General features: G+C 40.9%; 2 protein-coding genes across 6 annotated transcripts; one reads left to right on the plus strand and one right to left on the minus strand.

Annotated features, from left to right (window-relative positions):
• The first annotated feature begins 12,188 nt into the window (after positions 1–12,188).
• On the plus strand, positions 12,189–69,132 carry ENPP2 (ectonucleotide pyrophosphatase/phosphodiesterase 2). Of its 3 annotated transcripts, XM_074897588.1 has the most exons (27): positions 12,315–12,445; positions 12,754–12,856; positions 18,724–18,879; positions 20,963–21,088; positions 23,092–23,152; positions 24,326–24,423; positions 25,551–25,630; positions 26,796–26,915; positions 35,803–35,858; positions 38,049–38,114; positions 38,822–38,894; positions 43,513–43,668; positions 47,256–47,367; positions 48,831–48,956; positions 51,324–51,355; positions 52,134–52,261; positions 54,341–54,428; positions 54,594–54,681; positions 55,609–55,781; positions 55,890–55,898; positions 56,065–56,116; positions 58,265–58,401; positions 58,900–59,035; positions 60,286–60,363; positions 62,926–63,058; positions 63,667–63,823; positions 68,541–69,132. In XM_074897588.1, exons 1-27 carry the CDS (start codon positions 12,413–12,415, stop codon positions 68,709–68,711), a joined length of 2,748 nt encoding a protein of 915 aa, XP_074753689.1. In that variant the 5' UTR covers positions 12,315–12,412; the 3' UTR covers positions 68,712–69,132. The 3 variants fall into 3 exon arrangements, with proteins under 3 accessions (XP_074753690.1, XP_074753689.1, XP_074753691.1); XM_074897589.1 differs by lacking the exons at positions 12,315–12,445; positions 43,513–43,668; positions 55,890–55,898 and adding an exon at positions 12,189–12,303 and having other exon boundaries at positions 56,068–56,116; XM_074897590.1 differs by lacking the exons at positions 43,513–43,668; positions 55,890–55,898 and having other exon boundaries at positions 12,317–12,445; positions 56,068–56,116.
• Positions 69,133–91,554: 22,422 nt separating this feature from the next.
• On the minus strand, positions 91,555–115,862 carry CCN3 (cellular communication network factor 3). Of its 3 annotated transcripts, XM_074897593.1 has the most exons (6): positions 115,779–115,862; positions 115,449–115,680; positions 114,905–115,156; positions 112,845–113,053; positions 106,009–106,064; positions 91,555–91,733 (listed from the first exon to the last, which is right to left on the minus strand). In XM_074897593.1, exons 1-6 carry the CDS (start codon positions 115,842–115,844, stop codon positions 91,694–91,696), a joined length of 855 nt encoding a protein of 284 aa, XP_074753694.1. In that variant the 5' UTR covers positions 115,845–115,862; the 3' UTR covers positions 91,555–91,693. The 3 variants fall into 3 exon arrangements, with proteins under 3 accessions (XP_074753694.1, XP_074753692.1, XP_074753693.1); XM_074897591.1 differs by lacking the exons at positions 91,555–91,733; positions 106,009–106,064 and adding an exon at positions 109,747–110,909; XM_074897592.1 differs by lacking the exons at positions 91,555–91,733; positions 106,009–106,064 and adding an exon at positions 109,747–110,909 and having other exon boundaries at positions 115,449–115,682; positions 115,772–115,844.
• Positions 115,863–144,179: the final 28,317 nt, after the last annotated feature.

Here is a 144,179-nt window from a genome sequence, read left to right on the forward strand (position 1 = left end):
ATTTATACAGTGAGAAGCAAAGACAAAAATTAAAACAGCACCTTTCCCCATTCCCCACCTTTTCCCAGGCTCAACTTCACTCGTTCATTCCTGATTCCTCCACCTCCTCCCCACCACCCTGGGTGTCATGGGGTATGTGGTCCGTCCATAACAGCCCTTGTCTGCTGCACCTTCTTCCTCACTCCTCTCCCTGCCCCAGCATCGGCCCTTCCCACGGGCTGCAGTCCTTCAGGATAAACCCACTCCACTGAGGTCTCTTCCACGGGCTCCTGGGGAATCTCTCCTCTGGCACCTGGATCACCTCCTCCCCTCCTTCTTCCTGACCGTGGTGTTTGCAGTGCTGTTTCTCACAACTTTTTCCTCACTACCTGCACAGCGTTTTTTACCCTTTCTTCAGCATGATTGACCAGAGGTGTCACCATCATGGGTGAGCGGCTCAGCTGTGCCCTGTGGTGTGTCCATTGGAGCCGGCTGTGTCCAGCACGGGTCACCCCTGGGCAGTGACACCCAATACAGGCGCCTTAAATCTTCGCCTCATATTTATAAAAATAATGCACAATTTTACATATTTCTGGACCTCTCAGCCTCTGATCTTCTGTTTCCATGTATTTTTTTGGCTATTTAAATATTTTAACCTGAAAGCCTTCTTGCTCTGGAAGTTGTCTCTGCCTTTGTTATCACTTGCCTCTTCAATGATATTTGGTTTCTTTTTTAAGGAGTTCTTGGGAACTCATCCTTGAACATAACCTTATTTTTAATTCGAGTGTCATCTGGTGTAGAAACTTGCACATCATTTGTGGAAGGTGGCCAGAGTTGTTTCTGCCATTCTTTTCCTGAAACCCTCCCTCCCATGGCAGGTACCTCCTATCCCCAATACTGCAATTTCCCATTTTACTCTCTTCACCCCTCTTTATTTCTTGTTGTTTGTTGTTAAATAGCATGCTCAGCTGAGGTCCTTCCTCTCATCATTGTGGTGCTCAAAGAACTTGGGATATATGGACTGTACTGGATAATACTAGTTTGTTCATGCAGACTTTATGGTCTAATGCCAAATTTCAAGCTTCTGGCTTTGTATCGGCACGTGTTGAAATGCAGGTAAGTGTAGGGACAAGGCAGGGCGTGCTCCCTAGGCTGCCGGGCCACACGTGCACTTAACCGGGACTAACCCAAAAGGAGACCTTCCCAGACAGATCCATATGCTTGTGTTTACACACAAACCAATCCACCAGGTCATTCTTTTGCCAGACATGGATAATTTGCAAGGGGGAAACATGTGGACCTGAAGAAAGGATGATTTTAATGCTCTGTCCACGCTGTAGCAGAAGTTGTTAGGCAGTGCGGGCAGGATTTCTCTGAATGGGCTCCACAGGGAATCACTCCAGGTTTTAGGAGAGCCCTGTGCAAACCTGGGACTGGATTTGAACACTTCCCTCAGCACTTTGCAAACAGCATAACAAAGAAGAGGGGAGGAATGTAGCCTAGGGACACCCCATCCCATGTCCCATGCCCTGTGTTTTCAGTGATGACTCCAGCAGCTCAGCTCTGCAGAATTGCTCCAAACTGCCCTATTTAAGTGTGAGTCCTTGAGTCAGGAGGAGATTTTGGTGCAGTTGGTTGTACCATCACTCTTGACAAATAGTAGTAAAAAGGGCAAAGACAATAAAGTGAAATTCAAGATAGAAGTTACTCTCTATAGAGTATTTGCTCACCTATTGCTGTACATTTCCTCTTGCAGAAAAACCTTTTTGGTTATATTAACTATGTCCCTGGTGCTATTGGTGAATGTGACAGCATGAAAATCTTTTCTGGCCATAGGGGAATGGACCAAGGGCTGGTGGGGTTTACTGGAGCTGGAACAGAATGGTGATGAGGAACTCATGTTGTGGCAGCAGCAGAGAGACTGGGGGATCAGTCCTGCACCAAATTTAGTGTCGGGGCTACTAAAGCTGGGAAAAAGAAACTCTGATTTCAACTTCAGGGTAACAAATTGCCATCCCTACGGCTGCACCAGTCTGTGGTTTAGTATGTCAGCATCAGCCTCAGATCAGTCCTCATCTGTATAAGGATAGGTGAAGGATGTTGGGTGCAATACTTAAAAACTTCATAGACTGTATACAGAGAAGATATGGCTTGGTTCAGCCATCTTTGGAGAAAGAAGAGTATGAGTTTGTGTCTGTGGTCTGGTACCTGCAGCAGGTGACATTGGAAGTGTGTTGTTCAGCCCAGGAGAGTTACGGCTTCCTCATCATTTTGGGCATTCTTCAAAGGCTCTCTTTGCACCCACAGAACAAATTTTAGCTGAGACAATCAAAAACATGCTGTGGATTAAAATATGGCCACTATGAGGAGGTGAGGAGAAAATGTCTTGATGAAACAACACTTTGTAAATAATTAAGTTGCCATCACCTGTAAATGCTTGCTCTCCTTTCTTTCCATGCTGGGGCTGCACAGCTAAGGTGGTAGTGAAGACAACAGGTAAACTCCAGACAAGGTCATGCCTTGGGGTGAGACAGAGGGAAGAGATCACTGCTATAAAATCAGGTGAAATTCCCTTGGAGCTGATGGCCCTTCATTCAGGATAAATGTAAGAAGCCCTTAAGTACCTCTTGGATATCCAAAACAATAGGATTCCTTTCCCTGCTCAGGGAAACTATTTTTTTGGACATTCTTTGTAAATGACAGAATGCCGGAATTTAAATCCTCCTTAAAGGGAACAACCCAAAGGGTCCCATTCTCAGCTGGCTGCCAAATCCAAAAGGATTCATTATTTGGTTCATTTGTGCTTGACCACATAAATTCAATGCACCTAAATAGGCTCTAATTTTTTGATGTCCCTTAACATCTATTGGACTTGTGCAGTAGAGTACAACTGGAACGGAGCTTTAACAATAGAGCAGAGATCACAAGGATGGTTTTCCTCCCCTCAAGCACCACAACAGAGGGAACAAGGAAAGATTCCCTTTTGGAATCTCCAAAGCTCTGTTTTCCTAATACATTTTGTCTCTTTTCATCCCCAACACTAAGATATCTTTTTCTCATCTTCCATTCCTCTGCCCAGCCAGCCTAGCATTCCCCAGATTGTCGGGAATGTCTGTGACAGTCATGGGATACTGGGTACCCTTCACCTACTGTGCTGTCCTGGCAGCTGCTGCTGGCAGCGGTCAGGCCTGGTTTATTTGCTGAAGCTGCCACCTCTCCAAAAGCCTCCCGCACCTCTGCCGTGGGCCCTCTGTCCTGCAGTCTGACTGCACTTCACCTGCCCTTACACAGTGAGGCTTTGGGGCTGGCTTATTTGTTTTATTTATAATGTGACAGAGTAGGAAGTAACGAAAGCAGAAGCTTTCCTAGTGTCATTTTTGTGATTCAATAGCTTCCAAAACCATGCTGAATTATCTGTAGAATCAAACAGATGCTTCAGCAGGCTTAGGCTGGCTATGAGCATGAGTATGAACATGAGATTATAGTCCAATACTCATTTTCAGCAAAGCTGTCATGGCTTAAGCTACCACAGAGGAGGCGTGTATGTGCTCCTGCTCTGTCTCAGTGCAAAGCGAACCCAGTTCACCCCAGGGGTAAGGGTGCTCATCCTCTGCTGACTTCAGCTGTCACCTTAAGATATTGCTGATCCTTGCCTGTTTCCATCATCCATCCGGGCTTCTTTACCCAAAGTGGCTTGTTTTGCTTGTTGGGTTTTTTAAAATGTGATTTAGAGTCTTCCTCAGCACCACACTGGAGGAAGACCACCCAAGCAGTGAAACTCCCATGGTCGGTGTCGTGCAGAGGAGGGACAGAATCAGCTGGCCTGCGCAACTCCTCACCCAAAAGGATGAAATATTGAGCTCACACACCTGAGCAGGTGCAGCAGGCACTGGAGGCCTTTCCTTCAGCTGGCAAAGCTACTGCTGGAAAAGGAGGTGTCTCCACTCTCTTTACCAGAGTGGTAGTTTACTCAAGTCCTTTTTACATGGGTTGGACCAGACATTGCCTTCAAAAGTACTTGGTTGTGACTTCTTGGAGAGGGGGTAGCAATGTACAGTGAAAGGTTGCTAAATTAAATAGTCCCAGCTGTTTTGCAGGCTCTCTGTGGATACCCAGGAACATCTGTCTCTGCCCTGAGAAACTTCAGTAAATATAATTTCAAGATGACTTTAGTCTTGTCTGCTGTGTAAAGAGATTTACTGGGGTGGGGAGCTTTCTGTGAAGGCTGAGTGAAGCAGAGCTGCTTTTGTTTTACAGCAGGCAGCAATCACTAAACCAAGGAACTGATTCTTTCTGAAAATCTTGTATTGCTTGATGAAAAAAGGGATTAATTAAAACTTAATTCAGTAAGATTGTTTTAAAATATTGAAGAAATCTATTCATATTTGCGGTCCAGAGTTTCCCTACAGTCTGTTTAATCCATTAAAAAAATAATCTTTAATCCTATCTGAAGTTTTATGCTGTAAAGGTGAAAAAAGTATTTACGGCAAAAAAACCCCGAACAATAATCCTTATGTAAACTCATGCTAGCACAGAGTTGTATATTTTTGATTTCTAGCACTTTCCTTCATTTTTTTTAATATTCCTGCAGAGCTTGACATTTATTCAGTTACACATTATGAGTTTTAAAAAAAAATCCAGCAACGGATCACACTGTTTTGTTGTTGAAATGTTGCTTATACTTTTCTCACCCATAGAAAACAGGGAGTACTGTTCCAACAGGATGTTTTTCCCTTTGTACTTACGTTTGTCATCTTTGCACTCAGCTGTAATCAGAAAAAAAAAAGCTGGCATTCAACTAAAGTGGCGGTGTCATGGTTCAACTTAGGAAAATTTGTGATGCTTGGAACGTGGCCCATCTGTCTGAAATGACCACAAAAGTAATACACAATTGTTTTACACTTTTGTGCTTTGCCATTAAAACAGGCAGCAGCAGATACATGCTAAGAAACGTGGAGAACTGAGTGAATGCTGCGGTGACACTGCTCTCCTGGGAGCAGCAGCAAGTGGGGGCGAAGAGAAGAGCTTGTCTGTGCTCTGCCCTCCGCTCCCCTGAGCCATGGGATGCTGCTTATTTACGGTACCTGGGTTGGGGTTCAGAAGCAGTGGCAGTTTTCAGCTCACTGTATCTCACAGACATGCTGGTTCCAGGGCTGAGGACCAGAGTAGGGAATTCATCCAACTGCAAAACCTGCCAAAGAAAGGGTATTTTTTTAACCTGTTTTGAGTTGCTAAGCAGCCCTAGGAATTGTTGTTTGGGGTGAGAGGGATGGAAATGATGGCAAGGACTAGTCAGTCTGCCAGGGTTCCTGGTAGATGCTTGGTATCTGGACTCTATTTGCTGGTTTTATTTCTGTTCTGAAGGAAAAAGGCAGAAAAACCAGTTATTTCAAAGTTAATCAAATACCTCACTCGACAGCTGAGGATAACTTAAGCTTGTGTAAGTTATAATGATGTGTCTTTCAACTAAGAGATAAATAAATATCCCCCAAAAGGGGTTGCAGATGGGACTAAGTTTGTGACAGTGTTGGCTGTGTTCTCATTTTACACATTTTTCTTTGAGCAAAAGCCTGTACAGTTCTCATTGTATCCTCCTCCACATAGGATTCAGTGGGGCACTCAGTGAATCCGATGAGGCAGTTTAGGCAGCTTTTAATAATTGTTATTTTTCTTTTTCAGAGGACATCTCTTCTTCATCTTCTGTCTGATTTTTTTCAGGATTTTTTTTTTAACAGAGGATTTCCATCACCTTATGCTGGACTGAGTGCATTTAGTGGTGCACTCTTGCAGTCCTTATGAAAATAAAACTTCTCCGCACTAGAATTGGACTTGTGTTCATGTGAAGTAGGTTCAAGCCCCAGAAGGCCCTCAGCTTTTTTTTTTTTTTCTGAACTGCAACACTGCCACAGCCTGTTCTATGTTCATGCATTCATTTACCATGCCAAAAAAAGCTTTCATATGTGCAGCCACTTACAGGTCACCATAACAGCAGCCAGTTCTTCAGGCTTGAGATGCCTCCTTATCCATAGAAGCAGGAGGAAAATGTGCCCATGTGAAAGCATGTCCCATTTGTTGTGGTGGAATCCTCTGTTTCCAGCCTGACCCCACTTTGCTTTTTCTCCAGAAGTGTTGGTGCTGTAGAGCATGAATGTCTAAAACCTCAGGCAAGTTGAGAACAATATTCCTAGTGACATATGTCTTTAAACTGAAATTAAATAGGATTTAGCTATTTAGAAAATATAATTGGTTTTTTTTAGATTAACAAGAAGAAAAATATTAATTAAAATACTTCTTTCTTGATCCAAGTGCCAAAAACATTTTTAAAAAAGAGATTTCAAACAAACAAACAGAAACTTTTGTTTGGCAAAGAAAACAAACTCAAAGTAAACAAAACTATTAATTATATCCACATTTTACTTGTAGGGAAAAGATTAGCACTTGGAAATTTTTTAATCATATCCAAGCCTTGAGTTTGAAAAGTGTGCCAAAATAGAGTTCGGGCTGAGGGTAAATGTGATTAAATAGAAGAGATATGTTATAGGATTATTGTAGAAGTCCCTACAAGAAGTTTTATATACCCAGGGCATTTAAAGCTAATATTCTATTGAGAAATGTTCAAACATGGTAAAGGACATACATACAAGTTACACAAAGAAAGTAGGAATATGATTTGAAGTCTAGAAAACGTGCTTTATTGCATCTTTAAGTATCTTTAACATCTTTAGTTTTATTTCATTGTTTCTAGAGGGCTATGATTTTTGTGGGACAGAATAGCTTGTATGGCTTGTAAAATTCAGATAAATTAGCAGTGTCTCTGTGTGTGTGTCACATGCAAGGTACCATGCAAGGCCCTTGAGACCTCCAGACAACTCTCAGGAGGTAGATGGGTGATTTTCACACCCCTGAAGCCTATAACTCTTTTAAAAAGATGAATGTAAAGCTGTTGATGGGCACCTGTGACACCGATCACCAACTTGGGCAGCGGAAGACAAAGATGAGGACCTGAAGACATACTTAGCTTTGCATGGGCTGCATTAAAAAGACATCATATGGACTCTTTGGCTTCATGTTTCACTCATTCATATCCTCCATGATGTGATTTTTCATCACGGAACAGTTTTTATTCTCCAGCATGCTAGAATTTTTATATATTATTATCTTAAGAAACATAGTTCTGAACTCAGTGCATTTTAGTGAAGCACTCGTGCTTCTTCGTAATATTAATATTGTCCCAAAACTGAATTGGGAAAATGTTATTTTCTTTGAAGATGATGAAGGTATACATGTTGGACTAGTGTTAATGCTGTTGCTGAGTGTGGTTCTTAGAAGAGGTGTAATACCCTGTGTTGGAACGGTTGCTCCACTAGCTGTAGTACTGCTGCGAGGAGAGACAGTCATTCAGGCACGCAAAGCTTTCCTTTGTCACTGAAAACTTCCCTCCTTTCTCCAGCTAATCTCACTTTTCTGACAAAAGACATGGCCTCGCTTATAAACCTCACCCTGCTTGTGTGCAGGCACAAAGGGTGATTGCATGTGTCGGGGGCACCTGAGCTAAGGCTGCTCCACTGGCATCAGAGGTAGCTGCAGTGTTACCACCAAATCCACAGCCCTCATTTAGCCACTGAAGCTGTTGTATCTGATGTGGGGTGGGGGAGAATTTATCTCTCTACTGCATTATGCCCTTCTTTTTTTCACCAAGCTACTTGCCTGTGTTTCAGTCCTCGTCTCAGTAAGTATACCAGTGTTTGACTTGAGTAAAGCAGAGACTGGGACTCAGGTCCTCCCCTGGCCGACGGTTCCTCTTCTCTCTCTGGGTAGGCAGAGCATGTAGGCTCAGTTTCAGACAGACATACACCCCGTACACCTATGTTTTCTGCAGGACATGGTTTGGTAGCCATCCTGGGAGGGCACTTACAGGAGGATGAGGTGACAAGGGATGCGATGGATGTGCTTTGCTGCTCGTTCTCAGTGAGGTCTGGGCTGGATCTGGGTGCTCACCTCCCAGCCCTGTGAACCCTGCAGGCATTATGTAGGGTGCTCAGAAATGTTGATGGGCCTATAGGTGCCTCAGGGGTTGGGATGCAGCACACTGTAATTTTGAAGACTTTAATTTGTCCGTGATTGTCCCTGAGGGTCTGGCACCCCTTTATGGATCTTTCTGGACAGGAAAGTCATCGTCAGCACACTCCTCCAGTGCACCAGGCACCATAGTTTGCATACCTTTCCCCTCAGGGTGGTGATGAGTAGACAGATAATTGGTGACTGTTCCCCAAGCCTCAGGGTGCTGTTGGGTGGAGTTTCGAGGCACCACTGTGAGGAGGGTGTACTTTCGTGAGCACAGCCTGGTTTGTGGGTCTTCCCAGTCTCATGGAGTAGCAGTGGGCATGGTGGTGCAACTCCTCTGCAGTCAGTCCTGTACCCTCTGCCAGGGAGATCTCCTCCTTGACAAAATGCAGCTTTTACCTGTGTAAGAACAAAAGATACTTGCAGAAGCTGCTGCAACTCCCACAACATGTCCAAGGAAGGGATAGTCTGACCCTTGTCTATGCTAATAGCTTGTTTTCCTTGATACCCTACCTACCCCCTCAAAGCATCCATGTGAACATCTGTGTCCCCTCCTACCCTTTATGATCACATTGCCAGCCATTTGAAATCTATCACTTGCTGGAGTGTTTTGCCTCCATCAGGTAAAGAGGACTTCTCAGTGACCCTGTTTGTGGATCTTCAGTGGTGCTATTACAAGCCGAGCAGATACAGCTCCCTTGTCCTTCAGCAACTCTTGTGTATTTTTTCCTGCATATCCAGGCTGTGCAATCATGTTTCTGGCCTCCTGTATGTGGCTGTAGCCTCCATCCTTGGCTGATCTCTACTGAGGGACTGCTCATTGCAGGTCATTGCCCTCCTGCACTACTCTTACTCTTCTCACCTCTCTTTTTTGTCATCAGACTGCTGATCCTGGCTGGCTTTGCTGTCCTTTTGCTGTCCTTGCCCTCACACGCTTGCTTTCCTTTCCTTCTTTTTCTTGTTTATCAGTCAGTGCACTGGCTGAATGACAAAGATACTTGGTTTTGATCTACAAAGTCATATAAAAATATGGTTTAAAGTCCTTTAAACACATGAATCAGCTGCTCTTGTTATGTTGTGCCTCTGGTTTTGCTAAAAGGCCTCAGGGTGTTTTCAACCAGGTACTTGCATCTTCCCATGTTCACTTCTGCTGCTGGAAGCTTATTTGGTTTCACAGTACTTGTATCTGAGGAGGCTTCATGTGGACACTGCTTGAATTTCTATAGTTTATCAAAAGGTTTTGTTCTTCGAAATTGCTATTTCATGTACCCAACTGGTTTTCTTGACTACAACTATATGTGGAAGCTGTGTTTGCAGGGGTGAGAGCTCTGGGGCCCTTTGGAGAAGTCCTTCACCTTTCCGCCTTTCATGCTGCTGTCAAGCATACTGGAGGCCTTCACCCTGCCCCCCTGGTCACCCCTTGTGGCTGCATCCAGCATCCAGAGCAAAGCGGAGATGAGTAGCTAAAATGCTCATTTCTCTAGAGTCCATTCCATCCCCCACCTCTGACTCAGCCAACATATTTGATTTCTCTGCATTTTCTTTTCTCATGAAAAAAACCCACTCAGGCTGTAAATATTGCTTTTCTTATATTAACTCTGTGGAACAGCAGAACAGGAATGCTTGTAACTGTGGGAATGTTACAGTATGAACTCCTCATGTGAAGTGGCACCTAGTGGCTGGTTGGAAGTTTTGCATCCCGAGTTAAATAAGAATCATTATGATTATATAAGCCATAAAAGCCAAAGTACAATTCTTATGCACAATAAGTGATGAAGAGGCATTTCATATTCTGTTGGTTTTGTTAAAATTCCTTTTTAAAGGAATGTGTTTCATTTAAGCACTAAAACTTAGACTGAACCACTGCATTCTTGGGCCAGGAGTACATTAGTTCAGCGTTAGTCTTTCCTTTTTTGATGAGTAAAATGGCTATTAATTGCTGAAGAAGTTAATTGCCAGTGATCCTTGCAGTGAAATTTTGCCTGAGCAAAATCATTAGACCTTGCTTATGCTAATAAGTTCCTTGTGCATCTGTGGGGTGGCTTCAGGCAGAATCCTTGTGACAAAAAGATGATTGTGCATCTGAGTATGTGGTCAGTTCAGAGCTACTGGAAAATGTGTCTTACATAACACATATGAAAAAGATTAGCAGTTTCAGAGTCGTCATCATCTATAATTCTAAAGGATATTACAAAGGAGATTAATTAATATATTTGTAGCAAGGACCAGGAAACATAAAATGAACTCCTCCATTTATGTGAAATTGTGCAGTTTACAAGCTCTGGAGAGGTTACATGAATGGAAAAATGAAATACGTACTTTCAAATCAGTAGAAGTCATCCATGATGCTGTATTTTTTGGCTTTGTTTCTTGCTTTATTTTTCTGGGTGGCCATTTTTAACTTATGTAGGAATTTTTTTTCAAAAGAACTGAGCACCTGTGTGTTAGGAAGATATGCAGGAACAGCAAAGGCTCAGCATCTCTGAAAATGAGGCTGAACGTATTGGCTTGGCCACTCAAAACTGGCCACCAGATCTGAAAATTCAGTTGTGTTTTGCCTGGATCACACAGTGAGCTGAGCATCCCGGGCTGGAGGTAAGCTTGGGGCTGCTGATTCCCATGTTTTACCCATGAAAACATGTACTTCATTGTCTGAGATATGTAGGCAACAGCACTGAGTGATTTTATTTGTGACATCTTTGGTTTCCTTTCTCGTCACACACTGCTGTACTTACCTAGTGCTTGGGGGTGAAGTTGTTTAACCACAGCATATACCAGAGGCTAAGGCTGAAGGATTTTATAGGAACAGCTAGTAAAAATTTTGGTGATTACTTTTCTCTAGACCACTGTGCAGGCTTTTTTTACAAGAAAAATATTGCCTATTGCAACCTATTTAATTTTCAACCCAGGTAGTGGTGAAGTGAACATTGGAAGATGGGTCTTGACTTCACAGTCTTTGTCTGTTGCAAGGGAGAGGAATCTGATGTTCTAGTGTAGTTAAGATGTAGGTCTCAGGCTAAGGCCCTGAGGCTTGCAGTGCAAAGATGCAGCTGCACAATGGAGCCACTTTTTTTTTAAGAAACTGCATAAAAAAAGGATCAGCTCCTAGCAAAGGCTGGCAGGCTGATAAGATGTGGGTAGCAAAGAGGGCTTTTTAGCCACTGCCCTGTAAAGCTACATGGTGGGGAAGGACAGATATTACAGCAGGTAAAAGGTACCTCTAAACAAAGCTCAAAATTGTACGTGCTTAATATCGCAAGGTAGTTTAAAGAAAACTGTACTGTGTTTCTTAACGCCGGTACAGAATATGGGACAGGTCCCAAGGGAAGCTCAGTGCATCCAAGGGCTTTCAAATCTTGACTCTGTCCCTTTAAATGTAATTGTTAGTAAACACTTTAATGAAAGAAGCTTTCATCAGTGAAAAAAAGTGGCAAACTACCCTGGTAAATAATTTGTCTTGGCAAATAATATTTAAGCCACCGATTTGAACCGTAATTCTGCTCAGTATTATCATTTGCTTCGTAAATAGAAGTGCTTATCTAAACAGCCGAGCTTTCTGTTGTTGATGAAAATGAGAAAATGTGGGGCAGAGGGAACGTGTCACTTCCCTTCCTTTCTGGAAGTCCGCGGTTTCCAGCTATTCAGATAAAACTGCTTGCGTTTCCATCGATCTGAGCCTTGCACCGCCACAGCGACACGGGATAACAGCGCGGAAAAATGACCCCCCGCTCTGAAGGTGTCCCCAGTTTTGGGGGCATTCTGCTCTGCAACCCAATTAGAAACTTCAGGAGCACCCTTGGAGAATGAGAGTGGCACCTGAGCTCCCCGAAGCCCACCCGGCGTGGCGAGGTCAGGAGCTGTGGCTGCGTGCCGGCCCCGCCGGCCGAGCCCACCGACCTGCGGCGCCCGCAACGTTGGGCGACGCTGGAGGGTGGCATCGGGATATTTTCATTTCGCAGCCCCGAATGAGCTTCCCCCCCTTCTTCTCTGAGCCAGATGGAGACGCATTTGGTTTCTCTTTTAACCATGTTACTTTTGCAAGGAGAATAAAATGAGCAAGAACAGCTATTGGCCGCCGCAACATAAGAAAGCCCTGCTCTGCCAGAGGAAACCACATAAAAGCGTGCGTGTGTGTGTTTGGGGGGAGGGCGCAGCGAGGGATGATGCCTGGAGCTTCTTGCACTCGGAGCTGCGATTTGTGAGTGAAACATGATGAAATCACCCCCTGGACAAATCACACGAGCCTGTCAACCTCACCAGGTGGGATTACTTGTAGCTAATAGCCCGAACTCCCAGAGCAAACAGAGCTCTGCGCTCACTATAAAGAAAAGGCGAGGGTGCCGCGCAGGCTTTTCAAGAATCCTCTAGTATGGCTAAGAAGGGCTGCGTCCACTCGCACCAGGTAGGGGAGGAGAGGAGCGGAGCGGAGCGTGGTTGCTTTTAGAGGAGGAGTAGCCCGTCTCTCCTGAATAAGCTCCTACAAAAAGGAGCGTTTCAGCTTCAGAAAGAGATGTTTTATTCATAAACCCCTTCTGGTTTGTGTTACTCTCCAACGGTGACGCTGTCAGCTGCTGCTCCAGTGATGGGAACTGCAGTGCTGGGGAGCTCGAATGTACAGAGGACCATCTCTGTCCCTTTAATCGTAATGCTCTGAGCTCGAAAGTCCTGCTTTTTGCACACTTTGCTTACTTTGCTGTTTTACTTTTGCAGGTTATATCTTTATTTGCTTTTGCCTTTGGAGTAAATGTCTGCATGGGATTTACAACACATCGATTTAGGAGATCTGAAGAATGGGATGAGGGCCCAGTCTCAGGTACAGTAACGGACACAAATTGTACCTCGCGATACCCTTATGTTATATACTGTGGTTAGAAACCACTCCTACTCCGAAACAGTAGTTTGCTTGTTCCTTTTCCCTCTAGGATATAGAGAAGAATAAATAACTTGCCGAGCCCGAGTCAGTTGACCTTTGGGACTCACCTATAGGTCTCCTATTTACTTAAACTTGTGCTCTGTGTGCATGTGACTATGGAAAATCTAGCTTATTTTAGGACTGAGCGCTGTCAGTCTCACAGAGACCGGTCTCATCAGCTCCTACATAGTATTTGCCGTGTTTTGGGCTCTGCACAGTTTCCGTCTAGAGCTAAGAGAAACTCCCCGGTGGGTTTAAGGGTACTGGTTTTATTTTGGTAGCTGTTGAAGCGGTTTCGAGAAACTTGATTAATGCTTTCAAGAGGCGCTGGTGAGAAAAGCTTTTGGGATTTCTGTGGCTCCTGAGGTCATGCTGGTTTGTGAACAGTAGACGGCAGACATCTGACGGCGGACAGGGCCGGGGAGAGGAGAGCAGGTGTTCCCGCAGATGTGCTGTCACCGACTCCGCTGTTTTTCTTTCACCTCCTACTTTTTTCTTTGGAGGAAAGCAAGAACATGCCACAGAAGGGACTGTTGTTTGTGTTCTGGGGCAGTATAGGGTTTTGTGAGCTCAGGCATAGTCCAAGTGGAAAAATATATAAAATGGAAAACTAGTCTCTTTTTTTTTCTTTAAAAATAAAAAGGTAGGCTTGACTTGTGTCTCTGTTCCTTCCTTTGGCAGGAGAAAGAAAACCTGTGGTCACTGACTTAGAGTTGGTTAATATAACTGAAGTGAAAGGGTTTCATTTGCAGTACCCGTCTGTAATGATAGCTTGTGAATTTTAATTATAAAATTGTTTGCCGTGGCCAGAGTTTGTTGTGTTCCTGGTAATATATGTGTCCCTCTCTCCTCCCCAGCCCTACCCCCCCTCCCCGGTCTTTCACAGGGATTGCTGTCTAATCACAGCCACTATCAGGGCTGCTGATCACTCAGCAGAGGCATTTTAGGTAATCAAAAAGATAATGACTGTTGCTTTTGAGCTTTATAGAATAGTAAACATTTTGTTTGAAAACCAAATTTATTTCTATTTTTATCCCCGAGTGCATAAACTGGAGAGCCGATGCGTAGTGTGTGTGATAGTGATGTGAAGGATTTGCCTTTCATGTGTTCAGCACCTGACTGCCGGTTGCTTTGCTTTCGCTGGTGACAGCCTCGGCTTTAGGGCAGGGCTGCTCCGCCGAGTTTCACTGAAGTCCCGAAGGTCTGAGACTGGGGACCCACTGCAGCTCACCAGTGCCAGCTCTGCTGAGCCAGCCAGCGCTGGTCAACACCACCAGGGCTGCGGTCAGCAGCTGCGTGCTGTTTCCACTAGCAGGGGGTTTAGCTCAGTGTCAAGGAAAATAGGAAGAAATACAGGATCTCTTGCAAGAGAGCAGGAGTAGGGGTACTTTTGGCAAGTCTGTTGAGAATTTGCTTACAGGTGGGATTGGACCAGCCCCTGGTATTGAAGTAGTCCAGTCCAGGGTGCAACAATGAGAGATGGGAAAGTATTGGAGGGTTTTGTCACTTCTGTGTTTCTGCAGCTTGGTTACTTTTGTTGCAGTAAAAAGTATTATAATCCTATATGTCTAAAGGAGAAAGTAAAATGTTAGATTGGAGAAGTGTTTAATAAACTAAAAGCACTGTGATCAAAGAACCTATTTAGGCTCTCCTAATTGCATGACTTTCAGTTGTACTTAATCAGAAGTCCAGTGCAATGAAATATCCTGAATAAAAAATTAGCATAAATTCTTTTTCAACTTCACTCTGCCTTGTCTTATTTATTTCCAAGTTTCTTGATGTTTAGAGTCAATTGTTTTGGATTGACAAAACACTCTCTTTATCAACCATTACTGTATAGACCAATTTCTTATTCTCCAGAGGTATGCCATGATTGTAAGCAAACTTTGGTTTTCATCTAGCATAGAACTCCTCTGAGTCAAAAACAATGTGGTATTTTTTTTCCTAGTCCCTTATAAATGCAGGTCAAAGAAGTGCCATAATGTCTAAAAATCCCCTCTTGATCTCTTTTTACAGTGTACAGATATATAAGCCTTTATATATTTAAGATATTTAATATTTGTACCAAAAAATTATTCAGTTGAAATAATGTGTTGATTTGAAATTTCTAAAAGAGATTAGAGAACCAAGGCTCCCATTTTTTCATAACTTTGCCTTTGTAATTTTTTTGCTTTATGAACTTTCTAGACATCTTTGTAAGCTCTTTCATGGAAAATGGCCTTGGTAGTCTCTTGAAGCACGTTCCTTGGTCATGATAGGATGATTAAATTTTGGAAGAAGAAACACTGAAGTTTTTCTATCCTTTCTCACTGAATTTTTAAGTGTGTCCTTAAACATGGAAGCATATCTTTCTTGTATTGGAACAGATAACATGTGTTTTTTACTTTAAGTCAATTTTCACTGAAATTTTACTCATTGTAATGGCATTCTGCAAAAATGAAATGCAGGTTCTTGATATGAATATTATCTAGTAAAACTGGTGTTCCAGATATTTTGTACAGGTATTTGGTTGATCCATATAGGTTCTGTATAGAATCCAAAATGGCAGATTCTTACCAGATAGTCTCCTTCCTGTAACAACTATATATGCATGTCTATATTGTGTAGTCCTATCACTGAAATACTACTGGAAATAAATGGGTTTGATTTAAAAAAAAACAAAACAAAACATTGTAATCAGATAGAATCAGAGCAAGTAGTTTGATATGGCACTTTCCAAGGCAGGTATAACACATTTACAATGGAAATGTAATAACCTCCATGGACCGTATCAGGAAGACCCTATGTAACTTCTCTCTCTAACCTATGACATGAGACAATCGTTAGATGGTTGTTTTGATCTTAGTTGGCCATAAAAGAATGCATGGAAAAGGATGTGATAAGATTTATGTATTAAATAAGGAGGGCAGGATCTTCAGGTCCCTCTGCCCGCTGCATGATCTGACTGCAGGAGCTGTGGAGGGATGCAGGAATTCTGAAAAGTTTTTTGAAATTGTGTAAGTTTGTTCTGTACAAGGGTTTCTGTTAATCTGAAAATGCTCATCAGGAATGGAGGTCCTGATGATATATTTTCAAACTATTCTGCATGCACCAGTACCCGTGCCATGGCATTGTGAACGACCTGAAAATCATGGTCTGGCTGCAAAGGCAAGGTCAAGCATGATAAACAAAGGAACAATCTTGATGTATTCAGAGATCAGAGGAATTAAACCAAGTCCTCTTTTGTATTGCTATATGGAAAGTGTCCTACGTTGACTCAGGAGGTGTGTCTTGAATTTGCTAAGTAATACGGGATAATTTGTCACATCAGTAATAAAGTGGTTGTCAAGAGATGTGAAAAAATAACAGGCAAGGTAGCTGGGCTAAACCTTTCTTATGTGAAATGGAAACCCTACTTGCAGTTATAGAAGATGGAGCTAGAAGGGACCTTGAACAGCTGTGTAGACCTTCTCTGTATCCCAAGAGTGGTCAGTTATTCCTGAAGTGCTCCTGACAGGTCATGGTCTAACCTGTTCTTCAAAATCTCCAAGATCAGATTGCACAGCCTCTGTGAGCAATTTGTTCCAGTGGTTTCCTGATAAATGAGCTGCTCTTTACAACAGCTAGACATTCCTTGAGCTACAGTTGACTCTATCCCTTATGTAATCTGCAGTCAGATTTACACCTTCTCTTTCCTAAATGCATGTTGACATGTGGTTTTTGACCTTCTGAAAAGATCTCACTCCCATCCCTTTGAAATGAAGAGGGCAATGTAAGTGTAAGGGATATATAGTGTATGCTAGTATGTAATACCTCTGAGTCCATAATACCTTTGATTTGCAGTTTACTGGATCTGTGACCTAGCTTCCAAAAAGAAAAGTAGAATAAGAGGTTAAATAACGTGGAAATATTATTTAGTAACAGATTTTCAGAAGCATTTGGCAGGAAGCAGCTGTCATTAAGAATAAGGAACAAGACTTCATATCTCTGAAAATCTGAGTTAGCATGCTTTGAAACAATTCTCATGCGATTAATTTCTAACATGGCTTTGTGGCCTATTTATGTGAGCAAAGAAAATACTGATCTGTGTGTTGCCAGCATAGCTACATGACCTTTAGCTCCTTGGAACTCCAGATGGCCAAAATATTGAAGGCTCATTAAGAGCACACTTTCAGGACAATATATAGGGAATATATATATGTATTCCTCTAGAGTGTAACTTTACTGTGTTATGATGTCACTTGATTTGAGCATTACTGACCTGACTGAAAAAAACACAAAAGCAGAGAGACACAGTTGTCTACTACTACCTTTTCCAGCAGCCATATGAATGTGACTTGTCACTGTCATGATCCACGACTGCACCCATGGTAGGTTTGGTTTTTTACCCATTATCTTGCTGTAGTATTGATTTGCTGCCACACTTGCTCCCTGATATGGTTTGTGCTGGTGTCCAACCCAGTGGCACCCCAGGGGAAGTGGTGGAAGAGTAGTGCTGGGGATGGGAGCTGGTGGATCATCAACTATGACAGCGTCACCTCCAAACCCCCCCTTATCTTCTTTTCCATCCATTCTCACAGTGTTGGGATGATGCCATCTTGTTTGGGAAGAGATTTCCCCTCAGTTTATGTGGAGACTAAACTTTCAGCTGTGTAAAAGACTAGGGGAAAAATATATAAGAAGAGATCAGAGCAGCTGTTTCCCAAAAGTGCCATTGCATCAGTCTTCTTAGAATCATACTGCTAGTCATGGTGAGGTTTACCAAACCCAAACTCTGGTCTAAAAGAAAACAAACCCCAAGACCATTTCAAACACTTAATTTTAATAGGTCTCTCAAGGAACAAAAGACATTATGAAATTTTCTTTGGGACACCTCTGTTTTTAAAGAATATCATACATTTGTTATTTATTTCATAAAATACGATTAACCCAAGAGAGTAGCATACAATTATCCTGCTTCATATAAACTGCTATGTAGGATTCTCTTATAAGAAAAATCTAAAAAATAGTAAGTTTTGAGAAGAGGAGAGAAATACATGTCAGCTTTGACAGTAAGGGCCCTTGCTGATAGATTATTGAAATCTGATACATTATTCATGGTTTTCAAACTGGCAGTCCTCCATTTAATTATACACATCAAATATATTGATCTTTTACATACTTATGTATTTTGATAAGTTTTTATAATATAATGCTCTGCAGAAGTCTACTGAAAAGCCTTGCTTTACTTCTCCATTAATTTATAGAACATCTTACAGTTTTCTTTCACGCTTGACATTGATTTGGCCCCTTCCAGTATGGCCAACCAAGTCCTGCTGACTGCACGTAGATTAATTGCAGTCCTTTAATTGCAGTCCTTTCCTATGCAAACTGCCCAGCCAGCCATGAAAATGTCACTTGGTTTCTGAAAACAAAGACCTGTTTCTGAGGAATAGCTGCAGCTCCCGGAATGGGGCCTTGGAGACTTCAATACATTTCTGCTAATGATCTCTTGATTGTTACAGAAGTAAAGCCAGGGCTGTTTCTTTGCGGGATGTTATCACAGCATGCTGCTTCCTTTTTTTTCTTCTTTCTTTTCCTTCCCAAAAAGAGCAACATTTTTGGAATTTGTTCTTTTTTTTTTTTTTTTTTTTTTTTTTTTTTTTAATTCCAGCAACCCTTCTCCTCTCTCTGCTTCCTTCCCCAGAGCAGGCAGCCGAGGTTTTGCTCATCTGAGTGGCTCAGGGCTGAGCTGCCTGTCCCACTGCTGCCACCCTGACAGATGTTGCCCTGTTTCTTGTTCCACACAGTTCTGTCAGATTCCCCCTGGATCAGTACCTCTGGCTCCTGCAAGAACAGATGCTTTGAACTTCAAGAGGCAGAGCCTCCTGGCTGCCGCTGTGACAACCTGTGCAAGAGCTACAACAGCTGCTGCTTTGACTTTGATGAGCTGTGCTTAAAGACAGGTACGATGGGTCTCCTGTCCTGCACTGCCAGGCACTGCTGACACCTGATTTCTGCCAGCAGTCGGAACCTGCATGATAAACCAGCGCTCCCTGCCATAACCTGCACCTCCTCCTCTCCTTGCCTTGCCTTGCCAGGCAGGGCTGGCTCAGCCCAAAATACAGCCCATGCTTCCTTGCAAGGAGCAGTAGGGATGCGCACCTATTACTCCTCACTGCTGGGTTTTGGCCATGGTTTCCAGGACAGAAGCAGCAGGGTACTATCCATAGTACATGAAAAATAGATCTACTGATACTCAAATAAAAGTAATAATCAGTGTTCAGACACCAGTTTGATCTCTAGGTTACAATGAAGAGAGCCATGATAAAGGCTGGAGGTAGGTCACTACGTCTCAACCATCCTTTTTTGTCCCAAATGATAATTTAATATTGGAGCGATTCATGCTTGCTTGTGGGCTGTGCATTGCGGTTACTCATGAAGGTGCCTCGGAAGCTGGGAGTGTTGAAGCAGGACGGGTCCCCTCGGGGTGACCTGCAAGTGACAGGCTGGGCTTGTTACCCTTGCCTCAGACTCTGGTTCCCAGATGTCTCATAATACATTGGTAAAAACTTTTGACTTCAATTCATTGGACCCTGGGAGGTGGAAATACAGTACAAGGTTCAATTTCTTTTTGTGTTTTTCATGAGTCATAGGCAAGGAAAACTTCAAAGAGGGCCATGAGTTATGTTTTACTTCTTAGCATAGTGCATTTAAATTAGTAGTTGTGCCCATCTCCTTGAGTGTTTGCACAGTGGTCAGAGTTGACACAGGTGCCTTCTACTTTTACCATTGAATATTTTCTTGCTTTATCAAAGAATTATACTTCCTAAGCAGCCAGAAGAGAAGTTAAAAAATATCATTGCCCATGGATGTGCCATGCTTGAGAGTCCTGACTTCCTCAGTTCTGTTTATAATGATATCCTTTCAATAGCTTGGTACCAAAAAATGGTGAGCTAACCCAATATGAAGAACTACTATGGCTTCAGGCCAAACACTTTTGAATTTTAGGCCGGTGCTGTTTTGCCCCTGGTGTAAATGGCTGCAGAATGAGAGGCTCTTTTTAAAGACTTTCAGTACAATACGAGATGTTTGCTATGAAAGGGCAGATTTTCAGTTCCTTAGCCTCCTGTCTGCCCTGCACCCTGTCCATATATGTGTATGGATACCTGCATAGCCCTTGGGGTTGTTGTGTGAATTGTCACATACTCCCATAGGCATTTATTAAGGCAATTATCACATGTACAATCTCTAAGTATTGCATATTTATAGAAAAAAGCTCCAAATGATGGAGAAAAGGAAGTAAGAGACATTGCTGGGTGCATCTTGTCTAAAGTGATTTTGAAAGTGTCTTGTTGGTTGGGCCAGGATGTGGAAAACCATATGCTTTTACATCCTTAGGTCCTATTCCAAAGTGTAGCGATGTACTGCCCTTGAGAGATCACTGCAATTTAGACAGGCCCTTAGTTCCTAACTACTTTCACAAGATGAGAAGAGCTGGAGTGCTGTACAGCAGTCCTGACATTCTTTTTTCTGAAGAACAGCTCTTCTCATAACTTTGCAGTTGGTGCTGAATCTGACCTCTGTGTAAGGAACTGATGGAAGTAAAGCATCAGTTTGCATCCACGTAGTCTCTTTTCAATTTTCTCTTATTTCCTATGGATTGAACCGGGGGCTCAAGTAGTTGGGAAAAAATAATGGATTACTCAAGAAGCACCAGAATTCTTAGTTTGTGCTTCAGGCCCCACCATTTATCTGTCAAGATCCCTTCTTGTCATTGCCTTTCCGCACTTTTTCTGGCATTCAGATTGTACAAAACCTGGAGTACAACACCTGTATGTGGGTGGAGGAGCTCTCCTGCACTTGCAGGACATAGGGGTCTTTTGTTTGTGGTTGACATGCCTAGTTCAGAGGTCTTGAAATAGCTAAAATGGGGCCATAAACTTTACATCCAACTTTAATGACTAGATTTTTGTCACTATGGCTTGAGTGAGTACTTCTTGATTCGATTATAATCTCTCATTCTTGCTTACCTTGTGAATATTTTAGCTCGGGGCTGGGAATGTACCAAAGATCGCTGTGGAGAAACCAGGAATGATGACAATGCTTGTCACTGCTCTGAAGACTGCTTAAGTAGAGGAGATTGTTGTACTAATTACCAAGTCGTTTGCAAAGGTACGTCTTTGGTCTTTCTACCTCTTATCTTTCCAAGCCAGATAGAAGACAGCCCTGTGGGTAAAGAGTTTGCTTCTAAAGGAGGAACCTTCTTGTTTTGTTCTGATTTTTTTGGAGGCGGGGGGAAAGAATGGAGAATTACATTTGTAATTTTTTGGGCACTACCAGAGGTGAATACTTGTAATTTATTGATGGTAGAAGGATGTTGCCTTTGTCTGTAGAGATACTGATAGAAAAAGAGAAGGTGTAGGTGGATGAAGAATTTAAAGCAAAACATAAAGGTGTTCAGATGCATTTGTCTGCATCGCAGGGAAAGCAGGGATACCTGACAGTCTCTGAAGGAATGGAGCATTCCTAGATATGTTATCTCTATCTTGAAGACCTCTTCCCACTCACCACAAAAGATCCTGCTCAAACTACTTGGCCTAACACCTGCAGGCTTTGTTTCTTGTGAGAGAGGACTTGTGAGATGATGAGGGCTGTAATTTGCTGTAATTTGCAAACTCTAGACACCATGACTGCAGTACAGCCTGCACCAGTTGGTGGGTGGATGGGCTGTGAAGGCTTTAATTTTCATCCTCTACCCCGATCTTTTGGAGCATGTACTGCCTTGTGTAATGTATCTCCCATTTGGAGCAGGTCGTCTTATTCTTGGTAGTCAGCACTACAGGTTGTCCTTCTATATCTCAGCTAGTTCTTAGTTTTTTCATTCATTAACTTTACTGGTGGGAGGGTTACAGTTTGAAATGTCTTCTTTTGCACATTTTGGCCAACTGCATAAGTTCATGAAATCATAACAGTCTGGATCCATACACTGAAAATGGGCTTTTCTTTACTCGAGTTTTGCTGTTGGGAATCCAAATTAAATGTGTCTTCCAGCAAGTCCCCATAGACTATGTTCTTCCCTTTCCCAAAGAATCACAAGGCTGAGACCACTTAAATGCTGGTATAGTTTTCAGTTCCTGCCTTTTTTGTGAGCTCACTCTTACAAGGGTCAAGACAGAGGAATTTACATGTCTCCAGGTTTAATGTACATAATCTTTGTTCAATTGGCTAATAACAAATGATCTCAGTGACCCTGGCTTTCTGACAGGAGTAAGCCTTATGTGAGAACAGTGTTTCCTCTTTATTCCTGCCTTAGCCTATCTGAGGATAGTGTGTTGGGTTTGTTTTTTTTTTTTTTCTTGGAAATTGTCCCTTCACCTCCTGTCACGGTCAGTTGGAATTGCTGCAGGACACATTTTCTGCAGATCTTTTCTATGGTGCTTTTTGTTTTGTTCTTTTAATTGAACTTCAGTTCCTTTAGTAGTGCCAAGTTCCCTGATTAGCTAATAATTTGTTTTTCAATTGACCTGTGAAAGTGCAAGTCATGAGCCACTCTATAGTCAGCATTCAGCAGTGAAAACCTTAAGAAAATAGTTGATTACATAAAGTAATTTTAACTAATCTAGCTCTGAAAGAGTATTAATGCTTTTTTTAGCTGTGTCTGAGTCTCACCTGATCCATGAGCTGATCAGCTCTCTAAACCAGCTGGAAACTATTTAGAGTTGTTTTTCTTCCCCAGAATGAATTTTATTTTATGTCTTTAGCCAGCTGAATCAGCTCATGGAGACATCGGAGCTGGTGGGGAGGAGGGTGGGAATTCACAGCCAGAAGCAGCACTACCTGTTTTTGACAGATCAAAAATAAAAAAATTAAAATAGATGACCACTGTGCCTAAAGCGTTACCACTGTCTCCTGCGGCCAAAAGGACACTTTTAACTGCAGTTTTAATAGCTACTTGTAGGAGTGCTAGTTTGGATATTCCTGTTGAATAGAATATAACCACATCATTTGTTCAGCTTTGTGAAAAGACCTGCTCGTTATTCATGGGAAGTATGACAAGACAGTCCATTAACTGGAGCTAGACTTACCTTTTTTTGACATTTTCTGTGAAACCTGTAGCTGTGTCCACAGATTATTTATTTATTTATTTTGAAACTGCAATGTGACTTTTCTGGTAGGAGAAACCCACTGGGTGGATGATGACTGTGAAGAGATAAAGGCTCCTGAATGTCCAGCGGCGTAAGTGTTTTTCATGCAATTGCAAAGCCAAATGCGACAAGGCCAATGGTCCCCAGCTCTGCCCTGGACCTCTGAACACCACGTGTCTGCACTGGCCCTGTCACACAGGATGAATGGCTGTGGGTTGGATGCTTTCCTGTGCTTCAGCATTTGTACAATTAGACTGATAATATTGTAATGCATTGGCCTTTGAGCTGCTGGATGAATGCGTCTTTGATCACCTGCTGATGGGTTTGCCTGCTTCACTTACAGGGAAGGTAACCAAACTTCCTTGAAGTCGGTGGAAAGGTTTAGGTTTCTCTGATTTTGATAAAATTTAGGTGGAGCCATATGTGAACACAGTTCAGGCCTTTTTTTTTTTATTGAATTTTGTACTTTTAGTGTTATGTTCCTAAATGAAAGAATTCCTAAATTGCAATGGGATACAGGCTTGACTTAGTGAGGTATTTGAGCACATGAGTAACATTGAGAAAGCAAGCGCTATTGAAACCAGTTGGTTCACTATTATCCTTAAAAGTGTCTGCTCAGGTGCTTGTGCTGGGTTGCAGCTCAGTCTGTGCTACCAGGAGGATAGTTTGGAGGAGATAGGAGCCTCTGCTTCTCCTGGTGACAGTGATAGCTGCTCACACCCACTGCAGGTGACTAAAAGTCCTGGTGTGTCTGTCCAGGACACATCTCTGCCAAATTTTGATTAGAAAATAAAAATGTGATAAAATAACATGAAATACTGTCATCTTTAGTATGTGAGAATGAGCTCTGCCTCACAAAACTCACTCAGAATGCCACATGGCCTTTTGTTTGTGAAGAGAGAAGCTGTCATAAGATGTGGTTTTTAACTACAGATTGTATGCTAGGGTGGGTACTCAGGCATACTATATTTTTTCTTTCTCCATCTCCTTCTATAAGTACTTGCCTTTTTGGGCTATATGCTTTTTAGCTGCTCAGGGAAGATGTCTTTTATGTTGGAGCTCAGCCCTTCCACTGACTGAGTGAACACTGCATGTTACTGAGCGAAGATTATCAGTTTGTCCTGATCTGTTAAGTATGCAAAATAATTATAGACATGTAGCATATGCAGTAACTGTACTTTAGATTTTCTGGAATCTCAGTGAGCAAGTGGAAATAAAATTATTTTGAAATGCTGCCTTACACTCCCACTGCTTTTGCTTTTAGCTTTGTTCGTCCCCCTTTGATCATCTTCTCTGTTGATGGCTTCCGTGCATCATATATGAAGAAAGGGAACAAGGTCATGCCCAATATTGAAAAACTGAGTGAGTACAAGTGTTTTCTTACAATAAACAAAAGAAAATCTCTTGCAACCCAGTTGTTTTCATTGTTCATTTAGCAACAGAAGTCAGTGGGGAGCTGGTGGTAGAAGGGCTGTGCCAAACGCAGGGCTCCTCTGACTGAAAGGTCTAGCAAAGATTAAGTCTTTTTTTCCATGAGAGCAAAATGGCAGAAGTCCCCTTTGGTTTAGATGGTAACAACTAGTGGCTTGAAAGCACCCTGGCTGAAACAGCAGACTGTAGTTAGAGAGTGGGGAGAGAGCTGCTGCTTTGAGGAATGCTGCTCAGAATCAGTGATCTTCATGTGGTTTTGTGATCAAAGAAATGCATCTTCAGTACGTGGTATGTATCATGCACTATGTATCATGTATAAGCTAGTTGAGAGCGGCCCTCACAATTTTCCGCTTCATTCAGGAATATTGAAGATATGGGTAAGTAAATGTGTGACAACTGGCTGGGGACATGCCCCAGGGATGAGCAGTCCTGCACTCACTGCGGAGGGAGTGAGCATCCTTTGTGGAGTACTGGACACAATATGAGCTGCTGTCCATGTGTATGTGTGTGCCCATACCCTTGAAAGGTGGTGGGTTTTTTTCCTTGTGTGTATGCTGACCCTTGTATTTGTGTAGACATCTATGCTTTGACTTAATGATCTTAAATGTCTTTTCCAACCTAAGTGATTCTATGATCTGGGGGGCTGTGGCCAAAGCCCATTGTTAAACTGCAGCTTTAGTATATTTGCCACTTAAAATTAGCCTGCGTTTTCTCATGTTGTTTTACTTAGCAAGATACTTCCAGTGGCTCTGGACTCTGGAAGACTAGCTCAGAAAGGAAAACAGTTTATGAAACAGCTACAGAAGTGTAGCTGGTTCTGTACTCCTCTGGCTGCATTATTTCAGTTGTTTAGTGTGAAGTACAAAGAGTGTGTGAGTGAATTTACTACTGTTCTGTGGAAAGACCTGTTAATGTTAAGCAGCAGGATGTTCACTTGAATTGGTTAAAATTTAACCAGTTTCTGCAGCATTTTGAGACACAGCAAATGACTTCCGATTTTGTTTTCCATGTCTGAAAGTTTCACTTCCTAATGTTTGCAATTACTATTGATTTTTCAGGATCTTGTGGAACACATTCTCCTTACATGAGACCTGTCTACCCTACAAAAACCTTCCCCAACTTGTACACCCTTGCTACTGTAAGTTCCTTTGAAGGAGTTTTTGATGGTAAAATGCTGGTAAAATCACTGCTGATGAAATGTGGGTTGTGGGAAGCAAGGTTAGGTGGGGTTTTTTTAATAAAACTGATTCACTGTCTATCCTTTTCAGTCTTCAGTTACGTTCAGTATTTTCTTCAGTATTTTGGAGTTCTGAGATAGTGTATCTCACCATTATACACTGTGTTACAGCTTTCCTGCATTTTGTTATGCTTGCTTTTGCAGTTTTGTGCTGCTGTGTAATTACAGGACACAGTTTTCTAGGGGGAAAAACATACCACCCCTGAAATCCTACCCAGAATACAACCAGCAGTTCTTCCTTCATTGGAGTAGCTGAAGTCAGTGGGGCTGACTTAGCAGCTGACTTAAATTTACAGCTACTGAGTGTTTCTGGATGCTGTGTTGGCTCTGCAGTAAAACGAACCATCACTTTGCACTCCAGTGGCATGGCTGGTGGCCAGGCTGTCCCCACCTTGGCATGCAGATGCTCTCATGTGACAGTGCTCCCAAAGCTGGGCTAAGGGACTCCCTACCTGCAGCTGCATTTTTTGCCCTTCTTTTCCTGCAGCCTCTGCACAAATGTTAAATGAGAAAAGAGGAGATGGAGAAATGAACAGCACGAACTTCTTAAAGTGCCTTTACTGCTGGACAAATTGTGATATCAAGCCATGGCTTTGGGTGGCTTGCCTCGCTTTTTTCTTGGAAGTAACTCTTACCTCACAGAGGCTCTGGTGAAGATAAAACATTATAAAATGGAAATGCTAGATGTTACTCTTGCAACCAGAGAATGAATTATTGTTTCCAGAAAGGGAATTAATGGTGAGGAACTGAAAGTTCAAATCAATCTTCTTTTTGTAAATTTTTGCTTACTTTAGATGGTCTCAAACTAACTTTTAACCAGTGTGAAAATACTTCAAAGTATCAAGTAACAGGAGTTCTTATGCTTTTTAGCACAATCCAGTCATCTCCTACTGTTTTCATCACTACAGCCAGTTTTAAATGTGCTTATCTTAAAGTTAAAACCTTTTCTGGACTGCAGTTACAAAGATACCCATTTTAAAATAATTTAGTGATATTTGCAGATAGCTATGAAGAACTGAATTTGTGTGCATTAGGATTTTACTAATTAATCTACTTCTGCACAAAGGGACTTTATCCTGAATCACATGGAATCGTTGGCAATTCGATGTATGACCCAGTGTTTGATGCCAGCTTCAGTCTTCGAGGGCGAGAGAAATTCAATCACAGATGGTGGGGAGGTCAACCAGTAAGTTTCAGATTCCCTCCTCCTCTTTCCCTCCTCCCTCTCCTCCCCCCGCCCCCCGTGCTGTGGAACATAGCCAATAATAATAATTAAAAAAATACATCTGTGAACAATTTGTACCTCAGCTCCCCCCCTGGCTGGCCCTGTGTCTATCAGTTTAGTGTAACATTTTGAGTTGGCTTTTGCTTTTCAGAATAATAAAGCCATTGATTATGGAAAGGTGCTTGTGTTGATAAGTATAAATTAGATGTGGCTAGGAAATAACCTCACTTTAGGCATCAGTTTAACACTATTTTCGTCACCGTGGCATAATGTTTCCTTTTCATTATGGATTTCTCAGGCTTTCGTCCTAGTAATGTGGCAGTTTTAGTATTAATGTTCTGTCAGCATAGCGTGGCACAACTTTATAATTATTATTTGTTAAGTCCACAAGTGATTGCTGTTACCTGACTTGCTGCAGAGACTGTAGAAGTTTGTGAATTAATTTCTGCCTTCAGCACGGCAGCTGTGGCTGAACTAGGTCCTCTCTCTTAGATTCGTCTTGGACTCGGTGGTTTCTCTAGCTCTGTATCCTCATTCTGGGCAAGGAAATGGCATCCTTCGAAGTTTTCTGCATTACTACAGCTAAGAAGATCCCCTACTAGTGCATGCTGTGGTGGCTTGCTTTGCCAAACAAAAGTGGGTTTAAATTAAACTAATAGGTTTTGCGTGCAAGCAGCCAAGGTACATGCACATTTCATTGCACTAATCGGTTAGGGAAGTATAGTTTAAAAGCTCCCAGACCCACAAAAGAGTGAGGTGATAGAGGTGGGGAAATTGGAATGGGTTTGGGAACATCATAATCTGTCATTGCTGTTTGCTGAAGTGATCAGTATCATCCCCCAAATCTCTTAATACAGAAGTTTCCCAAGAGACTAAAGAAAGTTACTCAGATGGTTTTAGGCTTAGTAACTGTGTGTGCTATTTGTCTGCTTGTGGTTTTAGTCAGCAACAAATGCGAGACAAGACGGTTTAGAGCTGCAGGCAGATGTGTCTGTAACTGAGCCAGAATGAGGTATTTGTGCTCTTGTAAAATTTGTCAGCATAACAGTGAGCATGGTCACTGCCTTGCCTAGTTAAGACCTGGGTTAGCTTTCAGCATGGGTTGTGTAGAGAGCAGAGGGTGAGGAAACTGCCTAGCTATTATCCTCCTAGATGTGAGCAAGGAAGCAGGATCAAAACTAGGAGCAGTGAAAGGGCAGCGGCAGGTAACCTCTTCATCTAAGCTACAGCCAGAGCCACGCAGCTAACAAAGTGTGTCTGCTGCAGTCAGGCATCGAGCTCACAGACACTGTTGTGGCTCAGCTGCTCTGTGACGACTTGTTAAGGAGCTGTAATTGAATTATGCATTGCAAATTTAATAGCGCATCTCAATCACAATTAGGTAGGAGATAGTGGGGAACTAGCTGTTGGGGACTATACAAATGTCTCTATTTTAAAACTATGATATAAGCCTGTAAGTACTTCATCACCTGCTGTGTTGAGTGGGGAATATTGGTAATTCCTACCTCATCCACTAGAAACACCTGTGCTGCTCCAGAGAATAAAAGTTTTTCTGTATTGTAAACAAGGGTCATGAAAAATGTCAGCTGAGAGGAGTTCAAGAAAGTTACACAACAGTGGATGACCATACGCTGGATGAATTCCTCAGAGGACGGGGGGGAGTGTTGCATACACAAATAAGGATGATAAAATAAACCAGCTGACCTGAAGAAGTGCTAAAAAGGAAAAACATACAAATAATGTAATAAGCTGGAAGTTTCTTTGGAAAACTGGAAACGTGTGTAGAGCAAGGGCTATAATTCAGTTCCCACATACTTAATATGAGGGAAACCCGTAAGTTTGACAAACCTGATAGTGTGTCCATAATGGTTTGGGTACAGAGGTGGTAGATCTCTTGCAGAACTATGATATAAATGATACTCTCTTTGCATGTGGAAGAATTGCAGATAAAAGAATTGCAGATTTTTATAAGAAAAAGGTTATCTCCATCTATATGTGGATTAAATACAGTCCGTTTCTAACTCCTTTTTATAATTTTCTCTAAATATCACATTGATGTAGACTGCCAAAAATAGCTCAGTATTGAAAGACAAGACAATAAAATTAAGGAAGGATGAAGGCAAATCTGGTCTGCATATCACAGAAATATTGTCTGTCATATCACATATTCATCTGATTCTTTTTAACTCTTGGGTCTCAAACTGGAGTACTCAAATAATGGCAGAGTGGTACTTGGCTTGCATGGAATTGGGAATTTTTATTTTCCTGCCTAGGAAGGCAGGAGAAGTGTCTGGGAGCCCCAGCCTCATATTATAGCTAAAACTGCCTAAAAGAGAATGTTATTTAATGTTGATAATTTCTGAAATACTTTCTTGTTCCTGGAAACTGGCCTATTGTATATGGCTTTGTTAAAATGTGTGGCTTTTGGTGTTTATGTTTGGTGTTTTTTTTTTTTTTGTAATTACTTGTTCTAATACTCAGCATCTTGCTGGGAAACATCCAGATTACCATGGACATCAGTGGGAACTGGCACATGAGTAGCTGAATATTTCTATACCAGGAGTTACGAGAAATTAATTTTAAGAGCATTAGGAAAAGGAGAAGGGGGGAGAAGGTAGTTTGGAATTGCTTGGAGGATCTGTAGCTTGTTGTGGAACTTCCTAAAATCTGGTCTTCTGATTTAGTATACAACCTTGATTTATTATGAGTTTTAAAATCACCTTGTTTTCAAAACAAAAGTGTTTGACAGGAAACAGCCGCAGAACCTCTCCTCATTTTGCTGCAGCATCTCACAGAAATGGTGAGCATCAGGGCCCATGTTCCCAAGGGGGAAACTAACTTTACTGTTCATTTTTCATGGCACTGAACCTCTGTTTCTGTCCCAAGTAACTTTAAACACTAAATTAGGCCTCAGCTGCCTTTGGCTTCTGATAAGCAGTAGTTTTCCATGTCTTTGATTTGATGTAGTGAGTTTAAGCCTATGCTACAGACAATAAATTGCTTTTTTAAATGAGATTTCATGTTCCTTAGAAATAATCTGTTGGTCTCCCCAAGGTCAGAAGATGACAGGTATAAAACTGCCAGCCTGTGATTAATGGGGACAGAGAGGCTTCTTCAGTGGGTTACCCAGCTTGGGTCTGAGTTTGGCTCCAGAAATGCCTCTCTCTTCAGAAATATCTTAATTATGAAAGTATTGAAGGTTGTGTAGGTAACCTTTTATGAAGTTTTATTTTTCACTATTAACCTTTTAAAGAGAATACAACCCTCAAAAAGGGCCTAGCTTTAGATGCTGAGATAATCCTTAAAAAGGGCCATGACATTCCTAGATAAGTGACAACATGTCATGAAGTTGTCTTTACAGTCTGCAAGGTATGCCTGTAGACCCTAGACGACATCTCTACACATCTTAACAGAATATTGCTGATTTTATCTAAATTTCACATTTTACATTAATCTTTGGCATAAAACCATTTTGCTTTTCTGTTTACTGGAATTTTGTTGATTTTGACTAACAATTACAGAAAGAACTTCTCATTTTCATTTTTTTGCCTTGTCAGCCTGAGCATTGACAGGATAGTTACATCAGAGGAGCCCAGACTCTGAGGAAAGCTATCATCTACCTTTTGTCCTGAACACATTTTGCAATCACTTTGGTTGGTGGGGGAAGCAGAAGGAGGCATGTTTATAATTGCCTTTTTATAAATATTTGTTTTTGTCTAGCTTGAGCCTTGAAAAAGCAACAGGGCTATCCGAGTCTGTCTAATTATTTAATAGGCTTCTTGTACCAAAATCTGTCTGGGCAAGAAGGCAATGCTTAGTTGTCAAGGCTGTGAGATCATTTGTGTCCTGTTAAAGAGTAAGGAGTGTGGAAGGGACTGCGCCACATTTTACCTTGTTGGCAGGATAAATTGCAAATGGTGCAGGAGTATAACGTTTGGTGCACCCTGGTATTAATTCTGCCTGGATGTGGAAGAGATTTCCCATTCGTGCGTTACCAAGTCTCAGCTGCATGTGTATGCGTTTCTTCTGCTCCTGACACGAATCTCCTTCCTTCACTGGGAGCATGTTTGCGCCACTTGGCCCAAGGGCTGGACTTCAGACGTCGGTCCTGACCTGAGATGTGTTGCTGCCAGTGTTTTCATAATACAACAAATAAGGTGCAGCCTTTGCAAAGTTATGGGCTCTTAATTATTTATGGAAGATTAAAAGTAGGGAACTGCCCCATTTTCTGTGCAGGTTTTTAAAGACAAATCAGCAACTATCTTGAATAACTCTGTATGTAGTATCTGTGTGTAAGCATGTCTAGCAGTCAAAAAAAGGGAGAAGGTTGGACTTCCATGTTCCATATGGCATTGCCACCTAAACTGTTGCTTAGCTTGTCTATTTTTATCCATAAATCAAGGAAAATAATTGTAGTCATTCAACACAGAAGATATAAAATTGATAGTAAATCGATTTACAGGATATGTTTCATATACATCTAGAAAAGCACATATCTTATTTCTTGGCACATGTGCAAGGGTACTAGGTTTGAAGCCATGGGACCATAATTTAACAGGTCTTTCTGCATTGAAAAAGTTAGATATTCTCTAATTCCTGCGGCATGGTATGAAGATAGAGTGGTTAATCTTTGTTATTTATTCTTTTAAATATTTATTCCCCTCCTTTCTGCTTAAGCAAATTAATTCAGAAATATGGTCTTTACAGAGTTTACAATACAATAAAGCTTGTCCCATATGCAAACCAGGGGTGCGCATTTGGCATAGTTAAACAGCTGACTATAAAATTCTAATGTATTAACAGCTAAAGCCAATGTATTTACATATGGCAAATAAATTACATAAGCTCACAAATGGTACTGACCTTGCAACGCCTAACACAGTAAACTTTATGGTAAGTGACCTGAACAGATGTGACCAGCCATAGAGTGCATATAACATATTGCATTTACATGCTGAGTACGGGAACATCTAGGATTAATTAAGACTGTGACTCACCAACAGAAAGGAAATGGAACAGTAACCCGTATTCTCTTAATTTCAATTGTATTGGATGGACAAGGTTGTGAGAGGGCATCAGACAACTTTTTTTCTATCCAACAATGACTGACAGTGTAGACTCATGTTAGTCTGAGAGGCATGACTTATAGTCTGCCTTGAAAGACAATTAATTTAATTCAAAGGCAGTGAGAGATGTTCACTGATGATTAGGTTGCGTTAACAGTTTGACACGCTTTTCTGCTGGTGTTAGTTTCCTATAGCTCAGGGTAGTAAGGAAACTTATGTGCTCCTATCAGCTGCTCCAGTCTGTTGTCTAATTTTACCTAGTCAGTGAAGGGTCTGGCTGACCAAGGGCACCTCTGGTAGAGATTGCTACCACTAGATTCATCAGCAATAACTGTCGCAACTCTAAAACACTATGAAAAAATTATTTAAAGCTTGTTCAATGCAGCTAGAAATTATTTTACCTAATGATTGCTGCTTCTCTGCAAATGTGTTATGAGTACCAGCTTTAGATATGATGTTGAATAGTGTTGGTTTACTTAAAACCAAAATAAGAAAATTCAAAGGTGCTTTTTTTTTTTTCCCATGAAAAAAAAGAGGGGCAAGGTCAGTATGGAGTAATTCAGACTCACTTCTCAGATGTTGCAGTCAGATATGGGCCTTTTGATTTGCTTGTCTTTGACTTCAACAGAACATTGTCTTAGCTGTTGAGCTTATTTCAAGTGTAGCAGACACACATCCTCATCCAAACAGTGAATGCCAATGTAAATGGCTGCATTCCCGAGGTGGGATTCCTTACTTGGGAGCAGAGATGCTGCAGGTTTTTCCTGTCTGACACCAGTCCAGGTGCCTTTGGAGGGCCCTCTCTGCTCACTTAGGAGTATGCAACTAGTAGTGATCTCCACCTCCATTACCCCTGGTTCAGAAAGGCGCTCATGCTGTTTTCATGTGGCATTCATGAAGCACGTTCTATGCTCAACAGGAATAAAAAATAGCCACTGCCTTCTTGCAGGCCTGCTGCGTACCTTGGCAATGTATGTAGGGCTTAATTATTAATCTGTCAAGATAACTACCATTTTACTTGCTTGGCCAGAAGGAGGGTGTCTTCTGGCACATGTTTAAAATTGTTGCTTAAAATAGACAGGGTCACGAGTGCTATCAGCAGTGCTAACAGTCAGGAGCAGCACAGGACAGCTTCAGCTGCAGAGGGTGGAACTTGGCTGGTCTGATTTGGCGAACCAGGCAGGCTGGACCACTTGGACCTGCACAGGCCAAAGCACTAGAAAGTCAAACTAGAGTTAACAGATGGTAAAATCCAAATATTGAATTCCCTGGACTTAAGTTTATCGGTACTTTCCCAAAGATATCTGCAAAATGATTTAAACTTTGCAGGAACACAAACACTTTCAAAGAAAAATAAATCTGCTGCAACTCTGTAGGGACAATGGTTTTCCAAGTATAGCAAGACCAAAGAGCATAACAGCAGTGCAGCTGACAGTCCTTGTGCTGAATTTGTATTTGACCTCTTTTCCTCTGCTATTACGGGTTCTACTCTAGGAATAAATCTGCAATGCAAAGAAAAATGCAGTTACTTTAAGTGCGGTCCCTTTTTCGCCTGGGAAGCCCATGCACCGCTAATGATTATGGAGTAGCTCCAGCCTTAGTTAGACAGAGGGTCCAGGCTGAACATACCCTGTGCTGACAATGACACAAGCTTGTGGATGCATCCTGGTATTGCAGTCACACCTCTGACTGCAGCATATGGGCTCAGTGACATCATCAGTGGCTTGTAGGCACACTTCCTCATCTCTCCTCTTCGCCTGCATCCTTCTGTCCCATCCTCTCAGGGCGAGTATTCTGTAAGCATTTGAGAAAATCATCCCTGTTATTCAAGAATTCAAAACCAAATTCCAGTATAAAATCAAAGCCCTTTTTTTATTTTGGGGGAGGGGGGGGGGGGGACCTACTTTACTGCCACTATGCAAACCCCGGTGCTGGTGGAAGGCTGGGACTGCAGACGCTGGGGGAGATGCCTGGGGGACTCTCCATTTGGTGGCAGCTAGATTAATATGAACCAACTCTGAAATCAGACTCTTAAGGAGAAACACCTGGAAACAGAGAAGGGTAGGCTGCAAATCCATGGCCATTCTGCTCCTGCTTTTGCTGAATTTATTTAGCAAACCACCATTTCTATAGAGTTACCATAAAAAGAGGATACATTATGAAAAAGTATACTATGAAAACAGATTATCTTTTATAACAGTGATTTAAATTTAACTGGATTGAGTCCAGTAAGATTTGCAACAGCAGATGGGAGATAAGGGGTGTGTCCAGGCACTGGAAAGGCAAAGATGTCCAGTTTTCCCATAAATAACATAACTGTATCCAAATTTAATTCCTGTTAACTTATAGCCTCAGTGTGTATATGATCTTTCATCAGTCTGTGCCAAATTTATTTCAATTAAGACCAATACATTAATAATTCAGGCATGACATTTGAAAAATGTATGCGTGAATAACAACGACAGTTTATAAGTGCCTGTGTGAGCAAGGTAGAGGAGCCTTGAATGTATTTTCAAAAAGTTGATTTGTTGATTTAAAGTAAACCAAAGATTTTGCAATTATTAAGTAAAGGAGCTATTTTTTGACTTAACTGCTTGTGAAATGGGTAAATAGCAATATGCATAAATAATAGGAAGAAATACTCTAGTTGTATGCATAATTCTGGTTTTTAAGCCATTACACTTTTGAAATGAGTTTTGAGTTAATTTGGATAGTTCCTTGCAATAGAAATTTAGTTCTGTAGGGCTAAAAACTCATATTGTTTGCTTTCCTTGATTGTGGACCTTTCTGACATTTGGTCATTCTCATTCCCCTGCCTTGTATAGATATTCATAGAATAGAATAGAAGAAAGAGGGTGAAGGGGGGGTGTGTGGGGGTGTGTGTAATGAGGATAACTAAAGGTATGGTATAGCTTTCACTAGAAAAAGACCAAACAGACCAAAGCTGCTCTTGCTTCAGAAGGAATAAATAGAGGGGAATATCATGAATGCTGTATAGAAGTGGGAAGAGAAAGGATTAATAACCTGTTTTCAAAGGACAAGAACAGTACCCCAAGACCAGTGACACTGGTAGGTTTAAAGCAAACAAAAATAAAAATATATTCATGCAGTGTGTGACTACATTGTGGAACTTTCTGCTACAAACTGATTTATAGTCAGAAAAATATATAGGATTTGAAGGACTGAAAAATTAATGAAGATTGTTTCCATCATTTCAATCAATCACTACTTCGGGTGAGCTCAAAGTTCCTAAACATCTATGGAGGAAGGTGTCTCTCCCTGCTTTCTTTATACACCTGCTCACCTACCTGTGCCCTTTTATGTGTACTCTTTCCTTAACACATTTTCTGTCAATGACTACTGATGGTAGAACAAGGGGAAAGAGGGACATTCACGCAGACACTGATTAGTGTTAAGCCATGTTCTTTCCTAACTGAGTATCTTCCAAAACTTGAACACTAAAAGGCTCAGGTGAGTAATGGCTGGTTTTTGAAAGTCAAATGGAATACTGGAGAAATTCGTGGCCTCAAATCTTAATGCTTTGCATTAAAAGCAACACAAATTTAGGGGTAAAAGTCTACAGCACAGTGGATGATGCACTGCTACAGGATTTGCAGAGGTTTCTCACTCCATGTGTTTGAATTAGGGACGCAGACTGAAAACTGCAATTTTCACTTCTAGGCTCAGGGTAGAAGAATGTGTCTTGAAAAAATTTTCTTTTGATTTCAGAGGGTCATTAAAGATCTGAACACATTCTAATCCTCTTATATTTTCCTCATTAGATTTGGATTACTGCAGCCAAGCAAGGGGTGAAAGCTGGCACGTTCTTCTGGTCTGTGTAAGTGCCTTCTGTTTTCTGCAGATTTGTAACTAATTCAGAATTAATTGGATACAAGTGTTTATTAAGTTGTTTTCCTTACTTTAAGCATTCAGTAACTTGGAGACCATACCTGCAACCCTCCTTTGTTTCATTTGTGCAATGTTTCTGGTAATTAAAGCTGATGCTACAGTTTGCTGCTTTAAGTTCATACACTGATTTTTAGCAGTTGTCTGAAGAAAAGATCCATAACTATGTAAAATTTACTTTCTTTCATTTCACAGTGTGTTAGTTTGCCTCAGTATTGCTAGCAATGTTTCCTAGTCCTCTTGAGTGTTTGTGGAAGACTCTTTTATTGTCCTCTTATGTCATCTGACATCAACAGCCTAATTGACTCAAAAGCTTGACTCATTCATTTTAAAATCCAGTCTGACCTTTGAGTAAGATATCCAATTTCCCTTTCCTAAAAGACAGCCTTGAGGATCTTTGCTGTTTATTCCTTTTGTTTTATGGTTCCAGATTATTTTCCCTTGTCCCAGCTAAAATGTATTATCCTAACTGAAAATGAATGAATTTTGTTCATTTCTGAGTTCTGAGGAACTTGTGTGGATCAGTCTCCCCTTTTTAGTAGCAGGATTGCAGGAGTAAAGAAAATGGGCAAACTGACAAGACTGAAGTACTAAAGGGCTTTGCTTATTTTGTTATGATTCCATTAGGAATAATATTCTTTGCTACTCTAAATACTATATAGCATATGGAGGGAATAATAAAATGTACCATGTACAAAGCTGATGATAGGTTTAGGCTTGCAAGATGGTTATCTGACAGAGCTCCAGTCTGGTGCTCTACAAAACAAATTAAACTGTACAGCTACACAGTCACCATAAACACTGTGGCCAATGCATGCTCAAGGATATAAAATGTTATGGAGGGTAACCAAGGATATGTTGTATGAATGGCAATAGTAAGGGAGTAAGACAGCCATTTCATGTATGAATGAAATATATATATGCCTTAAAACTGTATTATTTAATTTGAGACAATGTTTTTGGGGAGAATTTTCAGGCAAACTCTTTTAGGAAAACAGAAGTGTTAAAACATCTTAGTTACAAATTACTTAACGTGAAAAAATCCATTATTAAATAATGGAATAAAAATTTCAAAACTGGGTGATACACAAGATTATTATTCTGCTTTATGATATTGCCTTGTTTGCAAATTTGAGCATAAATTCTCATTCTCATAGTTTTACAACCAGAAGTTCTCTGTGTAGTTGGAGACTGAGGACTGCTGTTGTTCTTGAAGGCATTAAAGACTAACTTATTGCAAAATGGCTGTTGGCATCTCTCTATCAGACATTTCCAAAGAGTGATGAATTCAATTCAGCATGGTGAATCCAAGACAGTTGTATTTGATTCCTGCCTTGGGATTCTGCTATTGATCTAATGGAATTTGGACTGACTGTGCTATTGTATTAAAATAACTTTGTGGTCACTGACCTGCAGAGCTTTCCTAAGATGAGATATTTGGAACATTTAACAGCTGCTTATAAGGTTAGTCATTCTCATAGCATGAACTTGGCCTCAGCAGCCGAGTGAGAAGTCTCAGGATATAAACAGTGAAATAGGATGAGTCTGTTCTGCAGAGTGAGAAGCTGTCAAAGTTGTGCAAATCACTGTGCTGATGGCCTGGAGTTTCATATGGCTCTGTTTTGATTTACACCAGCCTAGCTCTCAGTTTGGTTGCTACTAAGTCAATGGGAATTTTTCCAGTGTCTTCAAAACTACCAGAGCAGGGTGTTGTTTAAACCTGTCCTGATGTGAGCATTTTAATGGTTTTTACTCATGCCAGCTATCCAATGGCAGCACCACTGTGCATAATAAAGGTTCATCTGGGTTTAAGCTACCACAATGGATCTTTATTCACTCCTGTTTAGAGCGGTTAGATTTACTGCCTTGAGTTCTGACTTCAGTTACAAACTTTTAATCATCTTTCTTTTGGGATATGTGGATGTACAGGAGATGTGAAGTGATTCTATTTGCAAAATAAGTATCAGTATCAAGCAAGCAAGAAAGATACAGCATATACATAAAATCAATTTAAGTTGTTATGATTGATTTTAATCATGTTAGGATCAGTTCATTGCAAGGATGTGTTGATACTTTTTGTATTCTATGATAATAAGGTATTTTTTTGTATTCTGTGGTCCAGTGTCATCCCCCATGAGCGCAGAATATTAACAATACTGCAGTGGCTAACCCTTCCAGACAATGAAAGGTAATTCACTTATTGTCATCTGCTGTTGGATAACTGCTAGCTTGTCTTCTCCTTAAAAGTATCTGGAAGAGCAAGGGGAAATTTAATTCTAAAAATAGTTTTGTCTGTTGCTCATTATCACTGATTTAAGGATTTATTTGGGATTTGTGTTTAGGTAGGGGGTTTTTATCTCTGCTTTTAACCATCATCATTTTGATTCTTCTCAATAAATGTATGGTATGGATTTATTCCTTATCAATAAGCATTTAGTTACATGGATTAACTTGGATTGTTCTTATCCTACTGAGTTTAATATGGTTTAACAACCTTTCAGTCAATGGCAGTTGCAGAACTGAACCCTGAGGACTGGGAAAATGTTAAGTTTTTAATTATTAATATTTTTTTTTAGTACACAAGTCCCCACATGCTGCTGGCTGCAAAGCTCAGGCAAGCTGCTGTTGTGATGTCTTCTACAAGACTTAGAAAGAGCGCGTGTCCTCAGATGGTACCCCATGTGCCTCCCCGCATGTGTTCTTGGATTTAATAAAACTGTAGAACAACTAATTGCTTAATCAAACCATGGAAACATATGACTGAGAAACAGTTCTTTTTCCATAAAGACAACTCTCATTGGAAGGTTGACTTGATTTGACCTGACCTAACCGATCTGGGGGTTTTTGTTGTTGTTGAAGGAAAGCTATCCAGAACAAGACCTTTCTTTCTTTCAGGCCTTATGTTTATGCTTTCTACTCTGAGCAACCAGATGCTGCTGGCCACAGATATGGTCCTTTCAACTCAGAGGTTAGTACAGATTTTCTTCTGCAGTAAAAGCCTGTGTCTCAAGTATATTTTTGGAATATTTGCCACTGTGCAGGAGTAACATTTTGGCCACTTTTTTTTCACCTGTTTCTGCAGTGCTTCCCCTCTGCCAGAGAAAGCAAAGTTATTGTCTAAAGGGTTTATCATGTGAGATACACTTCCGAGAGAATGCCCATGCCTTTCAGAAGGCTATTTCTCTGTGTGATATGATAACACAAACGGAAAGATTTATTTGGCAAAGACAGGAGTATATTTGGGTGTAACAGTATCATTTAACTTCCCTCTAGCAATTTATCCTTCTTAAAAGTAATAAAAATATAATGCAGAAAATATTGAGGAAAAATGCAGAGAAGAAAAAGCTTTTTTTAAAGCTGACAACCTCCAGTAGCCAAAGTAATAATTTCAGTCTGTCGTGAACTGTAAAAAGCTGCTATTTCCAGTTTCATATAGGTCTTACAGGGGTCCAGAAAGCTTTGCCAGTACTGTTCCCTCAGGGCTGGACTGTTGAGTTTGGAAAAAGTTTTGAAGCACCGTAAGGTATTTTAATGAAAATTTATGTGCAAAACACTACAGTAGTTTAACCCCTTATTTGAGCTTTGGGTAGCTGGCTGGGACTGATGAATACTGCTTCCCTGCCAACACTGTCCAGGTGACAAGACCTCAAAGACTATGCACTTTTCTGCAATTTGTGGGGAGGGTAAGTAAATTCTGCACCTGAATATCCTGCTACTTGGAGTGGCTGGGATCTGGTATCTCCAATGATCTCTCACATCTGGCAAAGGTCCCCTAGTTTCAGTGCAAATGTATGCCTGCAGATTGCCCTCACAAGACTTTAAGTTTTTAAATATGCTTCTTAAAGGGTAAACAAATGTTTGCAAATCTTCAAAAACTAAGAGTGTATCACATACTTACCCTTTGGAAGGTAATACAATTCTCCCCGAGCAGCCAGGTACCAAGCAGTAGTTTCTTACTTGTCTAGTATACATCTGATAGCTGTCCTCTACTGAAGAAGAGAGCAAAGAGAACCAGCATTAATCTTTTTTAATATGCTTGACTTTTTCGGACTGTTTAAATAAGTTTGCAGTGGTTGTGAACTTGCTGTGGGTAACATCCCTGTTGGAGCAGTTTGAGCCATGGTCCCAAAGTGGCAGGTATGAGGATTTATTTCAAACCAGCACTGACACGTGATACTGAATAGGAAGAAGTAGCCCTTTTTCTGGATAAGCGGTGGTTTAAATCTGTCAACACTCTCGCTAAATTAACAGGCATTGATGTGTCTCCATTTTGTCAGAACAGGAGAGGTGTCTGACTTGGTCAAGAAAGTTATCTGTAATGAGAGCTCTCTGATTGGAGGATGTACTGAATGATGCTTTATAGCTCCTCTTACTGAAGTGTTATAAATATTATGTGTGACTTATGACTGACAAATCTAATTTTATTTATCTGTAGACAACCACTTCTCAACAGAGTTGTGGGACTCTTTCCATGGACTTAAAAGAGAATATGAAGATGATGACATTGAACTTGTTCTTTAAATTGTAGTCTTGAACAAACCAGTTTAGCATCCAATGTGGTAATCTAGTTTCAGGTTAATTTTAAGTGTCAAAGTGAAGTGTAATTGTGTCGTCATAGGGAAAGTCATTACAAAAGCGAAAAGCCCCCAAAGGGTCTTATTGTTTGGGGGTTCTTCTGGATGGTTATCTGAAGGTTGACCTCTAATTGCAAGGCAAATCTCTGGCTCTTAATAAGTGTGAATTAATAGCCTATGAAAGTTTTACAAATAAACTGATTTATGTCATTTGTGTTAAACACAAGAACAGCATGAAATTGATTTTTAGTAATTGAGAACAGACGAGATAGCAAATGAGCATGTATGGGTTTGTAGTTCAAACAGTGGACATAACTCTGTGAATGGAAATGAACGGGAATGAAGACAAATGCTGAGATTTGCTAGGGGCCTGGTTTCAGGATAGAAAAACTAGGAAATATATTGTTTCTCTTGATACTGTTTTTAATACAATTTTTGGGAGCTATGAAATTGGCATAAAGCAGCTGGGAAGGAAGTCCTCAAAGGCATCCCTTCCAGCTGCTTCCTTGATGCAGAGAGCACAACCTCCCTGTGAAATCATTCTTTTTTCTATGCAGCTGGCACCAGTTAGACAGTTGGAGTAGTACTGACCACTTCATTTTTCTTCATGCAAAGGCAGATCAGCCAAACAATGTTTGAAAACAAGCTCTTAACAATTCTGTGTTATATTTAAGATGGGCTTCTTATTTCTTCTTTTGATGAGTGAAGATTTTATGCTGCATTAGTAGCTTGAGGAATAGTTTTATACCTTGAAAACCTCAAAATCTTACAACTGTCCATTGGAGTAAAGTGAATGTTTACTACAGGCTATTATGTCAAATAATGTTCTAAATGTATTTTAAATGTATAATCTTAAAGGTCTAATGGCATCCATTACTGATAATATTCAGCTTCCAGACTTCAGCAGATGGTACTTAGAGCTTTGCAGGACATGCACAATAGCCTATGTGCAGAGTGTCACTAGAAATAAAGGGACATTGTAGCACTTAAAATTTATTGATGATTTGCCAGTGTTGTTGATATAAATGGAATACAGATTACGGCCAGTGTCCACTAGTGTAATTTTGGGGGGGTTTTTTTGGCTTTGGGTTTGGTTTTTTTTTTTGGGGGGTGGGGTGGGGGACGGGACACATGAATAGACTTCTTAAGGAGTATTTCAGTGGGTTTCATTGCATCTCCAGGAGGAGTTATAGGAGTTATCAAATATGTGCTTGCTCTTGATTTACTTCTGCTTTTTTTTTTTTTTGTTTGTTTCCCTCTGTGCTTTTGCAGCTGAACTCTGGTAGGTTGGTCCGTCCGGGTCAAGAAGCAGAGCTTTGGCTGGCTAGTTACCCTTATGATGTTACAGTTCCCTTCTGTAAGTGGGGAGGGATTCATTTCCCTCCTCCATAACTCTATTCTGACTCTTCTCAAGCAAGACTAAGATTTGGCTGGTTAATAAGAACTTGGCTTTTTTTTTCCCTAGCTAACTTTTATAAAATATAAGATATTGTAGAAATATACTACATAAGAGCTCTAAAACACATTGAAATGTGGCGCTGCTAAGCCATTCCTGCTGCTCCTCTAACCTGCTGTCTGGAGACGGCCATCTTCAGTGTTCAGACCTGGGTCTCCTGCGTGCGCGTGTTTCTGGCATTGTGGAGCTCTGTCTGAGCCGATTCAGAGACGGTAAAACGAGAATCCTTCCTTTCCCTGCCGCTCCTCTCATCAGGACTGCACAAAGCTTGAAGCGTTTTAAAAACAGAAAACTGGTGCTGCTTTATTAAAATGCCTTTCTGGAGAGAGACGAATGAGACTGGACTAGAATCTCCTTTCCAGCTGCTTGCCTTGGAAGCAATGAAACAGCATGGCAGATGGTAACATCCTCTTCCTTCCCTTCCCTGTTTACATAGCTCTGTAACTGAACAACTGTGAGAAGCTGCCTAAGTACACAGAAGTTAAGTATCATCATAAATCTCCAACTCTTCTCAAGCCCACTCAGCGTTCTCTGTTATATGCAGCATATTGTAGTTACTATCTCCCAGTAGGCATCATCCATCAGCACTTCACACACAAGCCCAAGCAGTGCCAAGAGCCTGTAACTTGTGTTAAAGTCAGTGAAAGCTGTACAGTTTAAAATTATGAACAAGCTGATTAATGGAATAGTAGTTTTTTCCACTTATGTCTTAACTTTTTTTTTCCCTTTTATAAGTCTTATCTCAGGTATTTGTGCATTTATGAACAATAACATTACCCAATAAGATGCCACACTGAAAGTGCTAGGAAATTAAATTCTCAAATTGCCCATAAAGCTGGTAGTAAGGCAGGTAGCAGTGCAGCTTTCTGAGGCTCTGCCACCAATATGCTGTGCCTAGCTGATTTGAAGGATACAATCTGTGCTGAGTCTCACCATTGTAGTTTTGTCCTGCAGGCCTGCAGTCCCCAGATAGTGGCTTGTGGAGTTCTGGTGATTTCAATGGGGTGTATGTGGCACCTGCTAATGCTTCTGATGAGAGTACCTGGTATCACTGATTCAGCCAAAAAGTCGGTGTGGGAAACCTTGCAGAAAGCCGTTTGGACTGGAGAGGCTCTAGTACTCATACCTAAAACATCATCCTAGTGAAATACTACATTTCCACCAGCACTCTACCCCAGACACTCATTAAATTGTATGCAATGAATTTTACTTGAACTGAAATTGTTTACTTAAATTTTGATATTAATAACTTAATACCTGATCAATAAAGCCCTCCAGATAACTATACATTTTCAAAACCAGAAGCCACGCCTATCTTCTGAAACACCAATTTAATTTGCTTTTATGCTGTCTGCTCTTGTAACTGCTGTTCTGCTTTCAGTACAATTTGGTGGATTCCTCCTTAAAAAGAGATCCTAAATTGTCCAAAAGCCTAAATTTTTGAAATGGCCATAGCATTTATGCCTCAGGGTTATCTGGTACAGGTAGCGTTACTATCTGATGTGAGTTGAGACAGGCTTTTTTCTGAGTCCAGACATCTCTCCCTGCCAGTACAGGAGAGTAGTTATGGCTCCCCTCTTACTCCGCCTAAGAGACCTAAGAGAAAGCTTCCTCCTAAGAGGAGACAGGAAAGACCAGTTGCAGCTCCAAAGAAAAGAAGAAGAAAAGTACATAGAGTGGATCAATATGCTGCGGAAGCTCGTCGGAAGAAAGTAAGTTTACATATGTTCCAAAATTTTATGATGGAAGTGCCATTTTTTAGGCACTACTCTAGCTTTAGTTTTTTCAATTTGGGAGTTCACTCCGTGCTTCAGGTTGGGATTTTGCAGACAAAACTTCTTTAAATGTACCGAAGGACCCAAAGGAAAGCAGCCAAACCAGACCAAATCTTCTGGGACATATGTTTTTCTTGTTTCAAACTCTGTTTGCATTAGGGAAAGCCATCTTTATAATCTCTATATTTTTAAATCCAGGCATCAGCTGGAGGCAACGTCAGATAAATCCCTGGGAAGACACTACCAGTGTTGCTCACCCTTCTGAGCTATTACAAATTCTGCAATATGTTGTAGCTTCCTTAACTCCCTAGCTCATGGGAGCCCGATGATTATTTGACTGTGTCTAGTCATTGTGGTTGTGGAAAAGTCCTGAAAATGTGACTCATAAAATCTAAAAGGGAAAGAACATTAAAAAGTTGTTTTTAAAATATATATTTTAAAGCCAGTTTGAGACTTTGGAGGTTAGGGGATTCTTGATTACATGATTTATAAATGCTGTATTTGCAGTAGAAGTGGTGCGTAAGTCTGTTTTCACAGGAAAAAGGTCAAATAGAAATTGCTTTATTAGGAAAAGGTGCAAGTTGAGAAAAAGCGTATTCCTTAGTGTACTGTCTTTTTCCACCTGGCACTAACACACACTGGGAGGGGTCATAGACCACTTCAGTATTATTTGAGTTTCAGAAATTTAACTGGATAATTCAAAAACTCTTCAAATAAACAACTTAAATATTTCTCCTTTAGGCTTTAAACAAAAGCCTTGACACTGCACTGTATACTCCATGAGGCTATCAACACTCTTCTCAGTAGCTTTTTTGTTGGAGGTGTTTTCTGACTTGTTGCATGGTTCAACTTAATTGAGACTGATTCTTTAAGTAAGGAATGGCAGACAGGCACATGCAAAAAATCGACACGTATAAGAAAACAGGAATTTTCCAGAGAACTTTTAGTATAGATTTACCTGAGAAGAGAACGGATTACTGCTATGGATGATATTGCTATTACTCATTAATTTGCCATTCCAAGTTATACCCTTCTGGCATAAAGTATAGTAGGTAGCTTCTAAAATTCCTACTGATGTGTGCGTATGGGACTCTTCTTTTTTACTTTCTTTCTCTGGATGAAAAGGTCATCCAAATTTATCCCTAAAGAACTCTTCTTGATAAGTCGACCGTGAAAATTTATCACTATTATTTCAGAAAATAACCATCATAATATTACACAATAGTTCACATCATGTTTGCAAGTTAATCTTTTGGTGCTGTTTGAGAACAATGGAATATAGTACAGGCTGGATCCTACCAATTTAAAAGTAAAATTTAAAAAAAGGATAAAGTGAAATTCTTCCTTCTAATCAAGCTTATTCTAAAGAGAAAACTCAGGAGAGAATCCAACTGTGACCTGTATGTCTCCGATCCCATACCCAATGCTCTCACAGTAGTACCAACTTTTATTGTAGCACCATCTTAGAGATTCATATATCTTGAAAGATAAAATGATTCTGTACAGCCTTTCAGCCCTGATATCAACATATTAGGTGAAGAAAGGTATATGCAAGAGTTTTATTTGTTTACCAATAATACTTCGGCGGTTGGATTTGGGAAAGAACATGGGCTGTAAGAGCAGCATGTCCACACAAAATCCTTGCCTGAATATGCCACTTACAGCCAGCATTAGTCTGCAAAGAGCATTTGCAGAAGAACTTGAGTGTTGTATAGAATAATAAAAGATAGCTGAATTTAAAAATTAAAGAGAGACGGAATGCAATGAGAAGAAGAAATATTGGTGAGGGCCTTTTTAAGAGCTACTTTGAACACATTCAAGTAGTGAAAACTTCAAAGTTGGTGTTTTTGCTGTGGTTTACTGTGTGAGTTTTTTGTGTCTTTTTAAAAAGATTATTTTTTCATTTAGGCTGACTTTCTTACACTTTCAGAAATATCTCTGCAGGTCTACAGAGTACGTTGGTGATGAAGGTAGCTAAACAAAATTACTATCACTTGAAATCTCTGGAAGTGCTGTTGCTCTTTTTTTTTTATTAGTACTTTTAAAAGAAGCCTCAAGTCTGCTGACAAAAGTAAACATTAATGGGAGATCCATCTAGATTTCCAGCTTCCTTGAATAAGCTTCGGATTCTGAGTAAAAGTTGTGTTTCCTTATATGATTGATGTTACACAAATAGTGACATAAAAATGGAATTCCCATTCATTGAAGAAATTCTTTATATTTGAGAGTGGAAGAATACTGAAACAGACAATTTTCTTTTTTCTAAACTTGAAATATTTCTGAGTTCTAACTAAACTGACTACTTAGGTTTTCCTGAATTAAAATATTTCAAAATTTCACCCTTTGCCTGAACTGCTTCCATATGTTGAAGAAACTGTTCCTCCTGTTCCCCTCTGTGATTCAATCTCTCATGAGCCACTTCTTGTATTTATAGTGCCACATGAGCGATGACATTTCCTGTCTCATAACCTATCAGACTTGTTTAACATCCATCCCTTAATGACTCAGGCAGAGGGAGAATTTCTGAACCATATCTTTCTGGGTCACGCTAATGGGGTGTTTTATTTTTTTCTTAGAAAATTCTGCCAAAATCTAGTTTTTTCTCGTCCAGAATTTGTTAGCATTCTGTTTGTCACTGGGAGGATGTTTTGTTGTGGATACTTGGACCAGCCAAATCAAACAGACAGGCAAGGAGAAAGTTGGCATGAAGTGACAAGAAATGTTTTCTTCTCAAAACCAAAACAAAATCTGAGTCATCTGCCTAAAATCTTACTTTAAAACATATCCCTTCTCCGTGCCATCTAGTAAAAAATGTTTCATTTTCTTGTAGCTGAAAACACAATCCTGTGAACATGTCTTGGTGTTTTCTGTTTTGTTTCTTAATGAACAGGAAACTTAAATGAAGAAATCACAGTACAGTATTCATGTCTTCTGGGGCCTGCTGACAATTTTACCAAAACTGTCACTTGAGATGTTGGAAACTCTTGGCTTTGAAGCTGAAGAACACCTTCTCTGACCCCATGTGCTACTCAAGTGACTTGCATATTGTCGTCCTAGTATCAGATGTCCTTTGAAGTGAATTTCATTAAGCAACTTGGCATATGAAACCCAAGTCGAAAGTTGCATTTCATGTTTTGCCTGAACTGTTCACATAAAATAGCCTTTTAAAAGTACTGCTATTTATCTATAAGAAATAACTGAATCCCAAAGTCACATGCATTTTTCTAATATCTATACTTTGTTTTATTAAATGTACATGTGTCCATGGGAGGCCTAGGATCAGCCATAAAGATCTTTTGCTGTCTTGTTTCAGCATCTCAGCAGGGCTTTCTCATGATGAAATCAGTGTGGTTATAGAAAAAGAAATGGTATGATAATTGTAGTGTAACAGCTCAGCCAAGGCTTTGCCTCTTGACCTGGATGGTTATCCTATCAGAGTGTTGCCAAAGGACCTCCGTTTGTAGAAGAATAGGGAACATTGCAATGACAGAATTAATTTTTTTCCCTTCTGCATATTTATACAGATGATGGTGAATCCCCTGAGAGAGATTGACAAAACAGTAGGACAGCTAATGGATGGACTGAAACAGTTGAAACTACATCGATGTGTCAATGTCATATTTGTTGGTGATCATGGTAAAATAAACAGTATTTTTTTTAATCCGCATATATAAATGCTTGAGCAATGTAGCTGTGCTTATAGTAGCTGGCTTAAATGAATGGTTCCATTTCAGATATTTTTGTGCTGGTTTTCTTCTAGTAGTTCAAATCTCAAAACCAGTCAATGTGGACAGACCACTAAGCTTGTCTATTAATTGTTACTGGAGAACACTTCTTCATAACAGTGATTTGGGTGTTTACAGCTCCACTTAGAGCTTTTCAACCACATCTAAGCGCAGCTCTCCTTGCATGTGTTGGAAGAGTATTGTGTGCCTAGTGTAATCTTTTTGGCAGGTTTTATGGAAGGATTTATTTGCGTTGACATAGCACTTAGGGATATGGTGTAGTTGAGAACAGTCAGTGTTTGGTTAATGGTTGGACTAGATGATCTTCAAGGTCTTTTCCAACCTAGATGATTCTGTGAAATAGTTTAGTAGTACTGCCTTATTTTTCATGAGGAGAGGAGTAGGACTTTAGAGGGAGACATTTCCATAACAATTACTGGGTCAAATTATCCTACCAGGAGAAAGACTGGAATATCTGTAATGGACTGTGTCCAGCTTGGATGGAAAATGTCATCAAAATAGTGGAGGAAGAAGAAAAAGGATAAATAGATATTTCAGGGTCAAATGGAGTCATGCAAAAGCAGAGATATTATTTGATAAATCTCATTCTTTCAGACATCAGAAGAAACTTAAAATTGAAGAAATAGTAAATACTAACAAAGACCAAAATAAAACGAAAGTCTTATTAAAGAAAAATATGACCATGTCTGAGATAAATCTGGTTTTACATAACTTTTTAGCAATGCTACCAAAGGTTCTGTTTTGTTTAGATCTTTGTTTATGAGCGTCTCACAGGAACTGCTACATTAGCAATAAAATGGAATATGCCGCCTTTCTGGCTATGGGGAGAGAAGGGTAAGGGACAGGAAGGATTTCCAGGGGACGCATGTTTTGTGCTGAGAACTGCCTGTGACTGGCAATACATTCCTTCCAGCCACAAACGGCTGTAGGAGAGAATTGTTTATCTGCACTGCCTTAGAACAGACCACCAACAGACAATACCTTTTGTGTGCGATTTCTCTTAAAATCCTTTGTTTAAGAAAAAATAATCCCCAAAGTAGTACACTAAACTAGAAACAGACTTTGATTTTTTTCTGTGAGTTTCATTTGGAGATGTGTCAGTGCACGCATCGTATATGTGGTGACTGTTTCTATGACATTGAAGTTGGTATTTCTCTTGTGTAGGCAAGTGCTACAATCATCCCTAGTTCGACTCCTACCAGTGTCTAATGTTGGAATGACATGACTGGAAAGAACAAGAATAAGAGTTATCCAAAGGAAAAGAATACATAGGCTGTTTGGGGTATCTTTTTGTGTTTTTTGGAAAACATGTTTATTATTAAGCTGAATTAATTTTGCATTTTCCTTCTGAAGGGATGGAAGACACTACTTGTGAAAGAACTGAATTTTTAAGCAACTATCTGACTAATGTGGAAGATATCATTTTGCTGCCTGGATCTTTAGGGCGAATTCGCCCTAGGTCTAGCAATAACCTAAAATGTAAGTTAAGTTGTACCCCCTTTAAGTTGTACCTGTCCTGAGAACTAGACTCCATCCCTTACTTAGGCTGACGTTGTCCAAAGGGTATGAGTTTGCAGTGTGTCATCAGGACTGTTCAGAGGGAAGCCCATGAAGACCAGCTCCTTGCTTTCTTCCCGGTCTGTAGAGTCACAGACCCCACAGCAATAATGCTGTGTCAAGTGGATGGCTGAAATGTTTTGGGTTAAAACCCACCCTTTTATAGCAAGGAGGAGTGGGAACTCAAAGCAAGCTTCACATGCCAGCTTACACATCGTTGTGAGTTTTATACATGCAGTTCTCCCCTCTGTCAACAAAACTGGGACTTAGGGGATCTCAGCACTGTACAGACTGGATATTAAAGTGGTACATTTTCTGAGCTAACAGAAAAAAGTGAATTGTTAATTTCGAATTCAGTATCTTCATACTTTTGGCACAGATGAGAAGCAGTGTGGGTTGCTAAACAGCAACAGGCTGGGGATGTTGAAGGGTATAAGGAGAGCTAGAGAATGCATTCAGGGGCAGTGCTGACAGTAGAACATGCTGGTTTTTGGTACCATGCTGTTAGAAATTCACCCTGACTTGGTGTTTGAGATCAGCTGATCTTTGATGAGAGCACTCAGGGCTCACCCAGGAGCTCTGGTGAAGCCAGTCCTGTGGTTTAAAGCATTACAGACACAGCTGCCCCACCACTGCTCTGCTGAGGCTACGCCTCCAGGGCCAGGACAGGGCTTGTGCCAGCAGCATGACTGCTCTGGTTCAGGGAAAACCTGGCTTTGCCAGCAGTTTAAGCTACCTTGCAAACTGTGAAACTCATAAACTAACTATAACTACTTATGTTTTTTGCAATGTGTGACAAGGGTGACAACTTTTGGTAGAGGGGGAGATCAGATAGCTGGTACAGCCAACTTGACCCCTCATAACACTTTAGATATAGTTTGGTTGAGGAAGATTTCACAAAAAAAATTGATCTTTGAAGATTAAATATTTTCAGAATAGTAGCAGAAATCATAAGAATGTGATAAAATGTTTTTAGCTAATGATTCATGTATGCATTTATTTTACTGTAAACTAATTTACCTGGGTATTTAGGCTCTATGAATATGGGATGAGTGTGTAAAGATTTCCTGAAAATAGTGCATACGATGACACAATTTACTAGTCTAGCATAAATACTGAATTCCTACACTTTACAGTGTACTGAAAACTTACATTTCAGTTCTGAGAAGTGTTTGGTTTGGGTTTTTTTAAAAGATATTTCAACTATTGAATTCTAAAATTGCTGAAAAAAATTAGTTTTCTTTGGAGGATGAATGGCAATATCTTCCAAAAAGATCAGCTTCTCTGACTGACCTCTGAGTCATACTACTGGTTTTCCCACAATACCATTTTCCTCTTTTGGACTGTCTGCAGCTTCCTTGTTTGGATATTTGCAATTGCTTATAAATCAGCAGTTTGAACATAGAACAAAGCAGCATATTACTTAGTTTTAGAACTGGGGTTTTCCCCCCTCAAATGGCAGATCACCAACTTTTTATCCATTATCCATTTTCCTGTTCCATAATACTGCCTCAGTACTACAGACACACCTTTGCAATGAATAAGCCTGTAGCTTTGTGTTTTGAGATTCAGCAGAACTCATTTCAGGCTCAGCAAGCTCATTCCTTAAGCAACCAAAACAGTAATAGTTAAGCAAGAGATTTTTAACTTCCTAGGATTTTGTCTTAGCCTGTTTTTTCTCTCAGGACTGAAAAATGCTTCCCCCCAATCCCTCACCCCACTCTGGAAAAAAATGGAGTTAATGTGGACTGTTGCTGGTTTTGGGCTTTCTATATCCTTGCATGTCTCTTTAATAGTCTGAAGACGTAACTAGAATATTTTACTGTGGCTTTTCATCTACTCTGTAGTAGTTTATGAAATATGTGAAATGTTAAAAGAGAGAAAAAAAAATTCTGTGTATTTACTACTTCTGTGTTGTTGCATTCAAATGGGCTTTCAAAAATTTTCAAGGAAGGTCGTTGTGTTTGGGGATGATTTTTTATTTTAAAGGAGAACAGTCAAAAGAATTGAAAGTATATGTTTTCATAAAAAAGAATAAATACTAAACTAAGGGCCAAATAATAAAAAGTGAGAAACACTACCTAAGCAACTACGATATCACTAAGTAAAGAGTATACAGTTAAACTTTAGTTCATATTCATATCTTATCTGATATATACAGTGTGCTTTTAGTAAAGATCAGCCAACTTTTAGGAAGAATGCTTCTGTAAAGCTACATTATTACCTTGTGTTTTCTTCTGCAAATTGTTAATCTTTTATATTTTTGTCTTTTTTATTTTCCTTTAACAGATGACCCTAAAGTGATTGTGGCCAACCTGACAGTAAGTATCTAGGACTGGGAGGTATCTCTGTCTATACTGCACCATTCACATCTTAATCTGGACCATTATTCAACGTTCTTTCCTCAGGAAAATCTCCTTTTTAGGCAGGAAAATCAACCATTAACATGCATAAAGAGTGTTAAATGGTGCCCTTCATGAATACAGATTAATGTTTGTCATAAGTTCCACTATTTGCTGCTGTAGTAGCTTTTATAACCTTTTTGGGCAGTGCAGAGCCAGAATCTCCCTGATCATCTTGACTCCCTGAATTGAGTCTATTTATTCATTCCTTCAGAAATGGAAAGTAATCTTTTAGGGTAAATATTTTACTAGCAATCTGAAGACACTGAAAAAGTTTATTTGATAGCCTTCAACTATAACCTTGCTTTTAATGGGAAAAAAGTGTTTAAAATAAAAGCTGATAGAAAAAAAATCAAATTTTGTAACCAGATGGCTTTAAATATATCTGCAGATGAAATGTATTTTGAGCATTGAACTTTCCTCCAAAACTTGAGCTTTGGTCCAGCTAGAATAAAATTCTTCATCCGTGAGACCATCATGAGAATGAAGCTTTCCAAATACATCTTTGAGTGACTCCCTGGGCCCTGGACTTATGTAAATACTGCACAGAAAGGGATGGACTGCATACACTAGATGTACACTTTGTTTTCAAGACATCATCAATAATGACCTTAACAGTCTGATTTCTGTAGTTCAAGGTTTTATGTGTGTCTAATCTAACTGACAGCAGTGTTATTTGTAACCATTTATTTTTCAGTGTAGAAAGCCAGACCAACATTTCAAGCCTTACTTGAAACAGCACCTGCCTAAACGTTTGCACTATGCTTACAACCGAAGAATTGAGGATGTCCATTTACTGGTGGACCGCAAATGGCATGTGGCAAGGTAAACTCTTGCTTTTGCTTCCCTCCTAATTTTCAGCCTGTGGGGTTTTGTTTTTTTTTTCGAGAAAATAAGACACCTGGGGTTGCCCTGTCTGTCAGCAACGCACTCCTGTACCCTGTGAGCAAGGGGAGTTTTGAACTCCTGGTGAGGTTCAATCACCAGTCACATTTGCTGCAGGGCGATGTGGCTCAAAACAAAAAATTGGTTTTAGAGTCTGGGAAAATTAGTAACTGGATAGAGGGTAGAAACCTAGACTGGTTTCCTCAAGCAGCAGTGTGTTTTTTAACTGATTAGCTCAAATATAGGAGCTTATAAGCTTTTTTTAATGAGGTGCAAGCTTATTCCAACCAGGAAGCAGGGAATACAGGAGGAAGAGAAAGACGTATGTGACCAGGGGAACAAGAGGCTGAGTGGATGCAATGCAATGGGTGAATGGAAAGACAATGGAGACACTGGCAGGGTGGGTGAATACCTGAGAACAACTGCAAGGGTGGCCATCAAAGTGCTGGCAGTGTATTGTGTTGCAAAACAAATCCACAGAAAACCAGGATGCTTTAGCTCAGAGAACACCCTGGTTTGGGTGGTTGTTCTGCATATGCCTCTGAATTTTCAGTTATAAAATATGGACAACTTTTAATATTCTTAGCTAAAGATTGAGCAAGGAAAACCAAGTTGGCATATATATGTATAGAATGAACAGGAGAGGAGTAGCCTTTGTTGATGAATTGTGCACCCCTTTCTGGTTTAACATTCATTCTTGTTTTGATTGTTTTGACACATGTTGTGTATTACAGTATGAGAATGGCTAGGTCTTTATGCATAAAGCTGACTCAGGGGTTCTTAGAAGATGACACAGATTTTGGCTCATGGTAGTCTGTTACAAGCTTTAAATTATGGTAGGGTCTTTTGCCTGTATAGCTGCCAGGCAAACACACGGTGTGTTGCAAGTGCCTTCTGACATCTGTGCTTATCTTTCCGTGAATTATGCAAGGATCACTCTGCTAAAGCAGTGAATGAGAAACCCCAGTTGCTTTCTTGCACAATTCCACTAGCTGGCTGGCCTGCCTCCCCATGCAGTTTTTGTGGCTAGGGTTCATGTACATTTCAAAGAATCACACTCTGAGTTTTAGGCCTATAAAAGTTTTAGTTTTAAGAATTTTACTGGAACTGATGGGATGGCCCAAGCTGATTTATACTTAGTAATTTCTTATTAATTACATCAGACTTTCTCTGGCTTATTTATTTGTTAGATTTTCTGAAATTGTATTCAACAATAATTCATTTGTTAATGTAACTGTAATTCATTGTATATTCACAGCCAGGAAAATGGTAGTTACAGATCTGACTGCTGTAACTCTAGTAATTTACAAGGCCAAAGTCAAACTTTGGCTGAGCATTTTATTGCAGATGAAGAAATTAACTTGTAGGATAATCTGGTCCACTGCATGTACGTGGCCCTCATGAAACTGTAAGAAAGTACTCTGGAACAAGCCAGTAATTATAATTCCTATTTCACAATACTTTTCCACATATTTTGTAAAAGAAGTACTCAGTAACAAGCTGATAATTAGTGTTCCTATGATATAGCACTTATTTTCTCAGCCATTTATCTTCATGACAATTTTTCTCTTTCCTCCAGCTTTGTTTCTACTTCCCATCTTTGTTCATTGGGTGCAAGGCAAACGGGTGAAAGCACTTTACAGTACTGTATGACATTTGCAGCATTGTAACATCATGAAAGTGCTTTCCTAGGAGCCTCTGTTGGCCTTTTGAGGATTGGAAGAGTACGGTCCAAAATATCTCCAGTCTATCGGAGATGATGTGATATGAGAAAGTCTGAGAAAACAAGTAAATAGATGCTAAGGTTGTTATCAGTGAGTAAAGAGATGACTCTTATAGGGGGAGCAGAGGGAGAAACTGGTGGTGTTGGATGAGCTTGCAGTCCCCACTGCTGCTATTCAAGAAAAATAAGCAATACATTGCCTTGTAACCTTATCCTTCCTACACTCAAACTAAATTGCCAGGTCAGCCATCATACCTACACCTTTGAGGAAATTTTCTAATACTTTTTCAATTTAGGAAAGCTATGGACGTTTACAAGAAACCAACAGGAAAATGTTTCTTCCACGGAGACCATGGCTACGACAACAAGATAAACAGTATGCAGGTATGAGCAATACAGATACTTTTGTGGGAGGGCCATTGAAGGCAAGAAGAAATTGGAGGTCTCTAAAATGTAAATATTCACTGAAAAATAACCTACCTTTTAATGCTCTTCTGTATTCTTCTCTCTTTGTTGTTTTTGTTTGTTTGTTTTTGTTTTTTTTTAAAGACTGTCTTTATAGGTTATGGCCCTACCTTCAAATACAAGACCAAAGTACCTCCTTTTGAAAATATTGAACTTTACAATGTCATGTGTGGTAAGCTACCTTTTTGAGAAATTGCAAGAGAAACACTGATAGCTAACAGGGCTTCATTTAGGCACCCGTGAGCTCATGTCCTGACTCTCTCTCTGTGTCCCTTCCCCAGTTCCCATTTCTCAAGCACTTGCATTTTGGCCAGCAGGCATTTCTTCAGGGCCTCAGCTTGCTCTACTCTATCAGCTGGCCAATAAAATGGATTACCTTAGTTTTACTGTATGCAGCTTAGCAGATATCAAACACACACCACTACAGTGTGTGGTGTCCACACCTGAGCAGTCTAGGGAAGGAGGTTTCTGCTCAGAGACTGCTTCTGCACCTGCATGGCTCATGGAGCAGCTCAGGGGCATCACTTATGATGATCTATGGCATCTCCTGCTATGATTATGTTTTCTGAAATCATACTGTAGCCATGAAGAAGAATTTGATGATGTATGCACATATTCATTAGGATCTTTTCTTCAATACTGATTTTCCAGGGTGATAAAAGTTTCAAACCAAAGGTGTAATTCACTTATTTATTTTTTTTTTTTTCCAAAACATGAAATACCAAAAAGGTAATTATCCCTTATCTGTAAAGCAGGTGACTAATAACACTGTTTAGTGTTATTATTCTATTCCAGATGTCTGATGTAAGGCTAGCACACTGACCATAGGTTTGCACTGGAAGCTGCAGAAGTAGTTATAGTAAAAGTCTTTTCCAGTGTCTTGATGCAAATTGACCTTCTTGTCATAAATACTACCATACTATTCAGGCAGAATCTGCAATTTTATGATTTGGACAAGGGGTTAGTACTTCTATTACATTAAAAGCATTAACATGTGGTGGGTGTAAACAGTATTGCAAATACATGTCTTGGCTTGGTAGAGGTGCTGCTGAATACATGTTTGCAATCTAACCATCATTCATCTTTGGTGGCTTCATAGATCTGCTTGGATTAAAGCCAGCTCCAAATAATGGCACCCACGGAAGTTTAAATCACCTGCTGAGAGCCAATGTTTATAAACCAACTGTGCCAGATGAAGTTGCTAAACCACTCTATCCTGTCGCTCTACCTTCTGCATCAGATTTTGATATAGGATGTACATGTGATGATAAGGTAGGTGTTTAGGATCTGCCGATGCTTTCACTATTAGCAGTAGTTGCCTAGCAAAGTTGTAACCATTTTATCTATTTTGAGAGGGTTTGATCTGTAAGAATTTCCCAGATCCTTCCTGTGAAGTGTTTGTGCTCTTTTGGAACTGATATGGCTTTTTGTAAAACAGGAAACAAAAAAATTGTCGGTGTTTTATAGCGCTAGTTTTGTTTGTTAGATGCCTAGTAAAACAAGATGTCAGAATGCTCCAGTGATCCTAATCTTGTTCCTTTTTTCTATTCTTGAGAAGAACAAGTTGGATGAACTCAACAAGCGCTTTCATGTCAAAGGAACAGAAGGTGAGATCCTGATGCCTCGGTTAATAAAAGTTATTTTTGTTTTCTTTTGCAAGTTACTTTGTGTCATTGATACGAGAGAAGCTCCTGCTTTGGTTTACTTAATGTGTAGTAAACAGTCTTATCAAATAACTGTCAAAATAACACATAGACCTACAAGAGATAAGTGGGCAAGATAAGTGCTACTCACATGAGGGAGTGCACACTATCTTTTGTTGTAACCAGGACTAAAGTATCGCTCAAAGTGATACAAGTTTTAGCACTCTTCCTTTCCATCCCCTTTAGGAGGTTTGATCTCTGCTGTGGAAGTGGAGAGATGAGGAAAGGAGAGGGTGCATGAGGCAGTACTGCATTTAACCACAAGCTATAAATGGGGTAAAAAACATGGGCTACGTCTGCACACTGTTTTACCAGTATCGTTCAGGCTTAGGTTTTACCAGGTCAGTGGTAGAAAGGATGGTACAGCTGCTTTGACAGTCCTTGACTGGGAAGTGCAGAAATGCTCTGCTGGTTCAGGGATGCTCAGTGCACTTGTGTCCCTCTTCAGTGTTTGAGTTAGTGTTACTCCCAGGAGAAAGCATCCCCTGCTCTCCTGGACACTAGTCCCTGCTGTATGCCAGTGCTGACTTTTGTGTGGCTTTGCTCTCAGATGCACCAGGGCAATGGTCCAGGTTAAAATATAGCAACAGAACCAGAGGGGAGGGGATAGGAACAGCTTTTCTGAACAATAATAGTGACTGAAAGGTGCACCAAAGCAGAGCTTTCCTTCTCACAGTTGTGATCTGGTTCAGTATAACAAGTCACAGCCTTCTCACGATAACAATTGTCCAAATTAGCAATTTCTGGAGCTCTGAGTTTAGATGTGGACTTTTGAGATACTTTAAATCATATTGCTCAGATGACTTAAGATTTTCTTAAGTCCCTTATGAAGCTATTTCTTCAGTTTTTGTTTTGAACAGGCAATGCAGCCTATCCTTTAGTTTCTAGAGGTGAAATGATTCCTTTTCTTTGTAAGTTAAATTGTCTTTTTGCAGCTTTCATCTTATTAAACTGATTTTCCCAATTAGTGACAAGCTACTTCCTGCTGTGGCAATTTCTGGCATCTGGAAAAAACACAACACTCTCACCATTGTACTCCTAGATATCTCACCATCTTTATTTGATTTAAGGTTTTGATGCTTCTTTACTTCAGTAATATAAAAATAGTATTTTGGATGTATTTTAAGATACAAGCATTTAAACCAATCTCACTTGCTCATCTGTAAGTTGTCTAAGTGGAAAGAAGTGCCCCCCTTATTTTTTTTTTCCTGTGTCCTATAAAATTATTCTCTGTTTGGACTCAAACACTAAGAAAACTTGCACTTTTCTTTCGGGTTAAATGCCTATCTGTGAACAGTGTTAGGCTGCTTTCCTTGTTTCTATGTTTTGATATCTAAAAGCGAGGCAAGCCTGTCTGGCAAATTATTATCAAAATCAATTGCAATCATTGCAGCACGAGGCAAGAAGAGCCAGTAAATTTGTTTTACTTCTATCTCTTTCAGTAATGTTTCTGTCTTTTTATAAGCAAGATTGTCAGAGGTATTAGTGACATTTAACCATAACATACCACCAAGACAGAAAAAACAAGCTAGCTTTGCAGATTTGGAGGTGTCTTTTTGTAGCCAAAGTTAGGAAAAGCGTTGGTTTGTTTTCTTTGATATTCCTGACAGAAAAAGCACATCAGTCTTCAGAACATCATCTGTATCAGCCAAGTGGAAAAAAGTGTTCTTTTAGTGAGTGACCATTTTTGCCTCGCTTTTGAGAGGGGCTTTACAAAAAAACCATAGGAAGGAGAATAATTCTGGGGAAGAGTGATGGGATCCTTGTGGAGTCTCCTGTGTTTGGAGAAACACTCTCTCTCCATGCTATGACCCCAACAAGCTTTCAAGTGCAAAAAGGACTTTTAAGCAGGTTGTGAGCCTAGAATGGGGATTCCTATCAAAACTACTGAAGAACTGCTCTTCTCTCTGTTATGAGATTTCCTTAGTAGTTATTCAGGGTCAGTATCCCATTAAGGAGCACTGTAAAATCAGCCTGTGTTGGAAAGCCAACCCTTTATTTTTCTCATCTTCAAGGCTTTCAGTAATAAGTGTTATTTCTTCTGATCTGTAGAAAAGCATCTTCTATATGGGCGCCCTGCAGTACTGTACCGCACAAAATATAATATCTTGCATCACCATGACTTTGAAAGTGGCTACAGTGAAACATTCCTGATGCCTCTCTGGACATCCTACACTATTTCTAAACAGGTTAGTTCTGTCTTTGCTCTTGAAAAAGTGCTTAAAAAGCCCTGGGGAAATCTGTTCAGTACCTGTATTCTTGAAGTCCTAGAATTTCCCTTATCCAAATAGATTTTTCCCACCAGAAATAATGTCAAAAATCATTGTAAGCAATGCCAAAATGCCTTTTTTTTTTTTTCCTTCAGAAGGAAAGAGTTTTAAGGCAGAAGGGCTGTATTTACTATTGTTATTTTTTTTATGTTTTGATTGATGGGGATTAGTTTAATTATGATGGAATAATCAGCGACATAATTTGAATTATTTCCCATGGTGACTTCTGCTATGTGAAAGAGGGGCTCTGCAGCAGATAACAGGAGAAGGGAAGGATTTGGTTGTACAGCTCGGTGGTTTATTTTACTCTGCGCAAGGCATTTCATGTCATCTATTGACTATATGAAATTGTTTTCTTTTAGCTATAAATGCTGGAATTACTTTTCTTGTCATTTCTGCCTATGTTCCTCAATGCAGGCAGAGGTATCCGGTGTCCCGGAGCACCTGGCCAGCTGTGTGAGGCCTGACCTCCGCATTTCTCCAGGAAACAGCCAGAGCTGTGCAGCCTACAGAGGCGACAAACAGCTCTCCTATGGCTTCCTTTTCCCTCCTCGTAAGTTCATATAGCCTTTAATATCTAGAGGTTTTGTAATTATCTTTTTTTTTTGTTAGGGAAAACCTTAGGTATGAACTGCCTTCCTGCTCCCCTCCCCCCCAATATAAACAGACCAAGGGGTTTTTTGAGGTCATTGGGAAAGAATATAGGTAGGAATGATTCCGTTTCCCCTGTCTCTGGGGTGTTTTCTTCCTCTGTGATGTCTTCTCAGAGGAGCTGCTCCTTCACTGGTGTCACGTATGGGGCCCGGTGGGTTGGATACATTACCCTTGCTGCACTTGCTGAGGACCAAGGACCCAGTGCCACAAGTTGCTGTCATGGCTGTGGTCCCTCAGCTCCATGACAGATGCTCCAAAATGGTGCCCAGCTTCATGCACCAAAACAGTGAAGTGTCCCAGTTTAATTAATAAAAATAAAGGCGAATGAATAATTGCATGGAGTAGGAATACAAGCTGGAGGACAGTTTTCAAAAGCTGGCCCTTTAAAGTCAGTAGATAGATACCAGCTTCTATCAACTGGGAATCTAGTCAGAGTTGTTAATTTTGAATTCAAAGAGCGGTAATAAAAATATATATTTGACTTATAAATCCAAATTAGACTCTTGCATACTCTAAAAATTTCTACCATCCTATAGAAATGGTGTTAGTAGAAAACCTGTGTAAATGAGTGTCCTAGATTCTCCTTTGCAGTTACATTGGTTCAGTTTTGGTGCAGTGATCTTCTGGGATTAGTGAATATTCAAGGGACACAACTGTCTCACGCTTATGAACTTCATTGCTCTGTCTTCCTTCAGCCTTCAGTGGCTGAAATATTTTATGGTGGATTTCTGGTATGGAATTCCTGGTGCAGAGGCTTGCTCAGAAGGAAAAGATAATCCCACAGTCCTCCCTGGAAATTGTTTGCCTCTTTTGTAACAGCCTGCAGAGCAGCTCACTGACTTTTAAGACTGTAAAACTAGATGAAATATTTTGAACTGTCTTGACAGTTGAAGCAAAGATGAGCTATTAAATATTTTGAACTCTGATAGTTGAAGCAAGGATAAAATCCTTACATTCTATGTTCAGCTGTTGCATTAAAGACAAATTTTATGCATATAATGTGCACTTCTGAATATAGCTTTCAGACTGCTGTTTAGATGACAGTATTTCCTTTGATTAATCTCTGAAGCCGTTTTTCAAATAATTTTTATATTCTTTGAATTTCTGATAATTAATCACATTAATATTTTCCTGTTTTATTGTTTTCAGAATTAAGTTCCTCTGCGGAAGCAAAATATGATGCTTTTCTAATAACAAATATCATTCCAATGTATCCTGCTTTCAAAAGTAAGTGCCCTTTCCATGGCTTTACTTCTCTTTCCCAACATGTTTGTTTGTTTGGGGTTTTTTTAATATGCGTGTTGGACAATAGAATGAACTGATGGGAGAAGTTTAGAACATAAAGTTCAGTTACCCATAGTCAGCAGATAATACATGTAGGCACCTGTATAGTTCTAGGTATGGGCAGGCAAAATACCGCAAGAAAGGCTCAAGTTTTAAGAAAGGTTTATTTTTCTTAGTGCTGTGCTAAGATAAGAGCACAGAGGTGCTGTAGTTCAGCAATTATGCTTCATGCCACAGTAATTCAGTTTGGGCAAGACCATTCAGATTTTCTTGTCTGTATCCCAAGCTAGTGCAGAATGTATTTAGGCAATGTGTTTTTACTTCTCAACTGCAGCTGCCTGGGAGTGTGCACTAGTCCCTGAACTACAGCAACATGCTAAGTGATTATTTTTGGTTTTTCTATCCATGCCCTTAAAGGGAGAACAAACTTGTTTATTATGTATAAAGAATAAGGAAGAGGAAACCAATTTATGGAAAATGAGGAATGACTTAAACCTGTCTGAAACTTCCAGCACTGTAGGGATATAGTATTAACATTTCTTTTGTCTGCACATCCCTTTTCTCTCTAGTTTCGCCAAGAGGTAGGAAAACCATGACTATTCTGGTGGCATTTTTGGCTTGGCAGGAATTGAGAAGCTTTGGAAGAATCTCAAGAGCCTGTTCTTGTGAGATTTCCAATTCAGACTTTAGGCCAGAGAGGTTTGGATAAACATCAAAGCCTATGGGAGGCTTTTTCTTTTTAACCAGAAAAGAGCGCTTTTAACTGAAAAACCTCTGAGTAGGAACAAGTGGTGATGTTTGCTGGAAATCTGAGCAAAGGCACTTAACTGATTACAGAGTGCAAAATTATTGGGGATTTCCTACTCTCAAATCACTTCATAAAAGTGCTCTTTATGATAATGTTAGTCTAAGCAAATTAGCTGAGATGCTAATCACAGCAGAAAAACCCACTTACTAGCAGCTCATTTTGTCTAGTGGCCTTCCTCTTCATCACAAGTGGGTAAAGGATTCCCTGAGAACAAATGCTGGAGCTAATGTCATTCCTGGGGAATTACAAACCACTGCATGTGTGCAGATTGCAACGCTGAGAGCTGATTATAAACTCATTATACAGAGTTTTTTTCACTACAAGGGAAATACAAAGTGGCAGTTTTATGCTATGCTGGCCTTGGTGGCAGTGCTGGCTGCAGAGGCCCCCTCCTCTGCTTTGTTGTTTTTGTTTTTTCTTTTTTTTTTTTTTTTTTAATTCGCTGTTCCATCACATCCCCCGGGCAATAATTCTGTATCCATCTTTTCAGTAGTGAGTCTGGATTAAGCAGCTCCTGCCTTGTTGGAGCTGCAAGATGATGCCCCTGGGCTGGCTTCCTGTTGCACTGGTGTTGCTCTCCGTGTGGCTGCAGTGGGAACCTAAGTGGGGAACTGATTCAGCCGGAAAACTCAGGGGGAGAAAAAAAACCTTTCCTTTTTGGGCTATTTTTATTGTTAAGGCTGATGCATTGGAGGAGCAAGCAACTGGAGGAGTGGTACTGCCACGTGGCTGCTGCAGCTGAGGTTCTTGTTAGACCACTGCTTGTGGGGCCCCTGCACCAGGCCAAGCAGGGAATTTGCGTGGCACTGAGGAGTCTTTGGACAGGCATACTGGGGAACTGAGACTGGCATTGCCATCGGCGCTGGGGAACCACAGACTTAAGTCTGAGCTGACAAGACAAAAATTAAACTTTTACGAGCCTGAGATATTTTGTTTACACTCACTTTTGTTAATGTTAAAATAGAAAGGAAAAAAGAAGGAAAAGAATGATGTAACTGGAGATTCCACTGTGTTTCTAGTCTCTGTAAGCATCTTAACTTGTTTAAGGTTGAGGAGCGCATGGTGGGAGAAAGAGTATCATGCTCTTCCCAGAAGTTGCTGTAATGAGATGCTATGCCATAATACGGTCATCCCTGATGGCACCTAATTTAAAAGTGAGACATTTTGATTCCAAGGAGAATTTAACTGGAAGAATATGACCTTTGTATTTCCATTTCTTTGAAAATGTTTGGGTTTTGCTTTTAATCATGGTGCTGTTTCCTTTCTAGAATTATACACATCATCATTCCCTGTAACTAGATAAGAAAGACAAAGGAGGTGTTTACAGGGACATCAAAAGGCGTGTGAATAGCTGTTTCTACTGCTTGGTGAAGGAACAGCAGACTCTCTGTGCAATGTCTGTGGCAATGCCAGCCTGGGAGTGGTACTGGGCATTTCCTTTATCACTGGTTGGAGAAAAAAAAATCAACAGAGAACAAAGAAGTCTGAATAAGCTTTATTGACCAAACTGAATGAAGCTGCAGTAAATCTGTAATACTTAGTCTTTGATTTCCCATACCACTGTGTGAATTATGTCCACTGGCTTTTTATTTTCAGGAAAAAAAAAAATGTTTATAATCTTGATATGTTTTGACTTACCCGAATTTTGGTGCATTTTATATTTTTTTGCCTTTTTTTTTTTTTTTTTCCTCCAACAGAGGTATGGAACTATTTCCAAAGAGTTTTGGTGAAAAGATATGCTACTGAACGAAATGGAGTCAATGTTATAAGTGGGCCAATCTTTGACTATGACTATGATGGTTTACATGACACAACTGACAAAATAAAACAGTAAGAGTTTGTCTTTAAATTGCTTTGCTGTTGCTTCTCTTAATGATGGCTTTATCTTAAACAATTCATTATCTGCACATTACTCAAAATTTGGGAGGAGACAAAATTTTCTAGCTCTTTCTAAAATTACTGTTCATCAAAACTGAATGCCCCTGTAGGTGGAACAGTGGTAAAAATTCAGCAGGTAACTGTTTACCTTGACTTTGAAATTAAATGTTCATTCATTCTTGAGACAAAGCTGAATTATGTTCCAAATAATTGATTTTCTCTAACATTGTCCAGAATTTAAGAGTTGACAACTGGATACCAGAGCAAACCATAGCAGTGCTATTGAGTTAAATAGTTGAGTCTTTCATTAATTCAGTAATGCTTTCTCTCTGTTCCTGAACTGAAGAAGCTTTTCAGCACTGGTGTGTGGTATTTCTATAGCACAGTATCAAAACATGAGCTAATTGAATGCTTATTTTGAGGCAGTGTTTAGGAATCAAAGGCATCTCAACAACGTACATGTGTCCTCACACGTAGGGGAGGAACGACCATGCTGTTTGTGTAACCTTCTTCCGAACAAGTTTATCCTTTGTGGATAAATGTTTGCTTTTTTCCTCCAGGTTTGTGGAAGGCAGCGCCATCCCTGTTCCTACTCATTACTATGCCATCATAACCAGCTGCTTAGATTTCACTCAACCAGCCGACAAATGTGATGGACCACTCTCTGTTCTCTCATACATCCTTCCCCACCGGCCTGACAATGATGAGAGCTGCAATGTAAGTTCTGCTGCACTACTGTAGCCCCATCATGAATGTATCCCTGGGACATGTGAAACCCCATTACTATTAGATGCTAATGCTCGCTGATGTCTTGAGCGAAAGCACAGGGTAGTGACTCTAATTGTCATGTTCAGCTCATTAGACAAAAGCATTCCTCTGTGATATTAGAGAAAATATGGAACTGTTACCACACCTAAAATCTGGAAGAACTGACATATACAGTAGGTTGGCAGTAAACAACCTGTAGACTTCTATGTTTTGGCAGACACTGTCAGTGTAATTTCAGAGCAGATTGCGAGGAGGTTGTGTGCATAGACATATCGTGCTGGCAGCCAGCCTGATGTTTTTATTGAGGTCTGTTTCTGTATGCAGGTACAATATAGTCTTGTCTGTTACGGCAGTTGGGATGCATCAGACAGCATGACTATATCCAACCCACACAGTATTAAGACTATATGCTAAAACGTGCCTAGGGTAGATGGCAGCTCTTGCTGTTTCCAGAACATGTCTGGATTTAAGGGGAACATTTGGATTCTTATTAACAGTGACAACCAGAAACCTTTCTGGTTCCTTTCCTATCTATCTTTAGGATGCAAGATCCCATAGTGTAAGAATCTTGGTGAAGTACAAAGGTACTGGTCAGCACTGCAGAAAGTAACATACACACTCGGCAGCCGATTGTGGCAGGAGAGCAGTTGGGTCCCCACGGGCTCCAGCGCTCTGCAAGGACAGCAGTCCTCCCAGGCAGCTGAATTTAGACTTGTCCTTCCGCCTGAACTTGTTCTCCCATTACACAGCTGTGTGGATTCCTGCACACAGACACTTCACTATAGGCTGCCAGGAGACCGTTTCCTGAATGAACGCATTAATGTTATGAATTTTGTATTGGCACAAAAAGTTAAGACTCCTATTCCAACTACAGGCAGAAATAGTAATTCCAACTCTGTACACAATTCACCTGGAACACTGTCTCTTTCTCATTCATCAAACATCGCCTGCTTTCAGATCCCTCTTTTTAAAACCACGCTTCTGGAGCAGTATCCCTCTCTCTTGAACAGGTCTGGTTTCCTCCTGTTTAGACTCTTAACTGGTTTGAGCAGAGATGTCTTCTACCAGGAGTCTCAGAATATATTTCATTGTGTTTTTTCTCTGGACTGCTTTCCTCTGAATCGAGATCCAGTTGGTGATCTGGAAGTTAGTAACCTGGCAGTTATTAGTGCCTCTGTCCTTGTATCTCTGCCCATATGCAATCTTATTACAAAGTCAATCTTTTTCCTCCTTATATTGCCTGTCATGGTACTCTTAAACTGTTGAAATCTTTTTTATGAACTCTTCAGAATAATGGTCTCTTTTACTATTCGATTTCTTATATTCCAACTGAAGATTCTTTTCTCTGTAGGTCATTCTACTTCTCGTGTGTGTGTTTACAGTTCTGGGGGGAATGTCAGTGCTACTACAAGGTTATTAGCAGATACTGGTCTATGCTTTTTACATAGCAAAGAACCACTTCAAAAATATTTAAATGTAGCTCTTGAATGAAAATACAGTTAAGCAAAATTTTGCGATTCAAATACGGTGTCAGTCTTACTTTTGCACATGGTGTTCTATCTTATTTGATCAAAGAAGTGATTGTGCAAAACCTCACATACTTTATGGATGAAATGCATGGGATAATACAAGAATTTTTCCTTAACCTCTATACAGCTTTCTTAAGATCTGAAGAAATATTAGCTTTCTGCACCAACTCTGCTCTTGTTGCACGTGCTTACTCTCTCTTCACATGGCTGTTGGAGAACACCACTACTCTTCTCATTTGAGTTTTACATTTCCAAACTGTATTATTCATGGTGAGGTTATCCCCATCTATTCTTGTGTCAACATTTTTGTATGGCTTAAATAGCCCTTCACTGGGCTTCTTTGGGGTTTACCCTAGTGATGATTTATGATGATTCTCAAGGCATATATTTCTCTCTATTCATGGGAGACCTGGGATCTTTGTTGCTTTTCTTTTAAGAGAGGATGAGCATTTTAGTAGCCTTGCTATGCATCTGTTTGAGTCTATTTTTTAATTTTTTTTTTTCTGAAACATGAATGAGATGAGATCTCACCTGGAGTACTTTAAAATGGAAATTATTTTCTTTCCACTGGACAAAACTCCTCTGATACTATCTGATTTACTTTTCCAGAGCTGTGTTATAATGGTAGCTTGCAATCATGCACAACCAGTACACCCAGGTACTTCTATCTGCTGTTTCACCTGAGAAGCTCCCAGCTTAGCAGAAATTTTTGCTGTCATTGTGGATAACCCCATTTCATACTCTACCAGGGCTGCATCCTCCAGTATGTTATTCCAGTCTTCCTCTACATTGACAGAAGCTCTCAATTGTTGTTAGGTTTGTTTTGGTTTTTTTTTTTGCTAGCACACTAATGACCTTGGCACAAAAATCATGTATGAAAACATTACACAAAATCTTTTCCAAGACCGAAGCTGAAGACACCCTACTAGAAACTCCCTCCAGTCCACTCTTTTCCCTTTAAGCAAAACCTTTAAATTTCTCTTTTAATAAGTGAGTTCCTCACCCACCTGTCTACACTTTCACCAAAAATTCCAGCTAATAATTTAATATCCAGAGATCCTTTTGTCCAGAATATCTGGTATCTTTTCCAGTGGATTTTAGTTTAGACTCCTAAATTGATTGACTATTTCTATTTACCTCCATATTTTCAACTGTTGTTTTTTCCTTCTAAGTCTCACTGTCCTATTGAGGTGAGACTAACCAGCACAGATGGAGAAAACTAGCATTTTAAATATATACACTTTATTTGTTGTTCTGCAGTAACATAATACCATGTTAGCTGATCGCTGTCTTTCAAATCATTGCTGCTGGACCTGAGGTTTCATGGGACAGTTGTGGAATGGAAAAACTAAAACCTAGATCAGGTGATTGATATTCTGGGGTCATACAAATTCTATCTTGCTGGACTTGCCAGCCTCACAGTCTTGTGATTTATTCATACTGCAGATATTTTGCAAACTCTTAGGAGTCCTCCAAGTGAGCTTTGTAGCAATTGGACTTACCTCTGAGCTCTGTAAAATGCAGATTTCCTGCTCAGAAGGAAGGCTTGAAGACAGCAAAAATAACACAGTGATTCCGTTTGCAGTAATAACGCGGCTGAGGCCTGGTGTGCAGAGCAGGCTGTAGGCTGGGCAGGAGGTTTTCTGCGGCTGCCTGCTGCCAGGTGACGTTCCTGGAGCATGGCCCTGCCAGGGGCACACTCCATTCTCCTGCCTCTTCATTTGCATCTTTCTCTTTATGTTCTGGACCTGGTTTGGGGCCTCAAGTTGCTAGTGACATGGAAAGGAAAGTTGGTTTGGAGTCAAAAAGCTTCAAAACAGACAAGTGCTTACTGGGTCATGGATATTTGCTTTAGAGCAGCCAGCTATGACATAGCTGGTACTTCGTGTCCTCTCTGTGCAAACGATCACGCTCACCCTCCTGGCCTCTGCAGGGTGACCCACTGCCTGGTCTGTGGCACATCTATGGTCTTCTGTAGGCTTTAGCATTGCTGAAGCTTAGTCTTCATAGGTGATAGGATCACTTTGTAGGAGGACTGTGCTGACACAGTCAAAAAAGGGCTCGTTTTCAGGAGTAAGCTCAGCAATAGATTTTTATCAGCAAGATTTCCAAGTCGCACACATGGTGTTCAAATGCCTGGAGGCCAACCCTCCATTCCTAACTTGCTTCCCCAGCAGTGGTGTAGATGTACCAGCCAGAGAGGTCAAAGGGGAACAAGTCCTGTTTGCGCTGTCCTTTTCCCACGTCTGCTCCCTGCCGTGTAGTCCCCAGGGCTGGCTCTGTTGCTCATGGGACATGTCACTGGGCTGGTTAACGCACTCAAACATAGTAACTGCAATGTTTTGCAGGCTGATTTTTCTGATGTGTTAGTTACATTAGCGTGTGGATGGCTCTAACGTGTGCCAGAGCTGGCACAAGGCATGCAGCAGGAGCAGTCCCCGAAGAGAGATTACACCCATGCAACCTGACCCTGATCGCTCTGGCAATATCACCCTCCTGATTTTTTTTTTCTTTTTTGTATTGGGAAATGATTACTGAAAGTCTTTTTTTTCTATCGGTGAATAATACATATGTTCCAATAACAGGATTTTATAGATACCAACATAAACCCCATAGTTCCAACTGTGGAACGAATCATAATGGTCTCCTAACAGTAAAGTGGAAAGATTAAAATAATATTGTTAGATGATATGTTGGTCAGATGAGAATAATGTGTAAGGGTAGGGTTCAAAGCTAAACAGCCTAGGGTTCAAAGCTAAACAGCCTAGCGTTTGGACTTTGGTAATTCACAGCTGATTAACATGGAGCTCTTTCAGTGAGATAAAAAAATATGGAATGACCAATGGATCTTCTAAAAGCATATGGCTGTTCTGAAACCTGAAACATGGGGACCACTTTTCCTAGTTGACTGTGATCATTGTCTCAACCCTATCCTAAAACGGGTCCTGAAATAAAACTCTAGGAATCATTTTGCATGTTAAATTTCACATCTGTTTTCTTGGAACTTGTTTACCTTAGTCATTCCTGAATAGTGCACAGAGATTCTTCAAATGGACCCAATGTTTAAAAAGGTCGTGTTTGCTTTCAAAGCTGATTTTTGACATGGCATGTTATAAAACTTTTTTTTTACATTTCAGAGCTTGGAGGATGAATCAAAGTGGGTTGAAGATCTTCTTAAAATGCACACTGCGCGTGTGCGTGACATTGAACAGCTCACAAGCTTGGACTTCTTTCGAAAGACCAGTCGCAGCTACACAGAAATCCTCTCCCTAAAGACTTACCTGCATACGTTTGAAAGTGAAATTTAGCTTTCTAACCTTACTCAGTGCATCCTTTTATCAACTGGTGTATATTTTTATATTGTTTTTATATTTATTAATTTGAAGCCAGGACATTAAAAATATTAGTATTTTAATCCTGTATCAAATCTTAAATATTAAACCCTTGTGTCGTTTTGTTTCTGTAATGTTTAATATAGGTATGTCTCTTGGTTTATTTAGTAGCGCTTGTAATACTGCAGCTTGAGTCCTTACTCCGAGCTTTTAAGTGGTGCTGCAGGATTTGATACGTGCATCAAGGAAATATTAATTTCCCATGCTCCTTTACCACACTTGTAGTCCTGTACTGTGTATCAAAATACTGAACATGTAAAATTACATTCATTTACTGTTAACTATGTGACAGACATATTTAAACCCTATAGACAAATAGCATCTTAAATATAATAAACCACACATTCAGTTTTTTTAATGTGTTTTGATTTCCTTTCACAGGGACATTCAAAAGGACTTGCAGGCAGCTGAGTGCTGTCAGATCTCCCTTGTTCACTGGGCAGAGCCCTTCTCAAGAGCTTAGGTTTGCTGGTAAGAGGACTCACAGGAGCTCAGGTGTCCTGCCCTGGTGCTCAGCAGTGAGGCCATAAAACAGACACTCATGGTACTCGTTACTGGTTAGGTTTTGCCATAGGGGCAGAGCTGGGAGATGTGGTGTGCTGATCTCCTAAGCTACCAGGGGTACCCCATGCTTGAGGCCACTTAGCCTTGGCCCTGCTCTGCAGCTGTGGGGAGGATGCAAGGTAACAACATCTGCTGCCACCGGTTGGGCTGTGTTGAATCCCTTCTCTACTGCCACTGCTCTGGGCTTGTTCCTGGGAATACCTGTTCCACTGTCTTTTGCTTTGACTTTGAGGGAAGCTGAGGGAAGGCAGATGTTCACAGAGGTGACACTGTGAAACACCCAGCAGTGGGCTTTTACCTGGGAGGAGAAAATCTGATTTTCATCGTCTTGTTATAACGGCCAGAATTTTCAGAGATTTCCTCTAATCCGAGGCTGAGTCTGAGGCTTGATGCCAGCCCTCATTCCCAGCCCTCATTCCCAAAGGAAGCCCCTTGGTATGACTGCACATATATAACTTCTGGTACTGTGAACCCCATACAGTGCACCTGACTTACAACCATCCCTACCTGGTCAAGCGGGTCAAGTGTGTGTTGGCTACTTCTGTGCAGTCGTGGCCTCATAATCCTGGCAAGCCCCTATGAGTGACATTAATGGCACAGTTCGAAGCCAGTGGAGGAGACACTGTTGTATACTGGTATCTAGATAACGGCCTGATGTGGCTTGGACAGCTTTTACAGAAGGCATATAGTATGGAGCATTAGGATTAGTGTAGTTAGATGATGCAAAAGATAAATTAACACTTAGAATACCTCTTGAGGCTGAACCCGCTAGTGGCACTATTACAAAGCCATCATTTGGGGTTGTAGATTTTCCTCTCTCTACCAGAGTGGTTTGTGTCTATTTTCTCTTTGAGGTTTGCAAATGCTGGAGGGAATCTGGAAGGGCTGGAGAGCATCTCAGCCGTGTACACAGACAGATAGCCGGGTCTATGAAGTAAAATTAATCTGGCACAATTTTAGCAACTTTCATCTCTGTACCATCCATCTAAGAGAAAGTAGTAAACTGGAATTATTCTTGTTAACACTTGTAGATAAAGTTCTTGTGACAGTAGCCAAAATTTTATTATTCTAGGTGCCAAATTTTGTTTAAATTAGAAGAGCACAAAGCTTGAATGCTTTAAAATCCCCTCAAAATGTTAGGTTAGAAATTCTAATAACTGCACAAGGCTCTGGGAAACATCCTATTCTTTAACTTTAAAATTGTCTCTTGTGGTTGTCTGGTAGCACAGAAATATTTTTCTGTAAACTTTTGGCAGGGCTTCTTGCCATGATAAACTTTGCGTTCTTACATGTACTACAAAGGGTATTTCCTCTGGTTTTAAAACAGTTTTCTGTTAAATCCGAATTTGTCCAACACCAACTTTAGCAATTATATACTGTGGTGGTTCATAAACTAAGCAAAGGACCACCACTACTCTGTTGCTTTAACATTCATCTGTTGCTTTGCTTTTTTTTTTTATTGCAGTCTAACAAATGATTTAATTATTTCATTTTCTCCAAAGTAAGATGATATTTATACCAAAGGGACATTTAAGCTCTGAAAGATACTCTTGTTGTTAGAGAAGTTTGCTTTTTACATATAGTAAGTGATGATTGTTGCGAGAGATGGTTTATCTCAGTTTCACTAAAGAATGACAATTAGTGTGCAGGGAAATGTGATTTTTTTTTTTGTAATGCAGTTAATTATTGTGAGAATAGATATTAGTAACTTACTTCTGTTCTACTTATTTCTCTTCAGTCCTTGGCCCTGTGCTCTTGTATAGTATTGCTGTTTTATTTTACTGTGCTGGCAGAAGTAGCTGTGCAGGGGAATGTTTGTGGTGACTTCTGTGAATTACATGTTTTTTTTTTCCTGTTGAAAGATGCCCTATCAACACAAAAGCTCCAGTGCAAAGCTGAAGCCTTGTAAATCCCTCTAAGCAACATGAGCTCTGCAGGAACAGCAAACATTTTTAAGGAAACTTGTAATTTCCCTTTGGTATTCATGAGGGTGAATGTTAGCTTAGGGCAGCGTGTAGGAAGGAACCCCTCTGCTTTCCATTCCTGTTAGACCATTTTGAAAATATGAAATACTACTTGCTTCTGTTACATGTTTCCTTTTCTTGATATTATTCTGTTTTCTACAAGAGGTCCATTGAGGAGAACAAGCTCTGAATTTTTCTGTCAAACAAACACCAGTTTTGAGTCTTTAGGTAATTACTGTTTGCAGTTGGTGATGTAAATTTGAAGCATGTTTAATGAGTTAGAGGTTGATTAGTTGTCACGACAACAAAAGCCATAGGTGTCCTGCACACCCAACGAAGTCCTTCTGCTCTAGGAAAAATTCTCCAGAGGTAGTTATGCAACTAGAATATTCCTGCTACAGGAAAGTGTTACTTTTTTAACCCTTTCGCTGTCACAAAGCAGAACAAAATTCTTAAGAGATAAGCACTGAAAGCAGGTCAAGTAACCTGACCAACAGCATGGTTATGATGTCAAAATTACAGCAAGAGTCACCATCTTATACTGGCAACAGTGACATACTTAATTATCACTGTTTACATTCTGTCTTGATTAGATTCATACTTCCTGCTAATTCCCCCTTCTTTATTTCCAGCTTTTAGTCCCTTTAAGGTGTTAAGTGCAGTGTTCAACATCTTCTGCAGTCACTTGGACACTAGCACTGTTTTGATAATGGCAGATCAGTTTTTATAGTGTTATAAAGCACTTTCAGCTCCAGATGAACTCGAAAATTAAAAAATGAAATTGTCAGGTCTGTGTCCTCTTGTTTCCACTATTCACAGGGATCATGTAAGTAAATTTAAATACCCATGTTTAATTAGGCCAATCTTGCTGTGTCCCTAGAGGCTGCTACAAAACAATCCTGCCAGTCCCCAGCTTCTCAGTGCTTTATATGCAAACAGCCAACTGACTGTGTGAAGATTTTAACAAATGAAAACACTGTACTTTTTGTAGGAAAGGCCAGAAAACAAAAGAAGTGATGAAGAGATAAGAGAGGAAGTTTCCCACTTCAGGAGACAGAAAAGGCTGAACAGGTTGAAGGTCCAGGACATGCTGCCAGAAGGGAACGGGCTGAAGAAGATTTATTTGGCAGGTTTATAAAGCCCCTGCTCCCTCTGCATCCGGCTTCTTCCAGTAGATCAGTCCTTCATGTACAGCAGATGAAATAGCTCCCAAATTTCTGCAGAGTCAGGAAGCAGAAAACTTCTCAGGAAAGTTGAAGGAATTCTCTGTGAAGATGTTGCTAGTCGCAAGAGCAGAACAAAACTCCAGAAGTATCAGGGCCTGTTCAGTGAGGTCAGAGTGCAGGATCTGACCTGAAAGAAACAGACTTGTAGCAGCTGGAGCTGATGTTCCAGCAGTCCTTCCCTTCAGGCTCATGTCCACCCCAAACATCTTTAATTAACTTTAAATTTTCATTACAGAGCTGAGCAGCTTACTTCAGCTGCTCTCTGCAGGAGACAGAGGAGAGATTGCTTATGGTGCAACTGAGAAATTCCCATTTAAAAAAAAAAAAAGCCCAAACAACTGCAAGTTCCCTACCCACAGAGGGTCAAGTGTACTTGTTCTGCCCTGTAAGAGAGATGGGAGGAAAACAGGTTTTCCCGAGCAGGGGAGTGTGTGGGTGCTGCAGACCTGCCACCTCCCCTCTGCTGCAGTATGGTGCTCTTCAAACAAGTTTTGCACTTATGGCAGTAGGGTTTATTCTGCTGGTTTGGCACATAGAGACAAATGATACTTCACAGCCTTCCTGGGAGGTGGCTGTTATCACTGGCATGGATGAAACTGTGGCATGGAGAGGCTGAATAATGCATTTAAGGACATGCATACAGTGAGCCCAGTAAAGCTGGTCACAGCAGTCCTGCATTGGGTTTAATATGTGACATTTAAAAATAATTTCTGGTAGTGCTACTATTGGTGGGAGGTTAAGTTTTGTAAAGCAGAAACCTCAGAATCATGTGGTGAAATAAAATTGGAATACAGGGCTATAGAAGCAAAACTCCCTTTGGGGACAGTAAATCATGCTGAACTAGCTTTCTATCAATCCCATCCATCAAAATGCTTGTGACAGGCCTGTTTCCTTACCAGAGACCTCCCGTGGCCCCAGAGAGGTGCCAACATACATGTCTGTCCGTCCTGTCTGTAGTGCTACTCCAGCTTGATTTTGTGCCTCTAGTTTCCATTTCCCTTGCTGCAGTCCAGACAAAGATTGCACTTGACCTGAGATACATGGTACAGTCATGGTAATACAAGTATACTCTGATCGGGATAGACCTGCCAGCAAATTTTTAGGACCGTGTTAACTGTACATCTTCCAAGTGGGGCCATACGCGTTTGAAATGTTTAAAGTTCAATCCTTGTTCAAGACAGGAGAAAAAAAGACATTTTAAACATTGTGGAAAAATACCTAATCTCGTTTCTTTGCACTTGTTGTGTAAATATAAGATAAGAGCAGCATTCCCAAGGTTACTGCAAACAGCCCATCACTACAGAGTACAAGCTAACATTTACTAAAATGTATGTTGACATAAAAAGCAGCATTGCCGCAGTCAACTGCAATAAACAAAACCACAGATTTCTTCGCCTTTACAGGTCAAAAGTTTGGGATGTAACCTATTCAGACCTGCCCTCACAAAGGAAAATCCCTGCCCTGCTATAGCATCCATGGTATGTGCACAGTTGTTCTTACCTGCTGTTTTCTAAATACGGTACGACAAGGCAGGTGGAGGTCACCCTCGTTTCATCTGCAGGTTTCACCATGGAGAGATCAGCAGGCAAAGAAGTTAGTAACTGTGGATTAGCACAGCTGTAACTGATTGAACCTAAAACTGGAATTTACTAGAAAAGAGGTGGGTTTATTTATGATGATAAACCCTCAGCAGAAAAGGATTAAATCCTTTTCAGGGGATATTTTCCTGGGAAGTTTTCTGTTTCCTGCCCTGTGTGCAGAATGTAAGGAGGTATTTCATCTGTTGTATGTGAAGACCTGATCTGTTGGAAGAGGCTGGGTGCAGGGGAAACAAAGATTTCATAAACCTGTCAAATTAATCTTCTCCAGCCTCAATTCCCTTCTGGCAGCATCTCCTGGACCTTCAACCTGTTCAGCCTCTTCTGTCTCCTGAAGTGGGAAACTTCCTCTCTTATCTACTTATCACAGCTATTTTTATTTTGCTGGCCTCCCTGTTTTATTTCTTCTTTGATCTGTTCATCATCTGCAAATAGCTTTTATGTTAGACTCAACAGTATAATTTCTGTGCACATGCATATCTCTGTGGCATGTACTGCCATCAGATCTCCCAGCTCTTGGCTTTGTCAGGTCTTACACACTCCTCCTGCAGAAAAGAAGACATGGAAGATCCTGATATATCCCCAGTTTCTTCTCTAATGCAGTTAAAACTCCAGGGCCAACTTTTGCAGGTAAAAACCCACTTCAGAGTATTTAAGGTGGTGACCTTTACCTATATGTGTGACTTTGTGTAGAGGTATTTAATGTCGCTGAGGTTAGGATGTCAAAGATCTGATGAATCAACTAGAAATTCTCCACATAGGCTATGACTGACTAGACCATTGCTAACAACTGACAAAACTAGCTATTAATAACGTCAGCATTTTCCCATCTGGGACTCAAAAGTTCAGACCCAATCCAGAGACATCAGAGGTCAGGATCTGTCTTAGCATTAACTTCAATGTTAATTTGGCAGAACATCTCCGCTTATCTGCCCTTTTTCACCTAACAAAGTCCCTAGGACATTGATGATGGCTGTAGTTTCACCTCTCTTTCTGATGTACATTGTCATTTGTACTTTTAGTCTTTTCCGTGTTTCTAGCTGGATGTTGGGTATGTTTTGGTGTGCATGGCCATGGTGTTCTGGGTCAACAGCAACTGCACCCTCCTCCTTCTCCTCTATTGTACAACCACATGAACAGTTGTCCCTACCCACCTCACTTAATCAGATGCTCATCTGCCTTGACCACCATTGCAATCCCATGCCCAAGGGCCCCTGGCTGAACTCTGTGACTGTAGTCCAATTACTGGACGCATCTGCAGAACCTAGCGAAAAAGAAAGTAGGAAGTAGGTCACAGACAATGTGTTATCTTCTGGCAGGCTGTACCTAATCTGTGTAGTCTGCAGCCTGATCAGATGTTGACAGTCTTTTCCCTTGTGAGAAAAATTGAATCCCCAAACGTTATTCACTAGGAAAAACCTCTTTAATTTCAAAGGTTCTCCTTACTGGCAACACCAGAAGAAACACCTTACATTTTAATGATGATTCTTTTATGGCAGTAGAGAAAATGTTTGCAGAAAAATACTTCCTTTTATTTTTCTAGCTTGTTGAAGACAAAAGCCATTATATGTCATGTGCTCAGCTGGCCTAGCAGGCATCCAGTCTGAACTAAGGGTGCAACTCCATGGCTTTCATCTTCCATGACTCAAGATCTATTTCTAGCCTTTCTCAAAGGTTTCCATATGCATCCATGAAACCTGGGAGCCCTCCTGTGGTCAAAATCATGAGCTATTCTTCTGGTTGTCACCCCAAATAAGTATAGATAGTCTCCTGGGTCTTGGGCGGGGGGTGAGTTCGTTACACTTCATTCCCCTTGGCCATTATCTGATGCTGTCCACATCTTTTTTCCAAGGTCAGGGTATCGTCTGACAGTCTGCATATTACTTTATATTTCTTCCCTCCATACTCCTCCTCCCTGTTTGCTGTCCTTTGTAGGCCTCTCCTGTTCTGCTTTGATCTAGCCAGGTTCTTGCCATCAGTCTAAGGATCTTCCAGTTGTGCATTAAATAATGCAATTTACATAAATGCTGTGTTTATTGTCTTGCTGTCCTCCAAGTTGGAGAGTATGTGATTCAGAAGGCTTTGGTGTGCTTAATTTTAATGTTGTGCTGAAGTTGGAGAAAAGGTTTTATGTTTCCTTGGGGAGTTAATTTAGTGGTCTTTGTCCAGGCCCACAGGAAAATTCTGTTTCCACATGAGCAATTGCTTGCTTTTTAACAAGATTTCATTGTACACAAGAAGCAAAACTGTTAGTTATCTACTGCAGGTTTATGAGGGAGTAGGAAAGGGTGAAGTGAAAATGAGGAAGGGAGGTGGAGTAATAGCCCCTTTGCTTTTTCCTTTACTGGGTCTGATGTTGTATGTTCTTTCCTGCTGTATAACTAGAGGGGAACAGCCACACAGTTGTACTGTCTAACACTGTTTATCTAATGGCTGTTTGTGGTCTATATCACAGATCCCAGGATGGTCCACTGAAGCTAGATCCAGAGTTGTAATGATAAAAAAATGACAACTCTAAATGTGTTCATGGTCAGATTATATCTCCTTGTGCTTTTTGTGTCAACATCATTCTTATCTTAACAAGCTCGCCTTCCTCACTGGTATTTAAATAATCCACCCACTCCTTCCCAAAATAATGTTGGGCTTTTTTTTAAGCTGCCAACACATCTTTTCTGAATAAGAAAAGAAACTGTTGCAACTGATTCCTGGAAAAGAGACTTGATGAATTTTTGTATTTATTTTATGGATTTAGATTTATGTGAGTACATACCTACATTTTATGCCCTGGGTAACTTTGCTTAATTCTAGTTTTACAATATGGTTGTCATAGAGAAGATTACATTTTGCATTCTCATAATTAAATGTACACCAGCAAATCAAGTTTGCACAAAGATAATAATTCTCCAGCAGCCACTTAGTCCATCCCTACATAATTTAGTGGGTTTTTTTGCCTAAGGATATATTCTTGTGGGACGTTCTGGAATGGTTTAAAAAGTTACCACCTCCAGCTGAAGGTTAAATTTCTTGGCATTGCAGAAGCAGATCATGTGATGTTCCTGGGCTTTGGACATGGACTCTTTCGGCTGCACTGAGCTGACTGAAGAAATTATTGCCTCCTCTCCCTGCAAGGGTTATTGTTTCCTCAGTGCCTGCAGAATTGATCCTCACTAACCCACTCCAGTTGGAGTAACAGATTATTTCACTGAACAGTTTAAAAACTAGAGATCTACTCCTGTGCTTATTTTACTTGGAAATGGGTTGGGAAGCAACATGGAATATGCCTAGTTAGAAAACCAAAGAAGAGTGGTAATTACGGATGGAGAGACTGTGTTGCTCTGGTGGGCACTATAGATATTTTCATCTGAGACAACTGGAATTAGAAGAGATGATGCTTCACAGCCCCTGTCTGCTTCAGAACAAAGCAGCCTGATTATTTTAAATCACCTTTACACTAATCCAGTTAACCATGGCAGTGCAGGTTTGTCCTGTGGTGCTACAAGGCAGCAGAGTTTGTTAATGCATTGCTACCCGAAGGCATGGCCTTACCAGCCTTAAGCTTCCGTGTGCTCTCAGCTCAGCCCATCTCCTGGGACTTCATCCTTGGGCTGCTCTCAGAAGCAATAACTGGGGGCTCATCTGAGGGGCTGTCAGGTGTTAACAAACTAAACTTCTCCTGCTGTTCATGAAATGTAAAAATGTGTATGTCTATAGAGTATATCCATGTATCAAAGAGTTCTTAGCTGCAGTAGGGTGGAGTTAAGCAACTTTTTTTTTGCTATGCTTTCTTCTAACTAGCTATGTCCCTGCTCATTGCAGGGGGGTTGGACTAGATGACCTTTAAAGGTCCCTTCCACCCCAAACTGTTCTATGATTCTATCTCTTACTTAAGAGAACCTCAGTCCAAAGCATGAGGTCTTTGCATGTGCTGAGGTCATTATTTTCCAGTGGTTTAAGGCAGTTGCCTATTTACTCAGTTAGCCACATGACTTGATTTTTAATGGTGCTGGCTGTTTCCATCGACTCCAGTAGGATTCCATACCTTACCATAAGCCCTGAAAACAATGCCCTGACTTTGCTGAGGTCTCTGTTCAGCAAAGCATTTCAGGAGCTGCCTAAATCCAGGTACGTGTTAGGGTATGATGCAACTGCTGGGAATGCTCTGTGTGTGAAAAATACACTCCTCTCTGGAGTGCCAAGTATTTCTGGCCTGGTAATGTGATCATGCCATTTATGTGATCTTCTCCCTTCAACATCCTTCGTCTCTGTGGACCTGTTTCATTCCATATAACTATTGGGTAAAGGTCTGAAAAATCTGGGTCCAAAATGTGTCATAAATGTGAGTGATGGTCCACCCAGTGCTCTCCTTGGGAGAGGACCATTGTAAATTAACATAGCATAAACTAGTGGATCACAGACCTGCTAGTCAGGAGGAAGCAGAAGATGAAAATACTGGGGGTATGTTTTAGCACCTATATACTTTTATATGTCCTGCATACGCCACTTTTCTGAAAGAAAGCAATCAGCCATGAGGAGAGGTGGGTCTGACAGGTTGCAATTTCAGCCTCTTCCACAGTACTAGACAGTATGCATGGAAAATCCCTGTTAAAAGATCTTATTCTTGCCTGTGCAAATGTTCCCTGCAGTGTGGTCTCACTTCACTTCAAACGACCCAAGGGCTGGGGTTTAACCACTGGCAGTCAGTTCCCCTTCCCCACTGGCATCCTTCCTGGGACTTTTTTCCCGGGACTCAGAATCTTTGCTGTTTCACACCTTGCTTCCAGCTGAAGATCCTCTCTCTGAACCCTCTCAAGCCTTTTAGGCAATGACATTTTTTCTGTTCGCTTTTTAACCTTTTCAGAGGGTGTACTTGCAAGGCTGGAAAAACAGAGGCCATTTTTTGCAGATCTTCACTGCAAGTGTCAGTGTATGCAGTATCTTGTCTTCAAAAGGTGCTTAACATTTGAATGGAAAAGCTCCTATTATTATCTGATTCATCTGTTTTCTTTGATGTCCTCTATTTACAATGTAAAAAGCAGTATTTCCCTCTGAAGAGTGCTTAATCTCTTTCTGCCTTTAATCCTGGTTTTATGCTGAATTATCTTTAGATCACGACTCTCCACTGTGAATTGCTTTTTGTCCTCCCTACCCAGGTAGAACATTGCCAAGCCATTTACTAACCACACATATTGAGGGAACAAGAAGATTAGTTTTACATTGTGTCCTACATGCGTTTAAAACTTGGGATTGTCCTGATTATCCAAGGTGTAACAAATTAGTAAATGTTTAAGTGTAAAACAGTTCCAGGAAGTTCCTTTCCTACCAAAAGGAATTTCAGTGCTCCAGACCTCTCTAGGAAAGATGAATATTTCATCCCGCACAACATAATTTTCTGTGAGGATAGAATAACATTGACTCTTACAGTGAAATAGATCAAATCATGTTAAATAACAGTTACTTCTTTCTGGCCTGGGCAGTTATTCAAAACTCCGGAGTCTCGAAGGCTGGTTGAGTTATGAGGAAGAACAAGTAATGTCGTTCCTGTGATACTGTTTGTTTCCAGGGAAGTCTCCTATACTTTAGCCTGGGATTTGAGAAGATGGGTGCAGTGAGGGGCAAACTGTCTATGGTACACCTAGAGCCTTCCTTGGACTCCTGGATGCTCTGAACATGCTGAAGCCATCAGCACAGCACTGTGGTACATCCCAGGGCCCCAGGTCAGATGCACAGGATGAGCATGACACATCTACCACCTGCTGGGACCGGAGCTGCATCCAAAGCTTCTGCAAGCCATACCTGAGAGGCAGCAGTGATGAAGTCTTCAATATGGAAACTGCCTGGAGAAGCTTCCCAGCTAGAAAAAGAAGAGGTGCTGAAGGAAACATGGCCTTAAGGTAGCTCTAAGTAAACTGAAATTAAAAAGTTGTCTTTTTCTAAATAAAGCAAGATGCTAACAAAGGAGAAAACTCTTCTCAGTGTCTCTACTCTTTCCTCCTTTGTATAGACACCTGCCTCATCACAGAACAACTCCTGGGTGAAATACTGGGGTATTGTACAACAGACATGTTGTACCATGGGACTGCCTTGCCTTTAAACATATGCCTGTAATCGGAATGTGGATTTAATCAGTGATATCAAATCTGTGTCAGTGCGTAATCCAGCAGGATACTTAAGTGTGTGCTCACCTCACACATGTACAGTTAGATCCCTCTGAATTTTGAGGGTACTTGAGCTTGTGTTTAAAGCTGTAAAGCATTTTTCTACATTGGGTTTTACTTTGGGAAAGAAGTACATTGGGGTTTCAGAAAAAAGTATTTATAAACTGCAAATTATTTCATATCTTTTGACTTACCTGCTGTGTCTGCCTTCCCTTCTGCAAAGCAGAGTAATCTCATGTACTTTTGCTAGAGCGTAGTGAGGATTAGACACTGCTACACTGCACTTTCTAAGAGTAGAATACACTGGGACTGCAGTAGGTCCTAAACCTGACTAAAGTCTGCTCAGGGATAATTCCGTTACCATGGTAATAGGAGGCTTTGTATTAAAATATGTTTAGTCACTTACACCATGAATTATAGGACTGAACTCTTCTACATAATGATACCAGCTGGACTATGATACATATTCCCTTTGGAAAGAAATCACAGTTTCCAGTTTTCCAAGTCTGTCTAACCATGTCCTTGGCAAATCACACGATCATTACTTCAGTTCCTAACCTGTACTAAAAATAATGTAGATTGATTTTCCAGAAATGGTAATGTATGGTTGAAAACAACCTTGATCTTTATAAGTAAGTATTATATCTGTCATCTACAATTTGTATGTATAAATTTACTTGCTTATTGCATTTCTGTATAACTGCTGCATGCTGGAATAGTAAATGTTTGCTCCATTAGCTTGAGTTTATTCCTAAATGCATGGATTTAGAGGGCTTATTTTTTATTTATTTTGTTGTTCTTTAAGTATGCTGAACTACAGTAAATTCTTATATTCACTGATCATGCAAAATAGCATATAAAAGGAAATGAGACTGTAATTATGTATCTCTAACAGTGCCTGCAGAACAGCAGTGACTAAAAAGCTGATTAGTGTAAAGTGAGTTTAGTATTTCATGGCCTACCAGGTAGTGAGCTTACATTAAAAACAAAGAAAACAATCTTTGTCTTTTGTGGAGATGTTTGGTATTATTTATTATTCTTATTATTGGTATATATTTATTTTGGTTAGATAAAGTACCTTGGCCTGAGGTTGTCTGGGAAGTTGAGAAAAGTGTTTCTGCGAAGTTTGGAGGGAGGGAGGAAAAGACCAAATAGATTTTGGCATTGTGTATACTATGCTGATATGGGCTGTTGACTACACTGTAGTGTTTGTGTTGGTGCTGGTTTATCCCACAAGTTTCAAAGCTTAAAAATGAATCTCTAAGAATGTCCTCTAAAAACACACACTTAACTTGCAAATGCCTTTCAAAATCTGTTTTGCCCCTGTATTTTTAAGTGGTTCATTCATCTCTGATTTCTTCTCGGTATAAATGAAACTTTAAATGTTGAACCATGGAAGATTTGTAAGCACTTAACACTCAAAATAGTTCTTAAATAATCTTTAGATGTCGAATTAAAATCTCTACAATGAGATCAAAGATAAAATACATGTGTAACAGGTATTAAAGTTGCAAAATGTTAAGTAGCATTTAGACTAAAGATACAAATACCAACTTAGTATCTCTTCATATACCAATTAACCTGTTTTACATATACAGCTTAGTCTGTTTTTGACCTGTTGTGTTAAATCTGTTCAAATATATCGGTAAAGCTAATGTGTTAAGAAAACAAGGTGACTTCAAAACATGAAAAATCAAGCAGCAGTTCATCTTGGTTATTTTTTTTTCTTAATAGAGAGGCTCAAAATCAAGTCCAATTTTTTTCTCAGGTTGAAAGATGAATTCAGAACAGAAAAATCCTGTTTTTTTTCTAAACTTTTTAGTAAACCAAATATTCCAGATAAAATTTTCTTAAGCAATGCAGGACATAATTTAAGGTAGTAAATTTTCATTGAGCAATGTTCCTTGAAATGACTGTTACAGTGAGAGATAATTGTATGCCTAAATAGAACTTAAATGTGGGAGCATGTCTGAGAGGTTTCCAAAGAGATGCCCAACCACTTTGCTTCCCCATCTCATTGTCTTTCTCTGGGAAATGCTGTTGCAGCCAGCTGGGCGAGATAAGAGGGTGAGATGAAAGCGCTCACAGAAGAGATTAGTCATCAAATAATCTAAGAAGGGAAGGAAATCCCAGTTAGTGAGGTAAACCCCTTCAGTGGAACCCACCAGCAGCATCACTCCTTGAAGCAACACAGATGTAAATAAAAGCTTGGTGAGCTTTTTCTCCAGTCTCTATTTCTATGTAGAAATAAGGCTATATTTCCAGGCTCTCTTGTTTCCAGGGCTTGTGTGCCCTTCTAAGCAGATTGCCCCACTTCCTTCCAAGGGTCCTCATGGGAGCTGGCTCATGTGCCCCCACTGAGGTGGCAGTGGCAGGAGCAGCCCTGGCTCCCGGACCAGCTGGCACCAAGGCAGGAGGATGGTGGATCAAGCCATGCTCATGTATGTGTTTGCAATTTAATTCTGCAGGTACTTGTACCACAGTTTGGGAGTCCCATCTTGTATACAGAAGAAAAAAGGGACCTTGCATCTGACCTGTATGAAACCCACAGGTCCTGGCCAGGATTGCCCGAGGGCACTTCTGTGGTGGAGACCCAGGGCAAGGGCTTGAGCCAGCTGCAGCCTCAGCTGCAGCCTCAGCCTGGTATTGCAGGGTCATAGAATCATAGAATCATAGAATTATTTAGGTTGGAAGAAACCTTCAAGATCATCCAGTCCAACATACTAGTAAATTCCCACTAGCTCTTTCCTCTCTGGGCTGTCCCTTAAATGTGGCAGAGACGGGCAGCAAAGCCCTGTTTTGCAGAAACGTGTCTGTGGTTGCATTTCTTCCTTTTCTAGCCAGCAACTATCTTAATAGTCCTTCGGTTGTTCGTCTCTTTTTTTTTTGTTCCTGAGAAGGATGGGCCATGAAAATATTATTTTAAGGTTTCTCATAGAACTCGGCAATATTTTTTATTTTTCTCTGTTAAGTAATATTCAATGCAACAAACTTGCCTGGAGATGGTGAAACTGCAACAATAGGTTAAAAGCCCTCAGTCTGGGTTTGAGCCTTGGCTCTGGGTAGTTTTGGCTGTGAGAAGAGCGGGTGATACCCAGCACTCTTGGGAGGATCTGTGCCTTTTCCTGAGAGCGAGCACACCCAGACACTGGAGGAGCCTGTGAACTCCACAGCCAGGCTTTACTGGAAGTGAAATTATGACAAGAAAGATTCAAGGAAATTTGAGATTGAATTAAGAAGGTTTGTAAACAAATCTGATTTCTGCTCATCATGTCTTTACAAGTAGGTCATTTCCTTCAAACCTAAGCTTAGTCTTGCCACCTTGTACCAGCTTCTCCAATTGCATCCAGCCCTTGTAGTCTCCTTTGGGCATCTAGGAGAAGCACCCTGCTGCATGTCCCACTTTGTGCTTTGTTGAAGGACTCCCTCATTGCCAAAGGAGGGACGTTCCCTTTGATCACTGCATCCTCCTGCCTGACAGTTTTTCTCCCTTCACAGGATTTTCAGGGAAGATACCATCTCCCTTCCCCATGGATAACTCTGCCTGACCCACAGCAAAGCAGCCAGGACAAGGCAAACTGGTAGCATTTCTCTCTGTTGCTCAGCCAAATCCTTTCAGAAGAACGTAATATATTCACATACAACCAGCTGTGAGCAAAACACATACCATCTGTCACAGCAATTTAAAACCACTGTTCTCATGGCCTGACTTCTTGGAAGTCATTGTAAATGCCATGGATCAAGTTAGCACAGGAGTCTGGACTTTGCAGTCACTTTAAGAATGCCTCTTGTAGGGTAGATGAGCATATTTCCAGCAAGCACTAGCACTGACGTCAGTAATCTTTCAAGGGTGGTGGTGTCAGACTGCACTGGAGACTAAATGAACTGGCAGAAAGCCTCCAAAACCCAAGAGATCATGTGCTTGTGTAAGGTTCCAGGCCCCACCAAGTCGGAGACTGTGGGAGCTGGACATAGATGGTGAAGGATGCTTTGTGCTGGCCCCACTCATGCTGTCCACCTCTGCCCCATCTGCTGCTACTGGCTGTGGAGGCCAGGCATTGGCATGCAATTCAGAGGCCTGGGTTCAGTGTTTAACACATATGGCCTTGGGCTGGTCATACTTAGATTGCCTTTTGACTCCCAAGGTGCCAGAGACCAGCTTTGTAACTAAGCACACAGTCTGCACTGCTGTGGGTATGGTGCATAAATCTTCAGCATGGGACAGGGATCTCCTGCAGAACATCTTCCTCAGCCTGCACAGCTGAGTGATGTGGCCTTTTCCTCCTAACATGCATCCTCTGAGACCCCATGGGCACTGTATACCTGACTTGGGATCTGTGGCAGGACAGGGCTGTGCATGCAGCCAGAAAAGGTCCATCTTCACACCTTCCCTGCCATGCACTGTCTCCTGGATCCTGCTGCCTGTCTCAGAGGCACTGAACGGTTCTCCTTTCGGTAGGCATTTCTGAACATATTTAACATGCACCAAATTGAATTTCTAGCACTGCATTACTTTTTGTCTGCTCTTCAGTTCTAAATCAAAATGTCTTTATGGAGATTTAAGGTGACAACATTTATCAGCAACATCTGTAACCTCAACAGAAGATGTGTGTTTGTTTGACATCTATTTCTCATGTATGTATTGCAACTAGCTGTGTTTCTTGCCTCCCCTTCACTCCCAGTTCTTTACTAACTCAGCCCCATCACAGCTATTTTGTTATTTTGCCTGTACTCAGTGCCAGGCAGATAAATCTGTAACTCCTTCAGTTTCCCTTGGTCACCTCCTCTGAAAATTGGCCAAACTTAAACCTTCTTACTGTCCTGTATGTTTCTTGATACTCTTAACAAAATGAAAATCACTATTTAAAAACTTAACTCCTGAGTGAGACAGTTGATTGAAAGCGATGTGGGCTTGCCACTTTATTTAGGTCTATTTTTCATACCCTTTTTCATTATTGTATTTCACCAGTACCCCAGTCAGCACAGTACAGAACTAAGAATTTTTTTCTTCCTCCAAATGGAAAAAAAAAAAAAAAAAAAATCCTAGAACTATGATTCATAGTTCTTCCACTTTTATCGCCTAACCATGAATAATTTCTGCTCTTAGGGGGCCTTTTTCCTCTGATATAAATAAAATAATACCCTTCCTGCTGTTATTCCAATGACCATACACCCCTCTTTGTATCCCATTGCTTCCCGTTCCTCTCATCTACCTTTGCTGGTGTCTGGTACACAGTTATCAGCAGTTCCTTCCTTATCCATTATGATAGATGTGTTTTTGGTTTGTTTAATATTCTGTTGCTGGGAGAATGGTGGCAGGGGATTGTTTGTGGAGGTTTTTACAAAAGCTGATTTAATTTCCTCTGTAAACCAGCTTGTGCTTTTGTTTTGTTTTGCTTTTGTTTTTAACTCCACTTGACCTCTTTTGTGCAATATGAGAATGTGCCTTTTGGGGCACTTGGTAAATTGGGTTTAAATAGTTCCCAATTATCACTCACATTTTTCCTGTTTAAATTCTTCCTCTGAAATAATTTGGCTCATAATTGTTTTCAGCTCTGTGTAATTTGACTTCTTGAAAGCGCTAAGTATATAGAATTGCTTGTTTGGATTTCATTCTGGTTGCATGCAAAAAATGTAAACCAGCTCCCTGATTCCTTCCTTTGTAACTGTCAAGACAAGTCTAATACTAGTGCTACCTTGAGTTGGGTGCCATATTTCTTATGTAAGTGTTTCTGTAGCTGGTGTTACAAGTCCATTCCTGTAAGAACTGTGTGCTCTCTAGTCCTTCACATCATATTTTCCTACTTGTCCTTGGGGATTCCCCTTCTTCTTTCTCAAACTGAAGTTGTTTCTTAATGCTCTCTACCATGATCAAGAGAGTAAGAAATACCCTTCTGTCTGACTTCGTGCCATTGCCGGTAAAGAGCACTGAGAGAAGAGTGGAAGATCTTTGATAAAAGCCGAATTAATGTTTCTTGTTGCCTTATTGTGGACAAAGTAGAGAAGAATCGTGAATTTGTTACTGCTTTTCATAAGAGAGTTCCACTTTTACACAACCCTTTGCTGCAGGGGAGCAGGGCCTGCAACGAGAGCTACCAAAGTGATTTTTATCATTATATTTTAATCCACTAACCTGGTTTGATTTAGGGGCTGAGCTTTCTCCCCATCTACATTTTGAGCACCTATCGTAAAGAGGAACCACAGAATGACAAACACCACATGAGGCAGGAAAGGGGTCAGTATGGGAGCCTGTCCTCATGAACTGGTGGTGGAGACAACTGTAGAGGTTGTGAGGACCCATGTTTAGTTCACTCTTCCACTTGAGGAGGTCTGTACCTCCTCTGTATAGATGCCTCTCTCCAGGCACGTTCACTAGCTTTTGTGGTATGGGAAGACCTCTTTGGGATATCCCCTGCTGATGCTGGTTCCCACTGCAGGAATCCTGTGAGAGGAAGCACTCATCATTCCCCAGTTTAGTAGCTGTGGCTGCTTGGGTTCCAGTCATAGTGAATATTTCAGTAAAATAAACATATTTTTAAAGAAAAGATGAGACCCCTTTCTAGAGCTCCATGTGGTTGCCTCTGAGTTAGAAGGGAATTTAAATTGGTTCTCCTATGCTCATCTTGGGCTTATATGCCTGGATGTTCCTGAAGGCTAACACAACATAACATTTATCCAGTATTTATTTGCTTATTCTTTTTGCCAAGTAATTTGATTGTTTCTTGTGTGCTTTTAAACTTCTCTCCTCAGCTATATTTCATTGCCAAACATCGAGGATTTAAATTTGGTATATAAAAATCTGCATGTTTCATGGCAGAATAATTTTATGCCAAAATAGCCACTAGTGAAAGATGATAACAGCTTTGCACAATGAAAGGAGGTATGGTACAAAGTGGACAAAAAGCACTTTTACAACCTTATAAGGTTGTTCCCTTCTGTTTTGCTTAAGGCTCTATTCATTTTAAACTGAATGGTGTCTCTAATTCCACACTCTTTAATTTTCCTCCTCCAGGAAGGCATTGATCAATATCATTGCCTAGGTCACCACGTTGGATCTCAAGCACCGCTACTGTTTACTCCTTCCCCAGAATGCTAACTTTGGTTTATTTACCCATCATTAATAATCCCTGAGGTCTGACTATTTTTTCCAAACCGTATGATGAAAGTAATTTTCAGTCTGTTTGGAGTAAGAAGTCCACAATGTCTTTAAAAGCTGCTGAAGCAATCTATCCTACATTTGCAAAAATGAATTTATATGGTTTAAATATCATTGCACAGCAAGGACAAGTGTCATAATAGTTGCAAGTTGAGCTGTCTCAGAGTTTTTTCTTGGTTTCTGGACATAGTTGTCTATGACAAATAAAAATATATAATCATCCAAACACATGCTGGGGAAACCTTCAGTGCTTGTTAAACACAAATATCAGCAGCGCTAGCTTCTTAGAGAGTGGGTTAAATAAGGAACAGCTAATATGAACCATGATAAAGGGAACTATGAAAAAAAAATCTGTGTGGTTTAAGAAACATCTCAGCTATGATTGTCTCTGTTTCATAAAAAGACTTTTGTTCCCAGTCACCAAATGTCCCTGTGTCCTGATAAGGCTGGTATAGATAGGCAAAATCTGTTATGAGCAGTGATTTCTTCTTGCCCAGTTTACTCTGGTTTCAGGCAGGGGTGAGCTGAACCAGTGTAAATTGTGGTTTCAAGCACATTTTCCTGTGTAATTAAGAAGATGGTTTAACCACAGCAGCTGAAGGGGATGAATCTTGACTTTTGAGTCCCTGACTGGCCACCAAGCCACCCTGGCAATAGCAGGAGCTGCTGAACTATTCTGCCCGGCCTGGAGAGGCATGCCACCACTACTATTTCTGGAGAAGGCATGGAGGGATGTATCCTCAGTCATGCCCAAAGTCCTCCCCTGCTGCCACAGGCCCAAGGTTAGAGGTAAGGTGAAGGCAACGTGGGCAGCCAGAGGCAACCTGCCCTGGAGCTGCTGCCCATGGCTTTGCTAGGTGGGCCCAGCCCAATGGATGTTGATTCCCTAAGGTGGTCCTTCAGCTGCAGCATTTCTCCTGGACACATAGGTTGACGGGTATTTATGCAATTTAATACACATTAAGAGGTAAGTGTAAGCAAAGCCTGAGCAGTACATGCTGCATGGTCTTTTAACCTTGGTAGGGTTGCTTGGCTATTTTGCATGGGTGGTGTGCCTCAGTCTGCCTTAAGTAAATCAGGAGAATGGGTTGAAACCTTTCCAACAAAAGACTTTTTTCCATTTTTCCAAATTTAAAAATCAAAAATGTTCCCTGAGAAAGTGACCATTTTGAAAAGGTTTTGCTTTGGGGAAATATAAATCAAGCCATTTAGATAAAGTTTGAAAAGTATTGCTCGACCTCCTTGGAAGGGAATGTTTCACTTTTTAGTTTAAAAAGCACTGAAACCATGTTTTTAAAATTTGGTATGCCATTATTAATCAAATGAAGCAAGTTGATTTTGTTGAAAAGAAATACCTTATGGTTCCAGAATGACTTCTTATCATTTTTTTTTTTTTCATGCAAATATTGTCTTTTTTTTAAATAATATGAAAACTGATTTCTAGATGTCAAAACATTCCCTGTACTCATCACTTTTTGACTTTACATGGCTGTACATGACAGTTTACACCAATTTGCTTAAATTATTTCGAATCAGACTGTTTTTTCAAATTTACCATAACTTGGTTTTGTAAGAGAAATGGGAAGAGAGTAGTGCATTGTTTTGATTCCATCCTCCTCAGAATTCTTTCCTTTTTTATTAGAAAAAATTCAACTAAAGCTTACTGCTATTTCTCAGCAATTAATTGGTTTAGGCTTTTATTTTTTGGTACAGTTAGCCAAAACCCTCCTCTCTAAACCTCAAAATATTCAAACAAAATGTTTTTTTTAAAGCAGCAGTTGATTTGAAGCCAATATGAAAACTCATGGATGGGAAAAAGTAGTAGTTTTAGCATGGGAAAAAGAGACTTTCACTTTTAGGTCACTGGTTCAGATCCTGCAAAAAACAAGACTGCCCTCAGCTCTGAGTCAAATGAAGACTGATGATGCTTCACTTCTCTGAGTCAGGTGACTGGCCCATATAATATGTCATAGCCTGCCATACATCATAACATATGATAATATGTTCTGGTCTGGTCTCTAGTCACAGAAGTCACTGCATGTCATTACACTTCACAGGATTGTGAGTGTGAGGCTGTGTCTTGATAAAGAAGACCACTTTGCAGCCCATCTTCAGCCTCCTGCTCTTCTACAGATCTCATGTGTGACCCCCAGCACATGCACTGAGGTTGCAGCAAGGTATGGCAAGGCCAAGTGACTTTCCCAAGACTGGCAGGGAAAACTCAGATGGGTGTTCAAGCTCCCTCATCAGTGGAGAGAGAGTGCAAATCACCTCAGCAGCTCAGTCCAAACAATGCATGAAGTGGAGAGCAGCCCTGAGCCAGTCCTTGAAGAGCAGAACACCATTCTGGGTCTGATACTGGATGAGGCCTGTCTTCTAAACTGAGATTTGCAAGGGTTGGTCTTTCTGTCCATTCAAACCTAGCCTGCTGATGATGCACAGAGGTGACCTCAGAAAGTTGTCTTAGATTTTAGGCTGATATCAGGGTGACTGCTTTTTATAGTAGGCGCTCTGGGTTTTCATCACTTCAGGTTGAGGAAGGTCTCCAGCCTCAGGTCCCACTTCCTGGACACATGCTTTGTCCTCTAGACAGAGAAGGTTGGTTGTGGTTGTACCCCATGCTGTAGCTGCTTCTTCAGAAAAAGTGACTGTAACTGCACTTTATGAAAGGTGTAATTCTGTTGGTGTGCATCAGAGCCCAGATGCCCCTGTTGAAGGGGCTTCAAAAAAGGCTGTCCAGTCCAGGGGATTGTGGTTTTCAGCTCCCAGCAGGGTTTATGCAGGAGTTTGGTGACTTGGTGTTGATCAAGCAGAGCACTGAGGTGCCAAGTGGCAGAGCCTGGGCAGCCTGGGCAGCTCCCTCACCAAAACAAAAAGCTGCTGATTGAAGGAGTTACTCAAACTGGGATTTTGGATTTAAGGACAGAATTCTCTCCACCTAGACAGGAGACTTCTATGAGGAATATCAAAGATGGCGTTTGCCATCCACAGTTGTCTTGTGGAGTGGGGATCAGCATTTCCCTACCTCACAGGCATGTTGTGCTACAGGGAGCAGAGAGAGATGGGAATTCAAGATGATACACTGTCCCCTGTATGAGCATCTCCTTGGTATTGTTCTAGTGTTAGGGACAGGAGGTGTATCTGAAGACCCCTGTCTACACTGATAGGAACACTAAGTCCCACAGAGGGACTTTAAAAATGAGAGTTCTTTGTTATCTCCCTGGCAGAGTGAAAACTAACTTCACCTTGGGAGCTCAATCCTTTTCTTCTTCTGAAACTGATTTTTTTTTTTTTTTTCCCCTGGATTAAAACTAATTCAAGAGAAAACTATCGTGAAAATTTGTGGTGGTCATCAGAGGCACTTTTCATGGGGGAGAACGTGTGGGGAGACCCTACACTAAATCTGTTACTGGGACAGGATGGAGGAAAAAACCTATTTTTTTTTGTTGTGAAAGTATCTACATTTGCAGACCACTTCTTAATCTGACTCCTTTAAATAGTCCCTGTTTCAGCACCTGAACCTCCAGATACTCTGTGACTGGATGATGCCATTGCTGTTTTATGGGCATATGACTTTCCAATGCACTAATAACACAGCTTCAGATATGCCCATTAAATGCATTGGAACATGAGAAATTTGCATTAGAAAGTGGCTAGCAATAACAAGCTTAGTGGAAGGATGAAAGCAACAGTGGGATCATTTGCTTTACATTGTCAAGAACAGTATCAGTACCTTTTACTTGACTTTGGTAATTTGAAAAATAAGGGAATGGAAACTTGTACTTTCTTTTGGAAAATAGAGCTAACACTTGCATCCAAAACCTGCCCTGAAATGAGAAGATAAAGTCATAGAGAAAAAAACTAGTTTGTAAGTCTCCTTATTCTGAAAGCTCCCGATGGGCATAGTCAGAGATGGAAGGAGTTACTGGTCAGGAAGCTGGGAAAAATAAGTAAGAAGAATGCAGAGGGATAGAGATTAACTAAATAAGCACCACTTCATGCCCCAACGAATGGCAAACATAGTTTATGTAGCTATATGAGTCATAAGACATCTGAGGAAATATCATCTCAGTGACCAGTGCTGTGCAGTTGAGAAACATGTGTTTAGGGGAAACCCAAATAAAGCTGGATTTCTTTGTTTGTGGGTTTCTTCTCTTTTCATTCTCTGTTTGGTTTTGGTTTTTCACAGACTTTTTGAATTCCTCAAGGATCTTCCAGGATGAAATAAAAGGAGATTAGGTCTCGTCTTCTTGCTGTGCTTCCTCCATGCAGGACCTAAGGTATCATGAGAAAAACAGACTTTGGGTTATTTCAGACCCATAAGCTCCCAGATTCCAAAAACGGTCTGTGAAAAACATGAAAAAAAAAAAAAAGAAGTATAAATGCTAGTTCATGTGTATATGTCTGTCAGGAAGGTAAGAGCTGGCTATCTCCTCCTGGAGAGCTGCAAAGCTGCAGAAGCCATTGCATCCCTGGAAGCTGAGCTGCCTTGCCTTCAGCTCGCCGTGGAGGAGTGCCAGCCCTTCGTGCGGGAGCTGGCGAGTGAAGAGGCACCCGCTCCCATGCGGGGCCACGTGTCCTCATGCAGCTCCACATCTGCACAAGCAGCTTGCTGCAGGCTGGCTCCGAGCACGGGAAGCAGGGCTTGTGCATGACTCTGAGCACTGGAAGCAAAAGAAGAAAAATTCTCATTTTTCCCAGAGGGACTTAGGATTGTTTCATTAGGTGTCACATTAATTTCTCAGTCATGGTGGCTGAGCAGTGTTAGAACAGCACATTGTGGCGCATGCTATGGACAATGGCAAGCATTAGCATCAGCATACTGTTTATGTAAACCAAGTATATCTACTTGATCTTCCTTATATAAAAAACAAACCTCCTATAGCTCTTCCATCTTGTGAAGCCATGTACTGCTGATATATGTTTTTTCCAAGAGTACAGCTTTGCCCAGCTCTACTTTCATTTTTTATGAAAGTAGACTCAATAAAAGGTCAGGGATAAAGAAGAACAAGGCAAGTTTCTGTTACAACCAAACAAAAATGAGTTGGTTTACTGGCTCAAATCCATTCTTGAAGTAACTTTGTCTCCTTCCTTCACTAATGTTGCACAAGAGATAAATTTGTCTCCACAGGCTTGGCCTGGGAGAACTGCTGCTGTTTCCATGTGACAAACAGCTTTGTACTGGTGGTATGCAATGTCTTTCTCTCTGCAATCTCTTTTCCAGAGTTTTTAATCTTACTCTTCTCTTGCTCCCTCCCTCTTCTGTGTTTGTCTAAGTGAAAGACTCCTTTTGCAGCACTAGGATGCAGGCACAGGGCCAAGAGAACAGAACATGTAATCAGCACTCCTTGCCTCGGTTTTTGGCCCTGCCACTCATTTGCTGTGCAATTTAGAGCAAATGACCCAACCTTTCTGTATCCAAATGATAATGTGCCATTTGCTTCCCAAGCAGCCATAAATACTGTCCAGAGTCTTACCAAGTTCAAATCAGAAAGTGCCAAAGACTAATTCTACATAAAATGTCTTCTGAGCTTTTAAATTTGCATTTGCAAGGGTTCACCTTAGAGACCGTCAACGAGCTCCGAAGAGGCCCACTCACCCCTTCTGGCAGTTTGAAATCCTCCTTTCTTGCCTCCTTGGACTTTGCATAATCTAAGCCTGTTGCTACCTGGGGACTTTAGAGCTTCATGGTGCTAATTTACCTCTCCACGAAAGATTAAGGAACGAATGTGAATTTTCCTTTCCAAAGGCACCATGGAAGCCTGAAAGTGTATTAGTAGTAAAGAATATGTCACTTACAATATATCTTCACTGCTCCACGGGATTGTGGCTACACTGTAGTGTCTGAGTAAGCTTGTTTAGAGACAACTTGGACTTCTCTACCTTGTGGTATTCACTGACACCAGAAATGAAAAGACTGTCCTTTAAGGTCCACCGGGTTTCTGAGTATGGCTCTGTGCAGTGCTCTGCAGTCCCCAGCAAGGTCATTTAGAGATAGTTAAGGCATTTCTGCACAGCACCTCACTGTGTCCTGTAGATAAACCCTCTGTGTATGTGTGTACGTGTGTGTGCATGTATATTAGAGCATATTAAACAAGTATCTGCTATTCAAAGATCAATGTGTATTTAGAGTTTGGATGGACCTAAAAACATAAACCGAGAATTCAAGAATACCTAAAACATATAAGAAAACTCTATTTGGGCAAGACTCAAAGTAGTCATTTGTGGCTAGAGATCTCTGGTTTGCACTGCTCCACCTCCTCTATTGAGGAGGAGAACCAGGACTTAAAATACAGACCCACAAGACTCAGAGACTTTGGAAAAACAGCTCAGGCTCACAACTAGTTAAAGAATGAGGCAAACAAGAAGAAGCCCAATTAAACTATTTTATTAGATGTAGGAGAACCGTCGATTGTGAAATTTACTGGTAGCCAAGTTTTTCTCCCTGCCCTACCACTTATAATTATGCCTTAATTGTAGCTACTGGCTGTGGCACAAAGCTCATGCGTGTAAACAAGTCCCAGGACGTGCTGCAAAAACTACACTGTACGGGAGGCATTAGTAAGAAGACAATCAGGAGCTGGAACTGCGTTCCCACATGGAAAGCTGCGGGTGGTATAAAGAGCTCTGTATCCATATGGTTAGTTATGTGTAATATATTTGTAATTACATTAGTACCCTACTATTGCTTTTTCTGGCACATTTCTAGCCTTGAGTCGCTCGGACCAATAGTTACCAAACTGTGGTTTGCAGACCACTGGTGGTCCACAAGCTTATGGTAAGTGGTCCACAGCTGGGCTGCAGAACCAAACTGAACAGCTTTGTCATGTTTTCAATTAAAAGTTTGATGATACAGGGTACATGGTGGTCCACAAAAGAGTCTTAGCATTAATGGTGGTCCCATTACCCTAAAAGTTTGGAAACGCTGGCTTCAACAGTCGTGCAGACCAACAGTCTATTTGTGTTATGTTGTCTGAAGTTAAATGTTACAGCATGTCCTCTCCTTTCATGTGTTAGGAGCTGCATTGTCTGCTCTGCTTGTCAGTTTTAAAAATAAAAATATCATGAAGTAGTGACAAATAATTCTTAGTGGTCTGCTCTTTCCAGTTTATGATTTATTTAGCTCGTCATTTCATATGTAGTCACTGTATCAGAAGTATCAGAAGTATTTGCCCCAAAACCTGTAGAATTTTGGGAGGAAAACAAGAAGGGTGCTTTTCACATTTCATTCCCTGAAGTGAGAATTGGGCAGATGTAGGGGATAGAGCTGTGTACCAGAGAGACTTTGGAGAGATAGTCATTGCAGTCTGTTCCTGGAGATTAAGTTGAGATGAGTAAATAAGGAGATGAACCTTATTTTCTTTGGGAAGCTCTGTTGGTGCTTTTATTGCTTCCTTAGGTTAAAAACTGGGAAATTCTGTAAAAGTGAAAGTACCTGAGTTTAGGCAGGATTTTTAAGATTAGGCAAAGGAAAGGATCTGTTCACAAGGCGGCTTCATCTTTATAAACTCTGGCTAGAGGCTTATAGCTCTTAATGAAAGTTGTTTACAGATTTGTCAGCTAGCAAATAGGAGTAGCCTAAGGCTATACCTTCAGCAAAGGCTAGTTCCCCTCCCCTGCCTTGGTGGTTACAACAGTTGTCAATCATTCAAAACCATGGCTCCACTCAAACGGGAGTCTCTTAGTCACCAGCTCTAGACTATTCTGGACTGAGCAAGCTGCGTTGCTCTTGGAGAAACTGCAGGGAAGAATTCAGGATGCATTGGAGGAGAGGAAGAGCACAAACATGACCTTTTAGTCCGGGGCAGAGGGCATGTAGCTGGGAAGGAAATGGCCTGGCTTCCCCTCTCTGCTCCCAGAGCTGTTTTCATATCTTACCCAATGTCTAGTACCATTACAAGAGACTCCCGGGAGCAGGGACATGACCTATGGTTCCTTCTGCCCACAGACTTCAGACCTCTTCTTGCCTTCTCTGTCTTGCTGAGCCATGTCGTACTTATCCCTTGCTTGAACATGGGTCAGGGTGAGTTCCCACCAGTCTGTGTATTCTGCTTCCCAGACAAATGTTTTCACTGCTAAGAGATAACACACAGGAGAGCAGCACCCCTGCCGTTGTCACCTGAAGGAAAGCAGAATTGCAATTGTGTGTGTACAGGTGGCTATACTGTTGGCTGGTGGTCCCAGAGCAAAGCTAGTACCTCAGCCTGAACATCTGATTTGGTTAAGGAGGTGCAAAAGACCATTTCTGCCATCCCAGTTAAACTCAGGTGTCAATGAAGTGCCCAGCTGCTTCCTCTGGTGAGACTGTGCCTAGCCAGGACTGTCCAATGTCTAGGCTTGCAAAGTAATCCAACCTCGAACTTAGGCCCTTTGCTACTGCAGTAAAACAGATGGTTCAAATGAATTTAACAAGAACTGTCCTAGAAATAAATTGGGTTTTCTGCTTTTTTCCCTTCCTACTGGAATATGCCGCTGACTTTCTCTGTTAGGAGCCCATTTTAAATTTCCAGCCTAAACTTCTTAATTGCCACTCTGTGCCTGTGTGTTCTTGGATGAGTTTTTCTAGTTTAGTTTATTAGCTCTTTCCCTTCTTGGTTTTTGTTCTACTCTTCTGTGTTTATAGAGAGTAATCATAGTTTTTCTCCACGAGTGTTTTGTTCAGACTAACCCAGACTCTTCTACTAGTGTCCTGTAAGGCAGGCATTCCCCTCCTCTGTTTTCTTCCCAGCTTCTCTAGCTTAAATTCACCTTTAATGAAAATGGGTATTTAAGAAAAAATGCATATCAATTACAGTTCCTCCCAAAAATCTTTTACCTGTTGTGGCTAAATCCTGGAATATCAGTTATATTCTGTACTCACAGAAATATCTCTATTTAATCTGCCATGACACATCCCTGGCTGCTCACTGTGACAGCTAGGGTACATGTCAGTCAGTCTCCTCCTCTGATGTGCTCAAATCACAATCCCATGTTTTCTGTCAAATACTGTTCTTAATTCCCCGAATCATTGAATCATAGAATATCTCAAGTTGGAATTGACCCATAAGGATCATGAAGTCCAACTCCCTGCTCCTTGCAGGGCTGCCTAAAACTAAATCATATGACTAAGAACATAATCCAGAATATTTTTGAAAAGCTGCATAGATGCTTCTTTGTAACTAATCTCTTTTCATGACTAAATCCTTGCTCTATAGGATTGTTGGTCTCTGTTAGACCAGAGAAGGCTGTCTTGGTCCCTCAGGCTCGTAGTGGAGGTGTTAGCCCTTCTGAGATCACAGGTGGACGAACAAAGGTGTGTTTGCAGAGGGGCACAAAGTACTGTCTCATAAAGCTGCGTGGAAATTTTTTAAGCTTTTTTTTTTTTTTTTTTTTGGTCAGAAAATGTGTATTTGCCAAAACATGTTAATATGAAAATGTATGAACCACTGGTCTGTGATAATTCAGATGTCTTCTTCTGGGATTGCTTTTTTAAGTGGAACTTAATTAATTTTATGGTTCTACAGAACTTTTTCTGATTCGTATATTTTTTGTGTGTTTATACCTTAAAGTTTCATCCTATTTCTGCTCCTCCAGCCCCCAGGTTCATTCAAATGTCCCTTGATACTGGTTTTGTCTTTCTGGAGGCTGATCAGGGCTGCTACTGCCGAGTGATCAGCCAGGCTCACCAGCATGCTCCCCATGCTGGTCTAAGCCAGGGCCGAGTGCACTGAGCATCTGCACCTTACTGTGATAAAAAGAGTGACATGTCCTAACAATACTAGCATTTGGGGACGGTAAAGCAAGGCAGTATGAAATCACTTTATAGGGGCTCCCTGTGCAGACCAATATCCTATTTTGATTTGGCCCAAACCGGAGTGCTCTTTGGTTAGCCAAGAAGATGACAGGTTCTTCAAAACACAGTGGTTTTCTTGCTGGATCTGAATGGCTTTGCAACTTTCAAAGTCCCTGAGGTCAGTTTCAGGTTTTGGTTAGGCACAAGTGCTATCCCCATTACAAGAGCTCCAGATCTTTGTGTGGAAGTTAATTTCACATTGATCCATTGTTATTATAATTTATCATGATCTATATTGCATCAGAGCTGTAAGTACAGGCACCATCATGCTAGGCACAGGTAGTTCGGTTTGTTTCCAAGTGCTGGTACAAATATTTGAAAAATACTTGGAGAAAGTTTATGGTGAGATTTTCATCTCTGTCATATTCAGAAAGTGTTTTCCATGAGTCTTACAATTTTTGTTTTAGGTAAGTGCCTGCTTTGTGTGTGCTGTCTGATACTGTTTCTTGACAGAGGGGGATGAAACAGTAAAACTCAGAGCCAAAATGGTTCAAAGTTTAGACATGTCTATAGCACAGACATGTTAGGAGAAATTTTCTTCTGGTGACAACTTCATTCCAGTCATAAATCAAGATCCAGATGCTATGAATCTTTATTTTGGCTAATCTTATAGGTATATTTTAAGAGAACACAGAATTTCATTGAGTTGGGGGTTGATTGGCTTTTTTTTTTTTTTTTTTCCCATGCTGTTATCTTTACCTGTACCATAATTAACATACTGACCTGCTATATAAAGGAACAAATATTTTTTTTGTATTTTTGGCTTTTATTCAGAGCTCTTGAGACCTACAGGATACAGATCAAGACAGTACTGCCCTGCAGAGAGATCATAAGATGCAGTGACAGGGTTGTGCTCAGGCTGGCTTGCTACCCACAGCACTGTGGGGGCATCGCAGTCAAGTTTTACATTGCTTTTTGATGTCAGTCAGATTGAACAACACAGTCTTTAGAGGTTGGGCCTGGGTTACATCATGTTGGACGTGATTTCACAACCCTGTTTCTTATTTATGTATGCAGTATGATTCTGGAACTTGGGAGGTGGATAGAAGGACTGCCTGGAAAAGTAAAGTGTAATAAAACACATCTTGATACAATTCTCTTGTAATGATTTTCTGGATGCAAATATCAAACAACTTCAAAAATGTGAAATCAAAGAGTGGAAAACAGACCCACAAATGGCATACAACAGAGAGAGCCCTGAAGGCTGAAGGACTGGTCCTCACTACTTGAATCTCAGCTGCCAAAGTAATTTAAGGGAAGCGTCCCCTCAGTAGAGCTCCTCTATTGATACAGGAAAATTTGTGAAGATTCCTGTGATCCTTGGGATCCTTTCTACTGGATGATGACACAGACACCTTATTAATTTATTTCTATCACTTCTAGTTTCCCAGACTCCTATTCTTGTATTATGCTGTCCTACTGTATTCCTAGAAGTGAAATGTAAGAGACATCTTCATCTGAAACATAGAAACATCTAAAAGTGACCTTGTAAAAGCAAAGGCCTCAGGCAGGCCCTATGAAGAACTCATTTCAAAAAAAGCCAGAGGGTGAAAAGAGGCTCTGAGGAGCTAACATGTGACTGATGCTACAAATAATGGCAAGCACTTTCTGTAACACAAGATGTTGGATTACAATCCATATAACCACTGCCTATTTTCATGATTGTCAATTATTGCAAGTAATTTTGGCTATTTAAATGCAATAAAACTGTCTGAAGTTACTTAATTCATTTTTTTCCAAAGAGACAAATTCAAGCCTTAATTCATACTTCCATCAGAGAACATGTGTCCTAAAGCTGTAGAAACTAGAAGTGCTTTGAACCAGCTAAGGTCTATATAAGGGTCCCATGTTGAGGATGACAATGAGAACATTGTAAATTAATTGCTCACTCATTTCCTTTAACTTCTCTTTGCTGGGGTTAATACGAGGTGAAGACCTTGGAGATACAAAATGTGGATCTGGCAGAGAGAAAATGCCCAGAGAAATCAGGATGATGTTCCTAAGATCACTCAAAGCAGCTGTCACTGGCTTTTCCCATATTTGGTCTGTAGTCAAGAAGGACATTTCCACTACAGCCATGTCATTTCCTGTCTGGCTGTTTTCACCTTATTTCAGAGGTGGCATAGATTGTTTGGCTCACACATTTTACTTCCCTGTCTGACTGCAAGGGAAAACCAGCTCCTACTGCTTTGGCCCGTGTCATCTTGGTTTGTCATCATGGAGCCTCCTCCAGCTGCTTTTTGGAATCACATCTGTTATAGCCAATATACCCAGTACCTTCAGAGGGGTGTTCTTGGGGTTCACAGTAGTTGCTCTGATCACAGATTCAGGTAAGATGTGAGTTCCTGGTTACTTTCTGCAGTGGGGATTGTAACATTCAAGAGATTCAACTCTTAAAGCAAATAAGGGATGAGACTGGTGAAGGAACCTAGTTGAATCACATGTCACCCAGGCAGATTTCAAGATTGGGAGGGCTTGACTTTGCAATAATGCTAATTGTTCTTTTTAAAAAATTATTTAATTTTTAATATATATAATATATATATAATATTTAATTATTTAATTTTTAATACAGATATTTCCTTCTGTGGCAGGAATTTTTGCAGGCTGATTGCCCGATCTCCTGTGCATTGGTGAGACTCTGTTGACTTTCCTCCATGTATCTGAAGTAAAGTTTAATTGAGATAAGTCCCTGTGTTGTGCCAGGATCACATGTTCCTACATGCCATCCGCATGCCCTCTTTCCTTGGCTGCGACCTGCACTTCCCCACAGGCTTCCTGCAAATTCCTTACTGTGTGGTTATGTATACCTACAACAGAAATTGGGCCGGATGCGGGTTTTTCATTTCGTGGTAATACGGCAAACGACTGTGCCTAATAGGATGTGACCTTGCCATGTGACATTATAGATCTGTACTATGGTCTGAGAATTTCTTCCAAGATTTCTTTTCTATGAAATTGAGTACCCCAGGCTGTGAGACACCATCTCTAAACTGCACAGATCGCAAGGGGCATAAAATGTGCTTTGTCTGGGGTAGGCGTGGCTGTGGACTGTGTCAACTAACTGCTGGGTTGAAGATACCTTTCCAGTGGTGACATTACAAAGGTTACACAGTTGTTCCCCCTTCTATCTGCCATATGATACAATCCTGTCTCTGCAGCTCAGCACAGCTGCAGCTTGAACAACTCACGGTCAGTAATAGGTGGAGAACACAATCAGGCAGCTCAGTGGGGTACTGAGAGAGCACAGCCCCTTGTCCAGTCCTGTTAGTGCCGTGCTGTGCAACATGGCCTTGGACTCCGGGGACGGGGTGCTGCTGTGCAGCGTCCCCTCACCACGCCACTCAACATGCAGGCACACCAAGCTCCTGCAATTAAGAAGTGACACATCTTCCAGCAATCACTTAATCCACCACCCATAGAGCAAGGCTGGTCTGAAAGCCATCCTTCCCTGCCAGGAATCCTTAGAACAAAAAAAAGTATGTGATGGTGAACATCTAGCAACTAGCACTTTTGACAGCGGTTACCCCCCTTGACCTGGCGGGTGTGTGAGCAGCCCTGCTCTGGGCTTTGCAGCATCATCCTGCGCTGCAGCACTGTTGCAATCCCTGACTTTTTATGCCATGGAAACTGAGGCAAACAAAGTCTGACTAAGTAGACCAGTGCTACACAGCAACCCTGTGGCAGAGCTGGGAAGCGAACGCAGACTTTCTGACTCCCAGTCCTGGGCTTTAGCTACCCACTGAGCTCTGACGTGGGACGAAGTGAATCTCACCAGAGACATCAGATAACCACAGTTTAATTTGGTTTCTCTGTGCTCCATACCCTGGGGAGATAGCAGACCTCTGGCCACGAAAGGCAAGTTATTGAGAGATTTACTGTTAATTCCTCCTTATGAGGTCCATCTTGTTATGTTTGGAGTTGCCATAGGTTTCTGTTTGTTTTGTCTGTTTTTTTGGTGTGGGGCTTGTGTATTTTATTAAGCCCTTGGCTAGTATCTTGCGCATGTTTAAGATTTTATAAGGGTTTCTTTCGAGGTTATTCGTTATAGCTTTCAAAGGTGGCCTATTCTGCAGGCTTGCTATTGAATGCCAATCTTTGATAGACTGGCGTCTCACACTGGGGAGAAGACCATTTCTCATACGTTCATAATTAGTGTTCCCAAAGAGTTCCCCAGCTGCTTTTCATAGCTCTACATTCATGTTGCCCCTGGACTTTGGATGCTCCATGTCTTGTTGAAGTCATGTCAGAGAGAGAGACTGACAGAGAAGCCTCCTTTTATTTTCATCACTTAAAAAAGAAAAGCCATCTAAGAAATACCTTTCTAGTGTTTCTTGCATATTTTTGGATCTGCCACTGATCTGCTGGAGAACATGGAGAAGGCAGTTGATGTCTCTCTGCCTCATTTGGCTTTTTTCTCTGCCTTTTCTGCTGGTGCTGTGGGCAGTGGAAGGTTTTTGGTGACCTTAATTATTGCTCTAAGACTTTTCATGTTTTGGTAGTTATGTCCTTAAAAATTCTGTTTCAGACACACAGCAAATTAATTGGGTTGGGGAACACAGATTTGTAGAATTTATTATTAGAAAGAGAAAACAGCTGCTTTTTTAGTACAAGTATGTATTTTTTGATTCAATGTGTACTATAACAGACCTGAAAGCTAAAAAGATTTTTTCTTTGATCTACTTCATATTAAACAGATTTAAATTCTGGAGGAATTGTTTCTATTATTTCACTCCATATATAGAAGTAAAAGCATAATATCCATTAGCAGATTTCCTTCTGTGAAATGCTGATTTTTTTTTAATCTGCAATTAATAAAAATTAAAATAATAAACATTACTTAAAAGGATATGAATTGATATCAGCCATGAAAATGTCAATAGGTTCTCTAAGCTTGAAGACAGACGTGCTTGTACTTTTTTGTGGATGTTCCTGTGTTTTTCACAAAAAAACGAGATTCAAGAGTGGGTGTCTGATAATTTTTCAGCTGCCTCCCCCTCGTGGTAAATCTGAAAAGCCTCTTTTAATGGGCATATTGAAAAGATGGGTAAAGCTTAGCACTTGCATTTAAACAGATTTTTTTGGGGGGGAGGGAGGGGATAGTAGGAGGGCAGGGGCTTAAAAATGCTGAAAAAATCAAATGTGAATTAAGTAAAGAACATATCAGCTCTTTCCAGGAACCAAAAGCCCAAATCGGCTTAAACAAAAGAGCACAGATACTTCAAGAACTTGGTGTAATAGATGCAACTGGCTTGAGGCTTTTTCTATCTCTCAAAACTATGCTCTTGCTCTTCCCTCTCCCCTTCCACTTTATGCAAGCCTGAAGGTTGCAGCAGAAATTTCTCCTCTCCTCTTTTTTTGGTGTGCTGGGAAGCAGGGCAGGGACTCACTCCCCAGTCTTGGAGCTCCTGGTCTTTCCTGTCTCTCTCCCAAGTCATGGTTTTGCTGCTTTACATGGGCTGCAAATACCCATCCCTAGGCTTAATGTTTTTTTTTCACACTGATATGTAAGCTAAAATTTTCACTACAGCTTGGAAGAGGAAAGATTCAGCAACCACGCTGACTAATGGTCCGTCCAAGTGAGAGATGAACATTTCTTCCACAAGCATCCCAAGGAAGAGAGATGCAAAGCCATAATCTGCCAGGCAATGTGTAATCCAAAACACGGTGGCTTGCAATCAACTGTCAAAGTATGACAGTCTTAAGTATATCTATATCATACACAGACAGCAGCCTCTTCACGATGGAGTGAACCGTCACCATTCCTGAGACCATCATTTTCCCAGAACTCGTTGTCCTTCTAGTCTGTAAAGCTCTGATGTGGTGCCTGAGACCTTTCTGGTTCTCTAAAAACAAAGCATATTGCTCCATTTCCTCTGCAACATGATCCTCTGAAGTGCAGGATGGATTTGAAAGGGTAAAGCTAAAAGGAGGAGGACAGCCTTTGTGGTTAAAGCTGTAGATGGTGACTTAAGAGAAATGGGCTCATTTCCTGCTTTTACCACAAATTAATTGTGGTGGGGAGGAAGCTGTTAATATATTTTGAGCTTTTAGTGCCTTCAGTGCTAACCAGAGAAAAGGGTCTCTCCTTCCCTTCATCCTTTGTGTCTTTACCACTTAACTGGAAAATCTCTGGGATGAGAAACTTTCTTCTGCATTGTATATCTACACCAAGCAAAAAAGGTCCCTGGTGGGTCTGAGGCCTACCATAGTGTTAATAATAATAATTTAGATAAATTTAAAAGTTGGACAGCCTGCAGACTTCCGTTGTCCCTTTCTGTTAATGTCCCCATAACCAGTGACAGTTGTCACACATATCACCAGTTGGCCTCATCTTTCTGAGTGCATCCCTACTTTCAGGAGCAGGCCCAAAGTTTATTATCGACCAGACGAAATGATCTGTAGCCACCAGGTGTCCCCCTTCTCCATGGTTTGGAGGGGAACTGGGCCATCCCACCGAAATCCATGTTTTATTGTAAATTTGAAGTGAAATGCTGCTTGTAGTTCTGACCCCAAGTGATGCGCCCTTTCATCTTCCCTCTAAGCCATGGAGTAGTGGTGAAGGCAGCCCTCAGCATGGGCCTGGTATGAAAACAACAGTTCAATGTACAATCGCAAACTCATACCCCACAGAGAACATTAGCTGCAGACTGCTAAGGCGTACAGTTTCACAATGTTAGAAGTCTGGTTCTTTTCCCCGAAGAGGTGCATTTTGTTTCTGAAGCAGGCAGCCTAACATGCTACAGTCCGACGATGCAGTTTTTCAAAGTGGTGAGGGTATAACTTTTCAAGCATTTCAGTGATAGTTGTTTACAAAGGCAGTTTAGAGGATTTAATTCTGCCTCAGTCTATGCAAGGATTTCTGGCATTTGCTTATTTTTGCACAAACACCCAGATTTCTAATGAAGTGCAATTCTTTAATTAAAAACAGAGAGGGAAAAAAGAAACACACACACACACACACACACACACCCCAACTAGCGATCCTCCCACAGGAGCTAATGTGCTTATTTTTCTGTCCTGATTGTCAGAGCACTGTCCTGGGTTATGTGCAGGCTCAAGTCTTTGTTTGGACTAATGGATAGATTCTTTCTTTCTGAATTGCTCTGAATTAGGCAATGTGAGGTGCTGAGTCTGGGTTTCTAATGAGCCAGACCCAGTGGTACAGGAGAGCAAATCTTCCCCCCCCATTTAACACATCTTTTCATCTTTTTCCTTTTTAGAATATCCTTTATTATATCTTTTAAAGTACCCTTTATCCTTTATCTTCTGCAAAATTAAATTTGTTATGCTCCAAAAAGCTCTGATTGGCTCCCAGCAAATGTTTTTCCAACTACAATGGACATAATATGTACCCTAAGGGCTGCAAGACTCAAGGAGAAAGGTAGAAGGCAGGATGCATAGGGTGAATGTGGAAGGCCTCTGAGATATGCATGTTTAATTTACCACTTGAGGGCACTGTAGAAGTGAATGAGAAGGAGTGGGATTTGAGAACTGAGATAAAAAAGAGCCGTTTATAGAGGACAGCGTGGAAAAAATATAGAAGAGCATGGAAAACAGACTCAGCACATGCTGGTAGAATGAAAGGCTAAACAAGAGGAGAGACAACCTAGGACACCAGAGATACAGGTCTCCTTATATGAACTGAAATGCAATATATGAAATGCAATTCGGGGGCAATATTTTATTCTAACATAATGCCTAATAATGACAACCAGGTCAACATCCACGATCACTGAAGTGTTTTAGGTCAGTGGGACACTATTCTTCATTATTTTGATGTGACCATCTGCATGTCCCAGGCAGATAAAACTACTTCTTGGGATATAAATAAGTAATTTTTCATGTTTGCTGATCTACAAATTGTTCAATTAAATCAGTTGGTCAACAATAGCTATTCCCTACTGTTTCTTTTGAGTGGAGAGGCTTAGTGTGAGACTAATTTCATGTTACTCCAGCAAGATCACTGGCAGGCAAGCTTCTGGGGTCCCTCTACAGTCCGTGGAGAGAACATGAAATTTTAAAGATGTGCTTAGTCATAAAGAAACAAGCTGTTAGCTCTAACTTTATCTATTATAGGAATAACAGTGTTAGCTGCAGGGATTTAAAAACATATAAAACTTTTAATAGAAATTTGCAAGTAAACTGTTCCTCTCAGAGCTACATGGTAGGTCTCAGCATATACTAATATCAGTGTAGTATCTCTGATCATAGAATAGGTGGAATTGGTAATGATAAAATCCGAGCAGAATTTTCCCTCAGGTCACCATAATTTTTGTGCCTGCATGCTCATATTACAAAATTTAGCATGGTAGGCATAACTATAATGGCTTTTTGAAACAAGAGTTAGTACAGAAACCTTTGGCACAAAAGAATTATTTTATTATTACTTAAAAAAATTAAGAAGAAAAATAAATTCCAACGTAGTAAGTTGTCAGAGGAGAGAAATACAGTGCTATTCCATGAAGTTCAGATTTGTTGTAAGATATAAATACTAGGACTAGAAACAATAACTAAATTTCTTCCCGTCCATCTCCCCACACACCTATAAATTAATAAAAACAGAGTCAAGACAAAGTATAACTTGGACTAGAAAGAAAAAAAAAGTTCTATTCTATTTTGCCTGAAGTTTTTGTTATATTACTCCTAAAATTATACTGGAAAACAGAAAGGATGAGGCCACGATCTTACCAAAATCAATTGTAGAATTTTACTCACTGTGAGGTTTTCACTCTAGTGTCAGGCATCAGTTGAGGAGGCTGACAGCTGGGCTCCTTACGTAGTCAGTGAAGGCAAAAAAAAGACATATTTGTAATACATCTTTGATTGCTGCATCAGACAAACTCAAAGCAGATTAAATGCAAGAACCATGTTGCTTTGATGAAGTTACAGAGATTAAACAGTCCTGGAAGTAGCTACAAACATTTCTACTGGGTGTATGTGCTGTAGGGGGTAAGACTGGCTATCATCAATATCACTTACTGGAGGTGCGCTTAGCCCACCAGTTGCTAACAGTAAAAGATGTTAAATTAAATGAATAAACAAATTTTTAAAAAGTTTTCTAACCAGCTTATTTTTGGGACAGTCCTTGGCTGGTACTAGAAAAAGAAAGGTAAATTTGTTCAGAGACTATGGAATGAACAAATCAACTGGCATGTTTTGTGCTTGTTTCATTCAATGTATCATGCATGGACCCATACATTGAATGTTGAGTGATGTTCTCTGAAACCCTCAGAAGGGAATCCTTGGAGATATGAAAATGAATTGCTGGCTTTTTTTGCTCGATCTGAATAATTTAACGTTTCTTGTTTGGGAAAATCACAGACTAAAACCAGAAATGTTCAGGATTTTATCATTGGAATTTACGTATACAAACGTCACAGATTTGACACACCACTGTTGTGTTTTAATTAAATCGGTGTCATGACCTTTTGCAGGAACAGGTTGAAATTGGCCCAAAGACTAGGCTAGTAACTGTTCATATTAAAGTAAAACAAATCTAAATGAATGTAACAAAACTGATACCAGATGAAAAACCAAGTGAGGTAAAAAAAGCCACTGAATTGGTGTTATGTATATAGTCTAAAAGACAGTGGAGAACTGGGTCAGATCTTTGGTTCCTTTTGTCCAGAGGAAACATTTGTGTTCCCTTCCAAAGGACATTTTTCCTGCTGCAATGCTACAGCATCGTAAGAAGACATTGAGATTGACATAGTCCTGGCGTTAATAAAGATAGCTAATAAGGATTTGAACATAGTAGCACTTTTCTTCTGTGAAGGTTGTGGTGCTCGTGACAATGCAACTCCCTTCTCACAAAATGGGTTGAAGAAGTGGAGATCACAGAGAGAGGCACTAAGAAAGGTTATGTGGGGCATTTTGGCACTGGGTGTACTAAAGTGGAGACCGTAGTTTAAAGTGCTGGGGAATTGCCTATAGACAAAAGGAGTTACTTGTGTTAGAAATGAATTTGTATGCCATAGCGCACATAATCCCCTTCTCAAAGGAAATGGTGGATGATCCACAAGAACTGTCTCAGCAGGAAGCTGGGTTTATGTCTCTTCAAGCTAAACTCCTGTCTCTGGAGGGGAAAAAGCCACAAACCTAAGAGTAGTGGATGCTCTTAATGTACACGGAGTTGTGGGTTCATATCCCAGATAAGCTCTTCAAACCTGCCTGCAGAGTGGAAGCTCTTACTGAACTGCTTCTCCCTGGTATCTATGCTTTATATGAGCCAATAAAAGGTAAACATAAGGAATTATGTGAAAATCTAGATAGCATGAAGGGAAAGCACAGGTATAAAGGAGAAGCAATGCAACAGTGATAAACTGGTGCACAAGTATAAATAACTTTGGGTGTGAAAGGACTAGAGGAGCTGTCAAAATAAAGTGATTGAGTGAACCATTTTACTTCTTAGTATATCAGCGGTTGACTGCATTGCGCTCTAATTGCTTCTGGCTCAGGATTAGCTGGGCTTTATTAATCCAAAGACTGTTTAAATTTGTTCAGACAGTCAAATGCTGCATCGCTCAGTAGCTGATGTGTCTCTTGCAAATCAAGATGCATGTAATTTGCAAGATGATCCTGAGAAATACTCAATAGCTTGTATTACATTAGAAAAGCATTGCACAAAACAGCCTGACTCTCAGGGAGAGCAAATAGAGATGTGAAGTGAAAGTAGTTTTAAATAATCCTTCTTCCTTCTCTTCTAGATTCTAACCTCTTCCTTAATCACTACCCCAGACACCTAGAGGAGTCCTGGCATCATGCTCTCCAGCACTCAGCATTTCCCACCACTTCAGATTGCTGGAGTGCAAATCCAGAACTTTATAAACTCTCTACATTAAAGAGACATGGACCTGTTGGAGCAGGTCCAGAGGAGGGCCACAAAAGTGATCAGAGGGATGGAGCACCTCTCCTGTGAAGACAGGGTGAGAGAGTTGGGGTTGTTCAGCCTGGAGAAGAGAAGGCTCTGGGAAGACCTTATTGCAGCTTTTCAATACTTAAAGAAGGCTTATAAGAAAGATGGGGCAAATGTTTTAGCAGGGCCTGCTGCAGTAGGACAAGAAGTAATAGTTTTAAACTAAAAGAGGGCAGATTTAGACTAGAAATAAGGAAGAAACTTCTTATGATGAGGGTGGTAAAACACTAGAAGAGGTTGCTCAGAGAGGTGGTAGGTGCCCAGTCCTTGGAAACCTTCAAGGCCACATTGGGCAGGGCTCTGAGCAACCTGACCTAGCTGAAGATGTCCCTGCTTATTGCAGAGGGGTTGGGCTAGATAACCTTTAGGCATTAACAAGTGCAAGGGCAGGGAGTCTGCATGTATGCATGAGCACGCTTCTGATGAGGGGCAAGACTAGTCTTGTTCCAGATGTTTGAACAGCATAAGGTGGGCAGGGATGTGTTGATAACAATAGCAATGACTACAAGGAAATTTATCATTGGCACAGTTAGTGGGGAAAGCGATGCAAGAGCCCAGGGTGAGGACCCAAGATCTATCTAGTCTTAACTGGAACACTATGGGTTTTAGCACCAGGACCTCATACTTCCAAGGATGAGTTAAAAGTTACTAAAAAATCTTTGGCTGTTTATACTTGCTCACAGTTAATTTTCCTTTAGGCTTCATTGGCTAAAATGGGCATTTAGATGTCTACGTGTAGATATCAAATTCAGGAGTCTTAACCTGGAGCTGAATTCCACCTGTGTGTATCTTAGGTATTGCCAGACTGGAGGTTGCTATCTCCTCCAGGGAAGGAGGATGCTAGGCCGAATATGCTTGGATGTGGCCTTCTGCCTTTTATTCTCGAGACTTGTTTCCTACCACGTGATTATAGAATGGTTGTGGCCTAAGTACTATTCTGGTATCTCTTAACATAGACATGCACCAAACTAAGCTTGGTCCCACAGTCTAGGCAGCTGAATGCCTGTACAACTGTATTTATGACCCATTTGACCAATCCTGTTACATACATGATTTAACATACGCAAAACCGCCACCCTCAGGCTCTATATTTCTTGGGGAAATTGCGAACAATATCTAGCATAGGCAGCATCACAGGCCGCTTCTGTGACACTGAAATGCTGCAAGACCATATTAAACTTTGTTAATTCTTCAGACCCAAACCCAAACTCGAGATCACATATTCTTCCCCAGCACCACTATGTTTCAGGGTACATCACATCAAAGCTAACTTATTTACATCATCCTATGTCCCAGGCTAACTTATTCTGAAAGAAATCTCCCTTCTAATGTGTGTCTCAGATTATTCATCCTTTTCTGCACCAAGACACTGCATGCTAGGGCAGTGATTAGGAAGAGGTACACCAAGAACATCACAAGATAGGGTCTTTTGATTTTAGGAGTATGCAGATCCTTTTTCTTCCCATTGCTTTTAGCTGTGAAAAGTTGGTAGTTTAAGTTAAACAACTTTAGGAAAAAATATTTTGAATCACATAGTTTATTTACTTAGTAAAGTTATATTACAATATATACAGTTTCTATTTACATATACATGTAAGAAATGAAGCACCCTATGATACAGTTAGTATTTTAGAGAAATTTACAAAAATTTGGTTTTGCATCCAAATAGTTGTATCTGCAGACTCACATTGGTTAGAACCAAGTTCTCCTAAGACGCTGACTTCAGTGGGTTTTGGATTAGACTGCTAGTGAAGTTACCAAAGAGAAATTTAATTGCTGTCAGCTATCAATCTGCTATACTTCAGGATAAGAGATCTTAGCTATGTCATTTCAGGGGCTATGTGCAAACATAATTCTCAAAGTCGGAGGTATAGATGGAAGGTATTTGATAAGATACAAGAATGCAACACTTTCATCAGTAAGATTTTTACTGTCATCAGAAACAGTTTCATTAGAATAGAAAAAGAACACTGATTAAGTGTTTATATACATTATGCAAAGTGAGGTTAAGAACCTGGAAGCTTATGTGATATGGTATCATGCATTCTCCAAGGAATGCATTTACTTTTGAAAAGCCCAGTCTTACAGCTACTGAAACTTGTGGCATGATCTCCTTAACTCAAGGAGAAAGTCTACCTGTTTGCTTTGTCATCTTTATGCCACCGTCAAGAAAAAAAGAAGGCTCTGTCCAAGGTACAAAATTTCATTCAAGTGAATAAAAGACATTTGGAGGGGAAAAATGTAAAACGAGGTATTTAATAAACTATGGGAAAAAAAGAAAGCACCTAGACTGTTTTGAAAAACATCTTAGATATTTTACATATGCAACTGTTACATTCACCTGATCGTGGGTCAAGTTTTGTATAAACTGTTTATACCTTTTGTGCTACCTAATTTATGCTTTTCAAATTTTTGCTTCACTAGATGTCAGATCTAATGCCTGGAAGAAAGCATTGTTACTCTGAGGACAGTTGTTATGACAGACACATGTGTTGATCAACATCATTGGCTTTTTTAGGACTTTGCCCTGAGGACAGAGGAACTCGACTTGAATTGTTTTGGTGTTGTGTGGGGTACAGCATCGCCCATCATTGCAGAGGCCACAGTAACGAGGTTTGTATGTCTGTACGCTAGTGCAGTTCTTGTATTCAAAGCGAACAGCTTTCAGGGACTTCTTTGTTCGGATACATTTCTTCCCTTTCTAAGAGAAATATGAAGAGCCATTAGATACATCATTGCATGACTGAAAGTTAAAAACTGACATACAAGGATATAGGTCTACTCTTGAAACTTAAATTTGTTGCCTTTGCTTGTTCAACAGCAGTAAGATTCTGTAGCTCCTTCAGTAGTTACTTACAGCTAACACCTGCAAGATCTGCCCTTTGACACCAGTGTGTTATTAGGCCAGTAATAAATGACAAATAATTAAAGCCACCTCTCCTCATCTGAAACAAGACAAACCAACGTTCATTATGAAACTATATTGAAAAATTTCTCAGGCTAATGTAGTTCTGTCAGAGAATCAGGAAGCCAAATGAGCAAGTTACAGTACTAGATTCAGGGGAAAAAAAGAGGGCTATAACGAACATCAAAAGTCACAGCGCATTCTTGTGACTCAAGGCAGAACCAGCTTGTTATTCTTAACAAATGGTTGTCTAGCTCGTCCTTGGAAATCTTCAGTGACGGAGACTCCACATCTGCCCCAGGCAATCCTAACAGCTCACTATTCTTACTGCTTGCAAGGATTTCACTCATGTTTTAATTTTTATGCAGTCTAAACTCACCATTTCTTACTGCATCCCCCACGGACTCAGAACAGGCTGCAACATCTGAACACAGTCATGAGAATGCACCTCTATTATCTTGCACTCAGAAAAAGTTCAGTTCAATCAATTTTTCCCTAGCAGAACATGTTTTCTAGAACTCTGATCATTCTTTTTAGTCCCCCCCCTTGTTAGTATCACAAATGTTTCATATCCTTTTCAAAACACAGTATTTGAAACTGCAGAATATTGAGCAAAGGCCTTAGTAATGCCTTCCAACACTCAGAACATTACACAAAGTGATGGTCCTCTTACTTGGCTACATGTTATTCTCCTTTACAGTAACACTTTTATAATGTTTAGAAACAGCAAAAAAGTCAGCTCCCTTAGATACACATTTACTGCATGTGAAGTGTCCGTGTTGGATTCACTTTTGGAAAGCGCATCATAAGAATTTTAAGTTTCATTTACCCAAGCAGGTTTTGCAGTATTTCACACAGCTCTGAAGTATACATACAGGCAGTACAATTGCATTTGTGGAAGAAATCAGACTGCGTGAGCTGTCAAAATAGTCTGTACATGCAATATTCTCTGATCCATTTGGGATGGCTCAAATTATCACAGAATAGTTTGGGTTGGAAGGGACCTTTAAAGGTTATCTAGCCCAACCCCCCTGCAATAAGCAGGGACATCTTCAACTAGGTCAGGTTGCTCAGAGCCCTGTCCAACGTGGCCTTGAAGGTTTCCAAGGACTGGGCACCTACCACCTCTTCAGGCAACCTGTTTCAGTGTTTCACCACCTTCATCATCAAAAGTTTCTTCCTTATTTCTAGTCTAAATCTACCGTCTTTTAGTTTAAAACCATTACTTCTCGTCCTATTGCAACAGGCCCTGATAAAAACTTTGTCCCATCTTTCTTATAAGCCTTCTTTAAGTATTGAAAAACTGCAATAAGGTCTTCCCAGAGCCTTCTCTTCTCCAGGCTGAACAACCCCAACTCTCTCACCCTGTCTTCATAGGAGAGGTGCTCCATCCCTCTGATCATTTTTGTAGCCCTCCTCTGGACCTGCTCCAACAGGTCTATGTCCTTCTTATGTTGGGGGCCCCAGAGCTGAACATAGCACTGCAGGTGGGGTCTCACCAGAATGGAGTAGAGGGGCTGAATCACCTCCCTTGACCTGCTGGAGGTGCAGCACAAAACTGCTGAGCAAGCACAGCAAGCCTGATGCTTTCCAAAAACACTGGGCTCGTGGCACACATGCTAAAAGTTGTATTTACGTACATTTGCATCTGGGGCATTCTAGACCATAATACTGCAACCTGGGAATTACAGCTGAAGAGATCCTGCTCCCCTGCCACTCTTTGCAGCATACCTTATCAGATGGCTCTTCATTTTCACAAGGTCTTATCATGCAAAGCCGTGTCTGCTTCACCATCTCACACTGTTGATTTCTGTTGGTAACACGGGTGGAAAAGCCCATTCCACAGCTTTTGGAACAAGCACTCCATTCTGTTGTCTGCTCGATACAATTGGCACTTGAATCTGACACATCGATCCCAAGTGTGGCCTCTTGTCTGTACGCTGGAGAGAAAACCCCACAGAACCTTAGTATAAGAAAAACTCCAGTGAAAACCCAGTATCTAACTGAGCTCTACTACATCTGGGAAGAAACACACGAGACAAAAAAAAGGTCCAAAATCCATGCTTTTGCCAGGATTTAGGAATTTTAAAAGCTGCCTTTTTAGGAGCCTGGATGGCAGCTTCCTACATCTAAAAATTACAGAAAAGTGCACATCAGTGTAATCAGCAAAGCATTCAGCTTCAGTTCACTCAAGTCCACATCTGGAAGAATTATTGCCAATTTTTTTTACCAATTTAGAACTCTAATAACTCTTTATTCCTCACTTTTTCCAATGGAAATACATCACATACCTGTTCTAAAGCTATGTCATGAAAATATTTACATTAGATATGATTTGAGAGAGGCTGAATGATTTATCTAAACTAATAAACAGCATGGAAGTAAAGTCCTTTACTCCCAGAGTCACAAAGTCACCCGATCTTATCAATTATTGACATATTATAGCCAGGGTGGTGGTGGGGAGGGAGGAAAGAAGTAATTTCCAGCAGTTATCACAGCTACTAGCCATAGCCAGCTCTGATCATTGTCCTGCCCTTATGGCAGTGTTGAGCTGTATTATGCAAATATTGTTAACTGTATAGTCTGAGTCAGTGGTTATCACAAGAGTAAACAGAATGAGGTAACATGACTGAGCTGTTAGCCACAGCTCTTACCATTAAGCTCCTCTACAACAGCATTTTTGCCTTTTGCATGGTAAAGCTCAAATAAAGGTGGCCTCCCAAAAGGGATGGCCATTGCTAGAAAGAATGCAGACAATCTATCTGTAGTCATTTTACAGATTAGCCTGTCACTGTCAAACAAATCAAAGAACAGGAAAAATAGTAGAAAGGTGGCAAGCTTTTTCTTTAAGCCTTATGTGCCTTACAATTGAACCTTCATAGCACTCCGACAAGTTACTAGAGCATTTCTTCCTGGATCCTTCCTTGTTTTTCAAATCGATCAGCTAAGTTTCAACATAACTAACTGCTTAAGACCACAAAAAGCAGTGACTGGAAGAGAATTCAGTGCTCTCAACTCTCAGTAAAAGTAGCTTATGAAAATTCATGTTGAACTAATAGTTTAATTTAAAGGGGATGTTGACTTAATTCAGTAAGAAAATAGGTGGAAATTATTATGTAGCTTTATTTTTTAATTACAAAAGCCATTTATGAGTTCTGCATTTTCGAATGGGATTTTTTTTTTTTTTTTCGGATCCACTCACTGTGGAATCAATGCTTCTCCAGGCACTTCATAATGCTTTTGAGGACAACAATAATGATGAGAGTTCTAGCACAGACAGGCAGAAATTTGTTGGCATTTTAGCTACCATGCTGACCACTTGTAATAGCTGGGAAACTTAAGGGGAAAAAAAATGTCTTGTACACTAAGCTGTTAGAATAATATTTATCATGCAACATACTCTTTCAGAGCAACTAGCAAGACTGCAGCTTTGATCTGTGGGTGAAAATAATGTTTGGAGAATTATGAGCTTGCCACTGTTTTATTCCACTCACTGAACTACCCTGTACCAGATAAACAACAATTTCAGAACTGGGAACTAACTCAAGTTAACTACCTTTTAAAACTGCTATGCACATTCATCCTCTGAGTATCTCTCCCTTTACCCGTCGAGCTCTGCCTTTAGTCATAACCGCTGTATACTCACTAGTGGCTCTAGATGATAAAAAAGAGCAGAAAAAACCGACCGCACAAAACAATGCGTCTTAAAATGTGGCAACCCCATGACTATTTCCAGTATGATATCACCTCCTCCTCACAACGACTGCGATAATTAGTTTTAGTTTCCTCACCAGCCATCGCAAAACCTCCCAAAATCACTTCATCTTTAGGGTCACAGATCCACTTCTCACAGCACTCTCCAGGGACTTCGATTTTTCTGGGGAAAGGACAGTCGGGGCCGGGGAGCAGCAGGTCCAGGTTGCAGCGGGGCAGGCAGCCGATCTGTCCGTCTCGGCAGGTGCACTGGTACTTGCAGCTGGGCTGGAACGTCTCCCCGTTGCGATAAATCATCCCGTCAAACACGCAGTTGTCTCCCTCCAGCACTGGTGAGAAACGCGAATGCATTTCACTGAGCCCGAGGGCACTCGGCGCCCGCCCCGCGCCTCCCGAAGCACGGCGGCGGCCGTCCCGCCAGTGCCCGAGCGGGCCCCGCTGCACGCCGCTCCCGCCGCCAGTCCCGAGCAACAGCCGCTCCGCCTGCGGGAGGGCGGGGGAGGAGCGGGACAGCCCCGGCCCGCCGAGGGTCTCCCCTCCGCCCCGGGAGGGCAGCCGCGGGCGGGGGACGCCCCGCCGGTCCCCAGCCCCGGCGCTCCCGGCCCGCCCGCCGCCACCTACCCATGCAGATGCCGGCGGCCCCGCCGCCGTCCTCGGGGCCGCGGTCGCAGTAGAGGCCGCTGCTCTCGTCGCAGGGCAGCAGCGGGGAGCAGCTCTCGCCGCGCTGCCGGGCGCACACCAGGCAGCAGGAGCAGCCGTCCAGCACGGCGGGTACCCCCGGGGCGCAGCGCGGCGGCTCGGCCGGGCAGCGCCCGCCGCAGGGCCGGGGACAGGCCGGCTCCCGGCCGCTCACCTGCGGGGAGAAAGCGGCCCCGAGGGCCAGGTCACGGGGCCGGCTCGCCCGGGACGGCTCCCCCCGCCCGCCGGCCCCGCCGGGCGCCCCGCACTTGCCTGGCACAGCCGGAGGAGGAGGAGGAGCAGCAGGGCGGGCAGGCCCTGCCCGCCGCCCGTCGCCATGGTCCCGGCCGCCGCCTCCCCGCCGCGCCGCTCGGCTCTGCCGGCAGAGCCATTGCGGCCGCTTATATAGAGGCCGTTGGGGACCCCCCCTCCACCACCACCACCCCCCCACCCCACCCCCCCGACCCTGAGGCGGGCAGCGCGGGCCGGAGGCGGGAGCTGGAGCTGGGCCGGGCGCTCCGCTCCCCCCCGCTTCTCCCGCCACCTGCCCCGGCGGCGCCGAGCCGCTGCCCCAGCCCCGCCGGGCCCGCACGACCCTGCCCAGCCCGGCTCCGGGCGGCTCAGGCGGGAGCCCTTTGCCCGGAGGCGTTACATGGAGAGGGCCCGGAGCCCCGAGGGCAGAGCCGGCCCCTTCCCGGGGATCGGGCCGGCCGAGCGCCTGAGGCGAGCGGCTCCCCGGGCTGGGGGCTGTTCCCTCTACCCGTCCCAGCGGCACCTAACACGCCCGGTTGGTCTGCAGGCGTCTCCCACGGGCGCTGTGCGGCCGCTACAAGCGGTCGGGGCGCGGAGGGGTCAGCCTCTGCTGTGGGGGCCAGCCTCATGGTGTGTGGGGGGGCTGCCCCTGCTGTGGGGGGGCTGCCCCTGCTGTGGGGGGGTGCCTCTGCTGTGGGGGGGCTGCTCCTGCTGTGGGGGGCTGCCCCTGCTGTGGGGGGGCTGCCTCTGCTGTGAGGGGGGTGCCTCTGCTGTGGGGGTGTGCCTCTGCTGTGGGGGGGCTGCCCCTGCTGTGGGGGGGCTGTGCCGTGTCCTCTGGCACGGCTGCTCTGGATGGGCAGAGCTCGGCGTCCCAGCCTGGCCGCCCCAAACACAAGAACCTCTCAGGTGGTGCTCTCAGGCCACCTCGGGCCTGGCGTGAGGCCTCTCGAGCTCTGCGGGCGTTTCGGAGCTGGACCCCATGAAGATAAGGGGTTATGGGGCGCACATGTGCTCCTCAGTAAACTCCAGTTTCAAGTCACAGGCGCTGTTGGTTACCAGAGGGCTGCGAGTGTGTGGGCTGGTGGGAAACAGAAGTTGCTCTGTGCAACACGATGAGTTGGAACGGTAACAGACTCCTCAGCACTTGCATGAAGTGTGCAACTGTGGGAGATGCAGCGTCGACATGTCAGGCCTCAGGAATGCTTTGGAGAAGTAACTCCAGTGGTCTGCTGTGCAGTTATCTTAGTGTGTGCAGGACGGATTTAGGCCAAGCATGAGGGAGACTAAATCTGTTAACGGGTTATACTTGTCAGGAACTGCCTTCTGCCCAAGGCAGGCCTTCTTGGGTCTTGCTAGGATACAGATATTCTCGATCACCAGTTGTCTGGGGCAGATAATATGCACTGGATTCTGTTGTGGCTTGTTAAAGAGAAAATATTTGAAAAATAAACAAAAGTTGTAGACAGACTAGTGAAAACAAGATGCCTTTTAAGCTTAAGACATGACACAAGTGGTACTCATGAATTTACAAGGCTGCTGTAGCTCTATGCCAAAGCAATATTCAGCACAGAAACAGAAATCACCAGATAGAAGTTTTGTTTTGGACAAAAGTCACTGTTCCTTTCTTGATGCTGAGTGGCAACAGCAGGGTTTCTGGAGAAGCCTGTCATTCTGGGGAAAGCAGACTTCACCGGCACAAGAAATGTGTAATCTCTGGTCACATATTGACCCTTCATTTTCTCATCCAGAGACAGCAGGACTAGCCAAGGGGAGGACTGGGTTGTTCAAGCATTATTAGCAGCTTGGGCATGGGTTTGAGCTTAGTTCAGTCATCCACAGCCTCACAGGTCATTTCACCTTTATTTTTTTTTCCCCTTGCTTCTTTGCCTCTTGCCTCTGATTTAGGCAGTCAGCACAAAGCCACTTTTTACGGTATCTTGCTTATGAACAGAATGACCAATGCTCTCAGCCAGGCATTAAGATTTGCTGAAGAGAAGCAAAGCAGTTCCTGTAGTTTTCCCAGGGCTGTAAGCCAGAGGGACATGTATAGGATCTGTTTTTGCCTGTCCCTCCATATGTGAATCTGATGAGGTTTTTCAGTTCTGATAATCATTCACAGCCACTGAAAGTTACCTTCCCTTTCAAAGAGATTACTTCACACCACCCTTAAATCCTAAATATCATCTGGTCTATAAAAAAGGTTTCACCACATAAAACTGCAGAGGGCATCCAAGAAATGAAAACATTTACCACTGTACTTAATTTGAAAAAAAGAGGCTGTTTTACATGCATTTAATACATTTATTAAGGCCCCATTTGTTTATAAAATACCAGTTATGAAAATAAGGTGATGCTGCAGTTTAGTAGAGTAGGGCCAAATACCTTTTCCTGCACATTTCGGTCCCTCCAAACATGCATAGTTTGGAGTGCTTTTGAGCTACCGGTTTTAGGATGCTGCTTCTTCCGAACAGTGATTCTTTTTGTCGGTACTTGTTTTACAACTTTTTAAAGGGTGACATACTTTTCTTATCGTATGAAAGTATCCTTTGTTACTTCTCACAGAGTAAAATAATGATCAGGTGGAGGGGTTTCGTGCTGGCTCAGCTGGCAATGAATAGCATTTATTCATGATATAAAATTAGTAGGTACAAACAAATAATTTAGTTTCTCTGGCTTTGCTTTTTTTAAAGAACTGTATTTAAGTGAGTTAATATTTGGGTCACCACCTTGGCTCTAGTTGTTGCAAAGAGTAATCCCTCCTAATATGTAAAGAAATTAACCTCTGCTCTTCACTCTGCAGAGAGACACAGTCAGAACAGTGTCAAGAGGTGTCAATTTAGGAACAGAGTCCAGCAGCAGAGTCCCAGGATTAACAATATACTTAGCGGCTTTTGTGCACCAGGGTCACAGGCAAGGAAAGAGTTCCATGGTACCTAGTAAAAGGAAAACTGGTCAGTAATCTGTAATTTCTGACCATTAGGGACTTGTACACCTGTATAGGTACATAAAAGGCTAACTAGGGGCTGTGGAGGAGAACAAACACCAAAGTATTCTCTAATCTTTGTGTTGAAATTCAGCTTCTAATTGCTGTGAATGCTTAAGGAAGCCAGGTAATGTGTCTCATGCTGCACTTAAGCATTGTCAAGACACAAAGTGCTTTTTAGATATCTTTTCTTTCTGGAAGAGATGCAGCGTTGTACTTACCCAAAGTCAGCAGCAGCGGGTATGAGCTCCTACATGGGCCAATATCAGCCTTTGCACTCAAAGATTTCCATAAGTCTGCCTTGTGCTAAATCTCTGGCATAGTTGTCTGGACATGACTTTTATTCAGATCTTTGCCTACATAAAGCTGGTAACCCTAAATGTGTCACTTTTTCTCATCCTGTTTACTTCCACACTACCAGATGGGTTATGTATGTTTTACCACCGAAACACCAAAGGCAGCTCTATCTAAAAGACTGGAAGCAGAGGTTACAAATAAAACTGGCTTAACTTAGAGAGTTTCTAGATGTTGGTCCTATTCCTATCCACAGTTGTCTAGGTATGTATCAAGCATTACAAAAATTCAAGCTTTCATGGTAACATCTGTCTGTTTAAAGCCAGCCTCCTGTCCTGCCTCCTGTGAAGGCCACTGCTTCACAACGAGCAGCCTCACAGAATTCTCCTCCATTCTTTCTGTATGACAAGCGATGCAAGTTTTAGAGAGTAAAACCGTCGTAAATACCACATCCTTCTCTTTCTCTTTCTTGAAAATATTGTGATTTTTGATTTCTAGCTAGCCCTTCTCAGCCTAGATGTCAGCTGTAAATTCCTAACCTCTTTTGGGGCTGTTAATGTTGCACATGACCTAATATGGAACAAACAAAAAATATATAAACACCCCAGTAAATTAATGATATCTGTGATATTACCATCTTTTCATTGACATTGATATGTCAATAGCAAGCCATCTGACTTGGTAACAAACTGCATTGGTTCCTCCCTCAACATACAGTAGCAGCATAAGAGGTTCTTCAGCCACAGATGAAATAGCTACAACTAGCTACAACTAAAACAGTCCTATCTGTCTGAGCTGGTAGAGATGCTAGAAGAAGATTTGTGAAGTATGAACCGTGTTGTTCACTTAGATCACTGGGTACATAATACTTAGGGTCATTCTCATCTAGCCTGGGCCATTCAAATCAGCCCTCCCTGACTACAGCATGCTTTGAGGTATGTACCACAGACATTGTGGTTCAGAAGAGATCTGTCCAAGGTTCAAGTGGACTCTCCAACATTTGTCTCTGCTTATATGACTAGTTTATAAGTAATGTTGCTGTTTGACTTCATGAGGTTTTAGCCTCCTGCCTCCTTGAGTTCCATACACGCTACAAGAGCTAATCCAGACACAAACATTTCACTGGGCTTTTGAGATCATCCTTAACATTTAGGGATCAAATATTGATGAATGGTGTGATTAATCTTGAAAATGGTGCCTGAAGTACAAATGTGAGGCTCAGATGCTGACCACATTACTTCTGATATCAGTGTTAATGAACTGTTGAGCTGTTGAGAAAAGATGGGAAGATTGTTTTTTATGAAGATCTGTGCAAATTTGTGAATGGTCCTGGCAGCTTTAGATCAAGACTCAGTGTTTCCTATTCATGGTAGGATGCCTGTTCCCATCAGGCTGCAGAACTGTGTTCATAGAAGAGGTTCTGTATGTCGATGTGTATATCCTTTTCAGCAGGATCAAGTGGATAACATCATTACCCAGAAGATACCCTGAGTACCCCACTGTCAAGATTCTTAGAAGGAAGATGGTCCTGAATCAAAAAATACTAGTCTGCTTGAAAATTATCAAAGGATCAAAAGTAGTTTACCATGAGTAAGACAGTCTGCTTCTGAAAAGATCTGTTCATGCTGAGACAGTTACTGGTAACCCTGTTGTGTGTACCGCAGTAGGGATGATGAAGATATTGCTGGCCATTGGAGATCAGTATGGTCATGTATGCTCTTGCTGAGTAAACCAGGCCAGTGAATTTGCCCCACTAGTGCATGCACTGAACCAAACAACTTCTCTCTTCAAAAGGCATTTTGCTTCAGCTGCAGGATGGGTATTCCAGGAAGGCAACTGGTTTGTTCAATGATTAACACTCTTAACTGTGTCATTATTCTGAGTAGAATTTGAGGTGTAATTATTTTAAAATGGCAATATTATCAGAATCAATCCCCCAGACTTAATCATGGTTGTGTTTTGGAATTGAGACTAAAAATTATTCTTTTCCCTATAGAAGACTTCTACTACTTTTTTTTTTTTTCTTGTACAATGTTTCATGTGTTGTTTTACAATTCCACTGAGCCTATGCAATGATACCGTCAATTTTGCAATAGTTAAGAGTTGTGCAAGTGACAGTGATTTTGATTTTTTCTTTTTTTTTGAGATATGCCTCCTGGGTCATCCAGAAAAGAACAGTTTTGGCAAGATAGAAATTTGGAAAAAATGTGTTGTAAACAAAATATTTTAGAGGTTTTCTTAAAAAATATTTTTACATACAACTGAAGAAAGCTTTGGAATGAAATAACATTTCATTTAAAATTGAAACATCATTTAGTAAATGTCAAAGTGAATTATGTGGGGATGGGGAGTTGCATCATTAACTTTGACTCAGACAATTCTATGTGCTCAAAAGAAATTCACAAAATGTTCCAGTTTATTCAAATCTGCATGTTCCACCAAAAAAGTTCCATCAGTTTCTTTCCTCCAGACCTATTTCAGCTATAGAGCCTGCTGGGAGTACTTATAGCACAAGTCACCAGTTGATCATACAGCTTTGTTATTTTGGGGAACATAAAAGGAATTGTAAGTTTTTAAGAAAGCTTCTGTTATTGTTTGCTCATTTTTAATTGTTTCTAATGTCAGAATGCTGTGGTGTGCAGCAACAGATTTTTCCTTTGTAGTCACAAGAGTGCAGGTGGAAGTGTTTGCTATGGTTTAATGTGGGCCAAGATTTTTAGAAAAGAAAGCCAAGAAGCACAAACATGGTATCCATACTGTTACAAATAGTACAAATAGCAGGGTAGGAATGGCTTATGTCCACACTGCTTCGGGCTGTCATTCTTTAGAGCAGATACTCCATACACACTAACTAGCTTTTAATTTTTCACCGCCTGGGATTCTCTGTACACTTATGACCATAAACCATAACTATTATTTTGCAGAGGATGGGATGACTGAACAAAGTTCTAGAAGTAACATAAAGGCTATGCTGCAGGCCATCGAAATCATGTTTTAACACAAGGAATCTGAGGGTAGTTGTTGCATGCTATGGGATTTGGTGTAGATGCCTGCACCTGTTCAGGATGGCCGTAGGTGTGTATATTTGGTAACATGTACTCACATGCTGATTTCTACGATGTTGGGAAGCAAAGGGATGAGACTTGTGCCAGAAAAGGGTCATTGATATTGCTTTCCAAAGAAATGAGATAGGTAGTCTTTATTTGATTATTTAATTTGATTTTAAAGTTTATTAACCCTAAATGTATAACTGTGCTTTGTATTGGAAATTAACAGACTGACATTACTGAGAATCTAAGCTGGGTCCATTTTACTGCATAAGATGATAATGGATTAACAGAAGTGGGGAAATTTTCATTTCTTTATTCACTGAGTGAAACTCATTTTGGTGCAGAGGGTCAATAAGGTCCTTGAGGAAGTTATCACCCAATTTCTATTTCAAGAGCTTCAGTAAGAGATACATGGACAGATCATGTGGAACATATGGGGTTTTTTGGCTCTTCCTGGATGAAACAGGTATTAAATTGTTGCCTCTTGGATTATTTTTGAGTATAAGAATACCTGCATGACTAAGGGCTGGAAGAGAAAACTGGTGAGCCTAATGGTGGTAAAATGGGTGTTCTGTAATCAGAAAGTTAGTTCAGCAGAGTGGGGTTTCCCCATCCTTTTTTGTTCTCTGAAGAATAGCCATTCTTCAGGGCATGTCTGAGAGAAAGGAATATGGCTAATGAAGTCCTAATTCAGCTATTTGACACTTCCTGATGTTTCCAAGTAAGTGTTGTTACCAAATGGCATGATTTAGGGCTGTCCTTTGTGCTGTTTCCCATATCCTCATTGGTCTCTGCCAAGTGCTGAATAATCTGGCCATAAGTAACGAAAACATATTTTATAGTTCTCATTTCATTTTCCAATATGCTTTTGTCATATTCTTTTGTGGCCATAACTGAAAAAGAAAAAGCTTGGGAGAATAAACAAAAACTTACAGGGTGTCCTGGGAACGAGCAGTTCCAGAGGTTTTGAACTGGGAGAGCCCTGAATTAGAAACTGTAAACTACTGAGAATGCAGGGCAAGGAAAACAAATTAAGTACAATTAAACTGGACCCTCTTAGCTTGAGCAGTTTTTATAATCTCTGTTGTTGCTTTGTGCCACAGGTGTAGAGGCAGTCTCAGAAGTAATTCTTATCATTTAAGGTTTTTAAGGTTAAAACTGGCTTCTGCTCATAGAGCAAATGACTATCCAGTAAAGACAGTGAAGTACGAGAGTAATATGTTCCCTACAGAGAAATACTCTATAACAAGCTCTGACCTATTGTGTCGCAGCTGCACTCTGTGAGGGGTCTGAAGAGCTCATGACAGCCATCCTGTCTCAGAGTGAGAAGGGCAGGGACATTGTGTACACGTAAAGAGGGTTGTATCAGGGACATACCTGATGTGTATGAGGTGTTCCTTCTAGATGGAATAATTTTGAAGAGCATATGCTTCAGTTCAGATATATGATTTTGAGCATCCGTCATTTATATCAGTGCTGATTTTGGCTGGGATAGATTTAATTTTCTTCACAGTAGCTAGCATGGGGCTGTGTTTTGGACTTGTGCTGAAAACAACATTGATAACACAGAGACATTTTGGTTATTGCTGAGCAGTGCTTACACAGAGTCAAGGCCTTTTCTTCTCACCCCACCCCACCAGTAAGTAGGGTGGGGGTGCACAAGAAGTTGGGAGGGGACACAGCTGGGACAGCTGACCCCAACTGACCAAAGGGATATTCCATACCATATGACATCATGCTCAGCATATAAACCTGGGGGAAGAAGGAGGAAGGGGAAGGACATTAGGAGTGATGGCATTTTGTCTTCCCATGTAACCATCACCTGTGGTGGAGCCCTGCTTTCCTGGAGAAGGCTGAGCACCTCCCTGCCAATGGGAAGCAGTGAATGAATTCTTTGGTTTGCTTTGCTTCTGTGTGCAGCTTTTTCTTTACCTATTAAACTGTCTTTATCTCAACCCATGAGTTTTCTTACCTTTCTGATTCTCTTCCCCCCATCCCACTGGGAGTGAGTGAGTGAGTGGCTGTGTGAGGATTAGTTGCTGGCTGGGGTTAAACCACAACATTCAGTCAGTAATACATAGGAATTTTCTCCATCATCTGTTCTAAGCTCCTGCATTGTCCCCAAGTAACACATTTTGGGCTGGCAAGCTGGATGCCCTTCCAGGGAACCGTTCCCATCCATAGTTCCTGGACCAATTGTCTGATCTTCCCAAAATCTCCTTGCTGTTTCCGTAAGTTAGGACTTAAAAATACTCATAAGGAAATACTGAAATTTTGGTCTTGTGATAGCCAAGCCTTTACTGCTGGCACTGCAAAGAGATTTTTTCTCCTTTAGACAGCCATATGATATCAGCATAGCATACCATCTAACTGCATGTACTGATTCTTGCCAAAGGAAACATACTGAATTGAGCTTCACCCACCCAGAGGAGTCACAGAGTCCGAGCACTTTATCAGCCATCCAGCAAAGAAATCGAAGACATGAGAGATGGAAGAAATGATTGGTCATCTAATCTCTTTTTCTGTTTTTGCTGGTCGGGTTGCCAGGGAGATACTGTATTAAAAGGAGTGGTCCACATATTCGCTTCACTTATAAGCTGCCTCATTGTAAAAACAGCATTTAAAAATAAAGTTTAAAAATACTTGTGGACTGAAAATGTTATTGTGTCACTGTTTAGCCAAGCTCAAATAATTTAATACTTTCAATATTCCTTGTAAAAGATCCATTCAGACTTTTTTCTGTGTTTCTCTAAATCCTATCCAGGTTTTCCTACTGAAATCCATAGAGCAGAAAAGTCTGTTCACACCAGCATGCCATTTCAAAGTCAAGGGCTTGTTTATAGAGAATGCTTTAACACAGCTCATTCCCTTTTCCCATTTTTGTTTCTTTGGTCTCTCTAAAAAGCTACCAGGACAGACTCCCTCTATTTTCCCTTTTGTGGAAATGGAAGCTGGATATGAATTCAGATAACTATTTTTCCACATGATTTCTCCTTGGGATACATGTGCTTGCTGATACATATGCTTCTAAAGTGAAAATAAACTCAGTGCAAATACTCAGCAAGGTTAGCATAACATTCACTTGCTCTGTAAACATTACTGAATACGAGGAATGGACAGAACATACAGAAGTCTAGGATAAAATCTGGGATTACTTTTTAGTGTTGTTTTCAAAGAAGAGATTTGGGAGGAGTGCAGGAGGTCCTGGAAGAGAAGTGTTCCTACCCCATAGGAAAGGGAAGATCCATTTCTGGGTAGGGCTCAGCCTGATGGTGTGTCCAACACACTACTACAGCTTGTGCAGCTGGGGAGCAGTTGCAGAGAGGATAGTGTAGCTACCAGGGAAAAATTTCATCCCAGCTGGTTATTTTATAAATTTTATTGTAGAGGTGGTGTGACAAGAAGATCCAGGGCAGTGTTTTTAACTTCAAATTGCTGCTCTGCCAAGGCTGGAGAGAGTACTGGAGGGAATTTACCAAGGTGAAAGGACTGGAGAGGTGGTAGCCACCTGATCTGGCACATAACGCAAGACTTTAACAACTTCTAGCTTTGAAAGAAATTGATATCCTAACAAAGTGCTAGACACACAAAATCATCTGTTTTGGAACACTACAACCTCAAAATTTTTGCAGAGGCACATGGAGTAAGATATAACACTTCTGAAATCAAACGTCATCCCATTTGCTTAATGAGTTTGTTAATAGATATATATAAATAAAAGCAAATGTTAAGCAAATGTGAATGTGAAATTTTTTAGATTATTACTGCTACACAGCTGAGGAAATAGATTGAAAAACATTCCTGATAGTGTAGTAAATGATTTAATTACCGATATTCACATTACCTCCTGACTCACGATTTTTGAATATTTGTGTGAAGTGTTGACAAGAAAATTTACAGAAAGCTGGAGCACTCTGCACTGGTATTCATATATGTTTGTATGCATGGGCATCTGCACTATAATCGTACCTTTCTGCCACATTGAAAAGGTCTCTTGACTAGTCCTGCAAAATACAAACCAACTAAAACTTTTATGCTGACGTGCAAACAATGGTTCGAAAACTGCAGAACATGAGTGTCATTGTGAATTTCGGTGATGGACTGTTTAATGCCCAGATATCACTATATCTAGACTACAAGCAAAAAAAGGAGGAAATCTCCCAATAAATATTATCCAGACAGGAATTTGATGACTTCATACATCTGTAATAGGTGAGATTTGATTGAAGATCTTAGACCCATGGCAAGTACTGTACTGGACATCCTGTGGCAGTTTTGTTGGAAGAAAGTAGTGACTCTAAAAGTGTAGCTGGTGTCACAAGATCCAAGAATAGAAAATCATACCATATATATCAAATCAGATTGTCCATGACTGCTTTCTGTGCCGTCCCACTGCCACAATGAAATAACAATTCAGAACCTGATCCATAGGGATGTAGTCATCGATCTGAGTGTAGGTTTCCTCTCTCTTAGAGAAGTGTGGAACTTCAGATCCACTAATGGATGAGACTGCTTGTCCTTAATATCTACTGACTTTGATGAATGATGGTTCTTCAACAAACATAAATCTAGACAAAAGCCAAAATATGACAACAGCTGCAAGGCTGAATAGTGAGAGATGATGATGGGAAGAAATTGTACTTGGATCCAGCAGAGAACAGTGTACGTTCACAGCTGATACTCAGGCTTCAATACATGAAGTCTTTATGTGGAGCAAGTGTAGCTGCTACTACTAGGTGCTACTGTAGTACAGCACTAGCATGCTGTGAACACAGCTGGCCAGGATTTAAGAAGACTGCCTAGTGAGGAGGACTGAAACATTTGGTCAACAAATAGCCATTCACTTGTTTGTTTAATGAAAGGAAAAGCACCTTCTTCCAGGCTGCTTGCTATCTGTGCACAACTGGATTCTCCTGTGCAGCAGTCTAAAAAAAAGTGAGAGAAGAAGGGAGCATAGTAAAGCAAAGCAGAGATGTGCTCTGATCCATTTCCTTTCATCTGATTGCTGCACTCTTTAATCTCTGCAGCAGCTCATATAGGTGCTAACAAGACTGGCAAAAGCCATTGGTGTGTCCTGCCTACTGACACCCGTTCATCCTTCAGTACTAATTCCAGACAATTATAAATGGCTGTAAAGTTCTTTTAGTTCATAAAAATTTCCAGAAGTATTTGCTTCAGTATAGTTTTTCAATTGAAATGCTGCGCAGACATCAGGCTAGGTATGTGAAATCCATGGCTACAGAAGTATGTTTTAAAGTCTCTAGGTTGCAAGTTTGTTCCTCTTGCCAAGAAGAGAGGAAAAAATTTATAAACTGGAAACAGAAATAAAAGGAGGTCAGGGACAAACCAGCAGAAAGGAAAAGAGAAGCTATAGAAATACAGGCAGAAAAATAGACATATATTGTATTAATAATGCAACTTTAAAATCAGTTGCTATGGCATTCAAACCTTATCTCCAAAAATAGTCATGACAAAACTGAAGGGTAATACTGGGATCTTAGCAAGTTCAGTAAAGCAAATTTTGAAATCTAGTGCTTGTCCTTTTTGACAAAACTGTATGCACTCTTCCCTGTATAACATGATTTCTTGCTTTTCTACTCTAAATCAGTTCTTGTGACTTACTTAAAATGATTTCATTTGAATAATCATAAAATCATAGAATGGTTTGGGTTGGAAGGGACCTTAAAGATCATCTAGTTCCACCCCCCTGCCATGGGCAGGGACACCTTCCACTATCCCAGGTTGCTCACAGCCCCGTCCAACCTGGCCTTGAACACTGCCAGGGAGGGGGCAGCCACAGCTTCTCTGGGCAACCTGTGCCAGGGCCTCACCACCCTCACAGTAAAGAATTTCTTCCTTGTATCTAACCTAAATCTACCTTCTTTTAATTTTTAAATCATTATCCCTCATCCTATCCCTACACTCCATGATAAAGACTTCCTCCCCATCTTTCCTGTAACCCCCTTTAAAGTTCTGGAAGGCTGCTGTAAGGTCTCCCCAGAGCCTTCTCTTCTCCAGGCTGAACCACCCCAACTCTCTCAACCTGTCTTTGTAAGGGAGGTGATCCAGCCCCCTGATCTGAGCCTTCCTGTGGACCCTCTTGAGCAGATCCATGTCCTCCTTGTGCTGGGGGCCCTAGAGCTGGACACAGCACTGCAGGTGGGGTCTCAGGAGAGTGAAGAGGGACATGTTCCTCGACCTGCTGGTCACATTGCTCTTGATGCAGCCCAGGATACAGTTGGCTTTCTGGGCTGTGAGAGCACATTGCTGGGTCATAGTCAATTTTCCATCCACTGGTACTCCCAGGTCCTTCTCCACAGGGCTGCTCTCAATCCACTCATCGCCCAGCCTGTATCTGTGCTTGGGATTGTGCCAACCCATGTGCAGGACCTTGCACTTGGCCTGGTTGAACTCCATGGGGTTTGCACAGCCCCACCTCTCCAGCCTGTCCAGGTCCCTCTGGATGGCACATCCCTTCCCTCCAGCGTGTCGACGGCACCACACAGCTTGGTGTCCTCAGCAAACTTGCTGAGGGTGCACTCAATCCCACTGTCCATGTCACCAGCAAAGACGTTAAACAGCACTGGCCCCAACACCGACCCCCGAGGAACGCCACTGGTCACCCCCCTCCACTTGGGCATGGAGCCGTTGACCGCAACTCTTAGAGTGCGACCGTCCAGCCAATTCCTTATCCACCAAGTGGTTCATCCATCAAATCCATGTCTCTCCAAGTTACAGACAAGGATGACGTGCAGGGCAGTGTCAGATGCTTTGCAGAGGTCCAGGTAGATGACGTCAGTTGCTCTTCCCTTATCTGTTGGTGCTGTAACCCAGTCATAGAAGGCCACCAGATTTGTCAGGTACGATTTTCCCTTAGTGATGCCATGTTGGCTGTCACAAATTATCTCCTTATTCTCTGTGTGCCCTAGCCGGGTTTCCAGGAGGATCCACTCCATGATCTTGCCAGGCACAGAGGTAAGACTGACTGGTCTGTAGTTCCCTGGGTCCCTGGGGTTCCCCAGGTGTAATTTGGGTATATCTCCTGTTAACATAATTCAGGACATTTAATATACATGTAAGAGTGATAATTTTTAATGTAAAGCCTAAAATAAACCTTTAAAAACTTTCTTGTGAACAGAAGGAAATTGGCAACGTTTTAAGAAGATGATACTTTTTCTCAAAAACATTTTTGTCAAAAAAGTCAAACTAGGCTCTGAAACATTACTGAAGAGATAGCACTAGTGCCAGTGAATAAATGGAAAGGTAGTGCCAGGTTGTATAAAAATCAGTAGTCTATGTACATTTTACATTTAAAAATTAACAATCCAATTAATAACTAAAATATATTCTTTATTAAATGAGGTTTCTACTAGAAATTAAACAGATTACTTGCAAAAAAGGCTTAATGGAGCAACAATTTGGAAGAAGAATATGTAGTCATTTTTATGCTGTTAATGTTTAACAGAAAAAATATAGGCATTAAATGTTTTACGTATGATTAGCAGATCTAATTCAAAACTAAGTTTTGGTCACGTCTGATGGTCTTGCTTAGCTGATTATAATGATTATGAAGGAATCTATTATTTTGTAATGTAGACAAGCCTCTAGTTCAGCATCCATGGAACAAGTAACTATCACAGATACCATTGAAATAAATGGTACCACAACTAGTAGTGTCAGAACAGATACCAGGGATCAAGGGAGTGGGAGTTAGCTGAAGGAGCTAAGTACATGGGCTGAGTAGCAATGATAGTTCTGTACTCTCTCTGGAACAGTGGTTATTCAGGAACATTCAAATTACGACTTACAATAAAGGAAGTGGGAGAAGCTACTCTCATGGATTCTCAGTGTACTCTTGTTTTTTAATACACATTAAAATTAATGTGTTATTAAAATCAGCATTAAAATCCTTAAAAACAAGGTATTAAAACATTTATGAGCATGTTAAACAGAATAGAGAAATATCTCATCATCAGTCAATAAGGAGTTTGTCTTACAGGAGTGAAAAACAGCTCTCCAGAACGGTTCAAAACCAGTGGCTTGCTTAATCTATTTCACACTGCAGCCCAACTTTCATCCATGAACAGGAGAAGGAAGGTCTGTGAGGGTTCATCTGTATGTTTTCATAGTGAGTAAGCTAAATGTTACTTCACTGAGATGTTTCTGTGCTGTGGTATGGGTGGAAAGTTAGACAAGGTCCACCAGGCTTCAAAGATGCACAGCTTAATACGAGCAACCCACTAGCTGAAGTGTTAACCTGCTATAACACCACTTGATCTTGGAGACATTTTTCTTACTGTCAGATTTTTGCTGAATGTAGTCCCTCTGGGTTTTCTTGGTCTTTAGTACCTAGAAAGCAAGCTTTGAAAATGAGTAAGGGAAGATAGAAGTGCAGGCAAAGCCTGAAAATGACTGTCTAGATTTCAGCAGTTCACTATACTGAAAAGATGCCTTTCGTTTAGTAAAGACACCTTGCTTCATCAACAGAACAAGGTGAACTTTCCCTTGGAGACAAAGGAGAAGATACTGGAGGATACAGATTTCTATTCCTAATATATGCTCAATGTAATGTAAGGTTCACATAATTTATTAAACAAAATCCCTCCTTAGACCTAGAGATAGGTGGCACAAATCTACTTCAAAATGTACTGTCATATCTCTTGTACTTGAAGTGATTTTTCTGCATTAAAATGCCATCAGAAAGACATCTACTGTGCTTGGTTTGCTTGGTAAATTTGGGCTAGGTTTTAGGGCAGAAACCTTAGTAACCTGTCTCAATCTCCCCACATCTAGCAGAATGGGTTAGGACACTGATGTCGTGCGGCTTTCTTGAAACCTATGCAGTCATCCAAAACTAGATCCACCTGAGGATTTTCACTGCTCCAGCGGTGGTAGTGCCCTGGCTGACCAGCTGCCTAGGTGTTCCAGGAACAAGAGACAGGATTTCCCATAGATATGCAATTGTGTGATCACTGTCTGAGTTCTATTCTGTCCACTCAGTTTTTAATTCTGCATTGAGTGGAGCCCAAAAACATTGGGTTTTTTTTACTCCAAGTCAAAATATGCTTTTTTTCTCACAGAAAGTATGTGATGGCTTGAATATTTTGATAGCTTTTAAAAATGCCAGTGCTTTATTTCATGCAAAAGAAAAATCTTTCTATGAAATTAAAGAACCTGCTTTTCAAGTAGCACAATCTTGATAAAGCTGTACAGACTTAAAATTGAACTAGTTTTAAAGTATCCTGGTTAATAACAACTGCCAGTTTTTAACAGTCCCAACAGCAAAAATATAAATATGCCATGCTTGAAATTTCTTCTATAGCATGCAGTTATTGGAAGAAATATATTTTTTAAAAATGATATTAGTTTCTACTTTTTCCTGTATGATTTCCAAAACCCAGAATACTCTCCTTTAAAGACCAATGGTTTTAAAGTCCTCACATTGTAGGTTTCCAAATCAACCAAGATTTTTCACAACCTATTTTGTTCTTTCTACTTTTCAGATTTTAACTTTATCCAAATAGACTTTTTTCTGAGTACTTCTATTCAAATAGTTTCATGGGGGAAGAATGGATAAAGTATTATTATATCTTACTGTGAATGTTTTGGTTATCCAAATCTCACTCTAAGTTTCAAAGCTGCTGGAAAATTTTAGATATGGAAATCCGCTATAGCTGTCCCATGGATTTAATGCTGCTCCCAATGAAGTCAGTACTGGTCCTGTTCCCAACTTCAGTGTGAGTGCTTCAGCCAATATATCCAGAATTACCCTAACCTGTGGAGCTTAACATCTTGGTCACCCACATTAACAAGGAGATCTCTGCATGAGAGGGAGAGACAGACTTTTTTGAAAACAAGAGGATGAGATACTTGAGCCTAGAGGAAGGAGGAGGAGGAAAGTAAGGAAAGGGAGGTTAAAAATAAGGGAAGACATAAAGAAGGGCAGTGAGGAGAATTAACCTAGTTCATCAGTTGTTTTGCTTATGTGCAAATACTTGGGTGCAGCTGAGAAGTCCTTTCCTGGAGTCAGCGTGAAAACTAACTCCAGCACAGGGCTCCGTTGAGCATGTCCCTCGGCTGGCTGACTTGCTCCTGTGCGAGCCAAACCACTGAAGTGTAGATGAGGGAAAGAGATGGAGATGCCAAATATTGGGATGCAGCTGTCTGAGTTTTCCATATAAAAGTCAGCAAAATAGAGATCTACATATTTTATAAAACTCAATCCAGTTTCCAAAAGAAGGTCATAGAATTAAAACAAAAATATCCCCAAACATTTACAAATAATGACTAGATTAGGCTTTGAGGTTCTGTTTTACCTGACAGATGGCAAGCCCAGCACATTTGCTGATCTATGGAAAACCAGCCTCTCTTCCACCAGTCGGGGAGTCTATAGTTCATACTCTGTAACCACATTTCTTAGTTAAGTACTTTAAGGTAATTAAGCCTATACATCTCTTCATTAGTTTTTTTACTTCTCAGGTTTCAGTCATTTTGTAATTCTTTAATTAACTTCATGATCTCTCCATGTTTTCTTTTCTCATTCCTAACTGACATTTCAGTCCTTTCATATTTCATTCAAAAATATTGCTTTCCTGAATTCTTTGACTTTCTGCTTTTTCTGCTTCAGAGCAATCCTGTCTCCACCCCCACTCTGAGTCTTATCCAATGCCTGTTGATGTTAATAGAAAAAAATTCCATCAAAATCAGCAGATTTGGGGCAGGCTTGTTCTCTAGGGTATTAAATAACAGCAGGTAGGAGGCACATGTGTGAAGCAAAGTATTAAACCAAGGGAAAATCCTGACTTTTCCAGACTTCCTGTGATCCTGAGCAAATCGCTTAAAATCTCGGCACCCTGAGGTCCTCCAACTCTCATACTAGTGATGATACTCACCAATATAAAGCAATGAAGGTTTTACAAATAAAAAGAGTTATACAACTTGTGGGCAGTCTTATTCCTCCTGAGGATAGTCCCATAGCATGTCCTAGGAAACTGGAAGATTCTCAGCTCTTATGTTGAGTCTTCTGACCACAGAAGACTTTTTTTAAAAGTTGCTGGACTGTGTTGCTTTTCAGATTAGTTATTATACAATACTTAGCTGAAGTCCAAGTTGGTGGCCTTCCAAAACTTAAAGAGTCTCTGCTCCAGGGGAAAGTAGTCTGATATCAGCGAGGGGAAGGGAGTGAGAGGTAATGCTGACAGATGTCCCAGGGTAATATCAGATAGCAAATTAGGCAGAACGTGAAGACAAGAAAAGGTTGTTAGTGGTTTAGAAGCAACTTATGCAGCAACTTCAGGTAAGAAATCAAGGGGCTACTTTTTTCCCTATGGAGGTGATGGTGTATGGAAGAGTATCACACCATATCTCACAGGGCATAGACCTCCCCAAGATAGCTCTGGAGCTGGAAGGAGTTGATCTCTGGATCAATCCACTTTTCAGTTTGCTGGAGTTTCCATGCAAACCTAGCACCAACTCCTTGTTTTCCCTAGCAAAATGATCTCAATTCAGTGAGAAAACCCTTCATGGATCTTTGGGTGCCCAATTGTTCAGAGCAAGAGAACATTGTGTAATGATATTATCAGAAAGTGGCAAAAGAAAAAAGCAAGACTTTGTCAAGAAAATGACAAAGTCCACTTGCTGCTCAAGAGATGTCATTGGAGTCCAGGTATCCATTGTAATGCTTTTCCAATAGGATGCCTGGTCAGGGTAAAAAATAGGTAAAGTGACCTCAGCAGGACAGTAGAGTTCTTTTTGTTTTCTTTCCTTCTTTTTCTTCAGAATGGTTTCTTTCTGTAAGAATGCAAAGTAAAGCCAAAAGTCTCTAAGGTATCTTTTCAACAGACTTCCAATCTGTAATGATGGCTCCATTTGCCAAAATATTTAAAAGGCCTCTGAAAGTCAGACAGTGCAGATATAAAACTCTTTCTCAGGCCTGAAGAACTAGATTATAGTATTTTTATGGAAACCCTTAGAATATGACCATTAAAAAAGGCAAGAATGAAATCCTGCCTCTTTTTCTTCTCTATAATCCCTTTCAGGAAGTCCATTGCATGTTGCATGTAAAACTATTTTGGCACTTGCCTATAGCATTTATCTAATTTTTCTTCAAGTTGCTTCTGTCAGTTGAAAAAGACTTTCTGGTGGCTGAAACTGTACTATATATTAACCTCTGTGTTAATGTGAACCCAAAGGTTTGGAAGACCCTTGCTGCTACCTCAGCTTTTTAGTGGATCTAATTTGGAATTCTGGGGGGTCATTCAATCCCACACTACATTGTGTGGATAGCAGAGTGAAGGCAGCATAGGGTTACTGTTTTCCTTTTAGGTGGAACAGGTTTGCAGAGACCTGGTCGATAAAGAGGGTAAGAATATAGATAAGCCATTGTACTAATAGGAGGGAGAGGTGTTTCTCTTACTGCTTCCCTCACTGCCAAACCTAAGCTGTGGATCTGGATGGTGCTACTCACCTTCTGTGCTTTGTGTGCACATCTCAGCCATGCCTTGGCTACATGTAGGAATGGCACTTTTCTCCTCTTTTCTTTTGTTTCTAGGGGAGGAAGTCTAGGATTCTGAGCCAGAAGCTTATTGTGCTCCAGCACCCCCTTGGCTTGAATGGTCAGGAGACCTGATCTACCCTGTGGTATTAACCTGGCCTGAAATTTAGACAAACACTATGAGGTTGATGCTAACTCTCCTTTCAGGGAGTAAAGACCAGAAATACTTTTTCTACCTCTCCTGTCTCTCTAGACTCTTAGGTGACCTCTCTGTTGATTGTGCTCTTCCACTTCTTCATCAGTCTGACCCCAGCACTGACAAGTCCATTTTAGTGAAAGCGGGAAGAGAAAGAGCTTGAACCTGTTGAAAGTGAGAGACTGGAAGCCACTGAAGATGAGGATAACTGTAGTCAGGTAAGGCTGAAGATGTAGCCTTCACTTCTCAGGTGTTGCTCTTAAAGTCCCATATATGCTTATGCCCGTCTGTTTAGAGGTTGAGTTTTTTTAATATTGTTATTACCTGTAGAAATTTTCCTATCAAGTCTTTACTTTGTCCTAGGTTTTTTTCTTTACAAATTCACCTGCTGTAAAAATAGTGGAATCACCACTTTTGGCAAAGGATTGAAAGAAATGAGAACTTGCTCCACTTTGTTAAAACTGACCCCTTAAAAGGTTTTCAAAGGACATATCAAAGTTTGTTTTAGTGTGGTTTAAAAAGTTCAAGAACAGGGAAGTAATCCTGAACATTAGAAAATAAACACAATACTTATACAATTACAGCTACGTCAGAATGTCACCTTTTACTATTATGCCTTTGTCTGACATTTTAGTACATACATGTGGAGTGGATAGTTACCTAGACTAGACATTTCCACTAACAGTTCTATAGAAAAGAGTGGAACTTTAACATTATGATATCCACAGTTAACAAATGTTTAAAAAAGTAGGTTCTCACACCAGAAGGAAATTAAATTATCCATGGGAGATGCTCTTCTGTTTTTGATTTTAATCAAAAGGAGACGAACTGGTTATGAATGTGAAGAAGAAGGATAACAACTGCAGCAAGTATCTGGTGAGTTCCTTGTTCTTAGGAAAAGGAGAGGCTTCCTGAGAGCAGGAATCTATAAACTCAGGATTCATAGGTAAGGTTCCATAAAGATTTAACCCAAGGTAAAGGGAGTTAAGGAGATACAGGAAGTCTTCAAAGAAAATGCTCTAAAGGAACAAGCACAAACTGTCTAAAAATGGCAAAAAGGTAAAAGGTTTAAAGAAGTTCTGGTTACATGTTTAGCTCTTCGTTGACATTTAACTCTAGAAGGAGGCACATAAGAAATGGAATATAAATTGGATTGGTTATAAATTAATTATAAATCAATAGCACTAGCCAAAGTGAAAAACCCAATACACTTGTCTAGGGTCAGCAGAGTAACAAGAAGATATTATATTAGAAGTTAATAATATTAATATTATATTATACATTAATATTACTTTATATATGTATGCACTAATATTAACCAGAAGCACAATGTCATTTCTAGTTTGCTGTTCATTAGAGAGAAGGAGAGCTAGCAAAAGACAGTACCCAGAAGATTCAAGTGTTTTCTGCACCTATTATAATTTAAGAGATCCAATACTGGGTAAGGCCTCAATCTAAACCAAACTTAAAATAGAGAATCCTTAGGTGAGCTGGGTGTTTTAAAGTCATCTGAACTTGACAAAATTCATCCATGGGTGCCTAAAGACCTTGCTGAAGTATACTCATAAAAAACTAGCAGTTATCTTTGAGAATCTGTGGACATCAAGTTTAATACTGGATAGGTGCAAATACAGCAGTTATCTTGGAAAGTAAAGAGTTGGGAAATTCTACTTAAGCCAAAGTCTTCTAGAACAAATAGATAATTAAAGAAACCATCCACAGGCATTTGGAAGATAATAGGAGGATGAGCAATGTGTTGTTTCAAGGAAGGTTCATGTCAAGCTCATCAAATTTCCTTCTACCATGAAGAAGTCATTCTGGATGAGTGAAGCAAAAGAGAACACAGGTTAACTCTGAGACAATTTGAATTGTATTAATGAAAAGCAAGTTAGGAAGATGTAATTTTGCTGAAACTGTTATGCTCACATACGGGACAGACTTGGAACCCAAAGAGAAGGTATCAGTATGGTGAGTGAAATCTTCAATACTGGAATAAATTATGTGAGTAATGGAGCAGAGAACTGTAGTGTTAAGCTTGCCAAAGATAAGCAGCTGGGAGAGACTTCAGGAATACTGGAGGACAGGATGAAGATTCAAAGAAATTGTGAAAAATTGGAGAAATTGCCAAAATGATGGTCTGAAATTCAATGGAATCAGCATGAGTCATCACCAGGAACAAGCAATTACATGAATCCAGGATAGGAACAGCGTGATAGGTGGCTGATCTTTAGAAAAGGAACAGAGATTCAAAATGAACATGACTCAAAAGTGGCATGTTGTTGGGAAAAGAGAAACCTAATTCTGAGATGTATAAACAAGGGTGTGGCCTCCAAAATATAATAATCTAGGTACTCTGTTCAGCAAGGGGCACACAGTGCCTAGTGTCGGGCACTGCCGTTGAAGAAATGTATAGATAACTGGAGGAAATTCAGAGCAGCAAGGATTTATCAGAGGGCTAGAAACAAAGGTGTATGAGGATAGGATGACTGACTTGGTATTCTTTAACTGAAGACAGACAAGGCTGAGCATGGAGGTAGCTTAATGGTCTGTAAAAGTTAGTTCCAAAGACTAAGGTAGTACCTAGTGAATAGGGCAAGAAATTATCAGCCTCAATCACAGCATGAAAGATTTTGGCTTAACATGGATATAAACTTTTTAACAGGAAGAATTGTGAAGCATTGGGAGAGATCGACTGAGTAAACTGTAAAACTGCCATCAGTGGTGTTTAGAAACAAGCCATAATAGGCATTTATCTCCTCAGCCCTTTCCTCCTTGTGCTCAGACACTGCCTTCCTTACTTGATCATACGTTTGAATTTGTAACCAAAGAAAGAATTTCTCATTCACTCCAATAAATTCTTAAACAGTTGTGGCAGATTAAGTGCAGAAATAAAATAGAAAGTAAGAGGGGAAAATACAGAGAAATCAAATGAGGATAAATATTAGGTTGTTCCATATTTTTCTAACACATTTAATGCCCAAAGAATGAAAGATTAAAGGAGAGACAATCTGTAACGTGACTGCAGTGAAAGTCCAGGAAAAGAAAGGGACTCAAGAGAGAGCAATTTATTCTTGTGACTGAGGTGTAAGCAACTGATATTTGTCCACAAATGTGCTCTGTGACAGAGATACTTGGAAACATAGATGAAGTTATGGAATATTGTACTTGTTGATTTTTCTCAAGAGGATGTGGCACTGCCTCCAAGTACTAAGCCTCCAGTTGTCATACCTACAATTACTACTTCTGCCTCCCACTCAGAGCACTGATCCGTGCTCTTAGCTTTTGCAGTCCCTGCTTCTCCCCAGTTTTGTCCAAAATGCTGCCTGTTGAATAACTTCATTCTCAATGCTGTAAATGCTGTAAATCTTATTCAGTGTTGGATGAAATCAAAGAGAGTGTATTCTTTTGAAGAATTTCATGCTAGGCTTGTCTGTTCTCTGTATTGTGATAGATGAAAGAGCCAATGCCCATTTGAGGGCATATTTATGAGAATTCTCATCACATCAATACGCTAATTGAATTCAAAGGATGTTTCTGCTCATTGCTTCTTATGATCCATCCACAAGCTGGAAGGAACAAGACAGGGACAATTTCTTCTGTGTTTGTACAACTCTGAGAATGCATACATTATATATTACACATAACTAAGAACTTTAAAAGCCTAGTATCTCAAATGAATCTCTAAACTAGGATTTTCTCATTTGTTTTATACTTAATATATTAAAATCTCTTTTTCTGGTACAACTGAAAGATAAATTTTATACCTTTTTCTGCCCTGTCTGTTAGACATCTCTCTAACGACATCTGTACTTACAGGTGTGCTGCTGATAATACAGTTCTAATGTTACTGCATGAATATTATGAGTCGGAGGTGTTGTTTTCCTGAGAAACCTATTTCTGGAAATGTATTGCCTTCAGTGCACAGTAACTTCTGCAAAACAGGTTCATTCCACTTTGGTTACAGAATTATGATAACAGAAATCATGACAGTGAAATAAGAATCTTAATGTTGAAAATATGTGTAATTAAAGATGCTAAGGATGTGTATTTTTAGTTGCTTCCATATCACTGCTTATTAATATCAGACATAATCTTGTTTTTGGGATTAACTTTTTACTTATTAAAATGAATCATTTAACAAGCGCTAGTGAGAAATCCAGTGCTAAACAATATTACATCAATAATGTAATCAAAATAACTTCCTGCTATATGTTTATATTTTAATTCTGAGTATTTAATCTCTAGATATGCATAATCCATAGAGGCACACAAGGTACTTGCAATTTAAGGCCATATTGGCCAATGCATGTGAGGTGCTTCTGGTGGGATCCAGAAACAGGCAGGTAATGTACAGAATGCAAACCCAGCTGCAAAGTACTGAAGGCAAACTTTGCTTTACCAACTTTCTCTTGACAAGCTGTACAAGACAGAGAAATAATAACAACCGTTATTTTAGTTATGTGACTAATGTTAGTTGGTTTAAGTTTCATTTCCCTGCTTTTTGTTTCAAAGATTGATTAAAAATTTGAAAGAAAAAGGGAATAAGTCTTGAACTAAGATAAAACAAAAGATGTTTTATACTGTCTTGTGAGTCTTTTTTTTTTTTTTTTTTTTTTTTTTTTCTGGCTCTGTTTTTAACATTTTTTCCTGGTGTTCTGACTAGCAAAATGCCACTACCAGTTTGAAGAGAGACAAACTCATTCCATTATGACACAGCAGCTATGACAACCTCTTTTATTGTTGCTTAATGTTGTGTTCAAGGATGTCAAAACAGCTTGCAAATATTTCTGGTTTTGCTGTTTCAGGACATGAAAACAGCAGCTTCAATTGTATTGAAATATTATTCAGAACAGCTTAATACTTTGGGAGCATTTCTTGGCATCAGTGTGCTTGTCCATATTTCTGGTGATAAATTGTTCACCAGTCTTTGAAAAGTTAGTTTAAAACTCTTTAATACAGTCAAATAGGCTATTCTCAATAAAAAAGAAGTGCCATTTAATTGAATGTGGAGACTAAATACTTGGTGGTGACTATTTAAATTTTCATTTCTCATTCACAAAAATCAGAGAATAGCCCAGCTCTTCATGACCTGTGGTTTCCATTTGAAATGACCGTGTATGATTGCTTGCTTTGATACGAAATGGCTTCTGAATTATTTCTGTGAAAATGATGCCAAATCATAAAAATCACCATAATAAATGACACACTTATCAGCAAATTTCATCAGTCAGAGGAAGGAATTTGCTGGACACAGTAGGTGAATTTTTTTTCTGGAAATAGAGTTTAAAAAGATTAGGCAAAACTATTATTTGCTCTCTCAGATGTATAGTTTGGGAAAAATGTAATAAATTGTAGGATTGTAGGAAAATTCACGTTGGAAGGGAACCCAGGAGGTCTCTATCCCAACTTCCTGATCAAAGTAGGGTCAGCTCTCAGGTCAGACCAGATTGATGAAGGCTTTGAGCAAGCCCAGTTGGGTTTGAACCCCCTTCCAGGCTGGATCTGTACAGCCTCTGGGTCACCTGTGCCAGTGCCTGACTGCCCTCCAGGGGAGAAAAGTCCAGAAGTCTGAACCTCTCTTCCTTCAGCTTATGCCCAGAGTCTCTCATCCACCCAATAGGCACAGCTGTGAAGAGCCTGGCTCCCTATATTCTTGATGGGCAGTGGCTGGGGGCTGCTGTTAGGTCCCCCCAAAGCCATCCCTTCTCCAGATGGAACCAGCCCAGCCCCCTTAGCCCCTCCTCAAGAACAAGTGATCCTGCCTTGGCTGTCTCAGTGCCTCTCAACTGGACTCGCTCCATGTGACAATGTCTTTCTTGTGTTGAGAGTCCCAAAACTGGATCTCAGTAATGTATCTCAAACTCAGAAAATTATTTCTGTCTTCATCTTCCTTACTGTAGAAGAGCAGCTCATGAGGTCACCCTCTGAAACTGTCATAATGCAAATCAGGCTCCAGGTAGGGTACCACCTGGTTTTGATTCTATGTCTAGAGGAATGATTTCCTTTTATTCCCACACTGATGTATCTTTTCTAGTTCTTACACTCACACTGTTTTTCTTCCCAGACCTGTATGATAAAATCAGCTCAGTGGTACTGCAAATGTCCATTTTCAGTTTTCTTTTCTGCATCAACTAACCTTGAGAGTGGGAGATATAGCAATAGTCAAACAATATTGTTTTGCTTCCAGACTCTCTGTGGGGTAATAGGACCTTAACGCTGTCGCCAGAACTCAGTGTTTGGTATCTTAATGCTGGCCTGACTTTTACTATCTTTACAGGTAGTGGAGGTTAGAAGGAAAGAAAATTACTTTGAGCAAGACTTAATCAGAACTACTTGAGGATGTTAAGAAAAAGTCAGTAGAAATAACACTATCATAACTGTTTCAAGATAAAAGCAGTCCAAATTTGTCCACTTTTTAAGTTCAGTGCCTCCAAAACATGTTTATTTCAGAGTCATTCTTCTCAGTGTTTCAATGTCAGAAAAACCCCAAAACAACTACATAAGGTTGCTAATTGCATTGGCTGATTCCATGCAATGGAGAGCATGCTGAGTTTCTGTAGCCAGACAGGCCAAACCTGTCTGTGACCTGCTTGGCACTTGCTGCCTCGACTTGCTTTCCCCAGCCCTTGTGAAGGGAGGAGACACACCTTCAAAAAGCTACAGGAGTGAGGGCAGATCCCAAACTCTCAGCAGGAAAGGGCAAGCACCTTGCCATGGGCATTGTGGGAAAGGGAGCCAAGGAAAGAAAACCTCTCTGAAATCAATAGGACTTGAAGGAGCCCAAAATTTCACCCATGTACACCATGGCTGTGTACACCGTGAGGCTCTGTCATAACACTGGCCCCTGCCATGCTGTCTCAAGCCACTCTAATTCAGCCCTCTGGATTACAGAAGGACCCTGAAGAAGGGTTGACTTTACTAAGTGAAGGTAAAGGCAATACAATCTAGTCCACTGATTTTGTTGTTGCCTTTTTAAGCTGTAGAGGAGCATTATTTTCTACTGATTTGGTGTCCTGAATAGCCATGAGAGAGAAAAGCTGACTGAAATTAGTGCAACGCTACTCTGAGCGGTGAGAAGTGACCACTCTTTGTCAAGTCTATGCAAGCTGCATGTGAACCTTTTCACATTCCTCCATGACTGCCATAATTAATATTTTGTAACTTGCTATTTTTTCAAAGCAAACTAGAAAGGCTGCGTGAAAAGCTCAGTGTGAGCCACACAGATAACTGAGGCAGCAGCACTTTTTCATCTAGCCATGCTGCCAGCCTGCTGTCCATAGCTCTGCAGTAAAAATGTTTCTTTTCTTGACCCTCACAAGGGTGGTTTAGCCTGCATGATTTTCCTGATTTTGGTGCATTTATAGTCATAGAAGTGGAAAATAAATTATTTATAAAGGGAAAGGGGAATATTATTTCATACTGAGGTGCAAAACATAGTAAACCTCCTATTTCTGCTTATATATAGCAATGATAATCTTTGCATGAACAGGGAATGTAGCTCTTATTTTTAAAGAACAACTTTCTACATATGCCAGCAGTTTACAACTGTTATATTTTTATTAGCACTCTGGTATAGGTGCATTTCCTCCCCACCCCAAAATTGTTTACAACTAGAGATTAAATCTGAACCTTCTTCCATTTTTACAGAGGATCCTGAGCTTGGAGTCCCACACCATTCCCATCTTCATCTGACACTGTGTGCTGGAGAGAGACAGGGATGGAGTGTGCTGTGAAGAGGAGATTCGGGATTGTCATCCTCTAGACTTAGATGATCCATGGACCATCAACCATGTAAGTGGCTTTTGAATTGTCATTAGAAAATGTGCGTATTTGTTGCCTTCTTATACTTGTGTCTTTTAGATCCACATTTTCACTTGACTGTACTGGTTAGCAAATGATCCTGCGAACCCAGCTGTCCCAGAAGCTGTGCCTCTAGGGGAAAGAGCAAGGGGGTGACACCAATGATAAAACCACGTTTGCCTGCAGCTCTGGAGAGAGGCTGCCATTTGTGCAGTCCTGGGTTCCTGGGGCAGAAAGAGACTGAACCTGCTGCCTCTCTTCCAGCATGGGCACTTCGGCTTCCACATCCTGGAAGTGAGGGGAATGGACATGCATACCTAGGTCTCATCCTGGCACAGAATGGAGTCATGGCCGGGTTGAACATATGGCCCCAGAAGTGAGTTGGAGTCCTGAGAAAGATAATCTAGGAGCAGGAGCCCTTGTCACCTCAGTTCAGGTGACATGTATAGAGTTAGGAAATAAAGGTTACATGATGGACTGCAATAAAATAATTTTTAGGTTCTGTTTTGGATAAGGCTGGAGGCTCATCACAGCTCTCTGAGATTCTGGCACAGTAGGAGCATATCCTGAGCCTAGGGCATGGACCTTTGCCTAAATCTAATCCAGAGTCAGACCAGAACACTGCATCCTCGACCTGCTCCATAGACCTGACTTTCATGGGTACGGTTCCCAAACGAGAAAATGAAAGGACTGTGGAACAGAAATGTCAGTCTTTCTTGGGAAATAAACAACTAACAGTATATAACAGGTTAGTGTTATTTTAATTACAACAGTCCTTGATGAATTTGCCTCTGTTAGGTTAAGAAGTGAATATAGGTATTTCCCAATTCCCTTTACCTGATTAAAGTGCCTTGAGGATAACACAGAAGCTCAGGACTACTATGTTCCAGGTCAGTAGTTAAATATTGCTCTGGTTCTAGTTATATTCTTCCATACACTACCAGAAGGAAAATTTACCCCCAAAATTGCAACCAGCAGAAACATGAGAAAAAGAACTTACTGCCTGGTATGCACCTTGCCTATCTCCTTTTATTTATTTGTTTTTGGTTTTGTTTTTTTTTTAAAAAAGAATGATATGGTATAGAGTGACACTCACTTTGAACATGTTTTCCCATCGCTGCTCTACCAGCTCTGAAAACTGCTTTTGTTTGGATATTGTTATTATCTGCTAGAGACTGATAGGAATGTGGAGTCACTCACTGAGAAAGGGAAACATGGTTCTCATTGAGAAGGAATGCAGCTTCATCCACGCAGTTTACAGCACAGTTGTATTTGAAGTTGAGCCGCAGGATCTTGTGGCAGTAAAAATCATTGTGATTTATAGGAAAATGTCACTCTGGCTGTCTCCTCTATAAAAGCTTTTTACTACTCTTGTTGAATATAAATCAGAATTATGTGGCCAACAAAATGATGGTTTTGGCAAAATGCTGTGAAGACAAAAAATAAATGGGTTTAAATTGTCTTGGCTTTATTCTGCAGAGAGATATTACTGGAATTTATTGCCTTGCCAAGATCAATATCCTTGTCCTTAAAAATAGGTGTGTGTAACTGTATGTCTAAATTCATATCCAAATTAATTTAAGGATGTTCACCATGAAGTTTGCCT

The sequence above is a fragment of the Athene noctua genome, chromosome 2 (genome assembly GCF_965140245.1).
Source record: "Athene noctua chromosome 2, bAthNoc1.hap1.1, whole genome shotgun sequence".
Classification (NCBI taxonomy): domain Eukaryota; kingdom Metazoa; phylum Chordata; class Aves; order Strigiformes; family Strigidae; genus Athene; species Athene noctua.

Coding starts and splice junctions, on each gene's coding strand:
- ENPP2 (XM_074897588.1), top strand. CDS start 12,413: ATGGCTAAGAAGGGCTGCGTCCACTCGCACCAG. Junction 52,262..54,340: donor CGCAAATGGCATGTGGCAAG/GTAAACTCTTGC, acceptor TTTTCAATTTAG/GAAAGCTATGGACGTTTACA. Junction 63,824..68,540: donor ACAATGATGAGAGCTGCAAT/GTAAGTTCTGCT, acceptor TTTACATTTCAG/AGCTTGGAGGATGAATCAAA.
- CCN3 (XM_074897592.1), bottom strand. CDS start 115,844: ATGGCGACGGGCGGCGGGCAGGGCCTGCCCGCCCTGCTGCTCCTCCTC. Junction 115,683..115,771: donor CCGGCTGTGCCAGGCAAGTG/CGGGGCGCCCGG, acceptor CTTTCTCCCCGC/AGGTGAGCGGCCGGGAGCCG. Junction 110,910..112,844: donor ATGAAGAGCCATCTGATAAG/GTATGCTGCAAA, acceptor TATTTCTCTTAG/AAAGGGAAGAAATGTATCCG.